The sequence below is a fragment of the Pyrgilauda ruficollis genome, unplaced genomic scaffold, assembly GCF_017590135.1.
Source record: "Pyrgilauda ruficollis isolate IOZ18807 unplaced genomic scaffold, ASM1759013v1 scaffold232, whole genome shotgun sequence".
NCBI lineage: Eukaryota > Metazoa > Chordata > Aves > Passeriformes > Passeridae > Pyrgilauda > Pyrgilauda ruficollis.
In genome coordinates, this window is record NW_024522762.1 from 128,825 (window position 1) to 270,275 (window position 141,451).

General features: G+C 45.0%; 6 protein-coding genes across 12 annotated transcripts in view; 4 read left to right on the plus strand and 2 right to left on the minus strand.

Annotated features, from left to right (window-relative positions):
- Positions 1–13,032: 13,032 nt before the first annotated feature.
- LOC121354655 (excitatory amino acid transporter 4-like) lies at positions 13,033–51,917 on the plus strand. Of its 6 annotated transcripts, XM_041469412.1 has the most exons (14): positions 13,035–13,228; positions 14,410–14,453; positions 27,792–27,908; positions 37,664–37,921; positions 38,780–38,917; positions 39,716–39,920; positions 40,780–40,822; positions 41,350–41,690; positions 43,859–44,092; positions 45,123–45,317; positions 45,742–45,876; positions 47,284–47,387; positions 49,563–49,589; positions 50,258–51,917. In XM_041469412.1, exons 4-13 carry the CDS (start codon positions 37,708–37,710, stop codon positions 49,565–49,567), a joined length of 1,614 nt encoding a protein of 537 aa, XP_041325346.1. In that variant the 5' UTR covers positions 13,035–13,228; positions 14,410–14,453; positions 27,792–27,908; positions 37,664–37,707; the 3' UTR covers positions 49,568–49,589; positions 50,258–51,917. The 6 variants fall into 6 exon arrangements, with proteins under 6 accessions (XP_041325342.1, XP_041325341.1, XP_041325344.1 ...); XM_041469408.1 differs by lacking the exons at positions 49,563–49,589; positions 50,258–51,917 and adding an exon at positions 23,303–23,433 and having other exon boundaries at positions 13,033–13,228; positions 47,284–47,663; XM_041469411.1 differs by lacking the exon at positions 49,563–49,589.
- A 2,955-nt stretch (positions 51,918–54,872) lies between these two features.
- LONP1 (lon peptidase 1, mitochondrial) lies at positions 54,873–77,238 on the plus strand. The gene is made up of 18 exons (XM_041469405.1): positions 54,873–55,287; positions 57,345–57,433; positions 57,839–57,958; positions 59,109–59,337; positions 59,871–59,932; positions 60,502–60,631; positions 61,052–61,135; positions 63,424–63,644; positions 64,876–65,014; positions 65,771–65,949; positions 69,383–69,470; positions 71,293–71,415; positions 72,154–72,270; positions 72,546–72,686; positions 72,772–72,937; positions 73,868–74,076; positions 75,335–75,499; positions 76,834–77,238. The coding sequence occupies exons 1-18, from the start codon at positions 54,901–54,903 to the stop codon at positions 76,996–76,998; spliced, it is 2,814 nt and encodes a 937-aa protein (XP_041325339.1). The 5' UTR covers positions 54,873–54,900; the 3' UTR covers positions 76,999–77,238.
- A 1,027-nt stretch (positions 77,239–78,265) lies between these two features.
- On the minus strand, positions 78,266–80,060 carry RPL36 (ribosomal protein L36). The gene is made up of 3 exons (XM_041469418.1): positions 79,854–80,060; positions 78,963–79,097; positions 78,266–78,396 (listed from the first exon to the last, which is right to left on the minus strand). Exons 1-3 carry the CDS (start codon positions 79,944–79,946, stop codon positions 78,307–78,309), a joined length of 318 nt encoding a protein of 105 aa, XP_041325352.1. The 5' UTR covers positions 79,947–80,060; the 3' UTR covers positions 78,266–78,306.
- Positions 80,061–99,964: 19,904 nt separating this feature from the next.
- On the plus strand, positions 99,965–137,426 carry LMNB2 (lamin B2). Its single transcript, XM_041469404.1, has 12 exons — positions 99,965–100,764; positions 109,040–109,176; positions 120,111–120,267; positions 120,954–121,079; positions 123,387–123,557; positions 126,675–126,800; positions 126,999–127,219; positions 127,785–128,076; positions 128,569–128,676; positions 129,485–129,604; positions 131,018–131,119; positions 132,220–137,426. The coding sequence occupies exons 1-12, from the start codon at positions 100,528–100,530 to the stop codon at positions 132,259–132,261; spliced, it is 1,839 nt and encodes a 612-aa protein (XP_041325338.1). The 5' UTR covers positions 99,965–100,527; the 3' UTR covers positions 132,262–137,426.
- Positions 137,427–138,732: 1,306 nt separating this feature from the next.
- Positions 138,733–139,468, plus strand: TIMM13 (translocase of inner mitochondrial membrane 13). Its single transcript, XM_041469417.1, has 3 exons — positions 138,733–138,942; positions 139,095–139,163; positions 139,239–139,468. The coding sequence occupies exons 1-3, from the start codon at positions 138,817–138,819 to the stop codon at positions 139,335–139,337; spliced, it is 294 nt and encodes a 97-aa protein (XP_041325351.1). The 5' UTR covers positions 138,733–138,816; the 3' UTR covers positions 139,338–139,468.
- Positions 139,469–140,691: 1,223 nt separating this feature from the next.
- TMPRSS9 (transmembrane serine protease 9) overlaps positions 140,692–141,451 on the minus strand; it is a 24,030-nt gene continuing 23,270 nt past the window's right edge. For both annotated transcript variants that reach the window (XM_041469420.1, XM_041469419.1), the window contains one exon: positions 140,692–141,451. This exon is cut by the window's right edge and continues 358 nt beyond it. The gene's annotated coding sequence lies outside the window, so the exon portion shown is untranslated.

The following is a 141,451-nucleotide window of genomic DNA, read 5'->3' on the forward strand; positions in this document are numbered from 1 at the left end:
AGTACCATGCATTGAAACCATCTGGTTTGCCTGCTAGGAGAATTGTCCATCAGGAATATAAAAGGAAAACTGACAAAACTTGTTATGAATAAATGAATGGCACTAATAAAAAGGAAAAAAAAACAGAATCATCACAGAATTGTTTGGGTTCTAAGGAACCTTAAAGCCTATCTCATTCCCCTCACTTCCACAGACAGGGACACTGTTCTCTAGACCAGTTAGCTCCATGCCACATCCAACCTGACCTTGAACACCCAGGGATGGGTCAACCACATCTCTGGGTAAGCTGTGCCAGGGCTTCACTGGTCTACCAGCCAAGAATTTCTTGGCAATATCCCACCTAACCCTGCCCTCTTGCAGTGGGAAGCCATTCCCCCTTGTCCTGTCATTCTAGACTCCTGTCCAAAGTCTCTCCAGCTTTCCTGAAGGCCCTTTAGGTACTGGAACAGGATCTAAGGTCTCTCCAGAGCCTTCTCTTCTCCAGGTGAACACCCCCAGCTCTCCCAGCCTGTCCCCAGAGCAGAGGGGCTCCAGCCCTTGGAGCATCTTGTGGCCTCCTCTGGACTTGCTTCAGCAGCTCCACATCCTCCTGTGGTTCCCCAGGGCTGGACGCAGCTCTTCGGGTGGGATATCACCTGAGTGGGGCAGAGGGCAGAATCCCCTCTTGCCCATGCTAGGCAATGAACCCAGCACAGGGTGGGTTTCTGTGTGCCAGTGGCCGGGGCATGTTTGGCTTCTTATCCACCTGCACGTACAAGTCCTTCTCCCCAGGCCTTTTCTCAATCCTTTCTCTTCTCAGCCTGTGTTTATTCTTGGGATTGTCCTGACACGTGCAGGATTTGCACTTGGCCTTGTAGAAGTTCATAAGTTCCACCTCTCCAGCCTGTCCAGGTCTTTCTGTATGGTATCCCTTCCTTCCAGCATGTTAACCACACCACACAGGATACCTATTTTTAAATACAAAAAACCTATCTGTAAGTAAATGTCCATCTTCAGCATATTATGGAATATTTCCATAGATCAGGCAATACTCTTTGGAGTTTTGTGATTGCTAGTGCAAGATGCAGTATCAGTTTAATTTGCAAGACAGTGGGCAGAGGAAATCCACGTGTTTTCTAAAGCATGTTAGGGACAAACTCTTACCTCACTTGCTAGACAAGCCATCTAGTTCAAGTGGACACCCAGCTGTATCTGGTATTCATGACCAAGAGAGGTTTGTTAAGGACTTCCTCCAAGCACAAGAACAGTCTGTCCCAGGAATCAGAGGAGTAAGGAAGAGTGTTGGGAGACAAACTTGGTAAACATAGAACTTGTGAATGAACACAAAAAAAATTATACATGGGACAGAAGCAAGGACAGACTACTGAAGTGGAATATAGGAATATTTCTTCAGCATGCAGAGATGGTATGAGGAAATCCAAAGGTCAACTAGTGTTGACACTGCCAAGGGACTTCAAAAGCTTTCCTGGTCATACTTTCCACCAAGTCAGTTTCACCAAGCTCAGGTCTCTGAGCTTTGAGACAGGATTCAGAGACAAGATCTAGTCAAAAATCTCTTGAGAAGTCTCAGCCCACCTGAGTCCATGGGATCCAGAGGGCTGTGTGGGAGGGGGCTGAAAGCTGGCTGATGTTACTGAACAGACACTTTCCATCAGCTTTAAAAGATCCTGGAGATCAGTGAAGACCAGTCTGCATTCCAGGGGGCACTTTAAGCAGCAGGAGGCTCTGTTTAACCTCTCACTCTCCAGCTACCAAGGCAGAAGAAAAATACCATTAAGAGTCTTGCTTTTCACCTGAGATGGGTCCTGTCATGCTTCCCTGTTTTAAATAAACTTACCACTAGTCAATAAGCTACATGGTCCTCAACAAGTCATCCCTGTTTTCCCTGAGGGTAGAGCTCCAGCCATGGAATCTACAGATATCTGGGGCTGCAGCATTTTTCATTTGATCCCAGATGACTTAAAGCTGATTTTAGCATATCCTCTGATCATGACCTGAGACTTTGAATAGCTTTGCAAGATTTTTTTTATTTTATGCATGTCTACTGGGAGCTTACAGGGCTGGACATTAGTGCTGGAAGCTGCATGATGTCCACATGGCAGCCTGAGTCTGTGTGTGGTTCTAGACCTTGTCTGTGCCTTTTCCCTGGAGAACATTCGTTGCAGACAATTTGCAGAGAATTTAGCCAAAAGAATTAGCATGTTTCTATTCACACAAGAACGGTAATTTTCAGGAATATACAGCATGGCTGACTTAGCTCCAGTCTTCATGGAATTAAGTTCCTTTCCCAAAGCAGACATGTCCTACAAACTGAGCCAAACACTAGTCTTGAAAAGTGAGAGTCAGAGCAATTACTTATTATGTGTCTAAAAAACAACAATTACTTAAGTACTTATTCTGATACAGATATCCATTACAGAAAATTTCATTTTAGAACACTAAAACCTATTAAACCTATAAGAAACTGTGAACATGCTTTTATAATGAAAATGTTGGGCAACTTTAATTATAGGAATTGCTGTCCTGTGCTTCTCTAATGAATATGTGGTACCAGCATAGTGAGTGATGTGACCTATTTAAGGGGAGTGTTTTAGAAATAATGTACCTCAGAAAGCTGCAAACACTGAAGAACCAGCAGGTCACAGTGTATTCTCTATTCATGTTCTAATTAGAGCCCATACTTCTCAGAATCATTAACATAAGAGAGGAAAATTAACAGTTTTATCCTAACAGTATTGGGAGGTTTCTGATTGTGATTTAATTTACCTTCAAGTAAATCTGTAGTAATACCAGGATTAATGTGATTCTGCAATTTATTATTTCAATAAAAAGTAAACTCCACCTACACCAACTTCACAGTTCTTGTGACTTTTAGAAATTAATTACAAGAGTTATCTCTACCCTATGAGCTTGTCAACTTGCTGATATAACTAGAATCTATTTTGGGTGCATGCCATTAAGATACTATAAATGCCATACTTTCTGATTAGTACTATTGTTAGGTCAGTATTTCTAAGGGGACATGGCCTAAAAGTCACTATGACTTTGACAAATTAAATATTTTTCCACAGCTGAGCTCTCTCAAAAAAAAAAAAAAAAAAAAAAAAAAATTAAAAAAAAAAAAAAAAAAACCACAAAGGCAAAAAGCCACCACCTCACAAAGAAAACCCCAGCCAAAACCAACCCACTGTGTTTGAAGACTTTCTGCTTCTGAGAGTGTCATTTGGATGGACTCAGACTCTGGAGCATTCACAGTTGTTCCATAGCATGACAGTGGCATTTTGATCAATTGTCATAAGCATTCATCAGCAAAAAAAAGAAACAGATGCTCTAGAGTGAAGACAGCACCACAGGTCATCGCTGTCTCATTTCTAGCTTTATTGCTCTATCAGTGTCCTGGACAAGAAGGCAGTTTCTAGATGCTCACACCATGTAGGTCAGTTAATATACTATGTTATCTCTTCTGGTAGCAGACCTGGATCAAGCACAAAGTTGTACCTGAGGCCTCCAGAGGTCCATTCTACCCACATCTCTATGATTTTCAGCAGTACAGTTATTAATTGGGAAATATATCCAGGACTTTGTGTAAGTTAGGTTCTGCTGGAGTTGATTCAGTTGAAACCTATTTTTTAACTTGTTTCTGAACTGATGAAGTTATTTCTCAGATAACTCATTCCTTACAGCATGGGGGAGCTGGCAAGGACAAGCAACCTTAAGAGGAATAAGGCTTCCTTTTTCAACAGCAGCATGGATTTATGTCACACTCAACTAACCAATGTCACATGCCTTCCCAGCTGCCAGACCATTTCTGTGGGTCTTACAGATCTACTTCCAAATATTTGTTAAGGTCCTGCTCTCTCTTGTGGCAGCTCACACCTCCTGTGACATCAGGACCCTGAGCCAGAAACTGCTATATTAATGCTACTGGGGTGACTCACTGGGTGAGTGCTTGAAAATACTGGCCAAGCCACATATTTTCAAACACTTGTTTGCTGGAAATTACAACAATAAAGAAAATACATCTGTTAACCTGCTTTCAAGCAACATGCAATGTGAAGCCAGTAGTTCATCCCTGGAAACTAATAGCTGCATGTCATCCTAACCAAAATTAATCTGTGTGGGGTCAGCCACGCACCCCACATCTGAGGGTCTTTAACAACATGACAGTGATGTTGGTTACTACCATTAATGTTTTCAGAGGTTTTAACTCAGCAGGGAATTTCTTAGGAAGCATTTGTTTCCTCCTTTGTGAGGACTGAATCATAATTTTTTCCCTGAGGAAAGAGAGCTATCAATCTTCCTCCAATTGTAACGAAAGACATCATCTCATGACAGTTTTGAGGAACCAACCAGCTACACAGCCTAGACCTTGTCTTTGGCATCTAGTGCAGTTTCAGAGGATTTTCAGGTTGTTATTAAATTCAGTTCATTCTAGTATCCTCATCGGCAAGGATTTACAATAATTTCAGTGTGAAAATTCACAGGGTAAAATACTTGCTAAAGTGGAATGATCAATATGTCCTGTGAGTGAATTGATTCATGAGTGAAGCTACTCACATGCTCAACACACTCTAGAACTCAATATGGCTTTATAAAAATAAGGGGATATTTGGGGGCTTACTCAGTTGAAATTGTATGCAATTTCAACTGCAGATCTTATAACAGCATGGGCCAAGGCACCACTGACAAAAGGGAAGGTTTTTTTCTATTAAACCCTTTGCATGTAACCAAAAGCCCAGCTGAGTAAAACTTCAAAATTTCAGTGGTGTCCCGCTGGCACACAGCTCTGCTCATCCAGGCATCACTTAAGGGCTGCTGAAAAAAGCAGCCTGGTGTCCTTAGGCCATGGCATAGTCCTCCTCCCTGGCTGTGGTGGGATCTCCAGCACCCACTAGATGGTGATCTGGGATAACATGAAGGAAGCTTATGAGGCCCTGAAAGCAAAGGATTGTTCGACTTGAGGGACTGAAGGGATTTGTCAAAACACAAGACCTAGGGGCAAAGGGCTAAAAACACTACAAAGAGGGTCATTAAAGCGACCTTCCTGATGTTTTTTCTCAGAGGAAGCAAGCTGGGTTTTTACAAGTTGTGGCTTGCTTCTAGCAAAGTGCACCTGTGCAAGGGCAACTAAGTCCACTCACAAATACAAAGAAATGCCTTAGAAGCATTCACAGTCTAAGGTTCACTTCTCTAATTAACTTGCAATGTCAGTGCTGCTCCTGAGCTGTGACTCTGCAGGCACACTGGCCCAGGACTCTAGAGCCTGAAAGCATGAGCAAGGCTGTCAGTAATTAGGGCTATTCAGGGCCTGAACTAAAAAGCTGAGAAATCTCTCTCAACACTCTGCATTGCTGGGAAACCCTGGCAGTTTGAGCCTGTTCTTGGCACAACCTAAAACCTGAAATGCAAACAGCATCTTCCTCTGCAGACATCACAGTGTGCAACAAAAAGGGGACCTGCACTCCCATTCCCTGGCAGGACTTGGGAGCATTTTTTTGCTAGGACTTGGTTTCTTCAAGTGATTTCCCAAGCTGGTGGAACAGTACTGGTATATGGACTGAGGTGGTATTCTCACTGAGGTGATCAATCTCCATCCTTGGAGAGTTTCAAATTTAACTGTATCAAGTTTGATTGAATAACCTGGTCTAACTTTGCAGACAGCTTTGTTTCAAGCAGGAACTTAAAGTACAAAATGTCTTGCCCTATCTATACCTTTCTGTGATTTTGTGATATATTTGATTTCTTTCACTTTCTTTGAAAAGAGCAGTGCAAGTAGAAGGGGAAGAGGAGATGGACAGTTATAACTGCAACTCTTCGTCCATCTAAATAGGATCAATGTGCAAAAACACGTGAGAGCACATTTGTGGTGTCTGATCTCAGTGCATGCACATAGTCCCAGCTTCCAGAGACTGGTGGCTTATATTTACTGGAACATTCTTCCTTCTGAATATAACCACTAGATGGGGAAGCAAGCACTTGATTTTTCCCAATTTCTTACTGAAAAATTTTACTTCCATGGCTGTAGCTATGCTTATACAATTCACTGTGTTCTCACCTCTCTGTTTAGTATCTCTGACTGGGTACCTGCTTGAGTACCTTGTGTTGTAGCACCTGACCTCAGGATTTCAGCCTATCAACATTTAAAGAAGGCTCTACACAAGACCACAGAAGAAACACCCTAAATCTGGAAGTGTATAGTCATAGAATCACAGACAGGTTAGAGTGAGTAGGGACCTTAAAGCCCATCTCATTCCATCCCATGCCATAGGCAGAGTTTCCATTAGACCAGATTTCTCCAAGCCCTGTCCCACCTGGACTTGAATACTTCCAGAGATGAGGTAGGCACAGATTCTCTGGGCAAACTCTGCCAGGGCCTCATCACTCTCACATGAAAGAACTTCCTCCCAATGACTCAGCATTATCTAAATATCTCCTCTTTTAGTTTAAAACCATTCTCCCTTGTCCTATCACTATCTGCCTGTGTCTTACAAGCTCCCTTTAAGCACTGAAAGGCTGCAGTTGAGGTCACCCCAGGGTCTTCTTTTCTCAGAAGTCTATGAGGCAGCCAGTTTATTTCAGCTTGAGCTGGTGCCTCCAAAGAGGGACCCTGAACAGCGCAATTCCTGGGCTTTTATCTGCTCACAGTCTGTGCACCTGACCTTCACATGCTCTTCACATGCTCTGTACATGCCTCTTGGTCCAATGGCAATTTATAATCTGGGGTCTTCTAACACCTCATTGGATTCTTTCTTCACATCCACGTGGGCAGACCATTAACTGCTCTCTCTTCCAGCTTGGGGTAACCTTGGGGCCCTCCAGGGCCTCAGCTCTTATCTGAAGATCTCCAGATCTCTGTTTCCTCCCCTGCTCAGCTATTTATGTTCATGGAGTTCATTTACAGCTCACCTCAAAGTCAAGCTTTGAGCAGGGCCCACTCATGCTAAACTGTAAGCAAGTTACAATTAAACTTCAACCTACACAATTAATTTCTAATATTCTATAAATAAACTTTACTTCTCAACAGACCACATACCTCTGGCTGTGGACTCCAGCCAATTTCTTAGCCACCTATCCTGGTTTCAGATAGCACCGGGTTAATTTTTTGCAGTAGCCAAGAGAGGGTGTGGCTAAGGGGCTAAGGTCCAGATGTTACTTGACACAAAAGGGACACTCTGTCTTTTCCAGGGAAAAGGGGCTCCTTCCAGCAAAGAAAATATGGTGACAGAGTAGTCTGGTATGAGTTTTTTTTGGGGGCTTGCCATGTGAATAATTTATTTTTCTTGTACCTTTTGTTATTAATATTGTTGCTGTTAATGTTCTTATCTCACTGCTGTTTCCAGTAAATTGTTCTTATGTCAACCCATGATCTTTGTCTTTTGAGCCTCCAGTTGGAGGGGGGTGGAGGGGAAGCAGTGCATAGTGTCAGCAGGAATTCTAAACTGGAGAATACCATTGTTATAGCACAACAGCACCAAACAGTCCACTCTTCAAATCCATGTCTCCCCACTCTGGAGATAAGGATGCCATGTGGGACCATGTCACAAGCTTTACAGAAGTCTAGGTGGATAAAATTGGTCATCTTCCCTTGTCAGTTGTTGCAGTAGCTCCATCATAGAAGACCACCAAAGTGGTCAGACACGACTTGCCCTTGGTGAAGTTGTGCTGGCTGTCTTGGGTCAGCTCTTTGTCTTGTATGTGCCTTAATATTGCTTCCATGAAGATCTGCTCCAGTCCCTTCTGTATGAGGGACTGAAGATGTGTCTAAGCCTGCCATATTTGGTCTGCTGTTGTGTACATTGACAAGATAACTTAGAAGACCTGACTACCAGGTCAGTAAGTTAGTTAGTAAGACTTTAACCTTCAGAAATGAAACTATGTATCAGTTACCTGGTAAGGGATTCAACCTGCGAAAGGGGAGTAGTATACAATAAAGCCATTGTTGGCATGGAGGTGTTATGGGCTGTTGTGACCTCATCTCACACACTAGCCCTGTGTGAGATGATGTTGAAATTGGCCGCACCTGAGGAGGAGGTATAAGTATGGTCCTGGGGTGGAGGGGAGAGGAAGACATGATGCAAAATGGTTTAATCCAGGGAATGCTCTGCAGGTGTGCTGCCTCCCTACCCCTCCCATTCAGGAGCCACGCTCCATCTCCTTCTCCTGTTTCAGCAGCTTCTCTAGAATCCAGGGGCTGGCATGTATTAATTGCTAGTGTGACTAATAAAATTAATTTGCTTTGCAATTCTGAGTGCTTCTTGAGTTTTTTGTGCATGGGCATCCTCCCAAACTTGTAACACCTTCCCAGGGACAGAGGTGACAATCACTGGTACAGAGTTCCATGGGTCAGAACAAAGTTAATGTTCTTGCAGTGGCTATGAGGGGGCAGAGCCTGGAGCTGTGTGGGGGTGTCCAGGTTGTTATTCTGTACCATCCACTTCACATCAGGGGAGGTGGGGTGAAGTAGGGGATGCTAATTTCTGAGAAAGAAGGGGTCAAAAGGTGGTAGGCCCAGGGGCCATTTTCTTCATTGTCTCAGAACCATGCAGCACCTGCTGGATTGGTTGGTTGGTCAATCAGCACTTTTTAAAATGTAAATCACCCTCTTTTTGTATACTTTTGTTATTAAAATTGTTGCTGTTACTGTTCATTTTCTCATCACATTACTGTTTCCAGTAAATTACTGTCTCTGACTTTTGTTTCTCTCTTATGGGAAGGGGTGAAGGAGTGTGTAAGGCTGTATAAGGCTGAATTTCCAGCTGGGCTTAAAAGCATGACACCTTTTTAAAAATAGGATTGATGTTTTCCTTTTTCACTGGGACTTCACCTGACCACCATTTTCAAATAGGGTGGAGAATGGCTTGGCAACTACATCAACCCGCAGGACCTTGGGATGCATCTAATCAGGCTCCATAGATTTGTGCCTATTTAGTTCCATCAGGTGGTCTCGGACCTGCTCTTTGCTGATGGTGGGAGGGACGCTGTCCCCCAACCTTCACCCAGAGGTTCAGCAACTTGGGAGAGGCAGGAAGTCCAATGGCCAATGGAGTCTGAGGCAAGGCTGTGCATGGCTTCAGGTCTCTGCAGGTTGTACAGCAGGAGAATGACATACAAGGAAATTACTAAACAGACAGGCTTGCTGATAACACCTGCAAACAATAAATACCTTGGGTCTCTTCAATCTTTACCTTCATTAGGTAAGATCCTTCAGCAGCCTGGAACATAACAAAAACAGTTGAGGCCTGTCTTAGCTTCAATCTAGTACTTGAAAGATACCATCAACTACAATTTGGAAAATTGGAATTACAGACTCTGGACATTTAAAATTGTGATGCATATTAAGGAGGAAATAAAAGTTTTGGGGGTTGGTTGTCATGTGCCTCATGATCAATGTCTGTCCCAAAGGCTGTTTCTAGTTTGGGTTATCCAGTGTGACTTTTGCTACAAGTTTGTCATTAGGCAGTTAGAACATTTTCTTGGGAAATCACTGAGTATTGAATTCCATCTTTTATTCTAAATGGCATCTTTTCAGACCTGAGATGTCAGAGAAACAACTGAAGCAAGCAGAGTATGAGGTACACAGATGAAGCCATCTGACTAAGAATGGGGATCTGCATGTTCAGCTATGGCTCCGTCTCAAGAACAGTATTTCTTCCTCTGGCCATGCTGAGCAGGGCACTCACTACACCTTTGCCAACAAGGGCACTAGACCGATGTTAGCCATGAACTAGAGTGACCCTGATCCCTCTCAGGACCCTCCCTGATCAGCTGCAATTCAGCACAGGCTTCCCATGTGTTTGTACTTTTCCAGTATTCAAACACGCTTCCTTGGTTAACACCATGGCAGGCTTAGCCTCTGGGGGCATTAGGCATGGACACAGCAGCTTTCTGCTCAGCCAAAGTGGACAGGCTATGCATATGCTCTCACACCGGGAAGCACGAAGGGTCAGGGTGCTGGAAATGCTGAGGTCAGGGTGTGGGGGAAGATCCCAAGGCACCAGGATGGCAGCATGCCCGCTCTAATTTCTCAAATCAATTTTCTTTATGGTTGCTGGAGAAGGCAAGTGCAGAGAGCCCAGATAACTTTTCAGAAGTCTACCTTGACACTGCTCTTGCCACCACTTACACCGGCACATCTTATATTCAGGAAGATTACACAGTAGGCACTGTGCAAGAGATGTCATGCTGGAGATGCAATGGGGGAATATCAGCACGTCAGAGGTGTACAGGAAAGGAATATGGTCAGTAATGAAAATCCTGCAGTGACACAGACAAGCAACAACATCAGCCTCACTGACAAATTGGGACCAGCTCCAGCTCGCTGCCTCTAAAACTTTATTCTGGGGCCAAGCAGAGGCATAGCAGCAACATACCACCTGGAATAATGCAGGCACCTTGCACCACTCAGAGTAGATGGCACCAAATATTCCCGGCCAGTTTATATCCTGTGCTCCTATACTGGAAACTTAAGAAACCAGCAATGCTGCATTTGGCACCTCTGCCAGAAAACAGCACCTTACAGGGAGCTGAACTGGCCAGTCCTCTGCAACTTGCCCTTACATTGGCAGATGTTGTATTCCATTTTATTTAAATGGTATGCTCTGTCTCACCCCTCCAAAATGTATGGTATATTTATTCTAAGCCTGTGGTCCTGCCCTGAACCATCCTGTACCTGTCATCCCATTGGCCCAATGTGATTCCGCGCCCACTTCAATTCCCCTCTTAAGCTGTGCTATGACATCAGTCTCGCTCTTAGCCCTTCCTCTCTCTCAGCCTCTTCCCCTCCTCTTGCCCCTTCCCTCCCCTCGGCTCCCCCTCCTTCCCCCTTCCCCCCTTTTCCCTCAGTAACCATGCTGTTCCCGGGGTTGGGATCCCAAATAAACCTTCATCTCATCAGCACCCTCAGAAGCCGTGTGGAGTCTCCTTGCCTGCCTGCTGCTGCCAGCCAACTCACAGCCTAGGGGGCCCTCCGGGGACATCCCCGGGGTGCCCCCACCTCAAAACGCACCGCAACAGGCAGACAAGAGGGGTTTGCCAATGTAAGCAGAGGGGTCATTGCATGGAATCCCCTCAGCACCAAAAAGCCCCTTAGCTCCACTGAAGCTTCCAAAAGGCTCTAAAAGATGGAATAGGCTTCCCTAGGGGAGGAGCTGCAGGGTTAGACAGCACAGCTTTTTGCATTCCTGTCTGGGACTAAGAGTGGGGGAGTTTTTATAACCATAATGACTGATTCTCCAGCAAAAATACCTTGATTTCTGCAGTTCAGTAAGTATCACAAATACCCACATAGTTACATGCTTTGCATATCCGTGCCCATAGCAGTCACACTCCTTGCTCCCATTGCCACACATGGACCGGGTGTCACTTCCCATCCTGGATGTGAACGATGGTCTGTTTCCTTCTGCATTATGTTTGCTGGGTGTCATCTCAGATTAAAGGAAGGTGAGTTACCCTTTTTCCAAGCTATGTGCTCATGTGAAGACTAGAAATGAGAAAGTGCTAGGGGGGACAACAGAAATTTTCAGATGTGAGATTTATGCAGAGGAGGCAACTGTCTCTGTACAACAAAAAGGTTCCTGAAATACAAAAATATGAATTTTGATGTAAACAAAACCCAAAGGGAACACTTTTGCTGCTCATTTTTAATTAAAAAAAAAAAATAAAAAAGCTTTCGGGACTTTTAAAGTTTGATGTAAACACACTCAAAATGTACTATCAGCCTCCTTCCTCAGCTTTGCCAAACAACCTTACACAGACTTTCACAGCAACATTGTACAAATCCAGTATCAGTATCCAGCAGTCAAACTTTTCATGTTTCAAAGCAGAATAAGTGAGCATTTTCTACAAAGATTATTCTGATTATTGTTGCCATTCTACTGATGAGATCCATCAGCTTCCAGCAGATCAGAGCCACAAGTGTGTTTTATGACAGCTGGCCCATGCTCTTGATACTTGTTTATTTCTAGAGCCAGAAAGGAAATGTTTCAAGTGGAAAATTAGGCATCTAAGATGCAGGGCAGTGGTGGACCTTCCTCAGGTATCGTTCTTCTCTGCAAAGTGTCATTATTGACTGCCTTGTACCTCACTGGCCTAAAATAATTAGAAATACAAAACTGCTGAATGATCGAGCCATTCCTTCCTTGCTAATAGTGTGATCCTGATGGAGGTAGGAAGGCTGCAAATGATATGGCTGTAATAGTGAAGGCAGGCTATGAAAAGTGCAGAGTAATGTAGCAGATTGTTTCATTGGCTTTCACCCACAGTCAGGTCTGTGGAAACTGATTCCTCCAAACTGGCAGAGAAGCAATTGTGTGTAAAATCTCGCTATGAGAAGCCAGTGTCCACAAAGGAGACAGAGGAGTCCTGCAACTTTATTCAAATAAAAAAAAGGAGAGAGTCCACTGGGACATATCCTCGTGGGGTCTCTCTCAAAATTTTGGAGGCCTTAGCCTCTCTTTTTTCTCCCAAACTCCTGGCCGCATGTTGCCCTCTTCCTTTCCCCACTGTCTGAAGCACTAGGAAGGTAGAGCCTTCCCAAACTGCCTATCGCATATTTCCCCTTCAAAGTGTCATTTTACCCCAAAGTTCATAAGCTCAGGCTTGTACTGAGTCCCTCACTTGTCTGTTTCAGGAGTTGGGCTGTCCGGACTCCATAACAAACCTGCTTCTTGAAGTTAGGGGAGAATTAAGACCCATTTCAAATACTTCAACCCATGGAATTGTTTAAAAAGACATTAGCACACATTTTCCCTATCAAGGCCTCCTGGCTCGTGTTTGTGTCCTGCCGCTGCAGCCCGGCAGAAGCCAGACGCTACGGCCCGGCATTTCCCCGAGCCCTACGCGTGCCGGCTGCAACCGTGCCGCTCTCCGCAGGGCACCGCGGGACAACGCGGAGCCCGCGGTCCGCAGCCGGCCCGACCCCCGTCCGCCCGGCCTGCGCTGCGGCCCCGTGCCGGGCTGGAACGGGGCCGCGCTCGCTGGGGCCAGCGGAAGTCACGGGCACAAAGAAGGAATAAGGAACGAGCTGTGGATGTGCTGCTTGTGGCTAACCCCTCCTCTCCAAAGGCTTTCTTTCCATCTTCAAAAGCTCGGTGCCCGGCGTTACCCTGCAGTTGGAAGTGGGCAGAGCCTGTCATTCGACCTGAGCGGGCAGAGCTTGGTTCCTGAAAGTCTGAACAACCCCCTCCCCCCGAGCCCTCCACAAGCTTCACTCCAGGTCTACAATTTGAAGGTATGGTGAGCACCCTGTAAAGGTAATACTCTGCTAAATTTTGCATTAAGACTTGGTTAATCATACAGGAGATCCCAAATGTGGACAGGATTCCTGGTCCGGGGAATCATTAAAGATGTTAGGGGACTTGAAAGGATCAAAAATTCTCTTTTTTATTTCTAGTTTTCAGAGATTTAGTGCATTTCCCACCATCACAGGAAGAGGGGAAGAGGTATCACTAATATAATTTGTCCTTACAGATTTTACATGAATCCAGGTTTTGTGAACAGATGTTCATACACTTCTGACCTTCAAGAAGCAGCTTTGCTCTTGGGCTGTAAAGGAGCTGAACTGCCTAAATCAATATATTGGCTGTGTCACTGCTTTCTATCAATCTTTTACATATTCTCTGACAGCTATGCAAAATATATATTTTAACCAGAACTCAGTATGCAATTTTTTTGTGCTCAATGCCTGCTTGGTTAGACTGAGCAAGCACAACTTCTTCAAATTTCATTCTCTTTTCTGACACCACATTTTAAATTATTTCATTTGGAAGTGCTAACAGACCTCCCCATCAAGTGGTTTTTGAGACAATGTTTTAAACATGTGGATGAAACATATACGCATGTAAAACCTCATCCAAGGGAAGCACATAATGGAATTGACACCTTACTGAATAACCTTGTTACTGCGTACCTAAATAAGATCCCTCAGAGAACACGTCTTTCCTGAGGCTCGTTCCCTTTCTTGGCAGTGCCAAAGCATGTTTCAGCTACAAGGTGGACGACTGGCCTCCCCCGACCCCCGCCGGGATCGGGATCGTTTGTGGAGGCACTTGCTCTGCATTTCCTCTTCCCTGCTGTGATCAGAGGCAGTGGGTGCCCTGTGGCCATTAGCAAGTGAGGTGCTCCATGGTTCTCTCTAACAGGAGTGTTAGAGAGAACAATCTAAATAATATTATATGTTAATAATGAATACTTTATTTGCTGCTTTTGTATCATTTCATTGCATAGCGTTGCAAGGGAACCAGCAATAGTACATTCACAGTGTGTAGCACAGATGCCAGGATTTCCAGCTGTGTAATTCCCGTGGGGTTCATTCCCATTGGTTAGCACTGGCTGTACACTGGTGACCTGAGTGACATTGTAGCACAAGGCTTTTCTGCCCAGACACTCCACGCTCTTCTCACCTCTTCACAGGGAACTAAACGAACCTGCCGGGAGCACAGCTGCAGATTCGAGAGGTAAGAGTGTGTTTGTGTGTGGAAAAGCACCGGAAAGAGGGGCAAATAAATCAAAGGGAGAGCACACAAAGGTTTTCAGACCATCAGCCAGGATTCCTGAATTCTTGAAAGGCTGGCTTTCATTAGTCACTTTATCATTCATGTCTTTAAGTAAGAAGAGTCTGTAAGTTTGACCAATTTTACGAGAGGTAACAGGGTTTGAGTTAACCGGGGATGAGGAGATGTCCAGAGCTGATCACTTAGCAGAGGTGCAAGGAGTGCAAGCATCAGGGAACAGGTTTCTTGGGCTCAGCATGGCCAGAGATGAAGGAGAGGTCTGTTCTGTCGGTCCCCATGCTGGAGCCTCACCCTTCACGTTGCACTGCATTGTCTGTCAGTGCTAAAAAAATATTTCAAAGCAGAGCAAAGTGTGCAAGATACTGTCCCAGAGGCACTTCTTATCACAGTGCTAAAAGAGGGCTGAGCAGATAGTGTAGGTATCCTGGCAAATGTACACAATTCATGGGACCAAAGCAGAGCAGCAGCCTAGTAAGCAGATAAATGCACTGCTGGTTTGCTTCCCAAGTTCTTCAGCATGGTGTGCTGTAATGAAGAAGAGTGGAATTTTCCATCTGGTTAATCAGACTTTGCGTGCCATCCTGCCGTCTCCCCACCATCGATGCTTGCAGATGCCCATTTAGCTGCAGGCTATGAACGGTGATATTTCTCAGGGGCTTCTCCTAGGTCAGGAACAATCACTGGAAAAGTAGATCAGGGAGCTCACAGAGGAGGTGGCCTGATAAGCTGGGAACGTGCCTTCCCTTTGGCTCAGTTTCTGTAATGAGCTGTGAGATAGCTTGTGTTGCCTCTGTTGACAGCTTGCAGCCAGCACAGCACCACTCCAGGCTTTTCTGAGCAAGGACTTGAGACCCACATGCCTGCCTGAGCTCAGCCTAACACCTACAGGCATCTGGGGCCATCTCATGACCCATATGCTTTATAACCCGTGAGAAGGGATGGGGAGAAATCTCCCTGTGTGGGAATTTGGAAAGGATGCTTGCTTGGAGGCAGGAGTGTTCCCCTATACTGTGGCTACCTATATATGACTGTGCTGTGTGCTGGCACGGGACAGCCAGCTTGGAGCACCCTTCCCATCTATGGAGACCTTCCGAATCACAGCCCAGTACTGTCTATGCATGCTGCATGCATGGGCCAGGGAGATCCAGGCACCAGATCTGTGCAGTCTCAGTGGGTGAAGTGTGCTCAACAAATCCTCCTGTAGCACCAAAGGGGGCAAACCAATCCCTGAGACACCAGCGCTGGAGAACTGTTTGAAGAGATGGCCATGCTTCCCCCTGTAATACTTCAAAGACGTAGCAGAAAGGGCAAAGCTTATGAAGCTGAACCTGTTCAACTGTTAATTTGAAAGCTGGTTTATTGACTTCAGACTGCATTAATATGTTAATATATTAATATATAAAAGTGATTTGTCAGAAATCTTGCTGGCAGGACAAGATGCAAAGACAGGCAGATAGCTACATATGCCTTTGGTATAAGATACCATTTGATGACAAAAGCAGTTTGGCAAGGAGATGCACGTAGAGACACCTGCAGTCTGAAAGAGGAGGTCTTGTATCTTTCTGATACAGCTTCCAGGAGATACAGCCTTCCACAATGGGAAAGATTTGGAGATTCCTGCTGGATCTGGGAACCTTTGAATTCTCCACTTGGGGTCTTAAAGCAAGGCTCTACCCCAAGGTGAACACATGTTTTGTCAAAATTAGGAGCCTAAGAAATATGACAGAACAGTATCATTAATGGAGTGAAATAAAGTTTCTGAAGAAGAGGAAGTTAGAATGTGGTTTTTCTAGACAAAACTCATTGTCATTTCATTCTCTTGAGAGAATGAAATACAGAGTCCATGAGGAATGGTTGAAAGCAGATGGTTTTAGGGGATTCTGCAATTCAATGAAGGAAAGCAAATGGGGTAGATTTCCTCTAGAGCTGTCTGCATTTTCTGAAGTCTTGTGGATTTTAATTCTTTTCCTTCCAGAAAGCCATTCAATAACAGGGTGGACTCCCTGTTATTGAATTGAAACCAAATTGCAAAATCAAACCCCAGAAGTCAACATAACGCTTCAGTCTGTAGTTTAAGATCTCACTTGGAAGGAGAGGAAGAGGAACAATGTGAATCCATGCTGAGGGAGGTGGTGATTTGAGGGAGCATCTGGAAAAAACTTGAAGGTGCTGCTGTCCCAGTGACAGCTGCAGGATCATCCACCTTGATTAAGACTTTTGTACCATAGACCTCATTTGCATTGTGTCTAAGACTGCCTGCAGGTGCTGCATGAGTGTTTGTTTGCCTGTCCGTGGTGATTAAGCTGCAGCCTCTTGGTGTGTCAATGTCAGCATTACCATTAGCATTAGTAGCTTCAGTTCAGCTCCTCTACAGCAGCAGCTGACTGCCTCTTCGTAGTGATTATGCATCATTTCCAGGGTCAGGCAGACCCAGGCTTATATAATTTGCCTGAAACTGTGGTGAATTCATGACCACCAGAAGACAGTAATGCAGGTTCTAAAATTTCTTTAAAATAGTATATTCTACTTAAAAGAAAATTAATTAACACAGGACTATTCCTGTCCTGAAAAACGAGGTCAGATTACATGATTACACTTGGTCCCTTTTGTCCTTGTAATACATATACAAATACACAGCATTGGGTACTGTTGGAGAAGAGCACAATGCCAATGGTAATGTGATATGGAGAATGGCAAAGAAAATGGGCCAAGTTAAATCTGGACAAATATATCATCAGAGCAGCAAAAGTGAAGCCTTTCCATCCTGTTTTCCCAGCTCAGAGAAGGCAGACACCCCATAGCAGTATCAGACCAAGCTACTTGAAGCAACAGAAAGGCTTTGTGACATCCTCTGGTTTGTACACCTTATTAATAGAGGATGCCCAAATGAAAGTCACATGCTGTTGTTGCAAAATCATGCAAGTTATTCCCTTGAAATAATTAATTGCTAGTTCAGACATTTCAGTCTATTGGCATGGAACAGGTGTATATGAAGGTACTCTATTGCAGAGTCTTAGCCACAGAAACAAACCATGCTCAGAACAAATAATAATTGTGTCCACTACTGTTCAGAAGAGTGTTGCTGCTACTGCCAGTGATTGTTTGTTTGCTTTTTTAATTGCTTGTCTACATAAAAAATGCCTTCAAACAATATAGTGTAACCTAAACATAGCTCCTCTCAACACAGCTGCTTTTCCAGTTTTGGCCTTCCTACTGCCATAGTTGTCCTATGGGATAACATCACTCTGTACTGAAGATTCTTGGGTTACCAGGGATCATCTAACATCACTGAAGCCAGAAACTGTTCCAGAGTGATTGCTTCCAACACAATAACCTTTGCTTCTTAAGAACCCAACTCTTACTCTTGGCTGGGATTCCCTTCTCTCTAACCATTCTTTGTTGCCTCATCATCACCTACCTGTGGTGGCAGGGAGTTAGGGAAGAGCACCAGGAAAGTGCTGCTGAGGAGGGAACAGAGCAATGAAAAGAAAAAAAATAGAGAAAAAGTACAAAGGTGAATAACCCAAGCTCAGTAGAGATAAGTCTGGGGGCACCGTGCTGATGTTAGAGAGATGGTGTGCTAGTGAGGTCCTTCAGACTGTAATCTCCCTGCTTGGGGAAGGGATGGAGATTGAGGTGGCAGCAAAGAAGCAAGGGTTATTGATGGGTTAGAAACCATGGAATCATCTGAGAATGGTCACGTAGGAATTAGGGCTTCTCCCTCCAAAAAATGGTGGGATCAATAGGCCAACTGATGTGCACCTACACTGGTACCCACCGCATAGACAGCAAACAGGAGAAGCTGGAAGCTATGGTGCAGCTGAAAAACTATGGCATAGTTGCCATCACAGAGGCATGGTGGGATAACTCACATGACTGGCGTGCTACAATGGGTGGCTGCAGACTTCTCAGAAGTGACAGGCAAGAAAGGGGGAACTGTTGTGGTAAACCTGTGTGTGAGGCAGTGATTTGACTGCCTCAAGCTTACTGATGGCAACTGATGCCACAAGACATTATATATATATATATATATATTTATATATATATATATAAATATATGTATATATTTTTATATATATTTCACATACCCTTAGCTTTGTACACTATTGTTGTATTGTATAGTTATATAGTTTCTTAGTTTACTTCAGTACTTTTCCAGTACTCTGTTAACAGACACATTCCTGGAATCCTATTCTAATCGTACTTCTTCAGTGAACCAAGGCCATTCTTCTGCTTTCCTATGTATGTAGACATAAACAATGTAGGCCTAGAACCAAGAGGGGAGGCTTCAGTAGGAGGCTAAACCAAGGGAGAAATTACTTCATTAACTGCACTTTTAATTAGGGATTCTTGTCAACTATGCTAATATGCTAAACTTAATAAAAGTGTCATAGCCCTATAATATGGGTGCATTTTGGTGTGCATTCTGCTGTTCATTTTGGGCTGATAAAAGCATCTCAATGATAAGGTTGAATGCTTAGGTTTATGGTTAAGGGGGAATGTCAATGACTGTCATAGACTGACCAACCAGGAAGAAGAGGCAGACAAAACATTCTATAAGCAGATGGGAAAATCCCCACAATCACTGGTCCTTGTTCTTGTGTGGGACCTCAACTTACCAGATGTCTGCTGGAAATACAACACAGTGGAGAGAAAAGAGTCTATGAGGTTCCTGGAGTGCATGGAAGAGAACTGCCTGACACAGCTGGAAAGTGAGACAGCCAGGGAAGCTGTCCTGCTGGACTTGCTGTTTGTGAGCAGAGATGGACTGGTAGGGGTCGTGACCGCTGAGGCCATCTGGACACAGCGATGATGAAGTGACAGTTTTTGATACTGGAGAAGTAAGGAAGGAGGACAGCAGAACTGCCACCCTGGACTTCTGGAGAGCAGACTTGGGTCTGTTTAGGAGACTGATTGAGAATCCCTTGGGAAGCAGCCCTGAGAGGCGAAGGGGTCCAGGAAGGCTGAACATTCTTCAAGAAGGAAATCATCAAGGCACAAGAACAGGCTGTCCCCATGTGCTGAAAGACAAGCTGGTGAGGAAGAGACTGGCCTAGCTGAACAGAGAAATTTGGCTGGAACTCAGGGAGGAAAAGAGCATTTATCACCTCTGCAAAAAGGGGCAGGGAACTCAGGAGGACTATGAGGATGTTGGGAGGTCAGGCAGGGAGAAAGTTAGAAGGGCCAAAGCCCAGCCAGAAATTAATCTGTCCCATGCTGTAAAAGATAACAAAAAGTGTTTCTATAGATCCATCAGCAACAGGAAGGCCAAGGAGAATCTCCATCCCTTATTGGATGTGGTGAGAAGCATTGCCACAAAGGATGAGGAAGAGGCTGAAGTACTTAATGCCTTCTCTGCCTCAGTCTTTAATACATAGAACAGTTGTCCTCAGGGTAGCCTGAACTAGAAGACAGAGATGGGGAGCAGAATCAAGACCCTATAATCTAAGAGTGAATGGTCTGTAATCTGCTACGCTGCTTAGACCAGCACAAGTCCAAGGGTACAGCAGGAGGTGGTGAAAGAGCTCACCAAGCCACATGTTTTACCAGCAATTCCTGGTCAGCCAGAGAGGTCCTAGGTCACAGGAAGTCAGCAAATGTGATGCGCACATATAAGAAGGATTGGAAGGAGGATCCAGTGAACTACAGGCCAGTGAGTGCCAGAGAAGGTGATGAAGCAGATCATCTTAAGCTGTCACCTGGCCTGTGTAGGACAACCAGGGGATCAGGCTCAGCCAGTGTGGGTTTATGAAAGGCAGGTCCTGCTTGACCTCTTTCTATGACAAGGTGACCTGTTTAGTGGATGGGGGAAAAGCTGTGCATGTTGTACACCTCAACCTTAATAAAACTTTTGACGGTGTTTCCCACTGTATTCTGGAGAAACTGTCTGCTCATGGTTTGGACAGGTGTGCTCTTTACGGGTAAAAGCTGTCTGGACGTCTGAACCAAGAGAGTGGTGGTGAATGGAGTCGCATCCAGCTGGGACCAGTGGTGTTCCCAGGGCTTAGTTTTAGGCTCAATCCTGTTTAAGATTTTCATTGATGATCTGGACGAGGGGATCAAGGACACCCTCAGCCACTTCACAGATGACACCAAGCTGGGTGGGTGGGATGTTGATTTGCTGGAGGGCAGGAATGCTCTGCAGAGGCAATTTGACAGGCTGGATCAATGGGCCAAGGCCAACAAGGCAAAGGGCCAGGCCTTGCCCTTGGGTCACAAGAACCCCATGGGACAATCCAGGTTTGGGGTAGAGTGGCTGGAAAGCTGCCAGTGGTGAAGGGCCTGGGGGTGCTGTCAATAGAGGCTGAACAGGAGCCCAGGTGTGCCCAGGTGGCCAAGAAGGCCAATGGCACCTGGCCTGTACCAGCCACACTGTGGCCTGCAGGACCAGGGCAGTGACTGTCCCTCCGTGTTAGGCACTGGTGAGGCCCCACCTCGAGTCCTGGGGTCAGTTTTTGGCCTCTCATGACAAGAAAGTCACTGAAGGGCTGGAGCATGTCCAGAGAAGGGAACAGAGCTGGGGAAGGGTCTGGAGCACAAGGCTGATAAGGAGCAGCTGAGGGAGCTGGGGGGGCTCAGTCTGGAGAAAAAGAGGCTCAGGGTGATCTTACCACTCTCTGCATCACCCTCACAGGAGTGGTTGTGCTCTCTTCCCAGAGAACAAGGAACAGGACAGTAGCAAATGGCCTCAAGCTGCATCAGGTGAGGTTTAGACTGGAAAAATTTCTTCACTGAAAAGGCTGTCCAGCCCTGGCATAGCTACCCAGGGCAGTGGTAGAGTCTCCATCCCTGCAAGGATTTAAAGGCCATGTGGATGTGGCACTTGGGAGCATGGGCTAGTAGTGGGCTTGGCAATGCTGGGGGAATGGCTGAACTTAATGATCTCAGAGGGCTTTTTCAAACTGAACGATATTGTGGAGACCATGGGGGAAAAAACACCTAGGGTTTGATCCTTACTATTTGAAAGCATGACTCAGAAGGAATGGAGTGAGATCAGACAAGGCAGGAGATGAAGGGATAAAGTCAGATGGCATTCATGTCAATCTGTTGTGGGTATTCAGATAACATGCTGGTCTGAAATGCCTCTTCCTGGGCAGATAGCAGTTTTCAGAAATAATGGTCTAGAGAAAGGGACAGTCTTTGTATGTACACTGCTTTCTTCTGCCTCTATGGCAAGGCACATCCAACTTGTGCTGTATTGAAGTCTATTCTTCTCCATAGCAGGAAATTCTCTTATTGGAAGATTTTGCCTGAGTTTCAAGAAGAAATAATATATCTGTAAGGCAATCCATGGGAGTCGTGCCGCCTGCCATTCTGGCAGAATGTATTTCATAGTGCTTCAAAGGGTGTACAAAGATGGGCCCTGAGAAATGTTTCTACCCACTATGAATTTGTTTGTGAGGTTGCATTGCATGTCTCTCTTTAGAGCAGCCTGAGCAATTGGGCACATGTAGAATTCAGCTGTCCACACTTATAAGTGAGTGCAAGAAAACTTAATAGAGCAATAAAGAATCTCATATAGGTATAGAGTTATGTAATAGTTAAAATGCCAAAAACACATAGAGAAGGCACCTCTGGTATGTTGCCGAAACAGACAGTGATTTTCCAGCCACTGTGACAAAGAACATAAATCTTGTGCTGATATTCAGCCAGGCAGCTGATGACTGTTGGCATCTTCACTGAAACTCCATTCTGCACAGAAACTGAAACAGTGCAGTGGAGAGAGATGCCAAACCTGGGAGTCTGAGAACCAGGGAGGCCTATTGTGTACTAGAGTGCACAGCCAACCACAGGCTGCAAGAGCAGAGGTGGGAAGGAAGGAGAGATGGGGCCTGATCATGGAAAGGAAGAAAGGAAAACACAGTACCACATTGGCATTGGAATTGTCTCTGTGCAGCATAAGCAGTGGAAGAAATTGCATTCCCAAGTCATGGGTAAAACACAAAATACAATAGAATAAATGTACAAATACAATAAAGCAAGTGATAATAAAAAGGTTTTAAGAAATAACTTGTTTGTGACATCAAACCTGAATCAAGTCTCAAGTAGCTCAGGGAGAACAACTGCTAGTTTATAGTGCAGCAGACTAACATGGGGCTGGGAGGAAGAGTCAGAGGTGGATTAGGGCAGGGAAGAAAATCAAAATGACTCCTCACCCTTCTTGTCATGCTATGGGAATCAGGTGAGTTTCCACCAGGGAGCCTCTCAGGATGGGAGCAGGGGGTTTATTTTACAGTGGCATGGCAGTGCAGTTTCTCAAACTGTTTGAAGAAAAGGGTGTTTTTGAAAAGCCAGGCATCAGAGTAACCACTGTAAGGATCTCCAGTTTGCACTGGCTGTGCCTGTATAGTGATTTACAGGGATTGCTAAAAAAAAATTTAAAAAAATAAAAAAAAAAAAAGTACATAACAAGTGACACAAACTCCCAATGCAGAACTCCTAGGAGTGTGCAGCACAAGTTAGCAGTTTCCCAGTGTGCCTGGAAGAAGCAGGGAGCATGAGCTGGTTCAAAATAGCTAAAATGCCTCAGTCACACATATTCTCAGCAGAGCCAAGAAGAAAATGAGGGCACTTTAGAATGACAGAAACTTCAGAAATTCACAAAACTTTGTCTCACTCATCAGTTGAAACTACCTGGACAAAATTTGGGGGTAATAATTTTTGTCACTGGATATACAATTTTTTGGCTTCACCATCTTTGTTTTGTTGTCCCATCAGAAATTCTAACCAAATATCTTGGCAGGTGCTGTCAGTGTCAGTGAGAACAACATCACATGCTCTTTCTCTTTTAGCTCTCGGCCCTATTCTCCTTGGCCCTTGCTCCTCCCTCCAGGCTGCATCCAGGAAAATCCACCAAAGCAGCTTGGCTACATGGGGACACTGCAGAGCACCATGACACCTTGAAGTATATAAAAAAAATGAGGTAAAAAAATTATGAGAGGCACTCACATGAAGAAAAACTACAGCTCAGGTAGGAGTAGATTTATATCAGTCTGATCCAAACCAAAATATTTCTTTACATTTATGAATTTTCATATGATTCATGTATGGTAAGAGTTGAAATTTTCACTTTTTGTTAAAAAATAGGGCAAAAATAGATGTTGAGAGATTGGCATTTCCCATAGGAAGGAAATTCCATTATTTGAGTAGCTCTGTGAAGCATGAAGGAAGTTCATTTGCAGAAAGTCTGCTAACTTGTAATGAAGGTCACAGCTGCATAATTGGACTCTGTTCCCAGGGCCAGTGAGCAATGCAGGAGAAAGAATTAATACCAACCCCCAAATTAAGGTTACTGTAACAAGGAGAACAAGACTATAGAAATGCAAAATCCAAGGAGGGAAGGGCTGAAGGATTGCTTAACACAAAAAGAAATCACATCTTTCCCCATGACAATTAGCAGCAGGGAATATCCCAGTGGCTTTTTACACTCCAGCAGAAAGTATCTATGTCCTAGGACAGGTCTAGGTATGGACAGTCCGTATCCATCCTCCCAGTCACCGCATGTTCAGTTCACAGGGCTGTGACAGTTACCTGCCATTCACTACATCATAGTCCTGAAGGGTTTTTTTTTCTAGCAGTTCAGAAAAATCAAGTACTTTCAAAAGACTGATATGCAAAGTGCTTGCTGGAAGCCAGGGAAGCCATGGGACAGTGGATGCAACCATCCACTTGCATTTTGTATCCCAGCCCCACACCCTCAACACCTTCTGCAGGCTCTGTGTCCAAAGTGGACACTCTAGCTGCGTTCTAACAGACACTCACATGGGAGATTTACCTTATTACATTATGAGTCAACTCTTAGCCCATTTATAAGTGTTTTACTTTTTAAAGATCCAATAGAAATCAGTATTTTTTAAAAAGTAGAGGTGATAAAGAAGGAGTTGTTCTGCTGGACCTGCAAACTTCTCCTTTAGAGACACAAGCCCTTTGTCAAAATTTGTCTAAAGAGTCATTTGCCCAGAACTTCACTTGTTGAGGATCTGGGTCTTTCCAATTTGGGCAGAGATACTGATGCTGTCTGGATTTATACCTATTTTTCTTTTATATATTTTCTGTATTCTTTACACCTATATTTGTAGCTTTGTAGTCTATTATTGTAACTTAGTTTCAACATTTTCCTAGGCAGAGAGACAAAACAAATTCCAGGACCCTTATGCTGTCTTGGTTCTCCTTAGAAACCAAGGTTGAAACCAGCTTTTCGAGACATATTTTTATAAACAGGGCCTGGTCCTTATCTGAGGGAGGAGGATTTAGAAGGTGCTAGAGCTAGGGTTCATTACTTCATGGAGTGTACTTGTAATTGGGGGGTCTTGTCAGATATGTTAATTTGCAGAATCTATACAAATGGAACACGGGTTACGTGGGGCAAACATCTTCAGCGTTTTTCACCTAACTGTGCACCTAAGGATCCTTGTATAAAGGTACCCCTTTTTATCATCCTGTGTCTGGCTTATATTTCTAGGACTAGAGAAAAAGGCATCAATACAGACCGAGGGCGTATCTAAGGATGGAAAGGGTGCAAAACTGCCCTGTCCCAATGTAACATTTTTTGTCTACTTGTGGAATTAGCAGAAATAATTTTGAAAGGTGCTTAGTGGAGGAAATTTCCAGGGGGCTGATTTTGGAAAGCTGTTTCCCATCAAGCCCTTCCTTTATCTTCAAACAGCTGTGCAAGGATAGCGTCAGAACACCCTCTGAAGGTGGCTCTATGACAAGAGGTGCAGTTGTCATGTCTTTTCTCTTTGCCTCTCACAAGGTGACATCATGAGTTTCCTTTTTACCCATTGCTGAAAACTTACAGCAGCATGTGGCCTCTGATGTGGATGACCAAGTGTGCCTGGCACTCCTAGAACAAGGAGAAATTTGGCAGAGTTAGCTGACCATGGGGTTTGTACCCAAGGATTGCTCTACCCTGGAAAGACTGCCTGGGCATCAGGCAGTTCCATCCTGAGGGAGCAGAGCTCTTCACCTCCTCCATAGCTTCAGGCTGCTGCTCTGTGTCCTATTTAATAACTCAAAGTTGCCTGGAAATTGCCACAGGTACAAGTCAAAATATGGAAAAAGCTGCCAAAGGAGAATGTTTAAGGCACTTGTCACTGCAAGTTTATGGCTTAAAAATGCCTATGGGTACTAACCAGGGGATTAAAAACCAGGGTAGGAATTAGGAGAGATTCTAGGAGCAAAGCTGGACTTCAGGCATAGGAGGTGGAAAGGACAACCATTTGCTGTTAGCTAAACACTCGATGCCTGAGGTGGAAACAGGCAATAGAACAGCATCTGAGGGGTGGCCAAGCGCACGGCTGCTCTGCCGCTCTCTGGGTAGCTCCAGAAATGCACTAGTCCCACATAGGAGTGCTCTGCTACAGGTCATCAGCCCCCAGCAGTGCCAGCAGTGCTGTCAGGGGCCCTTCTGCAAGAGCAGCTTCTGGCCAAGCTATGTGAGAGGCAGGGGCATGAGGAATAGGAGATGTCCTTTCTCTGGGACTGCCCAGCAATGGCCAGTGTGAACCATCAGAAGAAGCAAAGATGAACCATGTACCAGGCTGGGCCATCACAATCGGTCTCCCTGTAAGTCTGTGGCTGGACTGCCTCTCAGTCACATTTCTTCAGGGTTTTGGTGTGTGGTACAGGCAGAGCACACCTATTCCCCAAAACCAGAAACATTAATTTTGGAATAAAAATAATTTTTTGGGTAGCCCATTCCAATACATGTTTTTTCTGGAAAGATGACTGAAACCTTGCAGGGACAGTACTTGAATTTACAGTCCCCAGTTGACACTTGCGTGACCTGAGATAATGTTGAACCTTCAGTAAGATTAGGGTCATTAGTACCATGTGAGCCATGGAATCGTGTGAAGACCAAGAAATTTATTGGGTTCGGAGAGTGTGTCCTTGTCTCTTAATGCAGCAATGGCTTGTGTCTGGAGCAAGTTTAAACAAGGGAGAATGACAGACACAGTCATGACTCCAAATGTTTCATTGAGCGAAGTCCCATCTAATCACCATCCTGATTTATGGTCACACTCAATAATTTTAAAGTTCTTTTCAAACCTAAACAATTATATGATCAAAATCTGAAAAAGCCATTTGGTGTTGAGAGTTTGCTCTCTGTAACCTGGGCTGAAGAGGTCCAGTTCTCCTCTTCCTACAGAGCTGATGAGGACACAGGATTTGGGGGGATTTAATTTCCAGCATCATCTATAAATAAACATGATGCTTTGCCTTTGACCTATGCCTGACTAGATGAGTTCAAACTCTGTGGCAAGCTCCATCTGCAGACACAACATATCAGCCTTGGTATGCCAAAGCCAGAGCACACAGCAGAGCCCCTCCACTGGGGCCACCTGAATTAAGGAGAAAGCTACTGTCATTAAACAGCTACGTTCATTGTGAGTCATGTATCTGGTAGGGCTAGAAACAGAGATGTTATTGTAACTTTAATGCTGTGGCTTGATTTTTGGATATAATTTTTCACTCTGCCACATTCAGAGGCCAGAGTGGGCTGTGTGGTGTTCACACCTGTAACCTGACTTGTAGTTTTGACATAGTGCGTTGATCGAAATTTTTAAATGTGGGACTTTTATCTAAGAAACTGCATCAGGAATCAATATTTAAGAAACCAGTGAGCAGTGGAAGTTTTGCCTGCTTCCTTGGAAGCAGAGTCTGTTTCCCTGACACTGTACAGCTCCTGTATTTCCTTTGAATGCTCAATGAACTGATTCCTCCATAAGATGTGCCTAATACATTGAAGAGAAGCTGCTGCAGTTTGGCTGAGGCACAGACACGTCTATCCCCTAAGGCTGATCTGGACAAGCCACAGGAGTGTCTGGACCTCAGAGGTCCTGTGCACACAGACTGGACCAGTGAAGGACCTGCCTGTCCAATACTCAGCTGTTGCTGCTGGATTAACCTGTGCAGGCAGCCTCCCTTGTGGAAGGAACTCTTGTAAGGGGCAGGAGTGGAACGGAGGTGAGATTTGATTCTCATTTAACAGCTGCCCTGCTCTCTGTTACTACTAGCTCTTCTTTAGGCTTGTGTGAGGAGGCAGAAGAAAGTGCAAACCCACTGGTACTGTGAAACCCACTAAGGGCTCTATGCAACCTCCTGATGACAGGTGCTTTCTGTGCTCTGATCTGGTGCAATCATCAAAGATTTTTTCTGTCTCCTCCTACATGCCACTCCCCCACCCCTTTCTGCCATGTATCCTGAGCATATACAGTCTTCCTTTCCTCTCTCAGGAGGTATTGCTCAGAGGTCTCTGCTAACGCTGTACTTTTCTAGGGAGAAAATCCTGCTTCCTGCCTTTGAAAGAATTAAAGAACGAAACAACGCAGAATAATCCCCCAAGACGAAAACTACTTGCTTCCCTCTGTGCTTGGCAACCTGCACTGATTCCAGGTGAGTGGTTTTATCAGTGAATCTGAATGCATGAATAAGAGCAGTGCCAGTACCAGGGGCTGAAGCAGGGCAGGAGATTTCCTTGGGCATGTGCATGAGAGTGGCAGGGATAGCTCTCATTTGCTTTAGGACAGGGAGCTGCCTAGTGGGGGGGTGCTCTAAAAACAGGACTCTGTGTCTTGGGTTGAGGTTAAATGCCTGGTGGGAAGCTTGAGCCAGACAACCTTATCACAAGACCTTGGCATGAGTAGAGTCAATTGTGGAGAGTGGCACTTGTCCTTCCAGTATTGTACTTAGGCCCCAAACCCACTGCTCCGCTGGTGATCACTGTCATTGTAGAGCTCAGCTGGGCTGAAATTCCTGCCTATTGCAGATTCCTCTCCCTTTAGCTGGTGCTCTCTCACAAAGATGGGTCAGTGGCTGGACCCTGAACAGATCTGCTCTCCTCCCAGGTCCATGGTTGTGGTAGGAGTTGTCTGGGAGGTAGCTGGCTGACAGGTATCAAGAAAGAGAAACACCCTACTGAGCAGAAAGCCCTTCCAGGGACTGCTATAGCAATGCAAAGATGGCTCAGCTGGGCTTGTGAATGGAAATTTTCAACATAGGCTCTTTGGTTGCACTGCTTTCAGCTTGTATTTCCTTTCCCAAGGACAAGCAATGGGCCAGGCTGCAAAGGATATAACAGTATGAGGGGTGAGGATGCCTCCAGCCAAGGGGAGGCTATGAACCCTGTGAGGATAGCAATCCTGGTCCTCAGGACTGAAAAAAAAAGCCCAGGCAGTAGCACAATGGCTGGATTTAATGCTCATGATCACAGGCACTGAGCTACTAATGGGGGGATGTCAGATGGGAGTGGAGACATCTACTCCTCCTTTGGCATCGTTGCAAAGACAATCCCCACAAAGAACCTGGTTTTACTCAGCTGGCAGTAGGGGGACTGTAGCTTCCCGCCCGGGAGTGCCCATGGTCTGCCCAAAAGCCAATGGAACTTGAGAGCTGCTAACAGCAACTTTCAGACCACTGAGCAGAGTGACATGCCCCTTCCTCATAAGCACTGGGCCTCCCTTCCCACCATGTGAGGATGAGCTATTTAACTCCTCTCCCTTGGTGACCCAGCACCAGAAGTCCACCTCAGAAAGACTGGCACAGATTTTTCAGTGACCCCTTGCCTTGCCCTTCCATATCTGCCTGACTGTGCATAACTCTTTCCAACACCTCTCCTTCTACAGAGATTTCTCCTTTTCCCACTTTGGGTGCTTCCTTGCTGCCACCTTCAGAAACTTCCCTCACTGAAAATTCTGCTGGTTTTGATGTTGAACATAAAGCAAAGTTTCCTTGGAGACAAGAGAAACAGTGGACTCCAAGTGCTGGTTATTTCACAGTCTGTCTGGCTTTCAGCAATGAAAACTAAAATGGGGTTGCATTAGCAGAGGGAAGAGGGAGCCTGGGGCAACTGTCCTTGAGGGGGATACCTGACATGCTTTTCCAGTGTCATCCTTTCAGCAGCATGGCTTGACCAAGTACCACGTGCCATGCCCGTGGCAGGGTGTGATGGTACACACTGTACCAAACACTGCTGTCTTGGGATTATATTGCCTCTCTTCCACCAGCCCCTGGAGGCTGGTAAACCTAGGAGAAGGTTTGCAATGGGCATTTCTATTTTGGCTGACTTCTGCCAGTCCCAGGAGTAAAACTGGCTAATTAGATTAACCCCTTTTTGTGTTCTTCTACACAGACATTAGCAATAGTGGGACAATGTGTAAAGCAGCCGCATTTTAGTCATTGTTTCCCATCCATTTTTTCTGAATACTGAGAACTGGGCCTGTCCCAGCCAAGTGCCTGAACCCTCTGAAGAATGGAGCTCTCCTCTGCTGTGCTGGACATGCAGATTTTTGCCTCTCTTGGGCCAGGTTATTTGATCATCAGCTGATATCTCTTGGACACATTAGTAATCAGAAAGCTGTGTCAGGATGTCGTATAAGGGCAGGGGAAGGAGGCATGAGATGGCAGCTGTGTTCTGCCTTATGAGATAGTGGAGCACAGGGCAAGAAGGTAGACACAGTCTTCATCTGAAATTTTGTTATTTTTTCCAATCCCACACACCATGGCAAGAATGTCCCTGTAATGCCATGTCTTGCCAGTGGTCAGGACCTTCCCATTTCCCAGAGGAGTATCTCACAGTGGATCCACTTGGCTGATCGCTCCCCCTCTGCTGGTTCACCCCTGAGTCCTCACAATCTGTCCAGCAGCCACAAATGGCATTTGGCTGTTTCAATGAAGCAGCATTTTCTTTGTCTTTCAGTGCGGTGCAGAAGTGCTGTGCAGGGGTCAGAGGGTGAAAGAAGAGTGGAAAACCAACCAGGTCCCTTTGCTAATTATAAATGTAAATCATCTCCAGGACACTGTCATGGACAGGATGTGTCAGTGCTGTCTGAAGTCCTGTAAAGCTTTATCTCAGAGCACATCAGCAGAATGAAGGTCACAGCATTGCTGAGGTTGGCAGGGACCCCTAAACATCACCTAGTGCAATCCCTCTGCCCAAAACAGAGTCAGCCACAGTTGGTTGCTCAGGACTGTGTACAGACAGCTTTTGAATACCTCCAAGAATGGAGAACACCTCACTAGCCCCTTTGTGCAACCTGCCCCAGTGTTCAGTCTGTCTTGCGGTGACAAAGACTCTCTTTATCCTTAAGAAGAATTTCCTGGTAGTTCAATTAATGTCTGTCACTTCTCATGGTCACTGTGCAACACTGAGAATGGTTTAGCACTGAATTCTTCATATCCTCCTGCAGGTGTACATTGATAAGACCTACCCCAAGCCCTCTCTCCCCAGGCTGAGCAGTCCCAGATCTCCCAGTCTTTCCTCACAGGAGATGCCCCAGTCCCACCATCATCTCTGCAGTCCTTCAGTGGACTCTCTTCCCTGTATCCATACTGGGAAACCCAGACCTGGACACAGCCAGCTGTGGCCTCACCAGTGCTGAGTCAGAGGGGAGGGATCACCTCTCTCAACCTGCTGGCACAAGCACAGCAGAGTTTCTGGACTCTAGTGCTGGTCCCACCTGGGATGTTCTGGGAGTTCTGAGGTCCCTGGGGTGATGTACCGGATGCAGGCCTTAAGACACTGTTATTAGGGGTCTGATGTTGAGTTTTGTCTGGACCATTTAAAGTAGTCAGATATATTTCTTCGTCTACCACAATCTTGCTCTGACCATTACCTGGACAAAGCTAGGTCAGAGATCTCTGCAGCCCACTCCCATGCTCAGAACACTTGCTTCTTTGTGACCTCTGAGCTGTTGCATGTCTCTGGAATGAGAGGAGAGCTGCATACAGGCATGAAGTAGATTTATTTCCCTACATGTAGGTTCTCCTCTTGTCATGAAGTGGTGTTAAGGCATGAGAAGCTCTTGTGAAACAGAGAATAGTCCCCTTTGGTTCCAAACAGTCAAACAGCTTCTCTGCAGGCAGCAGAACTGTATTCTGCAGACACTCAGTGTATCACTGCTCCACAGAACTGATCTCCTCTGGCAAGCACCACTGCCCTGACCTCTTAAGAGATGTTTTCCATGTGGAACTGTGCCCTCTGCAGATCTACAGGCTGCCTAGATCTGCATATGCAGATGCAGCCTATCTCCTCCAGCTCTGCCCAGATCTTGCCTCCAGATGCAGCCCTAGTGCCACAGCATGGGCTCTGCACTGTGCTGATACTGCCCAGTGACAGGCACCGCACCCCTGGGGCTCTGCAGGGCTACCCAGCACCATGGAACACGTAGACTGAGAGTTTACCTGCCTGCCCAGTGGACAGACTGGATTCATGACCAGTGCATTTCTGAGGAAAGTCTGCCTGTCACCTCTGCTGATAGTCTGAAACATGCACGGCTCAGGAGGAGCTTGCTTGTGAGCTCCCATGGATGCAAACTGTCTTAATACAGACAGTGCAAAACTTTGCAGCACATGAAAAAAAATTGATAAATACTTACAGCCTGCCTCTTGATGTTTGAATAACTGAATGTAGGAACATTTCAGTGATGACAGCTTTATAACAGTCAAACTTGGCTGGATTTTTTTCTGAAGCTGAGCCTGCACAACAAAGAAAGTAAGTAATTGAAGACTTTCACAGCAACTTTCCTAGAATCTGAGTTAAATGCAAAATTTCTTCAGCAAGCAACTTGAAATTTGTCCGAATAATTTCATTTTTTAAATGTTGTTGTGATGTAGCAATATTTAAGATGTGTATATGGGTTTCTAAATACAAGTTTCAAGTATTTAATGTTGTGATGTGAAAGCTGTATCATTCCCACAAGTGAGAGTCATGTCTTGGCATTTTCCTTTTATCACAAGACAAAGTCTAAGATTATTCTCACTCTAAATTTCAAACACAGCACTGTACCAACTATTAGGAGGAAAATTAACTCCATCCCATCTACCACTCATCCTCTCAGGGATGGAATGTTTTCTGCTTTCTCCCCTAATGTCTCCCAAATAATTCTTAGTACTTTCTTCTGTCAGTCTGTGCTTTTCTATGGTCTTTCCAGTTTCTTTGTGAGTCAACTCACAAAGAAACTGGAATTCAGAGTTTTTCTTTCTGTGTTTACTGCTTTTTATTTATTCATAGAGCAGATCATTCTTCCTGTCACTTGTGAGCAGATGAACAGCTCAGCCCTCTGCACACTTTCTTTTTGGACCTCACAACTGAAATCTCTGTTGGCATGTTGGCATCCTGTCACCAAAAGTGATGATGAAAAGGGGATCTCCCCTTTCATTCCCTTTCATATCCATTGCTTTAAAAACCTTTCATGCATGAGCCTTTACAAAAGTATTTTAAAAGCCTGACTGATCTGACACTGAAGCCATATCCTTACTGATGTGGGTTTTCCTTCAACTAGATGCATTTGAACATTGCTTTTTACTTCTGCTCTCCCTAGTTCCTCATTTAAACAAGCTGGCCTTTTCTCTGGGAGAGGGGCATGGCCAAAATGTGGGAGGCTATGTCTTTACAGAGCCTGTGGTCAAAGATTACATTCAAGATATTATTTCAAGAAGTTTCTCTGCTTTGTACAATATTTTACTCTCAGCTTTTGAGTGTGGAACTTTGTGGGACCAAAATTATAGAATTTGTGAGAAGGGAATGCAAATCTGTCCTGATGCTTCCACATTTTGGCTCTCCAGAGCTGTCACTGTGCCATGGCTATCTCCAGTCTCCCTTCAACCAGAATTTTAATATCTTCTATCTTACAACATGTTCACAGGAAGATGCTGCACACTGGATGCTTTTCTGATGTCAGCTTTTCTGATGTTGGCTGCTTTAACAGAGATGTTCTTCAATGTTCAGTACAAGCTGGAACACATGCATCTAGTTGATTCAGAGCTTCCCTGTTTTCTAGCTCTTTGTAAATGCTTAAGCTCTACTGCACTCCTCCCTTGTTGAAAATCTCCTTGGGTAGATGGGGAGATAAACACAGAAAAATCTGCAAAGAGCAGGACAAAATGTAGTGCAGAAGCCTTCCTTCCCATTTTTCACTTTCACCAACATCTGACTTATACCTCTAAAATAGCCAAAATTCCTCTGATTATGTGAAACCTCACTGCCAGGAACTAGGTATTAGTTTTACAACACTGATCTTTCTTGCAAAATATCTTGTGCTCCCTGCTCAAACCTTGAAGTTACCTCCAAAAATGCTCTGTCAAATATCTCGGTGTTTCTGGTGGAGTGGAGACTGGTGAAGCAGTCACAGATAGAAAAACCTTCACCGAGAGAGCAAAAGCCACCTTCTTCCTCACAAGAAGGGAAATCCAAGCCATTGACAAGAGATTTTTTGTGGCTTTACTGCAACAGTCTGAGAACTTCCTGCTCATGCAAATTACAAAATTCCAGACCAGCGTTGCAGAGAGAATGTGCTGTGGAGGGGGCTGCTCTGTTGCAAAATATGCAGATAGAGAAAGAGAGCAAGTCAGAAAGAGGGTGGGGACATCAAAGGAGCAAGATCTGCTGCTGAGTTCCTTCTGTGCAATAACTTTTACTCTAAGAAGGCAGCTGAACACATGGTGCAACATGGGATCTAGTGATTAATCCTGTACTTTCTCGTATCAAAATAGAAATTTCATTTTGTTTGGACAAAAATACATTTTCCAGATGGGGAGACATCTGGAGAAAAAATTGGGTGAGTCCTTTTATATTTGTGGGTTCTGCTCCCACCTTCCCTCTACAGGAAATTGTGCCACTGCTGTGGTAGGGTCCAACTCTAAGAAAGGCACGGTTTGCAGGAGGGGGAGACCACTTTTCCTTACTCAACATGGGTCTCCTCTCAGGTCACCACAGCAAATGAAAAGTTTGGTTTGTGTATAGAAAGTCTGTGGTGGGTGATTTTAGAGTGATCAATGTGACTTTTGACTTCACTAAACGAGCTTTCCAAGTCAAAGTAAGGCGGTACTTCACATTACCAATGTGTGCTGGGTCATTTGATGAAGAGTGAGTGGTTTGGGAATAAGAAGAAGAGTGTCTGGGGCTTGAAAGTTTCTCTGGTGGTTCTTCTTTTGGAAGTGATTGCCTCGGGTAGCTCTACTGTAGGAAGCCACACAGCAACCCTGCTGACTGGGAAGCAAGCCAATGTTATTCTAATCCACCAGAAAGGTGTAAGGGAAGACACAAAGAACTACACAAAAACCGATGAGTCTAACCTCAGTTTCTAGAAAAATTATGGAGAAGGTTCTACTGAATACAACTGAAAAGCATTTGAAGAGTAATGCAATCTTCAGCATGGGTTTTCAGAGAAAAAGTCCTCTCTAACCAGTTTGATTTCTTTTTAGGAAGAGGTCACACCCCAAGTTGATAAAGGGAAGGTGGTACATGCAGTTTTCCTGGCTTTTAGCGCAGCTTTTGATACTGTCCCTCACAACATCCTTCTGGACAGTTGTCCAGCTGTGGGAGAGGCAAGTTGATGGTGTGCAGTGTGAAGAGCTGGCTGGACAGCAGGGCTTGCATGGTTGTAGTGAATGGGGCTGTGTCTTGCTGGTGAGTGGTCACTGGTGGTGTCCTTGCAGCTTAACACTGAGGCCAGTACTATTCAGTATTTTATCCATGATTCAGATGAAGGAATTGAATATCCCATTAGCAAGCCTATTGACAAAATCAAACTGGGAGGTGCCATTTACTTTCTTGAGGAACAAGAGGCCTCAAAGGAGAATTTTGATGAATTGGAGCATTAGGCTATCTCAGGCATGAAATGGAAGTAGTCCAAGTGCTATTTTCTGCAGCTGGGAGGGAGTAACACTGAGTACAAGTCTAAACTGGGAGAGGAGTGGCTGAAGAGCAGAGAGGGACCTGGGGTGCAGATTGGCCACAGGTTCAAGAGGAGTGAGCAGTGTGCCCAGGCAGCTGAGAGGGCAAATTGCATGCTGGAGAGACAACACACATAGAATGACTAGCAGGTCCAGAGAGGGGATTATCCCATAGTAGTCAGCATTGCTGCAGCCTCACATGGAGCACTGTGAGCATATTGAAGAAGGATATGAAGGTCCTCAAACATGTCCAGAGGAGGGGAATGGAGGGTGAACTTTCTGGTGAAGAGCTGGAAGGCATGTCCTACAAGGAGCAGCTGAGTGGGCTTGTCTCCTTCAGAGAAATGGAGTCTGGGATGCATTGCTTTCTGCAGCTTCCTCAGGAGGGAATGTGGAGAGGGAGGTGCTGGACTGTTCTCTCTGAGATCCAGGGACAGCACAACTGGGAATGATCCAAAGTCATGCCAGGGGATGATCAGACTGGATGTTAGGAAGTTCTAATGCCCAAGCAACAGGACAAGGAGTAATGGCCTTAAACAAAACTGCAAAAAGTTCCACCTCAGTGTGAGGTAGCACTTCCTTACATTGAAGGTGGCAGAGGACTGGAACAGCTGCCCAGGCAGGTCATGGAATCTCCCTCTGGAGACATTCAAACCCACCTAGGTATGTGTTCCAGTGTCAACTGTTCTGGGTCATTTGTTCAACTCTATATCTGGAAGGCTATAAATGATACAAGTTTATTGTGGGACACAAGGGGATTGAATTCATAGTTTCTAAACCTACTGTCAGGTTCAGATGGCACAATCTCAATGAACTAAAAGGATCTTGCAGTTTCTTTTTCTCAGGTGTAGCTGTGAAAAGCAGGACTGGCAGTGAAAGGAAGACAGGCAAACTTTTCACACAGTCTGGTGTGTATTGTCTCCATCAACAGATAAAAGTGGGGTAATAGTAAAGTAATGGTAATAGTAAGGAATGGAATGCTTGGTCAAGCTGGAATGAGTGGACCAAAATCCATGGAATGCTGTTTGCTGACCTAAAAGCTGGGGTGACCACAGCAGCACTGCTAGGTTCCTACAGCAAATACACATAATCTTTGCCAGTGGCCTTTGTGCAGCTTAGCCTTGGGAGACCTTCAAGTGACCTGGCTGGGCCACCTCAGATGTGTCTGCTGTTCTGAACCTCATGAAGGCATTAGCATCTATGTAAACAAAGCTTGTCTCAGAATGGAGGTTGATCTCCACCTTCTGTGCACAACCTTGCAATCTTGTACCACAAACATGCTTCTCTTTAAGGCAATGTCTTCAGTTCATTATAGGCATTTATCTGGGTCCAAGTGGAAGATACTAGGTGTGTAATTTATAGAGAACGTAATCTCATTTGTGAGGGTTTCTTTGATTTAAATTTAGCATTACAAATGGACTAGGTCTTATTTGACTTGCAACACCAAAGAAGGTTTTCCAGCACTTGCTGATGTGCTAAGGTGACTTTGTTCTTCTTTGATTTCATTTAGGTTTGTATTACCTTTGCAAATTCCTGGGAATAAGAATAATTTTCAGACTTTCCATCTGTTCAAGGCACAGTGACAGAAGGAAAATGGCACCTGCATAGTCAGGCAATAATCTTCTTCTATGTGAACTGTTGGGTGGCTGGTGCCTTCTAGCACTCTAGAGGGGACTCATGTGCCTATGTAGCCTCCTTGTTCTTCTCTTCTGAGGAATATGGAAATAACAGTAAAAACTAAACAGATAAAGTACAGTAGACTGTCCAGGCCTTTCAGCCAATTGGTAATGGAGCAGAATTGGTTCTTTATTTATCTCTTTGGAGTAGGTTTGATTTCAGTCTTAGTATTTATGAAGATAGAACATCAGGTTAATCCCGTCAGTGGAGTTTGACAAGAGATACTACTTGAAAGTCCTGTTGTGTTTCAAAGGTAAGTCAGTAAATAAAGTCTTATCCTCAGGCTCCATGTAAGGCAAGGGGATATTGTTCCTTTCTACAGAAACAGCCAGCACCAATTGCTGTCATGTGGAAAGTTGTTGTGGTAGGGAACCTGTCCACCTTGGAGGTGCATCAGGAATGTTGTTTGCTGCTTGGTTTTGTTTGGAAGAGTGGTGTATAGGAAGGGGGTTTGTTGCCAGGTGATAAAAATTAATTCCATTCCAAAGTGGTCAAACTTTAACAAGTCTGGGTGGCTGTGGAGCCTGTTCTGGCTGCCTGGGCCAACATAAAACACTCCTCAGTGCAGGTTGGGTGCTGTAGGGGCCAGAGCTTCTCTAGAGGCACCAAAGCAGTAGTGACAAGACCCTGGCAGCTCTTTACATATCCTTCCCCAAGGGCTGCTCCTTGCAGATGGTCAGAGGAGGTCATTAATCAACTTTAAATAAACCTTCATAAGCAGACCCCAGGGAAATGACCTAAAGGCGAAGACAAGACGTGCCACAGCTTATGCTCTCCTGCCTGTATTTCTCCCTGCCCAGCCTAGGCAGAGCTGTGCCTGGAGGACTAAGCAGCTGTGCTGACCATGAGCGAGCAGAGCCACGTCAACAGCCTGTTCCTCAACGAGGATGCAGCCAAGCGGCTTCACGCCGACAGCCGGGTGCAGCGGCTCCGGCAGGCTGTGCACAAGCGGGCGGCACGGGCCAAGAAGCGGATGCACAGCATCACGGCTGAGAGCGCTAAAAGCTTCTTCAGAAGAAATGCCTTTGTCCTCTTCACCATTGCTGCAGTCCTACTAGGTATGGAGCTGGTGGCAACACCAGGCACCATTTATAAATATGGGGAAATGTTGTTTATTTTACAAAAATTTTTATTTTATCATAGCAATTTGACTGAGGAGTTGAAGCTGATGAGCTGGCAGCTCAAAGTGCTGCCTACATCATGAGTACTTTTGTGTGCAAGATCAAGGGACCCAACAGAGAGTATGTATGTGGGAGGGAGTCCTTGTTGATCCTTTCTAGCGCAGTATAGAAACAGTCTATGATAGAAAGAGTTTGATGGTCCCACTCAACCAATCCTTGTACAAATCATCCAGCTTTCTTCAGAGGCATCTTGTGAGTGCAGCTGTAGGCACAAGGGCTTTTCAGATTCGTCCCACAGCTTTAGCCTGACAGGACAAGAAATACTGCAAATGGCCATGATACAATGCAAACCAAATGTGCTTAGCAAATAGCAGGCTGTCCCTAGATTTTGATCCAGGTTACATGACTCTAACTGGCTGAATTCAGGTTTAAGAGGTGGGTAGACAAAGAATCTGAACAGTGTAGTCACACTTATTTTAGTGTGTGAGATCATATCTCTCATCACAGCATTTTGTATTCATGAGCTTCCTGGGAACAGACTCCAGAAGAACAATAGACAGGGAACAAGGAGACCTGTGGTTTTGCTCAAGACTCCTCTGCACATAAATACGTCAGAGGGAGAGAGAGCATACCATAAAAACTGGATCATAGCCTTCTAGAAAATGAGCATTTGTTCCTTTGGAAAGAAGAGGAACTGAGAGTAAATGAGAAGAGAAAAACCACATTGTAGGACTGAGGGACAGACCACTGGATCACACTGTCCCACTTCCATTCTCATCCTTTGCCTATCCACAGGGATTATCCTGGCCTTCTCCCTCCGGCCCTACCAACTGACCTATCGCCAGATCAAGTATTTCTCCTTCCCTGGTGAGCTGCTGATGCGTATGCTCCAGATGCTGGTTCTTCCTCTCATTGTCTCTAGCTTGATTACAGGTGAGAAGTACTTTCTGCTGCTTTCAGCCAAGACAATGGTCAGCAAAGCTGGTGTTTGGGTACCTCTTGGTGCCCCAGCTGGAGGTGCTTGGATTAGCTTGGCTAGTAGTGACAAGCCTGAATCTACAGCCATAGGGAACATGATCCACACTGAGACCCCTGCCAGCTCAGTAGTAGTGCAGAGAAGCAGAAGACCTTGTGCTTTCTCAGAAGACTGGGGAAAACACAATGCAGTGGTTCCAATGCCCAGCACTAACAAGGATTTAATCCTACATAACTTCAAATGTCTTCAAGTTTCTTGCCCAAGTAAATTTCAGGTTTTCTCCAGCCTAGAGAAGGTTAATTTTTGTTAGTTCAAAAGGATTGATCACCAGCTGGAGGGCTTGTTTTACCCAGATCCTCAAGTAAGACATGACAGACAGACAAGTTTTCAGACAGCAGTAGGGACTGCAAGGTGTTCTACCTGCTGAAACATCCCACCATTAGGGACTGAAAGGCCCAGTGTACTAGGAGGGGATTATTTCCCTTCTGAGAGCTTTCAAAGAAAATTGCTACATTCCCATATGCAGAATAAGATCCACCAGTGCTATGCTTCTTCATGACCACAAGCCACATTCTTCCATATCAACATCACCCTGGAACTCCAAATTCTGTTCCTTGTAGGCTGTGCTACCTAGAGACCCTAGCTCCCTGTCCAAATCATGCATGAGCCTTGCACCCTTTGAATCTTCCTCAAGCTTTCCCTTTCTCTCTAAGACAATAGGCACCCTCACATTGTCTCTCTGTGTGACACCCCAGGAATGGCCTCACTGGACAGCAGAGTCTCAGGGAAGATGGGGATGCGGGCTATCATCTACTACATGGTGACCACAATCATAGCTGTCTTCATTGGCATCTTCATGGTGATCATCATACATCCAGGAAAAGGATCTAAGGACAAACTTCACAGAGAAGGCAGAATTGAGCAGGTGCAGACCACAGATGCCTTCATGGACTTGGTGAGGTAGGTAAACAAGATGGTCTCATGTTGAGACCGTATCAGTGAGATTACATTCCTCCATGGAACATCCTTTTGAAGTATCACAGCTTTAGGCATACAGTCTTAAGGAAAGAGGTTAAAGGCTGAGTCTTGGCAAACCTAGTACTTCTAGCTTAGTCTAGCTAACTGGCTTTGCCACTCTGAGACTGAGTGCCTGGCCTGGAGTCCAGCCCTTCTCCAGAGGTGTTAATGTAAGAGGTCACAGTGTGCTCAACAAAACAAGTAATGAAAACCATCAGTGGGCTACCAGCTTTCAGAAATTCACCCGGAAAAGGCTACTGCAAATATCCATCTTCAATGACAAAAGAAAATCAAGGAAGTGGTTCCCAAGACATTGCCTTTTCTTCCCTTGCTGTGACCTTACTCAGTGAATTGCAAAGCTGTACCATCTCAAGTGGTATAAAGCCGTGTTTTTGAGGTACAGGATAACAGAGAGCTCACCACAGCTGCAGAGGTGAGGCTGAGAGCAAGGCAGTGTATTAATTATTGTAGTATGGTATTGTTTCAAGGTTCAGTTGGGTTTGATGATGATTTTACAATGTACCTATATCCCAGGGCAGTATGTGTGTCATCTCTTTCCACATACCTGAATAACCTTCTGGAGTCTGAAAACATGTAGTGGAAGTCTGACTAGTTGCAAGAGATGCTGGGTCCAGATCAGCATATTCCTTTCTTCTGTCAGTCAGACCAAAAGGGCTTAAGTGGACATTGTGAAAGTTGTGACCTCAGACATTGCTTCAGGATGAAGAAGTTGGCCAGGAAGCCCATGTTTTCTTCCTAGTTCAACAGGACAATAATTCTTTCCTTGTTTTATCTACTGCAGGAATATGTTCCCACCCAACCTGGTAGAAGCCTGCTTCAAACAGGTATGAAATCTCATCTTTGCACCTTGTACCCTGGACCATGGTCCTATCTACTTCTCTGAGGGATGGACTAGCACTTTATTCCCCAGGTCTGACTGCTGCAGGAGGCACTGCAAATGTTAGTCTGTATTATAGCATCCCCCATGCAAGCTTTTCAAACTGTCTGTACATGGGGTCTTCAACCTCCCTCCCACCCCAAAGAGGCAGGAAGGGTTGCATGATCTCGGGTTGCAGGCTTGGACTGGCAGTGATATGGAATAGATTCTCCAAGAATCTGTCTCTTCTGCAGTGCTAGTGCCCATAGAAGGAGCACAAAGGGTTATTAGAGAAGCCAGCATATCTCAGTCCTAGCGACATGAGATGCTCTAATGGTCTCTTTTGACCTTCTGTTCTATGAACTTTCTGACCTTTCTGGTGAAAGCACTAAACTGGGGACCTTGAGAACAGGCAAAGCATATCAGAGCCTAGCATGTGTCCTGATCATCTGAACTGGAGCCTGTGAGTGTATTTGATAATCTCTGTCTTTTCAGTACAAGACTCAGTACAGCACCAGGGTCTTCACCAGAACCATCCTCCACAGCAGCAATGCCACAGCAGGTGTGGCAACCACTCAGATCCCTGTGGCTGAGAATTTCACCAGCATCATGGAGAATGTCACTCATGCCCTGGGAACCATCTCTGAGGTGCTGACCTTTGAAGAAGTCATTCCCATCCCAGGCTCAGCCAATGGGGTGAACGCGCTGGGGCTGGTAGTGTTCTCCATGTGCTTCGGTTTGATGATCGGCAGCATGAAGCAGAAGGGACGGCCCCTGCGGGAGTTCTTTAACTGCCTCAACGAAGCCATCATGAGGCTGGTGGCCATTATCATCTGGTGAGGAGCACGGCCGGTTGGAGCAGGAGGTCTGCAGGTGCAGTTTCCATTGACATGATGAGAAGTGGGGTAGCTTTAAGGATTTCATGCACAAGACAGGAAAAGCAGATGGGCACAGCTCTACTTTGGCTCCATCAAGCTGGAGGGAAAAGTCTGGATGGGATATTTGTTCAGATTTCATTTCCTGTTCTTTTTGTTTTTACCTTAGAAGTATCAGGTACACCAGGACTTGCTTTTCTTGAGGCTTCTGGAAACATCCTTGGAAGACCAGAAAGCTGGAGTGGATGATCTCTTAGCCTTACCAACAGGAATAGGGTGTGGAGCTTTCTCAGCAAAAGCTTTCCATCCAGCTGTGTTCCAGGAGTCTGACTTAGCTATGAATCACAGTAACCCTTTGCCCCTTTCCTGCTTTCAGGGTGGCAGCTGTATGCAGTAATGCAGTAGCTCTGAGAGCTGGGTTGAGAGGATCAGCTCAAAGTTACTGCCTTTCAGATCCTTCCCAGATCATGACTTCTCTGGAGCTCAGCTGCTCATTGCTTTCTGTGTAAGGTTGCCTATGATACATGGTGCAGACAAACAAGCCATTGCTGAGACAAGTCTACTCTAGAAGGCACCATTTTACCAAATATGGTTATTTTAAGCTTTTTACTCAGTTAAGGCTCAAGCTTTTTTCAGGTACTGCAAAATAGGACAGATGCAGCTTTGGCAGAATACATGCAAATTTCTGACAGGGAAGAAATCTGTCAGCCTGACACCCTCTCCCATTTTAGATCATTCCAGCTTCCTTTCCTTGGTCTTATAAGTCACAGTCTTGTATCTGAAAGCAAAGTCCCAAGCACAGAAGAACAGGCCTTACAGAAAAAGGCACAAAGGGGAAGAATATCCCTGAGCTCACCGGAGATGTTGGGAAGCCCCACACCCCCCTTTTACTCCATGGATCTTTTACTCCATGTCTGAGCCAGAATTTGGGGCTTTTCTTTCCTAAGAACAGGTAAGACTTGCCTGGAGGCACAGAAGCGAGAGCATGAGCACCGTGGAACAAGTAGACATGGACACTACTCCAGAGACCTTCAACACCCCTCCTTAAACCTCCCTTTAGATAAAGGAAGGCAGGGTGTTTATGTATAGAACATTGGTTACACCTGGGACACTGTGCATGCCTCCTGGTAGCCACAATCTGCAGACCATCTCCCAGAAGCTTGTTTTTCCTGAGGAGATCTGATCACTGGTTGCAGCCAAGGATGTGTTCTAACAGGAATGTCAGAGGAAATGAAATATTTATTAAATCCTTTCCTGAAACTTTTCCAAACCTCCCAGGCTAAGCTGGAGTTTGGCATGTGGAACTCTGAGCCTTGTGCATGAGGTGCATGTGAGCTCTTGAGCTGCAGAGTCCCAGCCCTGAGAGATGTGGCCATGGAGCTGGAATTTTCTTTGGTCTGATTATTATATTAGTGCCCATTATTCTCTCCATATCTTAATTATCTCTTCTTTTCTGTGGATCCTCAGTGCTGCTTGTCAGCTGCATTGTTATGGATGGGGGGAAAAAGACACGAGGAATGGAAAAGATAGTGGGATACCTCAAAATGGGGTTTTATATGAGCCATGGCTGCTTTCACAGGTGTTGGTGGGTCCAGTCCTTGTTGGACCAGATCTGGAATCCCTAGATGTTCACAATTCCTAAATGTGAGCATCTGAAGATAGCAAGGCTGATATCCCAGAGCCTATAGGATACTCTTGCTTTTACTCCCTGATTCCCTGTTTCTCCTGTAATTTTCTGTGCCTCTCAGGAGAAAAAAAAATACTGTCAGCCCAAGCTCTGTTAGGAAAGGAAGGGACTCTGAAGGTTTCTCTATATAACCTTCCTTATCAATTCTAGAGTGTCGTAGAAATGTAGAAAACCCAAAAAGAGGAGGAAACGGCCCATGCTGTGTGTAAAGCAGAGTGCTGAGGTCTCCAGGCATGCACCAAGAGCTGATTTTTGACCATGGGATGAACAAGTCCCAGCTCTCTCCAGGTTTCTAGAAATCAGCAGTGTAATCCAGTGATTAGGCTCAGTGAGTACTTATGGTATGCTGGCTTATTGGGGATTTATCCAGACAGCATGTGTTAAAGCTGAGGTGAAAGTATGGGAGCCAGTCCTGACCATCAGCTTTGTGTTTCTGTCACAGGTATGCTCCAGTTGGGATCATGTTTTTGATTGCGGGCAAAATCCTGGAGATGGATGACCTAGCAGTGATGGGAGGCCAGCTGGGGATGTACACGCTCACTGTCATTGTTGGACTCCTCATTCACGCCCTTTGCATCCTGCCTCTGCTCTACTTCATTGTCACTCACCGAAACCCCTGGGTGTTCATTGCAGGGCTCCTGCAGGCTCTCATCACAGCCCTGGGCACCTCCTCCAGGTATGATGGCTGTGCAGGAGTGGGGTCTGGGCTGATACTATGTAGATACTACATCTCAGCACTCTATTGCTCTCAATGCAGCACTGTGGTCTCACAATTTCTAGCACTAACAGCTTTTTGCAGTGAACCAGCCAAACTCATTTGGGAGTGGGAAGGTTCCCACTGCCCTGCTCAGGAGCCGTATACTCACAGGACCAGCTCTGACCATCAGTGAATGGCCCATATTCCTCCTGACCAAACATGAGGGTGACTTTGCTTACCACTGAAATGCGGAGCTCAGGGCAAATATCCTCCTGAGTCGCAGCATTATTTCACATGCACATACTTCTCACATGTACTTGCACACATTTCACATCCCAGGCACACAGACTGTATGCAGCTGTCACTAAACTTCCCAGAGACCTGGGCAAAGCATCAACACCAGTATGTTCAATGACTCACACTGCCATGTTGCACAGCCAAAGCAAGGGATGGTAGGTAACTGTTGTTTCACTAAGCGCTGTTTCTTTTTACATTGGTGTCCTGGCAAGCACATAGCAGGCTCTTCTACATACATTCTCATACCAAAACACACAGCATTTTTCCTGCTTATGTTCTCTTTCCTAAACAGTTCTTTGCTTTCTCTGCAAGATATTCTCAAACATGTATCATTCTTGTCTAATGGACTGAGAGGGATGAGAAAGGGCTCAAGTTTTTTTAATAGCAGAAAAGGAGTTCTGGTCTTGAGACTCTGCCCTATGTACTCTGAATCCTCCTTCTTTTGGTGTTATACCAGCATCATCAGCCTCAGGGTTAAACAGCCCCTGTCCCAGCACCCTGAGAAAAGCCATGTCAGAATGTGTAACTGCAGCACGCATCATATCTGAGGAAGCCTTGCTTAGACTGTCCTTTCTTCTAGCAGTTTCTGGCCTCTGGCTCACATGGCAGGGTGAAAAAGCAGGCGGGTAAGGTCATAAACCAGGCAGAGGCTTAGTCCTTCTTCCAAAGTCGGCATACATGCAATTCATGTGGATTTGTAAATTCCTTTCAGCTCAGCGACTCTGCCCATAACCTTCAGGTGCCTGGAAGAAAACAATGGTGTGGACAGGCGCATCACAAGGTTTGTGCTGCCTGTGGGAGCCACAATTAACATGGACGGCACTGCTCTGTACGAGGCCCTTGCAGCCATCTTCATTGCACAAGTCAACAACTATGAACTTGACTTTGGGCAAATCATCACAATAAGGTGACTTTTGAAAGAGTTTTGGGACTACAGAAAGGGCTTCCGTTTTGTTGGCTTATCTGAGGTGTGATCAGGTTCCTCTTTTGCTCGTAAGAGACAATAAGGGGAAAAAAAGTATGGGAAAGAAGGGTTGTACTATAAATCTAGGTGTCAAAGCACATGCGGACACCATGTCTTTGAGGCTCCGCTTGAGCCTTCTTGCATGTCCAGGTCTTAGGAAAAGCTGTGGTGTGCAGTCTTTTATGAGTGTCTGGCAGGGGCAGCCTGGCATTGTTTTGATGTCCTGTGTGTCACTATCCTTCTTGGTGACCAGGGCAGGAAGGCTGCCAAGACAATGATGAGTTTGAGCTACTTCCTGACATTTCTGCAAATGCAACCAGCTCTTTTCTTCCCTTTGCTGATAGCTCTGCTTTCCCATTCTCTCTAGCATCACTGCCACGGCAGCCAGCATCGGAGCCGCCGGTATTCCCCAGGCAGGACTGGTGACAATGGTTATAGTGCTGACATCCGTGGGGCTGCCTACTGAAGACATTACACTGATCATCGCTGTGGACTGGTTTCTGTAAGTCCCTTGCCCAGCGGGCATGCACTTCTGCGCATTCCTGCCCGTGTTTACAGACCTCATCTGTACTCCTGATGTCTCTGCTAAAAGCATGCTCACTAACCTGTACTATTAAGCTTAAAACACACCTGTATCCCCTGAGACCTTTGCACAGTAGCCCTCTCTGTCCACGCTGGAGTCTTTGCCATGTGCTTCAGTGACTCAAGGCATCAGAGGTCACTTGCTGATCAGCCTAGTGACCAAACAGAATGTCCTCCATTTGCTTTATTTAAAATGCATCTAGAAATTATTTGCAGAGTCATAGGGAAAAGCTGTGCCAATAATAAGTAAATCCACACTACAGAATGATAGTTCTGGGCTACCAAACACTGAAAGAGGGATGAGACTGGGCTGCACAAAGTTGAAGAGTGTTTACATGGGTGCAGCTAGTCAGTCACACTGCTACATTTCAGTTTTCTTTCCCTTTTAAATAAAATCACTTGAGACAAGTGATTTTATAGGGGTGCTCTTAGGAACCATATTGAAGAATGCATTTGTGCACAGTCCCACCTCTTTGTCTTCTCAAACACCAAAATCCTGACAGATGGATACACTGTCAGTGTTCTCCTCTGCTCTTCTGTATCTTGTATTGTTGGTTTGTAGCCAAAGCAGCCAAACTCTGCTCCCAGCCATGGCAGACCAGTTGGAAACAGTTTTGTGGAAAACCTTCACTTCTCCTGTGGATTGTGCATAAGAACACACTTGGCTGGGAAGAGCCCTGCCTCCTAATAAGCCAGGTTACTTCTTGTGCTTACTCAGAGTAGATTATTTCAGTCAGGCTCTGCTGTTACTACTGAAGGATCTGATGGGATGCTGGACTGGTGACAGCTTCAGCAGCTCTGACATACTGTTGTGGTTGTGGAGAATGTCTCATTGCAAAGGGTCTTTTAGATCTGCTATTTTGCACAAAAAATCTGGTGCCTTGTCTTACCGCATGCTGTCCATGCAGAGAAGATCTGCGTCCACAGCAGTGCTGTCACAGGATTGCACCAGAATTTCAGCACTTTTTTAAAACCAAATGCAACCAAATGAAACAGATGTGTTGAGGCCATCTGAGTCGGCAGCAAGGCTTTTGGAAAAGACAGTGTCCGTGTATAAACACGACCTCCGTCTTAATTTGTGTCAAATCCAAAATTTTTCAGTAATAAATTGGGAATGCAATAAAACAGGAATGAATGTGAAGCTTGAGCTCAAGGATGTCAATCAAGGAAGTATCTCTGGGAGCAATTTTCCTGTCAGTGTTGAAGTATCCATTATTAGAATGACTTAGAAAGTAGAAGAAATTTCACTGATGATGTTTCTTGAAATAATCTTCATCCCGTTAGTTGCTACTATGAAACTATTTTGTTTTTCTCTCTGATTTTTCAGGGACCGCCTTAGAACAACTACAAATGTCCTGGGGGATTCTCTGGGGGCTGGCATTGTGGAGCATCTCTCCCGGCATGAGCTGGATGCGCAAGACTGCGAACTTGGTAATTCTGGGATACAGGACAAAGAACAGCTCTCCCACCTGGTGTGCCCACAGAATGACACCCACAGGCACTCCAGGAGGGAGACAGCACTGTGAAATCGGGCAGCAGAGTGCAGATTAATGCTGTAAAAAGCGAAACAGAAGTCCAGAGTGGAGGACAGAGAAAGATCCATTGTGCAAGATGCTCACTTTTCTATCACCTCTGCCACATGCAGTCTTCTCTAATCCTGTTGCTCCCTTATTTCTCTCTGACTGTCATTAAAGAGGAGAAAATTAAAGTGCAAAGAAAGCCTGATTTAGTCATTCTTATGAGGCCCAATAGTTAGACCTGAGTAAGGAAGACCTAGTGAAGGAGCTGGACTCGGAGCTCCTTTATTTCTGAACTAAGTAGCCAGGTGAGTTGGGAACACCACAATCTGTGGACCGGCACCAAAATGTTGCTGTAATTCTGTCCTGCAAGATACAGCTGCAAAGTCTTCACTTGGTTAGTACGTTCACCCAAACAAGCTTTTAGCATTTACCTCCTTGCTCACAGTCCTGGTGTTTGCACAGATATGCACTTGATGCTTCCCGACAACTCCACTGGCAACCTGTTTTGTTGCAGATACTAGAGTCACCCACTTCCTGAAGGAATGTGGGATCATACAGCAGGACAGCTGGCTGGTAGCACCAATAGGGATCAATAGGCTTCTCATTAGTGGAAGATCCTGAAGGATTGTGAAAGAAGCAAACAGTTAAAAAAATTATTATATCCATTATTCAGTCTTGAAATAGCTCTCCCCTCTACCAAGCTCTGCCAAAACCCAGTTAACTTAATTTCTCTTTAGCAGGCTCTTCTCATCCTGCTGAAACCAGGAGGGGAAACACAAAGTTTAAGAACAATTTGCCCATCTGAGCAGCTGGTGGTACATCCATGCCAGGAATGACTCCCTTACATGCAAGATTTGCTCAGAAAACAGTTTCACTCTGCATCACAGGATTCCTAAGGAAATTATTCCTGTGCTCATCTCTGCCTATTTTCAGAAGTGACTTCCCCTCAGTCACGTTGCTCTAGAATGTGCTTTCAAACACCTGTCTTTTTACAGATCCTTATCTTTTATAGGCAGAGACAAATCACTTCTTAGAGCTTGCACAGGTTGCCCAAATCCCAGACTTAAAAATTCAGGATATATTTTTCAATTCCTACCAAATGGAATTCAGCTTCTGTTTAACACACTTGGACATAAGCCCAAATTACATCCATAACATCTCAGAGTCTAAAGATAGAAGTAGGGACCTGCTTCATCCATGCTCTCTCCACCTTCCCTGGCATGGCCAGGAATACAGCCGGCATCTCTCACACTAGGACTTGTTCCATAACATCCAGGTCCATGAACATCCAGAAAAATGAATGTCTATAACTTAACCAGGAAGATGTTAAGGATCCACAGTGCTGGGGCTGCTGCATTGTAGCTGTCCTGCTTTTAACAATGGCTAAGAGCAGGAATAGCAGTGAGCAGCCTCCTGACCCATCAAGGTACTGTCTAAACTGCCCAGTTTCACTTGAGATCTGCTCATTATTCCCAACCCACTATGTCATTTACACCCCTCTACCCTGGCTTTACACATTGATGTTTTTTATCCCTAGCCATAACCATACACTCAGAGGTGCACATCATGGAAGGAACACCTCAGAGGCATTGCTGGAGTCAACTTTGCCAATCACAACTGCACACCTCTCCATGCTGCCATCACCAGCACTAACAAAGTTTCCTCAAACACATTTCTTGAAATGTTGAAGGCCAGATCATGAGGCTCTTTTTAGTCGTTCAGAAACTGCAGGGTTATACATTGGTGCTGCTACATTCCACATCCTGAAGTCACAGTGTTCTATTTTTATGGGCTGGACAATTATTTGGAACCTGAGATTAATGCACAAATGCATCTCTTTCATGTAAAACTAGTAGCAGAACAGGGTAACTAGAAGTGTGTGGTAGTTCTGTTTAGCAGTGGCTAGCTCCAGACTGTAAGGCAGCAAGTTGTTTGCTGACTGTGGAAGGCAGGTTGCTTATTTTGACAAGAGATCTACTCCAGCAGGAGACAAGTGAGCGGGACAAAAAATTATTATCCTTCTCTTTGTAGCACTTTTTTAATCTTGTTTGAATACTTTTATAATGTCTGCTCTTCTCCTTTCTAGACTAAACAGATCCCGTATATATCACAGGTAATAATAATTCATGTTCCTCTCCTCTGGACATTCTCCTTGCTGTTCCACATCTTTCTTGAAGTGGAATGACTAAAATTTGACACAACAATCCAACTAAAGATTTATTATTACTGAGCGCTGAGGAAATAATATTTCCTGTACATTAAGATTTAGACCTTGGACTTATGTTACCATGGTTGTTAGCAGGCTATGCATCGGCTGATCAGGATAACTTCCCCTGATGCATACATACAGCAAACTCAAGTCTGTTCATCTTATCCTAACTCCTAGCAAGGTTAGACTCTTACTTTGATGAGATGGCTCTGAGGACTGGATCTTAATCAAAGAGTTTTCAGATACACTGCATCAGCTTGTATCTATAGTGAGCTATGACAGCACTAGCTTATCAATAACACTGCTCAGCTGATGAGTCTAAACCTTCATAAAGAACAGACCTGCTTATAAAACCCAATGAAGTGCTTTATTTTTTAACAACAGCATGATAGCATTGACCCTAGTCCAGAGGTAATACATGATAATTCTCACATCATATTAAACAGGACTGCTGCCTATCAAGCAATTTCCCAGCTTGTGTTTGTGCAGTTGATTATTACTACTGAAGTATAGTAATTTCAAGCTGTCCATATTGAACTGCTTCTTGGTTTTCTTTTTTTTTTTTTTTTCAGACTACTTGTCCAACTTTTCAAGAAAACATTGAATTCTAATCCTGAAGTGACTTCCTGTATAAAAAGGGCAAACTGAAGGATGAATCAGAAGATTATTGGATTGGATTCTAGCTCAAATGGGAATGAATTCTGGGAAGTCCTATGGCTTGGGTTACACAGACTAGACAGTCACAAGGGTCCCTTCTGGCTTTATAATATATGCACATGCTTTCTGGCTTAGAGATATCGCAAAGGGTCTTTCCAACCCAATCATTTCTAAAAGCTATCTGAAAGTATTCTAATGGTACTTTAATAAAACTCAGCAGGAGTCCAATCTGTTTTCAGTTCCTGTTAGCAGACATGTACACATATCACAAAAGGGACTCTCCATACCACATTGCATCCACATGTTCACATGTTCCCACAAAGCAGTATGCACCAAGCCTTGCCATTTGTGATTTCCTGCTTTCCACACAAGATTAACAGAGCACAAACAAGTAGATGCCTCATTTTCCAACAAAGCAAACCAGTATTCCTTTGGGAATTTCAGAATTCAGTTTATAGCTTTTAGCTCTGGTGTTTACCCATGTTGTTAACCAGATTATGATTGGGATTATCTGTTTACAATACCTGAACATCAAAATATTGTCAGAAATTTGCATATGCTTATATATATATCCATACATATATAAGACAGAGGTGCATGTGTGGAAGCATATGTATACATAGAGTCAATTTTTTTGTTACTAATCCAAGAAGGAAAGCAAATATTACAGTCTCACTATGTGTAAAGCTGCTTATTTTATTTTGGTGCCCACCTTGATTTACTCATTTAACCCGGTACTTAAAAAAAAAACAAACCCAAGGCTGTTCTACTTCATTCCAGAAATGAGTCTTTCAAAGCCAGATTTCACAGAAAGGAGCTCAATGCATGCCAATTTAGACTTATACCTTCTGGTGATGAAATGAGAACTTCTCAATGTATAGAAAAAACTCTCCACTGTGTCCTTGTCTGTACACATCCCAAAGACCCCCATCCACACTGCATCAGTCTTGGCAAAGGCCAAGATTTCAGAGTTCAGTCAATAATACTAAAGTACTTGTACTTCTTCCAAATCCAGTGCTGACCTTGTACTAACTCAGCCTTCAAAACTGGATAATTGAAAGGGGTTTTATAATTTTATCCACTGTCTTTTAAAATTACCAGATATTTGTAAGCTTATGCAGTCTTTACTGCAGTCCTGCTGCTTCTACTTGCAGAAACTTTCTAAGTTGCTCCTATCTGCAAACAGATCTCTTCCTAACGGTTACAGATGGGATGAAATAGAGAGCTATGTCAATCTTAGATACACAAGTAGCTCTTGGATAAGGACATACCTCTTCAATACTAATTTGAAGAGAGAAAATCCAGGAAGAATATGGATTTTCAGTTAGGCCACATGTCACTTTATGTATGTTACACATTGTTCCAGGCATCAGAGCTGCCCATGAAAGCTGACCTGAAATTGTATGTTTTTCTGCTCTGCCCAAAGAAGAACTGGAAATCAGTACTGTACAGTGTGTTCATGGCATTTGTGCAATTTAACTGTTAATTCCTGAAGGCTTTTTCTTCATGCTATTATTTTCAGTCAATACAGATAGTTTCCATATTTGAAAAATAAAGGGATTTTTTTCCAAAATACTTCTCCATGATTTTTTTTTTCTATTATTTTTCCTCAGTACTTTGGAAGTGACCTTCCAAAGATCAGAGACATGACTTTTCGCATGATGTATTATACTTTCTTATCTCCTGTGGCGGTGGAGGCTTTGAATTTTATTTGTTTAAGAAATTGTTTAAAATGTAATGTTTTTTCCTATTCACCCCCTGTTCAGCTTTCCTAATAGTCTCTCCCTAAAGTTGTTTACCATCTGTCTTCCCGCCTTTCCCAGTTCTGGATCCTTCCCTGTCCATCCTCCAAACCCTGCCCCTGCAGCTTGTCTGTCATTATTTGCTACACCCATTTATCTAGAAGCTTCATTGTCAGTTATTTCCCTCATTGTTATGCACTCTTCCTTTCCCCTTTCCTACTGGTTTTATGTTTACGTTTATCCCCCCCATACCCCTCCTGTCTAGCCCTTGATTTGTTGTTAGGCTGTCTCCTCCCAGGAGACAGCCCCCCTCCCTCCTTAAAAGCTGCCGTTTTTCTCTCTTTCGTGCCCTTTTGCCTCTGCCTCCCTTCAAACTGCGACACTGCAGCATGTGTGCCACTCCCATCATGGGGAAGAATAAAGACAGTTTGGAAACACAAACAAGGGGTCCTTCCTTCTTACTTTACCTTGATCCTTTGACGTGGGTCCACACTTCTGTCGGTAGGGGACCTCAGCTTGTGGCCAAACTGCTACTCTCTGCCTGCCGGTGGCTGAGGCGGGGAGCGGCCGCTCCTGACGCTTGCCGAGGGGAAAGGGCGTCGGAGCTCCCTGGCGACCGGCGCTACCCCTCCTCCTGTGCCGAGGGGAAAGGGGGTCGGAGCTCCCTGGAAAAGGGGTCGGAGCTCCCTGGCAACCGGCGCTACCCCTCCTCCTGTGCCGAGGGGAAAGGGCGTCGGAGCTCGCTGGCGACCGGCGCTACCCCTCCTCCCGCAACCGGGGCGCGGCGTCAGTCTCCATGTGCCTACCTCATAGGTCAAATACCAATCTCAGATTTTGACAAGGCCTTTCCCTAAAACTTCTTCTTTGATGCCGTCTTTGCCATATGTCCATAAACTGACAAATGTACATGAGCTTTGCTTCATCTGCACCAGACAGCACATAGGCACATACTTCCATCTGGAAAATCCACCCCGAAAAAAGGTTATGTGGAAGAGGTCTCAGAAGCTTAAACAATAATGGGTTTACATTACTTGCTAAAATGTTGCATTGTTGCATGTGTCGTGGTTTGACCAGGAAGTGAGTTTCTGGGAAAGTTGTGGTCAAACCAATCAGTGGCCATATTTGGAAATTGTCACCTGGTGTGGCCATTGGGGACCTGGATATGCCGCTGAGAACACACAGGGGTTAAAAGCAGAGCATTCCCAGAGGGACTTTCTCTTTGGAGTCCGGCCCCGGTGAGCTGATCTGACCTCTCCCCTGCCCAGCTGCGTCTGGGTGCGGGAGGGGAGGCCATGCGGCCTGAGGGGAGGGAGGCCACTGTGCCAGGGTCAATCCATGACAGCATGGCATCTGCAGGAAGTGAAAGCTGTTTGTGCTCCTCTTGACATCCCTTTTTCTTGTCTTCTGTCTCCTAAGGGACAGGAATCAAGCTGAATAACAGGGATGCTGGGGAAAGGGCATCCCCAGTCCCACCGCACCCAAGAAAGGCAACAGCACAGACTCAGAAGTCAGACCATAAGACAACAGCAAGTTATGAGCAGGTTCAAGGTGTGGGTCCCAAGGGAGGTTGCCCAGGGCTATTAAGGCATCCACTTGGGGTACATCTGCAATCTAGGCCACCGGTCCTGCCTCTCCAGCCATGCAGACTCCTGGGTGGTAGCAGCAGCTTGGCTGAGGGGTCTCTGAAGATCCCCAGTCAAACACCTCTGCTCAGAGCAGAAGCAATTTGTGCAGGCTGCTCAAGACTTTGTCTGATTGGATTTTGAACATCTCCAAGGATGCACATTCCACACATTGTTCCAGCACTCAATCACCCCATTGTAAAAATGCTTCTTTGTTTAAATAGAATTTCGTCTTTCAATGTGTGCCCATTGCCTATTGTATTTTATCAAATATCACTGAGACAAGTCTCAAGGTTCTTTTGAATCTTGAAATTTAATTTAATCTTTCGACAGGATGGAAATATGGGCTGAAGGGAACATCATGAAGTTCAGTGAAAAAAAATGCAATGTCCCACACCTGGGGAGGAATAACTTGATGCACCAGGACACACAAGGGGCCAAAATGCTGAAGAGCAGCTCTGCGGAGAAGGACCTGGGGGCTCTGCCGGTCCCTGAGTTGAACCCAAGCCACTGTTATGCCCCTGCCTGACCAGGCCTGGTGAGGTTCAGGGATGGGAGCCTTCCCTCAGCACTGCTGAAGCCACGGCTGGTGAGCTGTGTTCAGCTGTGGGCTCCCCACTATGAGCGCCCACGGACACACCATGAAGAGTCCGGAGAAGAACTGCAGAGATGATGGAGGGACTGGGCATCTCCCCTGAGGAAAGGCTGGGGGAGCTGGCACTGCAGCCTGCCGAAGGAAGGCTCAGGGGTGTCATAAATGTAGAGCAATACCTGCCTAGAGGAGGTGTGAAGACAGAGCCAGGCTCTTCTCAGTAGTGCCTGGTGACAGGACAGGAGGCAATAGGCACAAAAGAAACACGGGAGGCTCCCTCAGAATATCAGGAAGGACTTTTTTTACACAGAAGCTGCCGGAGCAGTGGCACAGGGTCATTAGAGAAATTACTGAATCGCCATTCTTGGAGATATTCGGCGGTTGTCTGGGCAGCCGACTGCGGGGAACCGAGGAGGAAAAGGAAGGCTGGGCCAAATCACACTCAGGCTGGCCACGTCCCTCCCTCGGGCACCCGCCCGGCCGGGACTGGGGCTCGAACCCGCGCTCACGGGAGGGCTCGGACGTGCGCGCTGCCACGCGACCCCGCGCGGGCGGGGCGGGCGCTGCCGAGAGGGCGGAAGTGAGGCGCGCGCGCCGGCAGCATGGCGGCCGCGCGCTGGTGGCGGCTGTGCGGGCGCTGGCGGCCTGCTGTCACCGGGCCCGTCCTGGGGCCCACGCGGCGCCGCCTCTGGGCCCCTGCCGCCGCTGTCTCGACGCCGCTGGGCTCCGCACCGCCTCCCCGCGCCGCCTTCAGCACCGGCCCGCGCTGGCACCAGCGCAGCCCGGGCGGTCTGCCGGGGGGAGACGCAGTGGAAGGCGGCGGCGAGGACAGCGGCGGTGGTGGTGGCGGTGGCGGGGCGGACAGCGGCGGGGCCGGGCCGGTTATAACGGCGTTGACACCGCTGCTCGTCCCTGAGCATTTCCCCAACGTCCCGCTCATCGCCGTGACGCGCAACCCCGTGTTCCCGCGCTTCATCAAGATCATCGAGGTGAGCCGCCGCCGAGCGCTCGGTCCCGGGGCCGGGGCTCGGCTCTGCCGGCCCGGCCTGGGCGGAAGCTGCCTCTGCTGTGAAGTGCCGGGGCCGCGGCGGGAGGTGCTCTGGGCTGGCTCGCAGGGCGGCCGGAGGCGGCTCAGCCCAGCGTTGCGGCCTCGGGCGGGGGTCTCAGAGTAGAATCACCCCAGGCCATGCGGGAGTCACCGACTGACCCCGCCGCTGGCGGTGCCGCATCTCCGGGCCGCTCTCTCTGCCTTGGCAGGTTCCTTGAACTGCAGAGCAAGGCAGCCGCCTGCGTGACCTCCACGGGCAGCCGCTGCTCGGCCTTTAGCTCGAGCTTTGTAACCCAGTCGTGTCGGGATAACGGTTTCTTTTGGGCCAGTTGAAGTTTCACAGTTATTGCGTCAGCAGCTCTCCTAACAGAGAAGGTTGACGATTCGCATACAGTCTCTCGAAGTTCGCTGTCATTTTTGTGTTCTCTGATGAAGGTTAAGCAAACGTGTCCTTGTTTTGGTGCCGTAGGTTGGTGTCAGAGCACCGAGACCTTGGTGAAGGCAGCAAGCTGTGAGCTGCAAGGAAAAAGCAGGAATTCTGTGTAGAGCTGTACAGCTGCGGTGGGAGACGGTGTTGAGGAATGGGGATGGCAGTCACCAGAGTGTGATCTTTTAGAGTGTGATCTTTTCCCTCTGCACCCCATAAAGATTTTAAGAGTTATGAATTACATCACTGATGTGTGGCTTGAGCTTACAGGCCAGAAATACTTTTTCCTCCTTAAATGAAACCCAATCTGGAACAAGTACTTGTATTTTTGTGCCTTTCTGGTGTGTTGCCAGTCTGATTTTGAAGTAAACGTAGTATAAAATAAATCAATATTTTCTTGTTCCTATAGTATTATTTAGCGTAATGTTATTTCTGGTATAGTATTTTTCTGCATATCCAGATCTAATATGTGCAGCTTCTAGTGTCTTTATAGATGTGTCAGGGGAAGGAGAAGATTATATATTATTAACAGCGTGTAATCATAGAAGACTTATGTACAGAAATCATCAATTTCAGTGCTTGGGTCAACAATGTCTCACAGAATTGTTAAATGTTTTCTCTTATCCTGTGAGTTTATTGTGCTGCAATTTACCTGACAAGGTGGAATCTCTACAGTGCCTATGGAATTACTAATTTTCTTCCTGTTAATGTCTTTGACATTCGTAAGCATATTTTTCCTAAACATTGTGCAAAATTAGAATAGGTGTGCTGAGATTAGAATGGGCCAACAGTGCTCGTGCTGTTCTGTCAGAACTATGCTGGTTGTTAGCAAAGCATTGAGCAATGCAGCTTATGTCCATCACTTTGAAGAGCACTCAGTGGTTGGCAGGGTGACTTCATGCAGCAGCAGAATTCACAAGGAATTATTTTCTTGGTCACTGAGGATTCAGCCTGCTGTGATAACAGTTTCAGTGGTGCTGGGAGATCTGCCAGGGACAGGTGTGTGGCATTTTGAGATCAGAGGGGAGTAAGAAAGTAAACTAGGAAGAAACACTGGCTGAAACTCAAGGCAGGAACTCAGACTCATGGGTGTAGGAGAGGAATTGAGCAGAGAAGGATTTGGAGAAGAGGATTTTAACTGGGCTTTTTGGGAAGCATTCAGGCAGCTGATAGGGAAGGGTGAACTAGCTCCCCATCAGGAGCAGAGAGCTAGGACGTACAGGTATGGAAGGGGAAGGGAAGAGTGATAGCAACAGAAACTTACAAGATACTGTTCAAGTAACTCAGGTTTCTTGCTTGTAAGACTTGTACAGATTAGGTCTAGCTCCTCCCCCAGCCTTTGAGCTTGTCTTATTTTGACTGGGAAGTGACTTGTTCAAAATACTTAAATTTCATGTTTCTCTACCTTTTTTTCCACTTCTATATTACTGTCCTCTAATGGAGACAAGACTAGAGTTGTATAAGCTCTGACTTCATAATTTAGTTGTAGGGTGTCATCATGCCTGGCCTTACACCCTGGGAGTGCAAAGATAACAGAAAATCCACCTCTGATTGCATACCTGTTGTCCTAGGTGAAAAATAAGAAGCTGGTTGAACTACTGAGGAGGAAAGTGCGGCTTGCCCAGCCTTATGCTGGTGTTTTTCTTAAAAAGGATGACAAGTAAGTTGTTTCTCTTGATCTTTTTACAAAACACAGAAATAAGCTGTCCAGGTTGCATTTACACTAAAAGCTGTCATCCTAAATGCCCTGCCTTGGATAGCATTGCAGAAGTTGTGGCTGGTCTCAGACCATCCTTATGCTGTGAAAGTCTTTGTTGCCACCACCAGCACTGCTGGGAACTGGAGTCTTGGTTTCAAAAAGGGTTGTTTTTTGGGAAGGAGATGAGCTGTCCAGATACTTGGGTGATTTGGAAAGGGGTTATGTGATGGTAGCAATGGGGATTAAGTGTCTTTGCCCATAAGTTCTGTTAAAGTTCTGCAACCAGTGATTTGTTTTTTTCTTTTTTAATTTGACCTGCTATCTCAAGTTTCTGAATATCTACTCTCATTTTTTTTTGCTCAATAGCAATGAATCTGATGTGGTGGAGGATCTGAATGAAATATACCAAATGGGAACTTTTGTCCAGATTCATGAAATGCAGGATCTTGGAGACAAGTTGCGTATGATAGTCATGGGACACCGAAGGTTGGTTACTTGTACTTCACTGCATCTCAGCAAACTACTGTATAAACAGAGACATCTCTTATCAGTTTCACCACATACCTGCATTTTTTTCTACACAACTTGTGTATGGCAAGTTTTTGCTTTGTTACCACATCATATCCTGAGAATGTCAGGATATTCCATGTACTGTCACAGCTGTGACAGGTTAACTGCAAAACAAAAGAGACAGTGCATGTCATTGTCATATCAACTGTGATATGATGCAAGCAAACATTCATTAAGCTGAAGTTTAGCAGTTACTTTGAGAATTGCAGCAAGGCTTAGTAATGGTGAAAAAAAAAAATCTCTGGAATTAATTCAAGCCAGGATTTTTGCTTTTAAAAAAAGCGGGGGAGGAGGGTCCAGAATTTTAATTATGTCTTGCCCCAGACATAATTTTGCCCCAGAACTGAATTGAAGAAAATGCTATTTTTGCTGAAAAACTAGTTTTAGCCATTTATGCCAGATATTTTTAACCAAGTTAAGAAATTGTATTTTAAAAGCATCACATAAGTAATTTCCATTAGAAGGAAAAATACAAGGACAGAAATATGGCAGAAGAGACACATCCAGGGTGGGTTTTTCTTTGAAGCATAGCTTTTTTTGCATCTCCTCACTTTTCTTCACTTGCGTTTGTTCTGGACAGCAAAGAATGAGCAGTCCTGTCACAGCTAAATTTATGTGAATTCACAAGTCAATTCCTTTTCAATGGAGTCTTAGATCTCTTGCTGCATTATCAAAGCACAGCCATGTTTGCATTTTGGAAATAAGCTACTGGTTTGGGGTTACTTGGAATAGAAATATTTCCCTATAACTTTGAAGGGTTTGTTATTCCTAAGATATAACTTGGGGACTGGTCTTTATGTTTGATTGAGACATGGAGCACTGGTCAATCATGTCCATAGGAACCACACTGGATACCAGATTTGAGGAGCATTTAAAGGGAAACACATAGAAAAGGAAACTCCTGTATAAAAGCCAAAATAATGAAACATGGTGTCTGGCAAATGTGTGCCCTTTCTAAATTTTAGCTTGTTCAAAATACAGCTTAGTCTTTCTCCTTTTCATGCTGAAGAGCTGAAATCACATGTAACGGGGTGATAGATTGTTGCTGGTTTCTTTTGGCTTTCAGGATTCGTATAAACAAGCAACTCGAGGTTGAGCCTGAGGAACCTGAGAACAAACAAAAAATTAGAAGGAAACAGAAGCGATCTAAGAAGGAGGCTGAAGAGGAGACTGGAGTAAAGGACCAAGCTGTGGAGTTGGTACTAGATCCTATAGCTGCTTCTTCGAAGGAAGTTCTCATGGTAGAAGTAGAGAATGTGGTTCATGAAGATTTTCAGATCACAGAAGAGGTTAAAGTAAGTGAATTAGTTTACAAGCTTGGACTTGTCCTGTAGAATTGCACCTAAACTTCTTGCTTAAAAGGAGTAGTTCTAAAATCAGGCTCTAATTTCAGGCTGCGGAAACTAGCGCATACTTCCTTCTTCTCACAGTCACTGCACAAGGGGTTTATATGAAAGTAAAGAATTTTCATTATAACAGCCCAGTTCCTTAAAACTGTTGACTTCAAAAGGTGCTGAATGAAGAGGCTGGTCTGTGCTTAAATCTGTGTGATGACCTCCATCAAACTGAGTGTTTCCTCTAAGGTGGTTTGGGTGTTCAACCTGATTGTATCTTCTGGCCAAGAGCCAGTCAAGTTCTGTGCATGCAGAAAGCCAGCCTCTAGGCCTTGTTGTTGCCTTTCCTGTGAGCAGGAACTGCCCCAGCACCAAGAACCATCACAGCCCACCACTGCAGTGAGTGGCTGGACTCTGGGAAATGTCATATTTGTACTGAGATCTTGCCTATACTTTTCCATTCTTTTGGTAATTAGATTTTGTTGTGTTTATAGGCACTAACTGCAGAAATTGTTAAAACAATCCGGGACATCATTGCCTTGAACCCCTTATACAGGTATGTCCTTCCCATGCTGCCCTGCTTTGGGAACAGCATGTTCTCAGGCTGGAATATTCTGGCATTTTCTATACCACTTGCCTTTCAGTTGTAATGAGGTAGAGATATTTGCTGAATTGTCACATAGATTTTTGGTTTGGGATGTAACCTTTGTCCATTGTTGGAATCAAAGTTTTGAAAACTGATGTGCAATTTAGAAACAACATAGAACGATTGAGTCCTAAGGCAGGTGATCTGGGTCTAAGTGAAACCCACTGCAATAAGCATCATAATCTGATCCATGTCTTACAAGCAGGATAAAAGTTTTGCAGTCCTGGCACAAAAAAATCCTACATAACTGTTTGGAGAGTATTTCAGATACTTAGTTTTATATATTGGTGATCATTTCTCTAACCAAGTGATTTATCTGTTTGTTACTGAGACTTGATAGAGTCAAATTTCAAAAATAGTTTGCTATGAAACTGAGCTGTGTTTCATTTCATTGTACTGTCATAACAAGTAAGTTAGGATATTCCATTTTGAATGCAAATTTACAGAGCATTTTTGGGTTTTTTACCTTTTATTTTCAGAGAGTCTGTGCTTCAGATGATGCAGGCTGGACAGCGTGTGGTAGATAACCCTATCTATCTGAGTGACATGGGTGCAGCCCTAACAGGGGCAGAGTCACACGAACTTCAAGACATCTTGGAAGAAACCAGTGTAAGATGAAATTTTACACTCAAGCAGTGTGAATGGAATCAGTCCATCTGTTGTATGTCACCTTTTCTTTACCAGCCTCAGTACAGAAGAGACTTCAGTGCTACTTTTGATGATCTGTTAATATCACTGACTAGATTCCTGTTGAAGGATAAAGTAGATCATTAGTACTTACTTACTGTTGGTAAATCAGAGTGCTCTGCATCTTCAGCAGCAAATAATTTTCTTTGCATGCTGTGGAGTTGCTACATGTTGGTCTTTCCACATCTGCAAGTGCTGTGAAGCTCTCCCAGACAACCTGTTGACGTTTTTTATTCTGCCTTTCTCTCTGGCAGGGAAAAAGTGTATGTATATGTGTGTGTGTGTGTGTTACTTAACAAGGGTATGCAATCTCAAAACTCATTTTGTGTCTGTCTTTTGCAGATTCCCAAACGGCTTTATAAAGCTCTTTCCCTTCTGAAAAAGGAGTATGAGCTGAGCAAACTTCAGCAGCGTCTTGGAAGAGAGGTAAGTTTCTGGAGTAACAAATACCTTGTGTGTATTTATATTGTATCCACCACTGTGATGCTTAGTATAGGTATGTGCTCTAAAGGGTGCATTATTTAGATTTAAGGTTTTCTGTTCTTCTGTTAGAAATGTGTTTTTTCATGCACATGGTAGAAGTAACAAGACATGAGGCTGTAGCATCTGCTGTTAAATTGTGTCTTAAGTTGTAATTTCATGCAAGCAGGTAAATAAATCTAGAGGTCTGCAGTTTACCAAGCACCAGTGTAACAATATACAGCCTAATACTGTATATAGCATGTACAGTGTAAATTGCACAGTTATTTCAAATTACCTTCTGCTAACTCTTGTGAGCTGCAATAGTTCCTATTTGTTGTAAGATTTAATCAGAATACAATAACTGCATCTAAATGGTAATGAAGTATGTGAAGTACAAATATTTGAGAATACTGAATCATGTTTTTTTTGTTAACTCCCAGTAACTGGGGCTTTTAGAATTCATGTTAAGTCCAAAATGCTATTGGACCGGGATTGGAGTGGTTGAAGACTTCTTAAGCGAATTGAACAGATGCAGTTTGTGGGACCAGATATACATCCAAGGATGCTGAGGGCTTATCAATGCCATTATTTTGTTTTTTCACTCATCATTAAAGCACTGTGGTCATGGGAGAGGTTCCTGGGAAAGCAGGAAAAGGTAGATGCCATGCCCATCTCCAAGGAGGAGAATCAGGGAGACTGTAGGCATGTTAGCCTGCCCCCAGTCCCTGGGAAGATTATGGGGAAAATTCTCCAGTAAGTCCCATACAGGCAAATGAAAAATGACATGATTTGGAAGGGCCAGACGGGATTTCGCAAAAACTGCCTAATTGTCTTCTCTCATGAGAAGCCCAGAACACAGAAAGGAAACATGGCTTGATGGTGGGCTTGGCAGTGCTAGGTTAATTGTTGGACTCAATAATCTTAGGGGTCTTTTCCTATCTAAATGTTTCTAGGATTCTAGCAATAATTGTTGTATACCTTGACGTTTACATGACCTTTGCTGAGGTCAACCGTAATAGTATTCTGACTAAATTGGGATGTTACAGACTGAAAGTATGTAGTATGAGGTTGGTGAAAAAATTTGCTAGACTAATGAGCAGAAAAGGTTGTGATCAATGTGGTAAAGTCTAACTTCAGCCAGCTACTAGTGGTATCTGTTGTGGTTTGAAAGCAAAACCAGTGAGAGACTTGAAGTCAGAAATACAATTTATTAGAAAAAGGGAAAAAAAAAACCAAATACATGCAATAATACAAAAGAACAACCACCGACAGAGTCAGAATACAACCTGACACCCTGCTAGTTAGGGTGGTGATAGCAGTCCGGGTGAAATGGTCTTGTTGAAGTGGTGATCCTGTAGAAACGATCTGGTAGCTTTTGTCCTCTGGAAAACCAGTGGGTAAGGGCGGCCGTTCCTCTGGGAATCCAGTGGAAAGACTGCTTGTTGTGTCCCAAAACCCATATTCTATCCAGGTGGGGATGCTTAGCTCCTCCCCCCTGGGCAGAGCATCTCACAATGGGCTGTTATCATTCTCTTGGGTCATGCCTTACAGAAATGGCTCCCGGAGGGAATTAGCTATAACTAACTTGTCATGTGGCAAGACATTGATGGGCCCATTAACAGGAGATAAGGAAAAAACAATGCCCCTCCTGGTTTCAACAGCTCTTGAGGATGGGAATAGAATACATCTTTATATTGTAACCTAGGACAGTATCCCCTCAGGGAGTCAGTAAGAACCTACTTAAGTTCTGCCAAGTGAAATTCATAGTCCCAGACCAGGCCTGGAATAATCAGGATAGAAAATAGCTATACAGGAAAGGACTTTGAGGGCCTGATGTGAAGGAAGCTGACCATGAATTAGTAGACTGGCCTTGTGGCAAGGCCACAAGGAGGAAGGCCAACTGCATACTGGGCTTCAGCTGCCCTGTGTAGGCAGCAGGTAGAGAGTAGTGGTTAGCCGTCTCTGTTTGGTACTAAGGAGGTCACATCTGGATTAGTCTGCCCAGCTTTTGGTCTCCCCAACACAAACAGAACATTGAAGCACTGAATCATGGCCAGTGAAGGCCACCAAGATATGGAGGGTACTGGAGTATGTTATTAAGTCACTTCTTGTGTCAGAATACACTGCAGATGAGTTCCAAGTAGTATTTTCAGTTGCTGGGAATGTTACAACTGAGGAGTATTTGGAAGCATTTGATGTTAGATAGGCTGTACCAGGAACACATTAGTTACTGTATTTGTTGCTTTGTCTAGGTTGAGGAGAAGATCAAGCAAACACATCGCAAGTATCTTCTTCAAGAGCAGTTGAAGATCATTAAGAAAGAACTAGGTCTGGAAAAAGAGGACAAGGATGCTATAGAAGAGAAATTCCGTGAGCGACTAAAGGAGCTGGTAGTACCAAAACATGTCATGGATGTGATTGATGAAGAGTTGAACAAGTTGGGCTTGTTGGATAATCACTCCTCAGAATTCAAGTGAGTGCATGGCCATGTCGTGCTGTCAAGGTTCATTAGGAGAGTGAAGCAACGGTGCAGTTCTATTAAACACTTACCTTAGTCCCTTCCCCTCCCTTCCCCATAGCATATCATTACATTATAGGATTTTTCTCCAAATTGCCTGTGTTTACTTACGTAGTCTACCTCTTTTGATCATTTTAGGTCTTCTGTCTTCTCTTGCAGTCTGATGCTAGAGATACAAAATGTGCAGTTAGTTCCTCATGAAGTGTGCCGTGATTCTTTTTCTGCCCTCAGTTTTGGCCCTTCTTTCTTGTACTTCGGTGTCTTCAGTAGATGTGAGAGAACCTAATACATGTCATTGACTAAGCTACCTGAGGTGGTCCCTGAAGTATTGGGGCAGGGTTGGAATTGCTAAGGAGTGAATGAATAGTTTGTAACACGTGTTCTGTGATGTAAATTGTCAGAAACTGAGGTTGAAATGAACATTTCTTGTCTTTTGAGTCAGAGTGTGCTATATTATACAGCAGTTGGTATATTCATCACCTCTCTTAATGTTCTGGGTCTCTGCTTTTAGAAGTATCTTTTACAGAGTAAAAGACTGTGTTTAAGGGCAAGCATGCCTTTGGATGAGCAGCATTTTGGCAATCATGGAAAAGACATACTGGGCTTCACAGGCAGCATTTAGTACCTTTCCCTTTCCTTCAGAGTTGTAACAGTGGTTGCAAATTTGCAAAGCAAGTACTTGGTAGAAAAAAGCCAAAGCTCTGATGACATGGCAATTGTCCTCAGGTGGATGCTGTGCTTCCGTGTCCATGACTGTGCCCAGTTTGATAGTTACTGCATTGTGCAGACCTTCCTGTACACTTGAATTCCTGATCCTTGATCCTGATAAGTGCATAGTTTTAGAACAGTGACTAGTGGTTTGACACACCTGTGTTCTCTTCATTTTGTTTATGCTGATTATCTCTACTGTTAACTTCCATATTGGCATCATTTTCCTCATCTTAAATCTTTCCCTGTGGTGTTGGAGATTCTTTGTTTCAGAAAAGCAAAAGTGTGAAAAAAAACTTTGGTTTTTTTATGGGTGGAGGTTGAAGACCTTGAAAAAGGTTAGCAGTGACAGCCCAAATAGTGATGGCTCTCTTCCATGAGTAATTTATATCCCACTTGTTCTGGATGAGCTTGTTTTGGAAGGTGGTGGAGGAAGACATGAGCTGGTCAGTCACTCTCATTTGTGTGTTTCTGTCAGTGTTACACGGAACTATTTGGACTGGCTGACATCCATCCCATGGGGTAAGTGTAGCGAGGAGAACCTGGAGCTGGCTAGAGCCCAAGCAGTTCTGGAGGAGGATCACTATGGAATGGATGACGTCAAGAAGCGAATTCTGGTAAGGCAGAAGTAGGCAGTGTGTCCCATATCATACTGCTTAACATCAGGCATTTTGGATGTGTTTTAGATTGCAGTCCATTTAATTGATCAAACAGAAAGCTGCATGAAAGACCCAAATGTTCTGGTAATCAGTTAATGTGCATAATTACTTGTGGCAGTGAAGGTTGCATTCTCATTTCAAACTGCAGTATTCCAGTTTGCCCTAAATGCTGGGCAAGTAAGTGTCCAAGGGAAGCAGTCTCTTGATTTTTTTTCCCCACTTGCACAGTTCTTTCTTCACTGTAAGTGTATAATCAGTTGAGGTTTCAGTTTTGAACTGTGATCTTTTGATTCCTGAACTGTTCAGTGTTACTTGAGGGTTGTCTATCACAGAAATGTGAAATAAGACAAGCTTAACGTAGTGCATGGGAGTGGTGCAGTAGGAGATGCTCACATGTAGCTTGACAGACTCAGGTGGGAGCAAGAGAAGCCGGGAGAACTTGAACTCTCGCTCCAAGGCAGTGGAGCCTGCTTCTTCTGGTGAGATTGATACAGAGCACAGAACCTGGGGACAACCAAGCATAAATAACCAGAGGCAAAACAGATGCATCAGTATCCTGACTTAGCTTCTCCCCTTGCCCTCCCGCAAGTCCTTTGAGAACCAGTTTTGTGTATGATGCTTGTTTTGTAATCACTGCTTGACCTGATAACAAATGTGTTTTGGTCTTGCTGATGTTCCCTTCTGTTCACTGCTGGTGCTTTATCTGTTCTACAGGAATTTATTGCAGTCAGCCAGCTGCGAGGATCCACCCAGGGGAAGATTTTGTGTTTTTATGGTCCCCCTGGAGTTGGCAAAACCAGCATTGCTCGCTCCATTGCCAGAGCCCTAAACAGAGAGTACTTCCGCTTCAGTGTTGGAGGGATGACTGATGTTGCAGAAATAAAAGGACACAGGTCAGTGTAACTTGAGAAATTTCTCTATCCAGCAGTTTTTACTAAAGTAAATAGGAATCTAACTGAAGTTGGACAATGTATGTAATTCTCATCTCTGTTCTGCCAACCCTTGCTGACAGGAGTTGAGATATAGAAAGAGGTGAAAAAGATAGCAAAGGGTAGAGTTTGGAAGATAATTATATTTGTGTTTTTAAGTGCAGTTCCTCCCTGTTTCTTCTGTATTCTCAGCTTTGAAAAGCCAAGTGAGCTACCCAAAACCACTGGACTGATGATAAATGCTAATACATATGTGTCTGTAGATGTCAGAACTAGAGAATGGTGACAGTTTGAACAGGGTCATTCACATGTGTCTTCAGGTGTGATTGAGACTTGGTTTCCAAATAATCATGATGGAGATGTTGCATGAGGAAAACCTGGAAAGAAGAACATTCATGGGGAGAACAAGAAGTAAATAAAAAAACAGTAGATTCATGGAGAAAACAAGAAGATAATAAAAAATGGGTAGATTTGACCCTTCCATAGGTTTATTTTCCTTCCACATACAAAAAATCCTAGAATGATTGGGATTGAAAGTGACCTCTGGAGATAGTCTAGACCATTCCCTTGCTAAAGCAGGGGAGAAGGCAGAAGTGCTTAACACCTTCTTTGCCTCAGTCTTTAGTGGAAATATGGCTTGTCTTCAGGACAGCTGTCCTCCTGGGTTGGTAGATGGTGGCAGGGAGCAGAATGGGCCCCCTGTTATCCAGGAGGAGGCCGTCAGAGAACTACTGAACTGCTGGATGTTCATAAATCTATGGGACCAGATGGGATCCACTCCAGGGTGATGAGGGAGCTGGCAGATGAGCTTGCCAAGCTGCACTCCATAATTTATCAGCAGTCCTGGCTCACTGGTGAGGTTCCAGATGACTGGAAGCTGGCCAATGTGATGCCCATTCACAAAAAGGGTGAGAAGGAGGATCCTGGTAATTATAGGCCAGTCAGCCTGACCTCAATATCCAGTAAGATAATAGAACAGTTTATACTGAGTGTCATCACCCAGCACTCACAGCATGGCCAGGGTATCAGACCCAGCCAGCAGGGGTTTAGGAGGGGTAGGTCATGTTTGACCAACCTGGTCTCCTTTTATGATCAGGTGACCCTCCTGGTGGATGCAGGAAAAGCTGTGGATGTTGTCTGGGAAGGCTGTGGATATTGTGTACCTGCTCTCCAGCAAGGCCTTTGGCACTGTCTCCCACAGCACACTCCTGGAAAAGCTGCAGCCTAGGGCTGGGACAGGAGCACTCTGTGCTGGGTTCAGAACTGGCTGCATGGCCGGCCCAGAGAGTGCTGCTGAGCGGTGCTGCATCCAGCTGGGACCAGGCACCAGTGCTGTCCCTCAGGGCTCTGTGCTGGGGCCAGCTCTGTTCAATATTTTTATTGATGACATGGATGAGGGGATTGAGTCTTTCATTAGTAAATCTGCAGATGACACTGAGCTGGGAGCGTGTGTCCATCTGTTGGAAGGCAGGAGGGCTCTGCAGGGAGACCTGGAATGGCTGGAGGGATGGGCAGAGTCCAATGAGATGACGTTTAAGAGGTCCAAGTGCCGAGTCCTGCATTTTGGCCACAATAACCCCCTGCAACATTATAGGCTGGGGATGGTGTGGCTGGACAGTGCCCACGCAGAAAGGGACCTGGGGGTACTGGTTGACAGTTGGCTGAACATGAGCCAGCAGTGTGCCCTGATGGCCAAAAAGGCCAATGGCTCCTGGTCAGTATCAGTAATCATGTGGCCAGCAGAACCAGGGAGGTCATTCTTCCCCTGTACTCTGCACTGGTGAGGCCAAACCTTGAGTGCTGTGTCCAGTTCTGGCCCCTCAGTTTAGGAAGGAAGTTTACATTCTTTAGTGCATCCAGAGAAGGGCAGCGAGGCCAGTGAGGGGCTTGGAGCACAAGCCTTATGAGGAACGACTGAGGGAGCTGGGGTTGTTTAGCCTGGAGAAAAGGAGACTCAGAGGTGACCTTATCACTCTCTACAACTTCCTGAAAGGTGGTTGTAGTCAGGTGGGGGTTGGTCTCTTTCTCCAGGCAGCAACTGGCAGAACCAGACGACACAGTCTCAAGCTGCACCAAGGGAAATTTATGTTGGACATTAGGAAAAAGTTTTTTACAGAAAGAGTGACAAAGTTCTGGAATGGTCTGCCTGTGGAGGTGGTGGAGTCGCCATCCCTGGATGTGCATAAAAAAGGACTGGATGTGGCACTCGGTGCCATGGTCTAGTTGAGGTGTTGCGGCTGGGTTGGACTTGATCATCTTGAAGGGTCTCTTCAAACCTAGTGTTTCTGTGTGATACTGTGTAAAGCAGGTTCAGCTACAGCAGGTTGCACAGGATGGTGTCCAGACAAGTTTTGAATGTCTCCAGAGAAACAGATCCTACAGTCTCTCTGGGCAGCCTGTTACAGGGCTCTGTCCCCCTCAATGTACAGAAGTTTCCCTTCATATTCAGGTGGAATTCCTGTGTTTGAGTTTGTGCCCATTAGCCTGTGTCCTGTCACTGAGCACCACTGGCAAGAGTCTGGTCCAGTCCTCTTGACACCCACCCTTCAGATATTTTACACATTGATAAGATCCCCTTCTGGTCATCTAAAGGCTAAACAGGCCCAGCTCCTTCAGCCTTTCCCGTGAGAGATTCTCCAGTGCCCTGATCACCTTGACAGCCCTCCCTTGCAGTTCCTCGTCTTTCTTGAACTCCTAAGTGCAGGAGTAGGCATGCCTACTCCAGGTGTGGCCTCACCAGAGCAGAGGGTCTGTATCTGAACATAAAACCAGCGGTGTGTTCAAACCAGTAAGAGTAGCCATTCTGTGGAGTAAATGGAACCTGCAGGGCTCTGCCTTACCCAGAAGCAGAGAAAAATATTTTCTATGTTTTTCAGATGTTCTCTGTTCTGTGCCTCTCAGCCTTCACTCTATTGTTACCCTCTTTGCTTCTGCTTGTTTCTGGATACCAGAAGCAATCTCTAGCAGGAAGGTTATATTTTGCTATTAGCAATTTGTTCCTTTAGTGTCTTTTGATTTATACTGGTCTTTTTGTCCCTATCAAGTGAAGAAGTGAAATACTACCTTTTCTAACGTTTCTTTCCCAAAACCCATGAAAATTCCAACATCTCTATTCTCAGCCTAACCTCTTTGCTTTTCTCTAATTGAGAAGTGGTTTAAACTAAAGATAAAAACTGTAGTCCAGGAGTATTTTGCCAAAATTCATGTCAGTTCTCTTTACTAGAAACAGACTACGTGGGTCTTGGTGCTTAATATGGTGATGGAGAATGCTTTTGATAGATGTTGAAGAAATAAAGACTTGTTTCCCAGCAGGTTATACTTGTTCTGTCAGCTGCATGATGTATGCTCTGTCTTGTGCTTTTCAATGGTTCCCTAAATACAGTCTCTGGTAAAACAGGAGGACATATGTTGGAGCAATGCCAGGAAAAATCATCCAGTGTCTGAAGAAGACCAAGACAGAGAATCCACTTATACTGATCGATGAGGTGAAGTATTTGGTCTTTCTTCTAGGTTTTGCTCTTAAAAACGTGTATCAATTTGTGATCCTCAGAGAAAAGGTGAAGCAGTAACTCTCTTAAAAATCCCAGGTGCTTTCTGTTCATATGAGGCTGGGCTCTCAAGTTCTCTGGGTGACACTGATACCTTAGATGCTTTGTTTTCTCTCCTTATAACAGACTCCAGCTTTAAAATCTAGTTGTGTCCTTCTGATTAAATTATAGCTGTTTTGATCGTAATGGACCTGGCTGCATATTGAGAATTTCCGTAGTTCTTGTGTTTCCTGCATAGATGTGAGTGTGTCACTCACAGTGCACAAATCCACTGTTGCCTATGTGATTATTAGCAAGACTCACTCTCAGTAGGTCTAAAGCAGGACTCTAGGGAATAATTGCTTACAGTCAATTTGTGGTCTGATTTGAGAATAAATGTGTCAGGGCTACCAGCCTAATGCTTTGTCGAAAAGCAAATAAGGACAGGATATAATAGCAGGTGTTCAGAATAGACTCAGGGTCATTCTGGCCTTCTTGTGTGCTATACCTGGGAAGGACCAACAGCATATGTGCCCACAGCTCTCTTCACAGAGAGCAGCAGGCACAACTCTCTCCCAGGATTTTTCCTGGGAAAGGCAGTGAGAAGCTCAGAGAATAAGAGAAAACAATTCTTATTTCTACTTGCTGCTTCTGTTGTTTGGCACATGTGGAATGTGTTATGGATATTGTTTACCAAAAAGAGTTTATTAGTTGGATTCTGCTGATGATTGTTTGGATTGATTGGCCAGTTGAGTCAAAGCTGTGTCCTGACTGTCTCCAGAGAGTCATGGGTTTTTCTGTAGTATCCTTTTAGTATAGTATCTCTTTAGTATGTTATTTAGTATAGTGTTAGTGTAATATAGTATAGCTTTATAAAGCATTTGTTCAGCCTCCTGAATCATGGAGTCAGAGCACATTATTCCCTGGCTGGGGGATCGCCTGTTTCTACGTAAACAGATTCTTGGGAGGAATTGTATGTGGGATCAATAAACTGTCATCTGTTGCAGCATGATGTAACCAATGAATATCGTGATTTGAAAGGTAATGGGACCTGTAGGTTATGATACTTGACTGGTGTTGGCCAGAAGCCCTGCCTTGGCTGTAGCAGCAAATTTCATTAAGGTCAGTTAATGCTACTCGTAAGGGAGAAGAAGCAGTGGCCCTGTTTGTATCCTCAGAGGGAGAGTTCACAGTGCTAGATGAGTCAATGACCTTGGCCATGGTCCTGGGCGGCTGGCTCTAGTGGCCCTATGTGGGCAGTGGGGTTGTTCAGGATGACTTCAGGAAGTCCCCATGAGCCTCAATCAACTTATGACTATGACAACAGCCCAAGTCACTAATCTGGCTCTGCTTGAATGGCTTTTTGCACCTTGGGCAGAAGAAGGAGTGTGTCTGTGCTGGTGTATTAGGGAAGTGGTGTAAGCTAGCACTCTAGTCCTCTCACTGTGGAGTAAGTGTTCTGGTCTGTGCCTATAGCTTATATCAGTTTAACAAGTAGTAGCCCACTAGTAGTAGTGCTTTTTATTGCCTGAGACTTCATGGTGATTTTCTGCAACACTCAAAAGTCCTGTGTCTTCTCAGGTGTGTCATGTGCTCACACAGGAAGACTTGGGGGGGGGAGGGGGGGACTTGGATGAGTGCACAGAAAAGTGGTAGACTTTGGTATTGGATGTTAATGAACACTCATGAATATTTTCAGATGGAGCCTTGAGAAAAATCTTGATTGAGAATTTATCATGGTAGGAAACTTCTTAGAGTATTAAATTCTTTTCTCCCACAGGTAGATAAAATAGGAAGAGGCTATCAAGGGGATCCATCCTCAGCTCTTCTCGAACTATTGGATCCAGAACAAAACTCTAACTTCTTGGATCATTATCTTGATGTTCCTGTGGATTTGTCAAAGGTATTTCTCTTCTCTGCAGAGGTTGTAGAGCCAGAATGTCTGAATGTGTTTCAATGCAGAGATTTCCTGTCCATGAAAAGATGCTGACATTCTGTTGGAAAATCAGATGGAACATAAATGGTACACAGCTCTCTCTGTAGGAGTTGATTTTAACTGAAGTGTCTGTACATGAAAGAACATGATCACCTGCATATGTCCTGTAGCCCTAACTCCCTGTAGAGCCAGGGACAAACAAGATGTGTGGTTTCCACTGGAAAAATCAAGAGTTTTCCTTTACATGATGATTGGCAGAACTACTGTCAAGGGAGGTGGCCTAATGCTGCTATGAAGCTTTTGAAATTGGTCATCTTTACACACTATTGCACTTCTTGTGCAGCTGACATAAGTTACAGAATTGACATATTAGGAGTAGGTATAGATAATTGGGTCATTCTCAGCTAATTTCCTAGAAGGTGGAAAGAACTTATGAGTGAGATCTAGATCTCCCATTTTCTGGTCCCTATCAAACCATTCCAATTTCCAGTTTGTGCGTTGTGTATTTCTAAACATTTATTTTGGGGGTAGGGAACATGCTATTACATAATTCTAAAATCCAGACTTTTATTAAAAACTAATTCCACAGAGAGGGTGATCTTGCTGTAGCCCTTTGGACAGAGAAACACAGAACTTAGGAACTAGTACTTGGAGTAAAGCAAGTGGTTAATGAAAGTTCTCAATAGGTTCTTTTAATGCTTCCAGGTACTTTTTATTTGTACTGCCAATGTAACAGAAACCATTCCAGAGCCATTGCGGGATAGAATGGAAGTGATCAATGTGTCTGGATATGTAGCAGAAGAGAAACTTGCAATTGCAGAGGTAAGATATTGTGCTTTATGTGAATTACATCTGGTAGATTTTTTTTGGCAGATTCAGGCTTACATATTTACATCCAACTATGTCCAAAAAAATTAGGCACATGGTATTTTGGACAGAGTTCCTTTGATTTGAACACATAATTAAAGTAACTACAGTGTGCCTTAGGCTGTGGACACCAGAAAGCAGCGTTGAGCTAACAGCAGAAAGTTGAGTTGGAACCACTAGGTTTTTGTCACAAATACTAAGAGAAGGATGTGGGGGATTATTTCTTTCAGAGATACTTGGTCCCTCAAGCACGAGTTCTGTGTGGCTTGGATGAAAACAAAGCTCAGATCACATCAGATGTCCTGACTGTTCTCATCAAGCAGTACTGCAGAGAGAGTGGGGTGAGAAATCTGCAGAAACAAGTAGAAAAGGTGAGGGGAAGTTACGTGTAACTGCAACCACTGTGCATCAGCATTCTCAGCTTTTCTTACAGAGATAAATTACTATCTCACCCAGGTATTGAGGAAATCTGCCTATAAAATTGTGAGTGGAGAAGCAGAGATGGTCCAAGTAACACCTGAAAACCTGCAGGACTTCGTAGGAAAGCCCATCTTCACTGTGGATCGCATGTATGAAACCACTCCCCCAGGAGTGGTGATGGGTCTGGCCTGGACAGCTATGGGTGAGACAAAATTAATTTTGAGTTAATGCCTACATTTCTGTGTAATTTTCAAAGTTGAATGTAATAGTCAGAACTGAGTCCAGTGATGCTTTTCTACAGGCACCAGTAAAAGGAATTTCCTTTGGCCTTTGGATCCTGAATACTACTTCCTTGAAGAAGGGAGCCTTTCTTTTGCCCTTGCCCAGGCTCGTCTTAGCTTAGGGGTCAGCATGTTTTCTCTTCAAGCTCCATACCCCATACAATTGATGTACATTAGGAACATCAGCAGCAGGAGGTGCCACTGTGAGACACAGCACAGCTGAGGAATGCTGTGTCTTGTCAGTGATGTGCAACACTGACTTGACTTCTGGTGTTGAGGGCAGGTGTAGGTGTTCCACTCTGTGGAGTGGGTGCAGTTGGCTGCTTACCATTCATTGGATTACTCCCCTAGTAACTTGTGGGCTTATGTGCACTACAGGATGGAAATACAGCACATAGCAAAGGAGATGACATCTTCACACTCAAATTGACCTTGGGTAGAATTCAAGTAGTTAAGAGGGAAATTATCAGTATGGTGGAGAAGATAAACAGATAGCTGGCACTGGAGAATTGAAGTGGCTAAAAGTGTTTTATGAACTCAGCTTACTTTCGGAGGAAACAAAGAACATGAAACCATTATAAGAACTTGTTTTTTTCCATTAAGTAGTGGTTGCATCTGTGTTCCTAGAAGGTGAAGTCCAAAAAAGCAATGAATGGAGACTGTTGAGATTTCTAGCTGGCCTTCCTGAAGGTATTTAAGGAACAGGTTTCAGCTGCTTTCTATACAAGGGCTAGTGTCTCATCAGAGAGCATCAGTTCCAAATGCCTGACATATCTTCTGCATCACCAAAACCTTCTTGTTTAATTTGCCTTTAACTTTTTTCAGATGTTGTTTTTCTTTTCTTTCTTTAGGAGGCTCCACTCTGTTTATTGAAACATCCCTGAGGCGACCCAAAGACAAGGAAAACAAGGATGGGTCGCTTGAAGTAACAGGGCAACTGGGAGATGTAATGAAAGAGAGTGCCAAAATTGCATACACATTTGCAAGAGCCTTTCTGATGCAGAAGGACCCCAACAATGACTTTCTTATATCTTCTCATATCCACCTGCATGTGCCAGAGGTAAACTGATGCAGAGTTCACAGAGCGTGCACAGCAGCCCGGCTGGTTTGCTCCCTTAGATGTAAAGCTGGAAGGCATTTTGTTTGTCCCTATGTTGTGCAGAATGCCCTCTTCTAGCAGTAAAACCAAGGAATGAAGACATTTTCTTCAGGCTCCTGTGAAGGTCTTCTTATGAGCCATGTTTCCATTCCTTTCTACAGCAAGCATGTGGCAACAATACAGGGGCTTGGATAATTTTCTAAAGAAACCTAAGCTTTAGTTGCAGCTGTTGGCCTGTTGTGCAGGTGGGGAAACCATGACATAGAGAGAAGTGTTTTGGAAAATGCTTGGATGAAGTTACAAAGACATCAAAGTTTAGATCTCTGTGTTACTAGGCCTTCTTAAAGGCTTCAAGTAATTTACACATAATTGAAAATACTACTGATCTCTGTGCCATGCTTCCTCGTCCATATAATGGCAGTGGTTGCTTTTGTCCAATATTTGGGGCTGAAAGTAAATGCCCACAGTGCTCAGAGTGGCTCACATGCTGTGTAACAAGTTTTGGGCAGGTGCTTTACTGAATACAGATTTTGAGCTGTGACTGTGCCCCAGCTTTACTTCTGGACTACTGAGTGCTCCGTGTGCATTGTCCTTGTTGCAGCTTGCTCTGTATTTGTCCAGGTACTGCATTGTTGTCTGTGAATTCATTCCCTGAAAGATAAGAAAACAGCAGACATGATCTCTGTCTCTACTCCCTCTCAAACATTGATTTCCTCTGCTCTTACCACAGGGAGGTTTGATCTCAGATAAATCCAGACTGTCACTAGTTCAGGCCTGGATTTTGTGGGGCTTTACATACTGACCTTTTCTGCCTTGAATGATTTTTGATATTGTCCTCCACTAATTTGTTACTCTTGACACTCTCCCCTTATGATGTTGACTTAGGTCTAGGAAAGAGCTTCAAAGTGTTTATGCTCTTTTTTCCACTGATGTTGCTTGCTCAAAGACCTGAGCCCAGTGAATATGGTGGTGGCATCATGCCAGAAACCACATTTGTGAACTCATTTGTGGATTATTTCTCATGAATAAGGTGAGGAATGTCACAGTTGTTAATACATCAGCCAATTCAAATAGCGGGATGCCATCACTCACACATGCAAAAAACCTTCGTGAGGTTTCATGAAATTTGGACAATGTTAAAACAACAAGGACAAGAGTACTGTCTGACTATGCTGCTTCTTGAATGAGCAGGGGAGTTGTGCTTTGTTTTTTTAAACAGGGAGCAACCCCGAAGGATGGACCAAGCGCAGGATGTACCATAGTAACAGCTCTGCTGTCCCTGGCCATGAATTGCCCAGTGAGGCAGAATGTAGCCATGACTGGAGAGGTGTCATTGACTGGAAAAATTCTTCCTGTTGGTGGAATCAAGGAGAAGACTATTGCAGTAAGAGCTCTTCTCTTGTCTCTGTGTTGTCCACAGGAGAGCCCTGGGTTGGGCTCACTGGGGACAGGGACAGCCTGTTGCGCTGGGGTTGCTCCTTGAACTGGGAGAGGCAGATTTCATTCCATACACGGCTTGGAAAAGTCTGTGGGGGGAGATGGGGATCTTGGCTGTGTCTCTGGCTGTGAGGAAAGGGATGGGACTCCAGGCTTTGTGCCAGAGCATGTATGTTGGCCTAGCTCAATTCCACCTACACTGGCAGAATTGAAGGTGACTGACAGCTTTAACTGGCTGTCAGAGCTGTCTGCTCTATCAGACTAGTGCAGTTCAATCACCTCTGCTGTGTTGAATTGCTTGTTTCAGGAGGGCATCCAGTGCAGATCTGATAGCATCTCTAAGGTACATTCTTAAAATCAAGGCTCTGTTCCCTAATTCCAGTGTGAATTTGTTTGAAATTTTATACAGATGTCTTAGATAAGAAGAACTTAGATTTAGTATTTGTATTTTTGGTTTCATCTGTTTTCAGTTTTTAGAGTTTCTTTCCAAGCATTCAGGCTCTCTCCCTACTTTTCACCTGCACAGTTCTGACCTACATAAGCCTTGCACCACACATATTTTTCAGTCAGTGTTATTAGGTCTTCCTCCATTGAGCTGGGGCTTCACATCAGTATTCTGTCCCATCAGTATTCTGTCAAGGCTACAGCCTTGTACAGTGTGATTTCTTTTCCTTGTATGACTTAAAAACGAGTAGTTGTTTGTAGTAGTCAGCAGTACAGGACTAACCTGTGCTATGGCACTGACTGGCTGCACTTGCAGGAGTGTGAGTGGCCACAGGCCTAAACACAGGATCATCCCTAAAGCAATGCGTACAAACCTGTCCTGGGAGGAGCAGCTCTGCTCTCTGTGCTCCTTACAGGAAAGGTGTCCCTATCAGAAGGTTCTGTAGAGTTGTACTAAGGGTATTGATGGGGTAGGTTGGTTTGACAAGCTGTTCCTAACTTTGCTTTCATCTGAGGCTTTATTGTCACCCAAGCTGGAACAGATACTTAAAACTCTGTAAAATGAATGTTCTGAACAAGCCCCTGAGCTGCTGACTCATCTGTCCCTGCAGCTGAGATGGCACTGGAGACTTAGGTGTTTTGGGGCTTGAGGGGGGATCTAGAACATGCTTCACCCTGGTGATATCTATCACAAATGCCCTTGGTGCTCTTCATAGAAGACAGTACAGCTGGATCGTGCTCCAGAGTAACTGCTCTTGCTTTCAGAAATGGGGAAGGGTGTTTCTGGTACATGGAAGGATTCCTAGGACTCAACAGCCCAACTTTTTCTCCCCACAGGCAAAGAGGGCAGGTGTTACCTGCATCATTTTGCCGTCAGAGAACAAAAAAGATTATTATGACCTTGCTGGATTCATTACAGAAGGACTGGAAGTGCATTTTGTGGAGCACTACACAGAGGTATTTGATATAGCATTTTCACAGGTGGATCTCACTGGAGGATGACATGCTGTGCCCTGATGGCTGGAAGGTGTTCTGTCCCTAAGTACTCGGCCCCTGCCTAGAGATGGGTGACATGGGGCAATCCTGAAGTGGGACATGAAGCTATTGCTGCTGCGCAGCTGCCAAAATGAATTAAGGCTCTGCTAGAATAAAGTATTTCTCAGTCTTTAATACTGAATTATGATCTACAATAAAGGATTTCCAATTTTGCCAAAGGAATGGACATGTTATCAGCCACCAGCAGTAAGGCTAGTCTGGTCTTTTGTCATTGAAGATGTTTCAGTTATTTCACTGTAAATTTCTGTATGACTTGTGGGAAAGGACTGAACAGTACACCCAGAGCTAGGCTGATGTACAGCTGTTATTCCTGATGTGGTAAAAGGCAAGTAGCTCTCAGAATCTCTGTTTAGAAGCCTGGGCTGGGCTGAAAGGACACTGAAATCCTAAGATAGTTCAGCACAGCTAGTACAGTCAGCTGATAAAAGGGACATGGTTCTCTAGGTTCAGTCACCATGTCAATACCACCGGAAAGAACTCCAGGCTAAAGAAGGCAGACCAGCAACATGCTCAGTTTCACCACTCAGCAGCACTGTGCTGCTCCCAGGCCTGCGTCCCTCTGCAACAGCTGTATCATGTTCAGGGAGTGAGAAAAGGAATTAAGTATGTGGACTGTTGTACATCAGTAAATACAGGCTTGGGGGCTGGAGAACTTGAATACTTTGTCTTCCAGTGAACACTAAAAAAAAGTATTTTCTGAGCCAAGAACAGCTCTTATTATCTCAGCAAGGGAGCACTTAGGGGAGAATAAAGAGTCCAGCTACTGAAGTTCAGGGAGCTCTTGCTGACTCCAGCTGTTATGACTTGCTACCACACTGCAGAACACAGGCCTGAACAGAGGGTACAAGGGGAAACACAGGAGCAGGCTAAGCTGCTCATAAGGAATGGGCTGATGTGCCCTGGGGAAGAAGTGCAAAGTAGTTACTATTTTCAACAGCCATTTTTGCCCACTTCCCTCCTACTACTATCTAGGTCTGAAGACAGACTAGGAGGTAGAAGGCATTATTCCAGAGATTTCCACATCCTGAAACTGCACATACTCATAGAGGATTCCCCTCTAGAGTAAGTCACAGCAGCACCAGTATCAGCATCTCCACCTGCAGGTACAATAAACCACTGACCCAAATTCTTGATGGCTGAACTTCTGGACCTTGTCACCATCCCCCAGCAGCACCCACTGAAGTAGGTGTACCAAGAACACTCACTACCATGGTTTTGGGAAAAAGGACTTTATTGTGTTGCAGCCTGTGCAGCTCAATCCTTCTTTGCAGCAGCTTTCCTCATGGCTGCCAGGACATTACTGAGTTCCTCCCGCTTCCTCTTGGCCCGAATGTGAGTGCCGACCTGCAGGGAGAGAGCAGAGCTGTCAGTCTTTACCCAGCACAGACTGGACAGACTGGGAATGGCACAGGTGTCCTTGCCATCACACCTCAAAACCAGGCAGAATGGTAAAGTCCTGGAAAGATGGACTCAACCTCCAGCCAGGAGTTTGCCATCATGTCTCAGTAGTGTCTCAACAGTTATTTGGAGATGAAAGAGGCTGCCTGCAGCTCTCATAATCATTACAACTCAAGGAACCCTATCTGAAGTCTCCTGATTAATGGCACGCAACCTCCATCAGTGCTGCTCTCATTTTCCCCACAGCAGACATGCAAACCATGGAAAAATAGCATGACAAGCCTTAATCCTTGAGCTCAGGGCGTTTTTAGCAAAATACCTTTGCATCCATCTCCTGCCCTCCCACCCAGCCCAAGGAACATTCTCTCCACTCCATCATATTGCACCAGTTACTTCCAAAACAAATGAAAAAAATAAAGGGAATTAATTAAAAAGCCAAATATTCCTGGGAGAGGGCAGAAAACAGAAAACTGACATAGTTTCTGCCATCCATTGTTAGCTGATTGACCCACCCGTTTCTTGATGAACTTCAGAGCACGTTTGTCCTTGGACACTTTCAGCAACTCCATTGCACGTCGCTCATAGGGTGCAAAGCCACAGACTTCCCTGATCATGTCTCGCACAAACTTGGTGTGTTTGGTCAGGCGCTGTGGGGAGGGAGGGAGGTTACTTTGGTCAGCAGGTTACAAGGCACTATGCAGAGGGGACTACAAGAGGGGACTACTCTCAGGTAGGCTTCAAAACCAGCCCATGCTCTTGCCACGTCCTAAGAAAACTTAAATCTGGCAGATCCTGTGGAGCACGTGAGCTTGGCAAAGTGTGCCAGTCTGTCTTCGGGCTCAGGTCCGGATGTGTCACACGCTGGCATTTTTGGAAAAAGCAGGTCCATGAGCTAGCCAATATTTGCACTGCAACACACGTGGGACACCACAGCTACACAGAGCATTTAATAAGAATGAGTAATAGGGCCCAGATGCATCCATGTCCCATAACACGCAGCTATCGGATCTGGATAGCTCCTAGTACAAAAATTCGGGGCAGTTTTGTGGGAGATTGCCTGTTGTTACCGAAAGAAGCAGAATAGGAGAGACTCTAGAAGGCATACAGCTTTCACAGCTACCGGCTGCCCTGCCCGGCCGAGCCCACCGGCCCGCCTGGCCCCGCTCTGTGGAACGCCGCCCGCCCCGCAGTCACGGGCAGCGCCCAGGTTCCGAGCCCTCCCGTCTTCCCACAGCGAAAGCGCAAGCCGCAGCCCCGTGGAACAGGGCCGGAGGCGATGGGCGGCTCTGCGCCGAACACACGAACACAACCGCGCTGCGCACCGGGGGCAGCGGGCTCGTTCGGCCCTCACAGCGGGAGAGGCAGCTCCGGGGCACCGCGCGCCAGCAGAGTCTCATACTCACCCCGCGGCGGCGGCACTGCCGGGGCTTGGACACGTTCTTGGTCACCTTGTAGCCCTTGTTAAGGCCCACGGCCATGGGGTAGCGGATGGCCATGGCTACGGCGCCCGGGCCCGATGGATACGGATGGACACAGACCCACTCTGCCTCACCCGCACCGCAATAATGGCGCCGCACCGGAAAGAACGAACGCGCGCGGGACTCCGGGACGTGGCCATTTCCGGCGGTGGGCGGGGCCGAGGGCGCGAGGGGGAAGTACGAGGGAAAGTGCGTCCTCTGGCGGCACGGCCGGTGTGCTATGAGGGGCTGGGGGATCACCCCGCGGTGGGGTCATTGTGGCTGTGAGGGGACAGCGGGGATGACAGGACGGTCACCCCGCGGTGGGGTCATTGTGGCTGTGAGGGGACAGCGGGGATGACAGGACGGTCACCCCGCGGTGGGGGCATTGTGGCTGTGAGGGGACAGCGGGGATGACAGGACGGTCACCCCGCAGCAGGTGGTCTGACAGAAATGCTGGTTCCCTTCAGCTGCGGCCGGGGCGCTTGCGGTGCCTGCCGTACGGAACCGCACAGCCCCGCACTTACAGAATTTTTCCCCATAAATTATAACTTTGGTATCGCTTGGCCACGATTTGATAACATGTGACAGACAAACCTAAAGGAATAGATTAAACGATTTTGTTGGAATAAAAGATACTGGATTTTCTTACCTCAGAAAGAGAGCTGAAGTGAACATGTGCAACTCAACTGTTTTCTGCTTGCAAAGACAATTAATTTAATTTGTTGAACTGGAAAATATTGACTTGAAATTGAAAATCATGGATTTTGAAACAAATTACAGAACTTTACATCCTGCTGTAGAGCTCGTCTTTGCACGACTGGTTCCTTTCATTCCAGAGCAGCGGTCCCAGCTCACGCACTCGGACTGCTGGACTCTGTCACCCCCTCATGGCACAGATTCCAGCAGTGAGGAATGTTCATGGCTTAGACAGCGGGACAGGTCTGACTCCGATGCCTTTCTCCACAGGAGGGCAGAGTATGAACAGGTGTCTGCAGGGTGGGGGTGACTGTCCTACACAGGCAGAAGGAACTGCCTTTCTGAAATATTTTCTAATGTTTCTGAAAGTCAACAAAGAAAATTTATGAATGCCAGTTTTGTTGTCAATCTGCACCTCTAAAATTAACATGAGGTTGATGTCATGTTTCCTACTGAGAAACTATCACACGGGACAGCTAAAGGTCTCCCGATCCACGAGCTCTGGGTTCCTCACAGGAGGAGCTGTTGCAGCCCTGGGCTGGAGGAGGTGTCACCTCTCCTGTCACCTTTCCTGCCCCTGCCAATGTGCATGGAGCTGCCTTAGGGTGGCTGCTCATTCACCTCTGGATGTGCCGAAGGAGGGCCCTCACCTGCTCTGGCTCTGTGACCTCATCAAATACAGGTGGCCCTAAAATAAACATTTGCCTGGAAGAGGAGGCGGCGGCACCTGCTGCTTCCTTCTGCCTGGTCTGTGAGCACCAACCCACCAGCAGCATCTGCATGGGGCTCTTCCCTCTCACACCCTGACTATTGCTGCCTTCGTCTCAGGACATCTTTTCCATTCATGCAGAAACATATGGATCTATAATTCCCAGACTCCCAGTGGGTTTCTCATAATTTGATCTTTCTACGCTGCACTGGACACCCCTCAAATCCTGCCTTTTTCCCAAGACAAGGGTTCTTGCCTCCTATTGTTGCCTGCACCAAGTCCCTAATAGAAAATCCAGGGTTTCAGTTTCCAGAAGCTTTTGCCCCATTCCATCATTGCTAAATGTCTTCCTCTACATTCCCAGCATTTGCAAATGGTTTGCATCTCTGCTGGATCTTTCTTTGGATTCTGCATTACATCTCTTCACTCTGTGTCTTATTTTTTTCCTAAAGGCATTACAAGTAAAGTGTTACCCATCAGGTGAGCCCGAGGACAGGGGGGGCAGAAAAAAGGTAGAGGAAGCCTTAGGATTTGAGCTGAATCCGAAGCTGGGACTGACTGGTTCTGCTGAGATGGACATGGAGGGCTCAGTGGACCATAAATAGGATGAACATCTGCAGTGTGTCCTGGCTGCTACAGTGATGTCCTGGGCTGCATGGATTCACCTGGCAGGGGCCAGGGAGGGATTGTTCCTTTTACCTGGCACTCATTATATTGCACCAGTCGTGCTGTATTCAGGCCTTGCGAAGCAGGAAAAACTTGAATAAACTGGAATAAGTTTAGAGGAAAGCCATAAAGCTGTCTGGGGCCTGGAGCATGAGGAGCAGTGGAAGGAACGAGCCTTTTACAGCATGGAGAAGTGAGCTGAGGTAGATGTAAAACAGCCACCTGAATTTCTGATTAACCAAGTATAAGAGTGATCCATTCCAATGTTCAGCAAGTACATCAGGAGGCCAGACAGACTGAGTGGAAAATTCTGGATCACGTTTAAATACAAAAATTAAGAATGTGGGGGGTGGAAGCAGCCTCAAAACTACCCAAGAGACATACACAGGCATTGCAAGGACATCAGGAACAGAACTGGAAAAGACAGAGTTCCTCTTGACATCACTGAAGACCAGGGAAAAAGGAAAAAGTGCAGCACCTTACCCTCCCCGTGCTGCTCCAAGTTTATGAAGAGAGAGCCTGTTGAAGGTTAGAATTGTTGTTTTTCTCTCAGGGATTTTTCTCCCATCTGTCGCTAAGAGACAATAACGACTAGTACTTAAGAGATGAAAGAAGTGGCCAAGGTGGGGGGAAAACCAGCAGTGTGCCCTGATGGCCAAAAAGACCAACGGCATCCTGGCCTGTATCAGGAATAGTGTGGCCAGCAGAACCAGGGAGGTCATTCTTCCCCTGTACTCTGCACTGGTGAGGCCAAACCTTGAATGCTGTGTGCAGTACTGGGCCCCTCAGTTTAGGAAGGAAGTTTACATTCTTTAGTGCATCCAGAGAAGGGCAGCGAGGCCAGTGAGGGGCTTGGAGCACAATCCTTATGAGGAACGACTGAGGGAGCTGGGGTTGTTTAGCCTGGAGAAAAGGAGACTCAGAGGTGACCTTATCACTCTCTACAACTTCCTGAAAGGTGGTTGTAGTCAGGTGGGGGTTGGTCTCTTTCTCCAGGCAGCAATTGATGGAACCAGAGGACACAGTCTCAAGCTGCGTCAAGGGAAATATAGGTTGAATATTAGGAAAAAGATTTTCACGGAAAGAGTGACAAAGTTCTGGAATGGTCTGCCTGTGGAGGTGGTGGAGTCACCATCTCTGGATGTGTTTAAAAAAAGACTGGATATGACACTTTGTGCCATGGTTTAGTTGAGGTGTTAGGGCACGGGTTGAACTTGATGATCTTTAAGGTCTCTTGCAACCTAGTCATTCTGGGAATTCTGAATTCTGGGAAAGGTGCAGCTGCACTCTTGTAGCTGAGGGGCCTTTCTTTTGGAAGGGCAGAGCCATCACAAGATTTTGGCTGGGATGTGAGGGGTTTGTTTCAGTTCTTCTCTCTCTCAGTCTTGGGATTGGAGGGAACTGTTAAGCGGTTCCTATTGCTGCCACTGCAGAGTCCAGGCCATTACTGCTTTCTCCTACCACACGTGAGGCTTTTGCTCATACAAGCATCTCTTGCATTAGGACCTTATTGACACCTGCCTCACCTCACAAAGGACCCTCACCATCTACTCGGGTGCCTCGGGACAAACCCTGGGATCCCCGAGCCTGCTCCCCCTCCGAGGGAGCCTCTCCCGCCGCTGTTCGGGAGCCGAGCGGCCACTGCCCGGCGCCGCCGCTTCTCTGCCACTGCTCCGGGCTTTTCACTGCCCTGTAACTCAGCACCCCCGCCTGCCGGGACACCCCTCGGCTCCTGCGACAGCTGCGGAGTTTCTGTTACATTTCATTTGCTACTCCGGAGTCTGCTCGTCCCTGCGGTTCCAGCCACCGCTCCGAGGTTCCCGCTGCAGCCGCTCCCGCCATCCAGCCCGCCCGCCATTGCCGTGTGGGGAGGCGGCCGAGCTCGCGCCACAGCGCCCCCTGCAGCCGCGGGGGAATCATCGCACCTGCCCCGCCCGGCCGGGAGCCACCGGCGCCCCTGGCGGCTGTGCCCGGAACTGCAGCAAAGGGGAAAGTGCCGAGAGAGGCTGGGGCTGTGCTGGGGGCTGGGGCTGGGGCTGTGCTTGGGGCTGGGGCTGTGCTGGGGGCTGGGGCTGGGGCTGTGCTTGGGGCTAGGGCTGTGCTTGGGGCTGGGACTGGGTCTGTGCTTGGGGCTCGCACTCTGTGTGGTCTGTGTGGTTATGTTGTTACTGCTGCTACTGTGGTTGTTTGTTTGCTTTGTTATACATTCTGGTAAATAACTGCTATTCCTTTTCCCATATCTTTGCCTGAAAGCTCCGTAAATTCGAAGTTAAAATATTTTGGAGGGAAGGGGATCATATTTTCCATTCCAAGGGAGGTTCCCACCTTCCTTGGCAGACACCTGTCTTTCAAATCAAGACAGAGCTTTTCTCTGTCTCAAGACAGATGAAGTTTATTTTAGTGTCCTTCTTCTTTTCCAAATACAGAATCAGCACTAGCTATGTTCCGCCTCACAGAGGTGCAGGATGCACAGCTGAATGGTGGTCCCTGGGACAGCACTGTCTTCTGAACCTGAAGCTTATCCTTCTCACTGCAAAGGAATGGATTTTTAAAGCAGAAAAACACACCTGATATAAACTGATTGCCACCTGTCCATTTGACTGCATTCATCTTTCAGCCAGTCCCCTTCATTACACCATGGCCAAAAACCCACCCACACCTTCCAAGATCCACCACCTGCAGCTATGGAAAGGCAGAGCTCCCTTCTCTCCTGCAAGGGGAGCCAGAATTCCCAGAGGGTCACTGTGAAGCCTGTACCCACCAACAAATTGTTGTGTAACATCAGATGAAAGATAGTCTCACAGGATGTGCTCCCATAGCTGGCACAGTGGGGGAGGCCCTTTACCTGTTGTTTCCAAGTATTAACTGAATCATCTCCCCAGAAGGGAGGACAGGCAAGACAGTAGCCTGATACTGCTCCACAGTGCTCCACCTTCCTGTCTTACTCCTTCTTTGCCAAGGCCTTGCAAGATGCAGGTATTTGCATTTGCCAAGATCTATACCTAGTTTTCGGCTAGATGTCTTCCAGTAGGCAGCATGGGTCACCCCATAAGCCAGTAGCCCCAGGGAGGCTGGTAGAGACTGGTCATAGGGAAGGCAGGCAGGAGACAGGCTCAGCCTCATGCATAAACCCAGGCTACCTTAAATTCAGAGGCTACTGTCTTATGTTAATTAACAAAATATGCATAGCAATCAATGTGAAAGAACTTCAGCACCATTCCCATAGGTAGCCAGAGGCTTTCCCTTTGAGCTGAAAGGGTGTTGCTCAATGTCTGGTTTCTTCTGGAAATGCTCCTTCCCCAGTGCATCCTGGCTGTCCTGCTTCAGGCCTCTGGACCTCAAACAGCTGAAAGCCCCACTCACTTCTCAAGGCTCAGGGCTGTGTGGTTCTGCCCTGTGCTTCACATGTCCATGCACAGTCTTTCCCCAAGTGATGAAGCCTCTCTGTCTTCCAGGAAATAATTACTCACAAGAGCAGCCAGCAAAAATCTCTGCATGAGGTTCATCACACATGGCATTTCTGCAGCTGTGGCACTCTCATTCAGGGATTACTCCCATGCAAAACAGAACATGGCTTCGAAAAGAGCATGTGGGGACAGAAATTATATCTCTCTTTACCAGCTAATAAGTGGCTATGGCTGTGAAACACAAAACCTGTGATGATGATGAGCAAGGCCTCTCTTATGGGCACGTAGTGCTGTGGTGGTCCTGCACTTGGGCGCTTGATGGTAATTGCCACTAATGCTCCACTGTGCTCTTTCATTGTCCTGTTTTGGGCAGGAGAGAGCTGGACAAGGGTCTCTTCAGCCTCTGTTGGTGAGATGACAGAGGTGGAGGAGTCCCTGGTGTGTAATAGAACCAGGGAGCAATCGGAGCCAAACTGAGGCTTTGTCTCTATTGAGTAAGAAACGACACAGATTCACCAGAAGGCTGGTTTGCATAGCTCCTCATCTTTACTTCGGATCCTCTCTTTTTATACATTGTTCCGATACAGATAGACCTGGTTGGTCAATTAATCAATACATTTCACCTGATTGGCTAATTAACAAGATGCCTTTCTTATAAACAATCTTTGAGAAAAACAAGAAAACAGAGAGTAGGAAAACAGCACCTGCAGGTTGTTCATAATAATAATCTATCATTGTTTATCTTCAACTCCCTAAAATCTCTCAAGCCGATACTCAGAAAATTTACCTAGTTTTCTCGCTCTCTGACCAAGCTGTCGCATCCACAAGGCTTCTTTGCTTAAACTCCTTGGTAGGGAAATAAAGTTCACCACAGAGTCCTCACTGCTACCTCTTTCAATAAAAACAGCCCTCTTCCACTGGAATGATCCTGCTGCCTTTGGATGCCGTCTCTCTCCCACACAGTGATTGCTGCAGCATGGGGAGCTGCTGCAGCAGTCTCAGCTCAGCCAGGCCAGCTTCTGGCTGCCTTGTGCTGGCCAGCTACTGTGTTCCTCACTGGCTTTCTCAGAGGTTTTGAGCCCTGCTTTGAGGCAGTCAGAGACTCAAACTACTGTCTTTGGTGGTGGTTTATTAGTTAGGTTCAAGCACATTTTTAAACAAAACACTGCCCTGCACATCACATCCTATCGCATCACATCACAGGACAGTTTTCACAGTGGTCCTTGGGTCTTCCAGGTGAAAGAGTTTGAGCCTGACTTTAAAGAAAATGCTCCTGTTAGTAAGTAAACTGAGGTCTAGACAGTCTCCCCCAGAAATATTTGATAACTTGCAAGACTTTGCAGTCAGATCAGAAACCAACAGGCTCTACCACCAAAACCAAAAGAAACAGCAGGCTAAATCCTGCTCCTACATCTGCCACATGCAAGGGCACCAGTAGCTCTGCTCAAGCCATTGTCTCTCTTCTGGAGCAGCACATGTGCATGGGCACAGACACACACAGAGGAGCCATGCAAGTGCCCTCCTGTGAGGAGGAGAAAGGCAGCTGCCCCTGCAGCAGCTCCCTGGTCACCACATATAAAGCCCATGAACAGGGTATTACAGGTGCCTGTATTTCTGATGTTCTGTTTTGTGCAAGGTCTTCTTTTACAGCACATGCACACTGCTAAAGCTGTCATCCCTGTTGCCACAGACAGCAACTGTTCCCAAATCCAGCTGCTCTAGGAAAAACTGGAAAAAAACCCCTTGCCTGTGCCTTGTATCCTCTGCTGAATTATGGTTTCTGACCACCTGGCCAGTCCAACTGCTTGCTCTGCCTGAGCACAGGACCCATCTGCAGCTGCCAGTTCAGGCAGGCTGCTCTTGTCTTCTGAAGGAAAGTATTTAACCCTTCTGGGGCTGCACTGAACCTTACAACAGTGATTTAACACCCTCACCTTTGCTGCCGTGCAACGAAATTCCCTGATTTTGTATCCACTTCTGCAATTATAGATGCCTTAGCTTTGGTCTTCCAAGTTGCTAATCACTTCCAAATTAAAAGTATATCCTTGGATAAAATACATTTATTTTTGTCATTGAGACAAAAAAATAAATTTTGTCATTGCCTTCTCTGAGAGACCCACACAAAAGGAGTTTCCCCTACAGCCACTGGTACAGGGAGTTTTACACTGCTGCTCCCCTGGGCATGGTGCAGTGTGACCATGTGAAACTGACCTTTCCTCCCTGGTGGTCTTGCTGGGGATGGAAATATTTCACCCTTATCAGATGGGAAATGCCATTTACAGACCCACAGATTTCCCTTGGAAGTAGTCACTTTGGACAAATGCAAGTTCCATTTGTATTCCTGATGCCTTTTACAAGGTGGCCAATGCTCTGCAATGGCCAGATGCCATGTAGCTAGGAATGGCTTCTGTGGGGATGAGGCTATACCTCAGTCCCTTGGTGGGCCAGCTGAAAGTCACTGCTGTCAAGGGGGAGCAGGCTGGATGGTGTGGCTGGAGAAGCCAGGGGGCATTGCCCCTTTGGGCAGCACCAGGAGGCTGGATGAACTCTGCCCAACTATCACTCTGTACCAGTGGGGTCCTGGGCTGTCCAGCCATAAAGAGCTTCCAGAGAGAGGCAAGAGCACAAACTGACATCTCAGTGGAGCCTGTGAGGACCTCAGATTTCAGACAAATGTTTGAAGCTGGTCCTCATTTCTAGCTCAGTGTGTTCTTGGCCCCCACCATACCTCTCCCTGACCCAGTTGTTGGGTACAGCCTGGTTTTTGGTAGCAAGGGGTGGGGGGTTAGGGTGCGGGACAGGGGTGGCTTCTGTGACAGGCTGCTAGAAGCTTCACCATGTCTGACAGAGCCAATCTCTGATGGCTCTGAAGATGGACATGCTGCTGGCCCAATTACAGATGTTGGTAACACCTCTGTGACAATGTATTTAAGAAGAAAATCAACACAGCACACACACAGCTTTTTCCAGGACAGCGAAGCACCGCCACTGGGGCCATCCCTGGTGTAGCATGTAGCAATGCTGCCGTACCTGCTGCCATCTTGGTGCAGCCTGCGGTGAGCCTTGCCCGCCTGGCCACTCCTAGCCAGCTGTGCCATGGGCAGAAGGGCAGGGGCGGTGGCGGCTTCCCCTTCCCAGTGCCCTGCATGGGGACAGGCATTGCATGGTGCCAGCGCCGCAGCAGCCACCACTGCCGTGCAATGGTGGCAGAAGCATGACAAGTAATTCCCCATGTGGAACCTAGACAAGATCAACTTCTCAGCACTGTGGGATCCTGCAGGGATCTTTGAATTAGTAAAACTTGTTGACAATGGTACCTACAAGCAGTAGGTACCATTGTCTTCTTCTAGTCAGAGAACAGGAGGAAGCGAGGACTTGTGAGGGAAAACAACAAGACAGCACCAAGATCAGTGGTAAAGGAAGAGGGGGAAGAAGTGTTCCAAGTATCAGAGCCAAGATTCCTCTGCAAGCTGTAGTGAGGACTGTAGTTAAACAAACTCTCCCCTTGAATGGACATGTCCATGGGGGATGAAGAAAGCCACTTGCAGCCCATGGGAAAAGTGCCCACATCGGAGCGGGTGGATGCCAGAGAAAGCCATGATCCAGTGGGAGACCTGAATAGAGAGAGGGGCCCCAGCTTCCAGAGACAGAGAGAGAGAGACCTCTTGCTTCCAAACTAAAGCAACCTATCCTTAGGGGACTGCACCCCTAACGGATGAGTGACCTGCGCTGCCACAGTTTTGGGATGACTGCCCATGGAAGGGACCCCATGGCATAGCAGAAAAAAACCTCCTCTCCCTGAATGAACAGATCTCGAGTGATGAACTGACCAAAACCCCCACACCCCGTCTCCCTGTGCTGTTGGTGGGAAGGAGGGAGGGTCTGGGGGAAAAAAGTGGTTTAAGCACTTGCTTTACTTCTCATTATTCTCCTCTGACTCTGTTAATAATAAATTTAATTTGTACTTTTAAATTTAAACCTGTTTTGCCCTTAGAGTGTTTTTCTCCTAGTCTTTATCTCAGCTCATGAGCCCTTCATTAATTTTTTCCCTCTCCTTTGCCCAACTGTAGCAGGAGAGGGTAAGCGAATTACTCGTGTGGGTGCCTGCCGTTTGGCCAGTGTCAAACCATGACACCCAGGCATGGTGCTCTGGGCCCCGGCGGGAGCACTCCTCCAGGCCCAGCATGCAGCTCTTGGCTGTGCAGGAACAGGGCACAGGAGAAGGAGTTGCCAGCACGAGCCTTTGGGGAACCTGACTGTGAAGGGGAGGTTGGAGGGGAAGATGGGTTGAGATGCTCAGTCTGCAGCATAGACAAGAGACATGGGCAGCAGTCACAGCCAGTGAAGGGGACAATTGCTGCAAACTGCTGTTGCCTACACAGGTGGATTCACATAGGTGCTGCAGAGGAAGGAGGCATATCTGCAGAGGCAGAGTGCCTGTGTGAAGGATCCTCCACCATTCTGGCACAAGCTTTGCTGCAGCCTCGAGGTGACCTGGGCTTATTTACCTGAGCAGCCCCAGGTGCTTCTTGTAAGAGAAGCTGTTTGGACACTGTGTGTCCAGGCTGAGTCCCGTGAGCAATAGCACATCTCTTACCCACCCCAAGAGGGCCTTGAGTGGTGGAGGCGAGAAGAACTCCTCTTCATTCTCCAGTGACACCATTCCAGAGGAGCAGCTGGGTGCGAGCTGGCTCTCAGCTGTGCTATTTGCTTGTACCATATGCCACCTGGCAGCTACAAAGGAGTTTTCATGACTGAGCTCATGACACAACATGGCTAACAAAAGCTTAGAACTCTAACATTTCTTCTTCTTGTTTGAGTGGATGGATTACCTTCCTGTGGTTTATCCTTGCAGACTAGGAGCATCTGCAGAGTCCGGGGCATACCTGTAACCTTCTGCAGGGCAGGCAGCAGCCACTGGTCACTGAGGTACTCAAGCCAAAGGAAGTCAGAAAAGCAGCAAGAATGATGCAAAGGTTGAGGAAGATGGGGGAACTGCAAAGGGGAGGTCCTTCCTAGAGTGAGTTCATTCAGACAAAGACTCACCAATGGGTCAAGGACTGCAGGGACAACCTGGCAAGACTGTTTCCTGGAAAGATAAGAGTAATGGGGGTATCTATCTTCCAATAAGGTGTTGGTCCTTCCGTGTGTATATATCCCAATAGCAGAGTCCCGTAGAAAGCAAATGTTGCTATTTATTTTACATGAGAAGGTATTTTTTACAAGAAATAAAAGGAAAATTGGTCATGAATTGGCTGGTGTGGCCAGGGTGCTCCCTGTCATTGACACCAAAGGAGAAATGTGTAGGGTGAGGAGAAAACTAGATGAAAAAGTAAACTAAATTCAAGAGATTTATGTAACAGAGCAAAAGTAAAGGGCTCAGTAGTCACAGTGCCCATGGGTGGCCCACAGAAGTATGGCTTCTTCACACAGAATTTTCTCCTTCTGTGAGTCCTAGTTATGAAGCCAAATATATCCTGAGGCTGGCTGAGCACTGGAAGGTGCCCAGGCACTACACTGGAAGGACTCCCAGCTCCTTGCCAGATGTAAGGTGAAGGTATTCTCCCTGCTGGCCTCAGGCCAGTCCTCCAGACCCTGCCACAGGGTGGGATGGCCCCTGAACCAGAACAGCCAGAGATGGTACCATCCAAACATATTTGCTTAGCAGAGGTAGAGAGGGAAAATAGTGATTTATGTTCTTCAACATGCAAACTTGCCAGGCTTGAGCAGATCTGATCTTCTGCTCCTCCAGGCCCGGTCAGACCAGCCCAATACTGGCACAGATGAGAAGATGCACACTTCTAGCCACTTGCACTATGACTCCTGCAAGTGAAGGCTCATCTACACAATGCCCACCATGCACCACTGACTTAACTCTTTATTGCTTTTTAAGTTAAATCGTCAGTATAAACTGTCAATGGCCTCCCTGGCCATGTAGCCTCAAACTGATCTCTCTGCCTTCCTCCATTCTGAGACCATTTAAGTGTCTGCAGTTTTCTAGCATTCCCACTCCAAACATGTTATAAAAATGCAAACCCAAGCAACAGCTGCATCATGGTTTATCAGCTGCTTCCTTATTACCCAGCAAATATCAGATTAATTCCATGTTTAAAGCTGAGTATGAGTCTCACATGTCAGACAGGTGTTTTCAGGTAGACTGTTCTCCAAGATAACTGCCAAACTGGTGCAAGACCTCAAGCAGTCCTTAAGGATGTGGCCACATGTGCCATGGGGGTTGCACACAACTGCACTGGGCTGGGGATCATCTCTGTTAATGGTGTGAATAAATCCCCAGATGATCATTTATGATGGGAGTATCACAGATCTGTCCACACTAATGTGAGAGACAGAGGTGGACACCATGCCTGTGAAACTGGGGCAATATTTCCTGGTATATTGAAGGAGAACTGGCCTGGTCTCCTTGGCACACAGGAAGGACTGTCAGTGAATCCATGCCACTTGTCGGTTCTCTACAGTTTGGGAAACCCAACATTTTGAACACAGCAGTTGTTTTTCTGGATTCCATGGGGCTATGCCTTTTGCACTTGAAGAAGCTCAGAGGTTCAGTCAGAACAGGCCCAGCCTTAAATTCCTGCATTTGGGCAGATTATCCACCAATGGAGGATATCCACCCAGCCCCCGAGCAATGGCTCTGATCTTTCCAGAGCACAATTTTCTGCATGCCAGCCTGTCACACCGCACTACATAGGGCCATGCTGAAGCTGATCTGATCTTTTTTGTACATTCATAATTTTTCCCAACAGTATAAAACAAATTAAATCCTTCAAATCTATGCTATTCTCATACTCAGAACTGGGGTTTAACAGTGTAGAAGAAGCCTGCAAATATCACCATCAAATAAAAGCTTTTCCTCATTTGCTGTAGCTCCTGCCCATTTACTCCATCCAAGCAAATCTCTTTCATGGCTGCCCAAAACTTATGATTCTTGCTCCTGCCCATCTACATGCATTCTCATGGAAAAGAAAGAAGTGATGTGATGCTGCTAGCCTTCAAAATTCAGTACAGGGCACAGGCTGCAGGAGAGTGGGGTAGGGCATGGTCTTTCCTGACTGTACCAAACTCAAGACAGCAAATGGCTTCCTACTGTAGGTTCATGGTTAGCTGGGGCTGTTCTTTAGGGACATGCAGCTCCAACACAAGTGTTAACTGAGGCAGTACTCGAGCACTTCGCTGTTGTCCCCAGCTGTGGACTGGAAAAACATTTTCCAATGAGACAGATATATTGAAAGCCCCTAAAAGGGCTCTGAAGAAATGTGTTTCCTGGGCTGTCGGGGTCCTCTCCGGCTAGCTATAGACCCTGGCCCATACGATATTTCATAGAAGAAGGTAAAAGACTAGAGAAGCGCTCTCCTCCACGTGGGAAATGTTGTCCTTTATTCCAAGACACACATCAGGCAGACAAACCCATGGGAAGACGTCCCTGGCCATGGCAAGCAGTTAGAACAAGAAGAGCTTTAAGGTCCCTTCCAATCAAACCCAAATCAGTCTGTGATTCTGTTATTCTGTGACGTGAAAGCCAGGTTCAAAGAGCTACTTCATGAAACTCCAAACATACAGACATTAACTGAAAAATCTCCATGGTCATCTTAGTTTTGTGGCAAGATCATTATAAAGCTTAATGAATTATCCTTTGTAAAATACTTCGAGATCTTGGGTGGAGCACACTTTGGAGTAGCAGAAAGCATTCTGTGGCAGTCATATTTTCTGAAAAATCACTTCGCCCAGGATTTTTCTCCTGGGAAGCTGAGAAGCCTCAGAGAAAAAGGAAAACAATATTATCTCATTTGCTTCTCCCGTGTTTTGATGCTTTGGAATGTGGTTGGAGATTGTTTATCCAACAGGTGGTTGTTTCATTGGTTTCATGTGAATTGTTTTGACTCAATGGCCAATCAGGGTCAAGCTGTGTCGAGGCTCTGGAGAGAGTCACAACTTTTTCATTAATGTCTTTTAGCCTTCTGTAAGTATCCTTTCTGTATTCTTTAATATAGTTTAGTATAGTTTAGTTTAGTATTCTTTAATATAATATAGTATCATAGAATAATAAATTAGCCTTCTAAGAACATGGAGTCAGATGCATCATTCCTCCCTTCATCTGGGAGCCCCGCAAATAAAATAGCATTCCTTTCATCTCCTTGATTAATCATGTAATATATCCAAGAGAGACTGATCCCATGCACATATCTCATTATCTCCCTAGGTCTGTCTTCTTCCTTCTCACATATGTTTTACTTTGCAAACTTAACCTTTGACAGAACCTCTGGCTTAAGTAATCAGCACTCCCAAACACATGTAGCATGTTACAGTGCATGATGGGATAAGGAGATAATTCTCTTTCAAAGTGGAACCAAAGGTTTCTACTTTTACCTTTCTACACTAAAAACTGAACTACAGTGGGAGCTGGTTTGTTTGTTTAATAGCATAAGACTGAACTATTTTTCTCCAGTGAGACCATGACAAAGGCTGAGCCAGCCTGGAAGACATGAAGAACAGACAGGTTACTGCAGCTGCTGGAGGAAAATATGTAAATAACACTATGGTGGTGGGCACCTAGCCAGCTGCAGTTGGGCCGTGGATACGAAAATTAAGCACCAAATGGTTGTCTTGAAAAAAACCCTGGGTTTGTTTTCTTTAGCAGATGAGTGCCAGGCTTCATATAATAACAATGCAGGGGTGTGAGCATTGCATGCTCCCCTCCCACAGCTCCACCAGCATAGCAATGATTTAAGTGATTCTTGGAGCAGAGCTGGGATTGCTTCTGGCTGATAATGTGAGCTTTTTGAACTCAGAGGAACTGCATTCAGAGCCAGCCCCTCCCTCCTTCACTGTCGTCTCCACACTGCCAAATGGCTAAATGATGAGCGGCTGGCACATGAAATGAGGGAACCTGAACTCCACAGGTTGCTGAGAATTTGGGCTACCCTGACAGTTGGATCCTTGGAAGAATCTAACGAGAATAAAATCCAGCTCTGTTGTGAAAGACAAAACTCACAGTGTTAGACATTATTGGCCCAATATTTCATTAAAAGTGATGTGAATAATCCCTTCCTTGACTTTAGAATAATGTTACTATTTATCTCTTTAAACAGCAGCTGCTCTGCACAAGGCACACCCATGGTCTGGCTCCAAAGGCTGCCACAATCTGGAAGGAAGCAGTGGCATTTTTCTACCTGGCCAGCTCATCTGTTTTCAGTGGTGCTTTCATGGTATTCAGCTGCCAAGAAATCTGTTTTCCTGTAAGTTTGGAAGAATTTCTGAATCCTGGGGAGCCAGTGGGAGTGAGACACAGTAGGTGATGATACCCTGAAGGCTGGTGTATCCCACCATACACCTCCTCCTGTACCTGGGGAAGACTGTGAATGACCTGTACTACAAGAAGCCACTCTGTGGCTCCTGGGTTACAGACAGGGCTCTTTTTAGCATGTGCTATGCCTTAGTTTGAAAAATAGGTGTCTGCCAAGGAAGGCGAGAACCTCCCTTGGGATGGAGAGTATGACCTGCTTCACTCCAAATTATTATTATAACTTTGAAATTATGGGACTTTCAGGCAAAGATATGGGAAAATGAGTAACAGTTCTTTACTAGTATACATATATAAAATAAGGCAAACAAACAACAACAGCAGCAGCATAAACAAACAGAAGCACAGCCCCAGCCCCAGCCTCAAGCACAGCCCCAACCCCAGCCCCCAGCACAGCCCCAGCCCCAAGTACAGCCCCAGCCCCAGCCGCCGGGCAGTGGCCGCTCGGCTCCCGAACAGCGGCGGGAGAGGCTCCCTCGGAGGGGGAGCAGGCTCGGGGATCCCAGGGTTTGTCCCGAGGCACCCGAGTAGATGGTGAGGGTCCTTTGTGAGGTGAGGCGGGTGTCAATAAGGTCCCAGCTCAGTGGCTGCGGTCACGAGCAAAAGCCTCACCCCAGGGCAGAAGAAGCAGGACGGGGCTGGGCTCCTGCAGTGGCAGCGAATTCCCACCCCAAGCAGCAGCTTCAGCCTTCCTCTCCGAAGCCGAGAGATCAATCGAGCTTGCTGCTGCCCCGGCCCTTTCTTTTACCAGTCCAATTCCTGCAGTATCTCTGCCCCTCCGAGAGAAATTCTCAGATAAGAGAAACACAGCCAGATGCCCTTCTCTCCCCTGAGCTTGGCAATTTCTTTTGCCCTTCTTAAGTACCTGATCATTATTGTTTCTTAGGGAAAAAAAAAAAAAAAAAAAAAAAGTGGGGGGGGGGGGAGAATTCCCTAAGAGAAAATAAAAACAAAATGATAACCCAACATGCTATTATAAACAAATCACTGTACAAAAATGACAAAGTGGAATGGTGGAAAGTCGGGAAGCGCTGAGCACTGACCCCTCAGCATCTTCTTTTACCCCTTTTCTGTTGAAATGTTGGGAAATATGTAGTGTTTTTTTGAATTAAATTCTCATTTCTTTCTGATCACATAAGACCAGGGTCTGGTTCCAGTACAAGAGAGTCTAAAGGGCCACGCTTAGAAGTTACTCACCTTCCTGCCACAAAAGAGGGAACAATTCCAAGCACAGACCAGAATTCTCTGTCCAGACTTGGTTGACACTTTCCCCAGTGTGATACAGCTTGAATTCTGCCTCAGTAAGGAGGTAAATGCTGTAGCAAAAGAATATTGTTTTTCAAAACTCCTGTCAAACAGTAGATGCTGGATTCAGAAAAAACCACACCCTTTACACATTACAGCATGATGTCTCATCTTGAAAAACCCTTGTCCTACAGTCAGTCTGCTGTTGGCTTTAAGCTCACAACTGTGGGCCATGTTCCTCTTTACTCTTTTTTACATCTCAGCAAACTCTCGTAGTGCATGAGGAAGGTTTCATCCATGACTCATGGTATGCCATTCATTTTCTCTACTTGCTTTAGTGCTTTCTGTCCTGACACTGCTGGAAACAATTTTATTCAATGAAAGATGAAATTCAGGAGCAGAACTCTGTGGTGAGATATGAGTACTTCTTCCAGACTTGGACTCATTGCTAGCAATTTTTTGAGCACTAATGCTGAGGCCAAATTGAATTTGGACTGATAGGAAAATGTTATGTGATATATGTTCAATCCTTTCTCCTTCCTGAAATTAATGACAATATCTGAGACAATTAATGAAACACTGTCTGGCTTTTTGAGCAAGGTGAAGAACATAAGGCAGAGGGGGAGTTAGGTGACTACAGGAAAGCTAGAAATAATCCTATTCAAGACATACAAATAAAAGAGTGTAAAATGAGAAACGGGAGAGCATGACAGCAACTGCTGAGAAACAAAAGCAGTTAAGAAGTAGCACTGGAAATCCCATATCTCCAGATTCATGAAAATGTCAGAGTCATTATGAAATCCCAGAGAGAATCAGAAAATTTGTTACACCCAAATGTACAGGAAACTGGTCAACGAATGAGAAGGTGCCCTGCATCAAAGGGTACACAGGGTTTCCCTTTGTCTTTATTATGTACTAGAAGCAATTCCTTAATTTATCTGGTGGAAGAAACACTCCAGACCTAAACAGAGCCAATCTCTACTGTCTGTGTCTGACATCCCAAAAATTTATTTTTATCCTATGCAGACAGTCAGACATGTTGCAAGTGTCTTTGAGCTAGAGCTTCAATAGTGAACCCAGGGCTCTTCCAAGTTCCTGACTTTTTATCAGGGTGGGACCTGTACCTGCAGCAGCTTCCTCCTCTGCTCCACCTTCCACAAAGGAAAAGCCTGGGAGAGTGGGCAAGGCAGGAGCTGCAGTGCAGTCTGAACAGGTTTCCAATCTGAATGCCCAGGAATGCAGCCCTTTTTTTTTTTTTTTAAACTGTTTTTCCATCCAGATCCAGATGAGGCTGGCACATCCCTATACCATCCCTTGGTCAAACACTAAATTATTTTGTCTTGGAATAACAAATCCATTCTACCTGCTCAAAACAGAAAGAGTTTATTGTAAAATTGTTTTGGGTAGCAAAGATCTGTCAAGGTCTCTAATAAAAAACTAATTGCTAAACATTAAGAGATGAGTCACCATATTGACCATGGTTCAATACCAAATCCCTATCATAGGAGGGATCCAAGAGGACCAGTATTTAAATAGATGTAAAACCACAAGTGAAACATGTGTTGCACTCCCTGGAAAACACAGCTGGTGAGTGGGCACTCAGCTTTTCCACTTCCCTTTCTTCCTTGATGCTTCCTCTCCCCATCTCACCTCCAAACCATTCTCTTCATTTTAGAAGAGATAGGAAAAGTGAACATACATATTCCCTTAACAAATGGAGATTGGTGTCAGGGATGGAATTGTGCAAATGTCCAGGTTACTGCTAAAGAAAGGGACTTTCTAAAAAAGGTAGAAAATATCAGGTATAATTATCAATGAATATTTCAGGATGTATATTTTGAAAAAAACCTTTACTGCAATACAGTTGATAGCAATACTATGAAAATACCCAGTAACACTAGAAGGAAAAAAAACCAAACCAAACAAACAGGAAAAAAAAACAACAAAAAAAGAGAACAAAACAAACAAAAAAAACCCCACACACAAAACCCCCCCCCAACCCAAAAAAACCACAAACCTCAACGACAAAAAAAAACCCAAACCAACCAACCAACCAAAAAAAAAAAAAAAAAAAAAAAAAAAAAGCAAACTAAAAAACCCCAACAAATTCCAAAGCACACAAATTCTTGAAACAAATTTTCTAAGCCATTTTCTCAACTTCATGAATAAAGGGGATTTACATCTGGTTTACATTATCAATCAAAATTAGGCAAAAAGCTTAAAAGAATTTGTAAAATATGAAAGATGCACAGATGATCACATCAAATAACAAGAGAAGTGAGAAAACCCAAAAATGCTTATGCAGAGGCTTTCAGCATTCTTAAAATATTTTTTCCTGTCTTAACACAAACAGAGTTTATAGCTGGTCTTCCACAAATTTGCTAGTGTTGGAAACTGAATAAAACCAAAAAAAAAAAAAAAAAAAAAAAAAAAAAAAAAAAAAAAGCAAACTAAAAAACCCCAACAAATTCCAAAGCACACAAATTCTTGAAACAAATTTTCTAAGCCATTTTCTCAACTTCATGAATAAAGGGGATTTACATCTGGTTTACATTATCAATCAAAATTAGGCAAAAAGCTTAAAAGAATTTGTAAAATATGAAAGATGCACAGATGATCACATCAAATAACAAGAGAAGTGAGAAAACCCAAAAATGCTTATGCAGAGGCTTTCAGCATTCTTAAAATATTTTTTCCTGTCTTAACACAAACAGAGTTTATAGCTGGTCTTCCACAAATTTGCTAGTGTTGGAAACTGAATATTAAAGAGAGAAAAAGTTCACTCTAAGTGGACGGTTTGATGCTCAGGGGTCTTTTTTTGGTTTGGTCGGGGAAAGACGGTGCTGTTAGAGCCGCCACGGACCGCGTGGGGCAGCAGCCGGGGCAGGAGAAGGGGCTGGGGCTGGGGCTGGGGCTGGAGCCGGTCCAGCGGCGGGTCGGTTACAGTTTGCAGCCAGGCGCCAAAATTCAAACCACGCGCTGTGCTGCGCTGCAGCTCCCGAGCGCGGCTGGAACAAAGCGCAGGAGGCGGACGGGGCAGGATCCATCCTCCCTGCGAGCAGCGCCCACAGCACCCTGGGATTTGTAGTCTCTGCTCTCGCTTCCTTTCCCGATTCGGGCAGAAAGCTGAATTTCGCGCTGAGTCGCCCATCATATCATCAGATCCCACTGGCAGCGCCCTGCCGGCAGCGGCCCTCATACCTCACAACCTAGAGAGGCTGTGCCTTTCAGAAAGTGCACGGGAGTGATCTGTCTTCATTTTAGCTGTTACTCATAAACACCCCCGGGGAACCCACTGCTGCCCACCACTGCACGGACTGCTGTGGAAATTCCCACCCTCGGCTCTCGGTAGGAGGCGGAGGTGAAGGGACACGCAGCCTGTCCCTGGAGAGGCGATGCCCGAGGAGCTGGGACAGGCATTCTGCTCTCTCACACAGCCAGGACAAATAGTTTTGCATCAGATGGACATTTTGAGGAAAGTGCATTCAGGTGAAAACCTGTGATTTATGCAGTGATTGCTAAAGAGACTTACAGCTATTTGCCCACATGGATATTGAGCATCCAGAATTCCTGAGTTTATTCCAAGGTTTTCCATTTTGAGGTGTATTTGATACTAGGATTTCACATGAAGATTGTTTTAGTTCTATTTTGAGACCAAATAACTACTACCTACTGTTTCACCCTGGGTCCCTAAGTTTCCACATTGTATGCTGTATTTTCTTGCTGTCTTTCCTGTTTCTCTATCCAGACCCATACTCCCACCTTTGCATAATGCTCTTGCTACTTTTTCTCTTTAGTCTTCATATAGATGACAGACTTTTCAGTCTGTTTTTTCAACTTCTCCTTTTTCTCAGCCCTCCCTTCAGCTCCCTCAGCTGAAGGCACAAGACCAGGAACATCTTTTAGCAGGAACAGTGATCTAGTTTATACTAGTTAATGAACAAGAACTGACAGAATTTGGGGTTTTGGGGGAAAATACAACTCCAAATACTCAGGAACAGAAAACTTCTCAGTGAATTTTAGTTTGTACAAAGTCTGACTACGTAGCCAAAAAACATCACTCTTCAGGCACTCCTAAAAATATCAACCTTGGGGATGTCCAATCCATGTTTTCTCCATTTCAGCACATGCCTGGACCATGGCCTGTGCACAGCCGACAGCAAAGGGCAAAATCACGCACAGCACAGGCAGCTGTGGACGATATTTGAGGGAACTACAGTGAAAACACAAACACACCCTTTCAGGGAACCCATCAGCCCAGAGACCTGAGCCCCGCGGGGTATCCGGGCTGTTGCTCCGCCAGGAGGGAGTGAGGGTCAGTCCTGTTGGTCGCTCCGGTCCCTTCCGCAGTTGCCACCAAAACCTCTTCACTTCAGAACCGGCCCCACGTCCGGTTCTGTCCCTGAGGCGCAGCCCGAACCGCACCCGCGCGCCCCGACCGGGCGCAAAATGGCGGACACGGCTGCACCCCGCGGCCATCTTGGCGCCGGGACTGCATGTCCCAGGCGGCGCCGCGGCGCGAGGGGCCGCCCGCCCGCCATCTTAGCGCTCCCTCCCCCGGTGCGGCGGGATTGAATGAGTCGCTGCCCGCCCGCCCGCCAGCCCAGCGCCATGTCAGGCACTCCGAGCCGCGGCACCCCCGGCGGGACCCCGCTGTCGCCGACCCGCATCTCCCGGCTGCAGGAGAAGGAGGAACTGCGGCAGCTCAATGACCGTCTGGCTGTTTACATTGACCGTGTACGGGCACTGGAGCTGGAGAACGACCGTCTGCTGCTGAAGATATCGGAGAAGGAGGAGGTCACCACCCGGGAGGTACGGCCGGAGTTGGGGGCGAGCAGCGACTGCTCGTGTGACGGCCCCCGCCTCCGTCCCGGGGCGGGTCCGCGGCCCGGGGCTCGGCCGGCCAGCTGCCGCCCGTTCCCTGCGCGGCGCGGGGTGCGCTGTGGCGGCTCCGTGTGGCCGCCGCGCCATGCCCGTCCGCCGCGCGGGGAGCGGGGGCTGTGAGGACCCAGCACTCACCCGCGCGGCCCTTCGGGGAGGCCGGGGGCACTCTGGCCGCGGTGTCGCGCTGCGGGACTACTGGCGACACATTCAAGGCGGGATTCGGCACGGGGAGGAGCCCGTGCCGGTGGCGGGAGCGGAGCGGGGCGGACGCGGCGCTGCGGGCGGTATTGGCGGCTCCCGTGACGGCCGGGCTGCAGCGCGGAGCCGCTGCGGCTCCTTGGGCCGCGGGCGGGGCTCGGCCGGGGTCGCGGGCGGTCCGAGCCCTCCAATGCCCCGCGCCGATGGCACATGCGTCCTCTGGTACCGACGTGTTGGGTGTCCCCTACGGCCTCTGGTCTTGACTGCTGATGTAATGGGATGGGAGATTTGAAAGGGTTTAGACTGGCTTTGCCTCTGGCCGTAGGAAATCTTTTACAGACTCCGTAAATACTCGGAATCAAGTCCTTGTAAGCGACTCTGATTTGTTTCCTCCAGTTGTGGAAGCAAAACTGCATGATTTTTTTTTTTTTTTTTTGCTAAGCCTTGCTTTTCCCTGTTCTGTGGTGTCTGCTTTCCGCGGTACTGTCCTTCCGGAAGGATGTAGTCGGTGACACCCTGGGGACAGTCCCGTCCTGTGCAAGCCCAAACCCCCTCAGCAAGCTGCGGTGTCCCACCATTGAGATGATGTTAAGGTGCTGTGGGAAACCTATCAATGACCAGCCTGGACTGTAATTTCTGGGATGTGATGGATCGCTGTGCCACTGTGTAGCTTTTAAATTTTTTTTTGTCTTTTTTCCTTTTTTCACCCTTTGAGATGCTGATTTGATGGTGCTCGGGGTGTTGGGAGGAGGATTTGATTTAATTTAGTTTAAGTAGAGCAGATGTTATGATGTCTTATTTGGGGATGGTTTGGAGTACCTGCAATCAGTGTATGTATGCCCAAAGCAGAAGTACCTTTAAAGTCCCTTTGTATCACTTAATGATATATTGTAACTTCCATGCTTTCAAAATCGCTAGCTATTTCTAAGCATGAAACATCGCTTACCGTGTGAAATCATGCTATAAACAAAATAAACACATCTAATTTAGAGAACTTCTAAGCTGTAGATTGCTGGAGGCTAGAAGGAGTATCCCTTTGAAATGCGAGAGGCAGAATGTAATTCTATTGATGGCACATATGTAGCAAGAATAAGAGGACAAGGAGACAACATAGATATAATTTCATTATACTTTTAACATCAGCGTAAAACAGTTTGTAACTGTGTACTGTGTGAGCAATTCTGAAAAGTATTCTGATGCAGTAATCAGAAAATAAACTTGAGAATATTGATAGGAACCTTTTGATTACTTTGAGCTTTCTGCCTCTGGTTTTTTCATCCAGACTTCAAAAAGGTCTTAATCCTTAGACATAACAAACTTCTTCAGGATTCATCAGGCTCTTCTTTGGCACTGATGCTTTGGCTTGTCTCTGGACCACTTTTGTTAAATACTTTCCTCATCCCTTTAGAAGGTCTATTTATTCTTTATGTGTGTCCACAAAAGGAAACTTTGTAGTTTTGTTGTTTTAGTACTGGGTAGTGGACATTGGTTTAGGACTGTAGAAGCCACATAGTTGTCAGATTTTCTATTTACTGGAATGGGAGAATCCTCTCCTTTCACTTTCAGGACCAGCCTAGTAAATTGGATTTTCTGCTGACAATTCATCAAATTCCAACAATTATTAATTGTTGGAATTTGCATTCATAAAATTATTAGGCTTAGTGTGAAATAAGATATTAATTAAAAATAAACCCTCCAAATCCCACAACCTCCCCCAAACAAAACCCAAAGTGGCTCTAACTTCTGTGTAGAAGCACAGTTAAACATAGTCCAGTGTAATTTACATACTGTTCTCTCTGCATTATTAAATCTTTATCTATGTAAGCATCTAAGCTCTGCATGCTTCTAGGAGACTATTTTCTTTTTCCACAGTGTTCAAAATGAAAATTCCTGTTTGTTGTCCTCAACGGTGTGTAAATTTGAGTCTGATCTTATTTATTATTTATAAAAGCTAATTCAGTATTCTATTATTTTTGGCTTTTCTTTGGTAATGGCAGAAAACATCACCTGCCGCTGTGGTAGGCGGTATCATGCACATTGTGGGAAGCAGACAGGAAGGACTGCTCACCAGTGGGCTCTTGGTTACTACCCGAGACTTTTGCCTAGAGAGCAGATGATAGGGGTCCATGGTCAAAGCTGGATTTCTCAAGGTTAAGGATAGCTATGGCAAGCAGGATACAGAACCATGGTTATCATGAGAGAGGTGTTTGTTCTTTGCTCGTCACTCCAGTATCCCACAGGGACCATACCTGAGCTGGGTGAGACTGTTATTTACTGACATGACATGTCCTGAGTAATGGGTGACCATTCCTGACACCCCCTGCCCCAACCCTGCATGCATGGGAATGGTTTTGAGCTGTGCTCAAAGTTCTGGTTTAGGGTAGTGTCTTTTGGATGAGAGAAGTTCTGCTGATGCTGATCAGGCAAGGACTGTAGTCATTGTTCTGCCAGAGATTCTTTAATCATCAGCTGATCAGGATGTTCTTTTTCCTTGTTGTTTCAATCACCACCTTGAACAAGATCGCAGAAAGCAGGTGTTTGCTGTTTGTGTGACAGTCTCAGCATGGTCTTAGAACAATATAATTCCTGTTCTTTTTGATGAACACAGGGTTGCTATCTCTTAACAGCAGAGAAAAGGAGCTTTGCAGTTGATTAATCTTCAGTTCTTTATTAATTATAGCCTTTTTCCTAACCCTGTCCAATGCTGCTTTACTTGTATGCAGTAGGCACATAGACAAATAAAAAGTGTATACTGTAAGCCCTCAGACAAATGACAAAAAAAAGTTTGCAGATGTGGCTGAGGGAACCTCTAACTGTCCTCATTCCTTCTCTGTTTGCTTTCCTCCATCACTGCCCTTGTGTAAGTTAGCCTGTGACAGAAGAGAAATTGAGCTCATCACCTTGTTTTTCTACATCCTTAGTACATGACTGATGCTGTTCTCACTGTGTTGGGTCACTGTTGCAATAATCTGATTTGTGAGGCTGGGAGGGGACATACTGGAAGAGTTGATAGAACAGTCCTAGAGCTCTCCTCAATTGCGTTGTACTAACTCCCTACTCTCTCCTGCAGTGCGTATGGTTGTAGCCTTCTGGAACACATGTTTTGGTGGGGACAGGAGGGATTACTGTGCTCTTCAGAGGACACCCCACTGTGCTCACCCCCTCAAAGGAGAATTAGAAAAATAAGATCCTTGGGAGCCTCAGCTGCTGAGAGTGATTGCCCTTGTAACAAAAGGAGGATCTATGGGGTTCCCTCTTCACCCGTGTCTGCCCATCTCCGTGGGTGTGAGTGCAGGTGCGCTCACACCCCCAGAGATGCAATCTCACGTGGTTTCCTCTTACCTGCCAGTATTGGAGCTACCATGCCCTTTGTGTGCACCATGTGTGGTGACCAGAGCTACTGTCATGACCAGGATATGAGGGTTTGGTGTTGCCTAGTTGTCACCTGCAAAATACATGCTTAGATGCTTCTGTGGACGTTGGGTCACTCAAGTTGCATCCTCTGAAATACTGGGTTAAATGGTTTTCTAGCACTGTAAATGTCATCTTGGAGGTGACATAACACACATCTTCATTGTTCTTGAGAACTTGACTCTTGATACTCTTGGTGGGCCTGAACCACAGCTGACTGGCAGTCCTTTGTCAATCTATAACTGGCTAAATAAGAACATATTGAGCCACACTTGGTTGGAATACACTTGTGCTTTGCACATTAATGTATTCTTATGAGATTAATATTTCATCAGCAAATTTGTCTAGGGTCACTTGTCGTTGGCTGGAACATGTTTCTTGCCTAGCATCTTGGTTCAGTGCCTTCTTGACGTGTTTCAAGTCTTCACTGAGTGACATCTTGCAGCTTTTCTCAAGTGGGATTGCTTTGGGAGGGTCTGTGTCAGTGTGTCTGCCCTTGACCCACTGCCTAGTGAGCTTTGAACACTCCCAGCACAGGTAGGTGAGAGCATCCAGCAGTTGTGTCTTTCAGAGTCTGCTATGGAAGCACCTCTGTTTTCTTTTTCAATTTTCTTGTTCCCTGTGTTGCCCAGTTACAAACTTGCAGGCCCTTTTGCCAGCAAAAGGGGGTAAAAAAGTGAAAGCACATTTGTAGTGCAGTAAGAGTGTCTAGGTTGGCCTCTGTGCAGAAAGATTTACCCTTGGGAGCACATGGGCATGAAGTGAATTGGGCTGCAGCATGTCCTTTTGTTTTCTGCTGAACATTTTGGGGTTTTTCCGTTGCCTTCAGATGGGGTTTCCATTTTCACAGTTGAGGGACCCATTTGCTGGCCTAACTTGTCATCTGGGAAGGTTCATTGCTGCTTCCCAGGGCTTGTGTTCTGGACATGGTAGAGAGACTGCTGAAGCACACATGGCCAAATGAGTTTCATGCCTTCTGCTCTTCAACGAAGGGACCAGTGCTAGTGGCAAGAGGGACCTGAAGAGTATCAAACATAACTACATGGCTCTGGGTGATTGTTGGAGGTTAGGGGTGGGTTTTGTTTGAGTTTTTTTTTGTTTCACTTTTTGGTTTTTTTGTTTTGTTTTGTTGGTGGTGGTTTTTTCCCTTTTCTTTCTCTTACAGAATTTTTTTCCCATTTGCTGCTTAAGAGACTGGAACTATAGATGCTTGAGAAAGACAAAGGATGTGGCCAAGACGTGGGGAAGGGATGCAGCTGGCTGCAGTCCCTAGGGTGGGGGGCTTTCTCTTAAAAAGTGCAGAGACACTATGAGATTTTGGCTGGGGGCTCAGCTCCTCACTCGCTCTCGGTGTCAGAAGGCAGACAGTTGGGCTGCTGCTACTACAGGGAGAATTCACTGCCACCATGGAGTTCTGTCCTGCACTGCTGCGACTACCATGGATGAGCCTTTGCTTATAAGAGCTGCCATTGACCTGTGACCTTTTCAACACCTGACCTTACTGGGAAGGACCCTCATCATCTACTCAGGTGCCCCAGGGGAAACCCGGAACCCTGAGCCCCTCTGAGGGGGTCTCCCAGCTGCCGCTGCCCAGCTTCCCTGTTTTCTGCAGCTGCTTCTGGCTTTTTGCTACACTAAGGGACACCCAGGGCTACCTGACCCCTGCCTCTCCTGACACAGCTCCTGCGTTTTTGCTACACTGTGTTTGCCACTCTGGGTGTGCCTTTCAGCTGCTGTTCCAGCTTGCTGCTCTGAAGTTCTTGCTGCAGGTAATTCAGCTTCCCAAGTGGCGTTGAGACCAGCTGCCCACTGAGGGTTTGCAAAGGAAGCCCCTTCTCTCTCTCACCCGCCATTGCTGTGTGGAGAGGCGGCCGAGCTCGCGCCACAGCGCCCCCTGCAGCCGCGGGGGAATCATCGCACCTGCCCCGCCCGGCCGGGAGCCACCGGCGCCCCTGGCGGCTGTGCCCGGAACTGCAGCAAAGGGGAAAGTGCCGAGAGAGGCTGGGGCTGTGCTGGGGGCTGGGGCTGTGGCTGTGCTGGGGGCTGGGGCTGTGCTGGGGGCTGGGGCTGTGCTTGGGGCTGGGGCTGGGGCTGTGCTTGGGGCTGGCACTGACCCTGTGCTTCTGTTTGTTGCTGCTGCTGCTGTTGTTTGTTTGCCTTGTTATACATAAACATACTAGTAAAGAACTGTTACTCATTTTCCCATATCTTTGCCTGAAAATCCCATCATTTCAAAGTTATAATAATGTGGGGAGAAGAGGTCACGTTTTCCATTCCTAGGGAGGTTTCTGCCTTCCTTGGCAGACACCTGTCTTGCAAATCAAGACAATGATTGTCATCAGAGCCCAGGTGGTGTGGGGAGAGTGAAGGACTTGAGGGGATAGCCAAGCAAATCCTGCAGTGCAACTCTGGATTGCACAACTGCTGTTGGCAAGAAGGTTTTGGATTCTACAGCAAACCCCAGGTGCAAATTTCGGCTGGGTGGAGAGTGGATTGAGAGTCACTCTGGGAAGAAGTGGTGTTGGTGGGTGAGGGGCTGAACCTGCCCTGACCATTGGCACTAGCCCCCAAAAACCTGCTCTGTGATGGGCTGAGCCCCCATTGTGGGCAGCAGGGAATGGGGGGATTCTGCACCTCTGCTCTGTTCAGAGAAGCTATGGCTGCCCCATCCCTGGAAATGTTCAGGCCAGATTGAGGCTTGGAACAACCAGGGATAGTGGAAGGTGACCCTGCACATGGCAGGGGGTGGAATGAGATGGGCTTTAAAGTCTTTTCCAACCCAACTCATTCTTTGATTCTTTAAGGAACTGTCTTTCAGGATTCACAACTGCTTCAGAGAGACAGGATCCACCTGACTAAATGTCCAGCATACAGCTGGATAACCCTGTCACATGCTGGGTGAGGAACTGGCTCACAAGTTGGGCACAGTGGGTTATAGTGACAGAGGGACATCAGGCTGACATTGGTAACAAGTGGAGTTCTATGGGTCTCCAACCTCAGCCCATCAACATCTTCATCAATGATCCTTGGATGCAGGACTCAGAGGGATTCTAAGAAAGTTTGCCAATGGCACTAAATTGGGAGTAGCTGTCAACACCTGCAAGGGCAGAGAGGCCCTCCAGGGAAATGCTGACCAGCCAGAGATGGGAAATCACCAACCATGTGAAGCTTAATAAGGGGAAGTGCTAGATGCTGCCCCTAGGATGGGGCAGCCGTGGTTGTGTGGATGGACTGGGGAACGAGAAGCTGAAGAGAGGTTACAGAAAGCGACCTGAGGGTTCTGGCTGATGGCAAGTTGAATCTGAGTCAGCAGTGCCCTGGAGCCAGGAGGGCCAACCATGTCCTTAGGGGCATCAGGCCAACTGGGTGAGGGGAGGGATTGTGTCTCTCTGCTCTGCACTGGAGCAGCCTCACCTTGAGTTCTGGGGGCAGTTTTGGGCACCTCAGTATAAAAGACATTAAGCTAATAGAGAAGTGTCCAAAGAAGGGCCACAAGGATGGGGAAGGGTCTAGAGGGGAAGCTGTGTGAGGAGCTGCTGAGGGCACTCAGTTTGTTCAGCCTGGAGGAGACTGAGGGGAGACCTCAATGCAGTCTTCAACCTCCTCATGAGAGGCAGGTACTAGTCTGTACACTCTCATGACCAGTGAGGGAGGTTGAGGAAACAGTGTGGAACTGAGTCAGGGGAGGTTTAGCTTGGATGTCAGAAGGTTTTTTCCCAGGAGGTGGTTGGGCACTGGACAGGCTCCCCGGGGAAGTGCTCAGAGCACCTAGGCTGCCAGAGCTCAAGGAGCATTTGGGCAGCACTCTCAGGCACAGTGTAGGATTGTTGGGGTGCCCTGTGCAGGGCCAGGAGTTGGACATGATGCTCCTGACAGGTCTAACTCAGCATATTCTATGATTCTATGAAAGTTGTTCTGGTATCCTTTCACAGAAGCAAAAGTAGCAATCTTACATGGTCTGTACATTTTAGCTGTCTGATATAACTTTCAAATAATCTTGTCTTATAAAAAATATAAATGTATAGAAGACTTCCAGGTGCCTCATGCAGTCTGTATTACTGATTATATGATAGATTATTTTGGGACAGGGAGAAGTCTGTAGTTCTTTACCCTCTGAGATAGAGAACAAGAGTGGAAGCTCACTTCTGAACAGTTTACATTTCTTTAGTTCATGTGGTTTCAGACCCTTTGTAGCTTTGTAGTGGAAGAACAGGAGAGTCAAAATGGACCCTTGGGCTTGTATTCCACAAAATGTCTTCAAGTGTTTAAAAAAAAAAAAAAAAAAAAGATCTCCCAAAGCACCAGTATTGGGAATAAGGGCAAATAATTGAAGTTAAGATTGTATGGTGCACTGATCTAGTTTAGTTTATCTCTTGGGAAGGTTTGCACATTTCAAACATAGTATGTTTTGTTGCAGTAGTAATAAAGACTAAATATTTGGGTTGCTCATTAATTGAAAATGTTCAATATAGAATGTTCTTAAATGGCAGAAATCATATAATACATACTTTTTCAAAGAAACTTGTGTGTAACCTGGTCCTATGTTTCAGTTCTTTGTGATGTTCTCATACCCAAATACTTTTTTTCCCCTTAGGTGAGTGGAATCAAGAGTCTCTATGAGTCTGAACTGGCTGATGCTCGAAGAGTTCTGGATGAAACTGCCAAAGAGAGGGCTAGATTACAAATTGAAATAGGAAAACTGAGAGCTGAACTTGAAGAGTTCAATAAAAGGTGAGGAGGGTATTCAATTTCTTTTCTTTCGATTAGAATGGGCAATATTTGCTGTGGAAATGATACTAATGATGCTTCTTAAAACACCTCCTGGAAGGAGATCTGTGAGAAGATACAGGTTTGTCAGAGGGAAAATCCTTCAGATTGTTGGTACAGCTGGTCAGAGCACATAATTCCAGCAGTACATACTGCCCACAGGTGCATTTGTTAATGTAAGATGAATGTCATGTAATGTGAGACTCAAGCAAATGGCTGTACCTGCTTTGTCCTGTCATGCCTCCCCTTACGTGAACACACGTGTGTGCAGCTGCTTGGTAAACTAGATTGACAAAGAGACCTAGATTAAAATTGATCCATCCAAGGAGGGTTAATTAATGATTTTTATTTGGTCTGGTTCACTGTATGAGTGATGGGAGAAGTGGAAGAAAATTGAAAGGGCTAGCCCTGAGCAGTTTGGGAGTATGGAAGCAGTGTTGCCTTGAAAAGACATGAAGCCACAATGTAAATGTGCTGGGAGAAGACCTTGTACTGACTAAATTTTTTTGAACTGCTGTTCAGTTTGCATCACAGAGAATTGGCATAATAAACTCGTTCCTGAAGCCAAGTAGAATCCATTATTTCAGTTCCCAGGGGAATTATTTATAATCAAATATTGTTTAGCAGTAGAAACTTCATTTTAAAATTAATATATGTAGTGGGAAAATAAATTTTTGCTTCTAATTGAATTTTGCTGCCTATTTTAATATATAAGATTCAGGAATTACACATTTTTCCTGAGCAGGTCATTATGTATATCACCTGCTTATCAATGTTGTCAGCCATAAAATATCTGGCAGTGCCACTAAGGCCTACTGTAAGTCTCTCATCTGTCGTTTGCAGCTGAGTGGTTATAAAAGGACTTAAGTGTTTCCCTCCCCTGTCTTTTTTTTTTTGACTAGCTAGCTGATAAAGTATTTCACGTTTTCTCTGTAAATTTTGCTATATCCCTAGATACTAATTTTCTCTGCTTTTTTTGAAGTCAGCCATTGGAGATATTTTTTGAATTTGCCCTAAAACAACTGTCCAAACATGAAATAGTGATAGTGTAAGCATCTGCATTTGAGTCGGTGTAAAGTCTGTTGAAGCACAGCCAATACCATAGGCCTGCATGTGGTCAGGCAAGTGGTGTGGTGGTATTTGTGGACTTGGTTAGCTCAGCTTTTGTTAACCGTGAAAAACCCCTCTGGTAACCAGGTCAGCCAAAAAACCCCTGAAGTGCAGTGAGGTGAATCCCACCCAGCCCTACTGGGATGTTCCTGTTGGGACTGTTTTTCCTCTTCAAAGCCTCAGGCCAGCAGTCTTGGCATTTATTTTGGATAGTATATTTTGCATGGCAGTTGGCATCATGTGGACTTTAAGGTTGTCTCTCTCATCTTGTGATAGCAGGTACTCTTCTTGCTTGGCTTTTAAAGCAAACTCCATAGGAGAGCAGCAGTAGTAACTGGGAATTTGGTTCACCTCTCATATTTCTCTGTTTTGATTAAGGTATCCTTGTAAGAAGTATGTTCACAGGTAATGAGAATCCAGTTGATTCCTGTTCTTTAGACTTTTGATAGCCCTAAGAGATTGTACAAATACCATGTGGAAAATTGTGCATGTAAAGTGATGGAGATAGTGTTTTCCCTTGGATCACCCCCCTCATCCATTGTCTGGGCAACAGAGTTGCCCCTTACCAGTCACTTCAATAATGAATTCCATGAAACTAATTTCAACTTTTTGTTTGCTTGTCTTCTGTGATAGATGAGGGAAAAATACCTGGTTTTCTGGGTTTCTCTCTGTGTTCACAGGTCATAGCAGTAGAGTTGAATTCCTCAACTTCAGAGTTTCTTCTACTTAATTCCTTGCAGTCCATTGAGATGCTTATAATGTTCTTGGAGTGTTTGTGGTGTCTAGCTTATGATGTGGCCAGATTTTAAATATGACTCTTGTAAGTGAAACTTCCAATGTTTTGTCTGGTTTGCAATGTTCACTTGACATCTACCTCATTACTGAAGCTTCCCTGTCTATGCTGACAGTCAGGTGGTGCTTCTCTCAGTATTGTAGAGGCGGGGCCCTGAACGGGAATAATGAGCATTGACTCCATGATTGCAGAAGGCTGATCAAATGCTTTATTAAGCTATACTATACTGTACTACACTATACTATATTAAAAAACCCTTTGCCCTTGCCAGACAGTCCGATACACACATGTGGGACCAATTGGTCAATTAATCAAAACACCATCACCAGAGTCCAATTAAGAAACTACCTTTTGGTGAACGATCTCCATAGCACATTCCACATGTGCACAACAACAGGTGCAGAGATTAAGATAAGAATTGTTTTCTCTGGGTTTTCTCACAGCTTCTCAGGAAAATCTGTTCAGAGAATATGTGATTACCACATCTCAGACCAAACTTGCTTTGAGAACTGTGTAGTGGAAGAGTAGGTTATTGCATAGGTTTATATTCACTACTATTGCCTGTATCTCTCTTTCAAGCTCATAACAGAGGAGAGATTTAAGGATGCCAGCACAGTCTGGCCAGGAGTGATCCCAAACACTGCCATTCTGTTTCCTTGGAATAGGCTGGTTTGCTGGGACAGGAGATAATAGACTTCCCTTGCAACATAGGATCACAGTCAACCTCCTGGTTTATTAGCAGATTCCCCATTTCTTTTTTTCTCCCAAAGCCTGGGTTTGTGAGCATGGAAAGCTCTGAAGGCACTGAAGATACTCCAGGGAAGCCACAGGGTACAGTTGGAGGTGGTAACATCAGGTCTGGTTTGTGCCCAGAGGAGCCTGAGGCTTATTCTGTGTTTAGTTCCCTCCTGGGGCTGTCTACTTGCACAATTTCAACTTGTGAAGCAGCTGACCAACCTGCATCAAGAGCCTTGGATAGGACACAAGGATTTGAGACAGGGCCCGTGGTCCAGGAAAGAGCAAGGTTTTTTTGTTGATGTAATGGACTTCAGAGGAAGCCCTTCTGCTTATGTCTTTCTGTATCTTGTCCAGATACTGGCAGATAACACTACACCAGGGTTCCATGTGAGTGCAAATTCAACTCCCAGGGCTTGGATTCTGGTGCACATATTTGTTTAGTTTAGATTTTTTTTTCTCTGTGTTACCAATGTGGTAACATTTGCTGGAGGATTTTTAGTGTTTGAGATAATTGGATATAATTTTCTTTGCTAAGTCAACAAGAAGCATCCCAAGGCTTTTTCTAGAGTAGTTTGTTACCGCGGTGGTGGTAAAGGTGCCATGACCTTCCTGAAGAGCATCCTAAGAAGGACACTTCAGGGGCACAGGCATGTCCTTCTCCCAGCCCAGCATGTGATAATCAGCTCAGGCGAGGTGGAGAGACTGGAGCTCTGTATGGTGTTCCACAGTGGCCTTGATTAAAAGCAGGGCCCTCCGCGAAGGGAGCCCGGAATAGGGGCACGCCGAACCAGGGAAAACCAGGGATTTATATAGGGAGGGTGAGGGGTGGGACAAAGCCAGTAACCAATGGGATGTGGGCTCAGGGGTGGAGCATGAGGGGATGGACCAATGAGCAACAAGGGATTAACATAGAACTGCAAAGGCCTCTGGGGGTGATTTTTACTCGCCCTAACGTCAGTGGCTCAGGGGTTTGCCCTCAAGGGGAGTGCAGCAAGCCCTCCTTTGGCTTGCTCTTCGGCCCCCACGGTTTAAATTGGACCAAAGATCTACTTAGCCTGTTAATTGATCTCTGTTCCATTTGTCTAGAGAAAAGAGGAATGTAACACACATAGCAACAGTTCTCTGGAATACTCTTCCAGTCTTCAACAATTCCCTTCGGCTAAGGAACTTCCTGATGTCCAGCTGGATTCTATGAAATAGCCATCATGGATTTGCATTTCATAGTGTGACCGGTATTCTGAGACCAGCTGTTTGTGGAGTTCTTAGACATACCAAGGGGATTCTGAGTTTATCTACATATTGTATAAACATGTTGTTCAATCTGCCTGCCCAGTTTCATTTGTTCATTTATCCCTTTATTTTTGTATTCTCCTTCATATCTCCTAAGATTTTCTCTTTAATGATCTCTTTTTTTTTCAAGTGGAAACATCTTACTGCTTAGTTGCTTCTACACCTGAAGCTGCTTTGTGCTTTCAATCAACATTTTATCCTCTGTCATTTTTGCTGTTTTAGTGTATCCTCTTGGGAAGGAAAGCTGCAGAATTGGAACTTCAGTCAGTATTCAAGATGCTATTGTTACCATAACAGTGTTCTATGTCTTGTTCTGTATTTTATTTATGAATAATTTCTCAAGCACAGTTGCATTTTGAGTGCTTCTGAGCTGCTGATGTGTGAAGAAAGGTAAGCTCCAGGTAGTATTTTACATCAGACTCAGAGATGTCTCCCAAGACCCCAGTGAGTAGCAGGAGTGGTACAGAACTCAGAAGTGTTTTGTGATAATCAGATTTGCTGTGGCCTCTTTAGGCAGAGTAAGGCCCTCTTAGAGCCCTTCTGTGCAGGGTTTCTACCCCTGCTTATGCTCCTTGCCTTCCGTTACAAAAACCAAATTAGCTCTGAATTTTCAAATTCTTTTATGTTTATGCATATGCCCACTACTTTTCTTCATTGATGCCTTTGTCTAATTTTACCTGTGCAATCAGAGAAGGATTTTGTGGGGGAACTTTATCAAAGGCCTTACAGAATATAGACAGACAATATTCATAGCCCTTCCACGATTAAGTGACTCCATCAGTGGGCAAGGGAAGGCCACTAGGAGAAGCTGTACTGGATGTCTTGAATCATTTCCCTGTGCTCTGTATGTCTTTGCAGAGCTTTTGAGAGCATCTGTTCCATGATGTTCTCAGGTACGGAGGTGTGGCTGGCAGGTAATAACTCCTGAAGTCCTCCTTCCATCCTTTTGAAAAATGGGTGCAATGTTTCCCTTTTGCCTGGGCCTTCATCTGACTGCCGTGAGTTTTCAAATGTCGTGGAGAGTGGCTTGGCAGCTACATCAACCAATTCCTCTGGGGTGCATCTTGTCAGGTCCCATAGACTTGGACTCAGGTTTCTCAGGTGGTCACAAACCTAACCTTCTCTTATAGTGTGAGCTATTTTGCCTTCCCAGTTCCTGGTTTGTGGTCCGTCTGCTGGAGAGGTTGCCATTGAAGGCTGAGGCGTAATAGTTGTTGAGTACATCAACCTTCTTCTTGTCTGAACCACTTTGCCAGGCTTGTTCATTGAAGAAGTACACTTGCTTTGACCTTCTTTTTTTGACTAACATACCTGCAAAAGATCTTCTTGTTTTTCTTGGTGTCTCTTGCCAAGTTCAACTTCAGCTGCCCCTTGGCCTTACTGACCCTATCCCTTCACAACCAGGCAATGTCTCTATACTTTTGCCAGGATACCAGCCCGTGCCACCCTTGCGCCAAGAATGACACAAGAACAGATGAACGACCCAAGTGCAAGAGGAGAAAAGAAGGCCTTATTAAAAAAGAATCTTCAGTTATTATAGACTGATATTATACATTCCACTTGGTTGGCTAGTTAATAAAAAACGTCTTTCTCACACACACCATCTTTGAGAAGAACAGGAAAACAAGGTGGAAAAACACCAGCTGCAGATTGTTTATACTAACAAGTTATCACATTCTTACAAATCCCTAAAAAGTCTCACAAGCCACTGTGAGAAACGATTGCCGTTTCTCTCTTCCTATTAGTACGGGCATCCACAAGCCCGTACTAATACTGCCTCTTCATTATCTTCTTGCCTTTTAGTTTTACCTGCTGGTTTCAACTCATCCATGCTGGTCTCTTGCCTTCCAGTCCTGAGGATCAAGAGCTCTTGTGATCTAGAAAATTTCCTAAAAGATCTTCTCCCTTGTCCCTGAGGGCAGTTTCCCAGGGGGTGCTATTGACCAACTTCTTGAACAGTAGGCAGTTTGCTTTCCTAAAATTCATTCTTCATTACTTTTCAGTTGACCCGTGTCTCTCAGGACTGCAGACTCCTGGACTGCATGATCACTGCAACCCAGGCTGCCTCCTGTCTTGACATCACTGATTGGCTCGTTTGTGTTGGTGACCATCAGGTCCAGTATCTCATCTCATCTCATGTGGTAGAGCTGTTTATTACCTGGCTTGACAAGCTATCCTCAGTGCTCTCCATCAGCCTCCTCGATTGCCTACAGCTCACCCTGCTACTTTCCAGCAGGTGCTGGGATGGTTGAGGTCCCACAGCAGGATGAGTCTATGAGTGCAATACCTCCTGTAACTGGAGCAAAAAGGCTGCAGCTGACCAGTCAGCCAGGAGTAGGTACCAACCACAAGGGTTCCCATTGTTGCCTCTGTCTCTGATTCTTACCCATAGGCTTTCAAGATGCTTATGGCTGTTCTTTAGAGATGGCCCTTCACATTCAATTCACTTCCTGGGGAGGGTAGCCCCTCCACCCCTCCTTCCTCACCTGTCCATTCTTGACAGCCTGTAGCTGTTGATAGTTGAAGTCCAGTCATGAGATTCCACCAAGTTTCACCAGCAACTAGGTTGCAGCTTTCCAGCACCATGGTGGCTTCCAGCTCCTCTTATTTACTGTCCAGCCTGCATGCATTGGTATAGAGAAACAGCTGGACTGTTGGCTGTGTTGTCTTCTTAGATGAATGCCCCTTAATTTCTTGGCAGTATTTCACATGTGTTTCCCTGTTGGCTCCTGCTATCTCAGGAGCCACCAGCTCATCATCTCTGTGAGACTTCCAGAGTACCCTGAAACTGAATGTGAAACTAGGGCATGAGGGGGGCAAGGGGCAGGAAGCACTTCCTTCTAACAAGAAAGAGGAGCCAACCAAAACATGTGTGGTGCAGCTGATGCACTGAAGGGAAGGAATACCATCTAAAGAGATGAGAACAGGCTAGAGAAGTGGGCTTGTGTGAACCCCATATGAGGTTCATCAAGGCCGAGTATAAGGTTCTGCATATGTGTTGGGTCATTTCCATCACAGACACAGGCTGGGTGGAGAATGGATCAAGAGTAGCCCTGAGGAGATACAAGTATCAATGGATGAAAAACTGAATTTGAGCTAACAATGTGCACTTGCAGCCCTGAAAGCTGATCAAACCCTGAACTGCATCAAAAGAAGTGTGGCCAGCAGGTCAAGGGAGGTGATTTGCCCCTTCAAGCCCACCCAGAGTACTGCGTTCTCTTCTGGGGACCCAGCATCAGAATAATGTGAAGCTACTGGAGTGAGTCCAGAGACGCCACCTGTTCTGGTGTTTTGAGGACTGAAGCCCCTCTGCACTGGAGGCAGTCTGGGACAGCTGGGGGTGTTCACCTGGAGAAGAGAAGGCTCCAGGGAGAGCTCAGAACCCCTTCCAATGCCTAAAGGGGCTCCAAGAGAGGGAGAGGGATTGGGACAAGGGTGAATGGATTCATACTGACATAGGGCAGCATTAGACTATGATATTGGAAAGAAAGTCTTCCATGTTAGGGTGGTGAGGCACTCAGTCATAGAATCATGGAATATCCTGAGCTGGAATGGACCCACAAAAAGCGCCAAATCAACTCCTGGCCATGCACAGACACCCCAAAATCCCACTCTGTGCCTGAGAGTCTTGTCCAAGCTCTCCTTGAGCTCCGGAAGCCTTGGGACTGTGATCGTTCCCAGGGGAGCCTGTTCAATGCCCCAGCACCCTCTGGAGGTAGAACATAGTATCCAACCAGCTGTGGCTGCCCCATCTGTGTGAAAGTGTTCAAGGCCAGGCTGGATGGGGCTTGGAGCCAACCCAGTCTAATGGAAGGTGTCCCTACTCATGGGAGGGGTGAAACAAGATGAGATTTAAAATCCCTTCCATCCATTCTGTGATTCTGTGTATTTTACAACATCTACCATACATATATATTTGTATTTGAATGCAACTCATGAATGTAAAATTTTTTCTTTTGAACCAAGTTCATAACTAGGTTCATAAAGCAGTTGGGTAGTTTCACTTTATAAAAAGTTAAATATCTTTAGGATGTTTGAACACCATTTATATGATGTAAGGAACAGCTTAACTTTTAGTTTAAAGATGTTTGTATCAGAAGTAGGGGCATATTTTTAAATCGAGAATTAAAATATTGTAAAAATAGCCATTCTCATATCATTCTGTAGCATGTATGGTTCTATCCTATATGCTGTGCAATGTCTTCCAGTGTTTGTGTTTTCATCTTCAGCTGTTTGACAAAACTTTTGACTACTGGAGGGAGGGGATAAGTGGAGGAGGTATGGATGGGAATAATTAATTTATGGTGAGGTGCACAAGACTTCTGCTTGGGTAGAACACCACCCTCCCTGTGACTGTTGAACCAGACCTGGTGAAGTGAATAAGGTCCAGTCATTGATAGCAGAGGTAGCTCTAATGGTGTGGTTAAGGAAAGTCTCCTGTCCTGTTGTTCATGAAGTGTCAGTTCGTATCTTTACCAGTGTCATTTTTTCCCAGGTCAAGCTAGGTCTGAAGGTCAGTATCTGTCAGGTGCCATCATTCTGCTTGTTCTAGCAGTCCTGCTGGAGCTGCATGCTCCTGGCACTAAGAGGGGTGAATGTCATGCTGTGGCTTCCTCTGCCTGCTGCCTACCTATAAGTAGGGACAGAACAACAGGGCATGGCTTCAGACTGAAAGACAGTAGGTTTTCATTTGATATTAGGAACAAATTCTTCCCTGTGAGGGTGGTGAAGGCCTGGAACAGGTTGCCCAGAGCAGTTGTGTCTGCCCCATCCTGGAAGTGTTCAAGGCCAAGTTGGACAGGGCTTGGAGCATGACACGGTTGGAATGAGATGGGCTTTAAGGTCCCTTCCAACCCAAACAATGCTGTGATTCTGTGGTCACTGAAACATTTCCCTGGAGCAAACTTGGCTCTTTCTGGGAAAAAAGAGCTCTCAAGAGTTACCCTACTTGGAAAGTTACTTGGTGTTCCTTGAAGCACTGACACATCTCACTAGGTGGATTGACTGCTTGTGGGAACTTTTTAAAATCTCAGAGACCCCCAAAAACAGTTGTACCTTTGTAAAACCTCTGTCATGTTTTTGCATGAAGGCAGTAAACCAGGCTGAAATTATAAGTGAAAATAAAAACTAAAATAGCTTGCTATGTTGTCAGTGTCCTTGAGGGGGCCAAAGTTACTTACCACTGTCAAGAATTCTCTATGGTTCAAGCTGTACATCAAACACTTCTATTCATTCCCATCCCTGGAAGCACTCTCTTGTTGCCTGGCTTCTGCAGGTGAGAGGAAGCAGGAGGCTGTGTGAGCACATACTGCTGTTCATGATCAGAGTGAAGCAGCATTTGCCCTTTGAGTCCTGCACAGGCAGAAGGCTCCCAGATCTGACTGGTGTGACGCAGGCACAGTGGCTTATTTTATAACACATGTGTAACATAGCACTTGTGACCTTCTGACTACTGCTAAATAACTGTCTTCTAAATAGAAGCCATGTTTTGTCTGTGCCTCCAGCAAGCTGATGAGTGTGAAGACACTGCACATATGTTGCAGAACAGAATTCACAGTGACAGATTGGACTGATGATAAGAAAAATTGGTTACAGTTAAATGAAAACAAATTCTAAGATCTACACCATGAAATATAGAGAGAAAACACAAGCTGAATGCGTCACAAAATAAAGATGTCAGCTTAGAAAAATATGCACATCATGCTGAACCATGTAAACCATTGGTAAACCACTGATGAGCCAAAGGCAAACCATTGTGTGGAGGGCACACCAATACCCGATAATGGAGGATTTTCCTAAAGTAATTCTGGCCAATTCAAGCAAATCAGAAATTCAAGAAGACAGTACAAGTGATGAGGATTTTGGGAACCAAGCTTCAGGATCCAGGTTGGGGATCAAGGTTTTTATTAATTTAGAACACTGGTTTTCAGCTTTTTTTTTCCTCTTAGCAAACATAATAGTTTTTTTTTTTCCATGTTTGGAGTTGCAGATTGAATACAGAGCTTGTAAAAGCCTATATGTAGTAGGAATTCTCTTCGAAGTTATTTCTGTGGGCCCTTAAAGCAGCTTATGGACCATAGGTGCAAACTACATATCTATAGATTAGAAGTGTGAAGAAGGGAAAGGGGAAAAAGTGTCTGCAACGATTTAAGAGAAAAAAATTTTGAAAGTATTCCCTCTGTCCCATGTGGTGTGAGACTAGAACAGCGAGCTTAAGCAGCAACAAGGAAGGATTATAGCACATAACAGATCAGTTTTTTAATAACATAATGATACATGCTGAGAAAAGCTGCAGAAAGTCACTATGTTAGATTAAAAGACTGATAAATTACTTGGTGGGCAGAAGGAAGATTATCTTGGTCGTATCTGCAAGTTGGATATAACAGCTCAAATAATGATATTTAAAGCACTCGGACATGCTTTGCCCATAATGAATACTGCTGAAGCAATACTGGTTTATTTCTGAAAGGTGACACATTTCCATAGTGGATTTTTTTACTTTACTACTTTCTGTGGGAATACATCATAAGGAATATGCTTGACCATATCAAATATAAAACCATGGGGATGTTCAGGCCTCTTTGGCCATTGCATGTACTTTGCTTTGTGGGCTGTACTCTAAAGTAAAAGATATCAGCTGTGTAGCTGCCAGATGAATAAGTGCTGTTTACACCTTGTGTGCATTACCGTCTCTTAGCTGCCAGAGTTGCCTTCTTGTTTTTCCCTTGCCTGTCCATGATTGTTTTTTACTGTGCAATGCATTTACAGAACATGGTACCAGCTTCACATTTTGGGGGTGTTCTAGGTCAATGATCAGCAGCCTTTGCAGGCTACTGCAGGAGCCATATAGTGGTGAGCTGGGCTTGATAAAAGGTGTCTGATAACAAAATACCTGTGGCTGTAACCAGGACATGCTCAGGATGGGTGTGCACCCATGTGTAAGTATAATGTACTTTTGCTTTTCCAGCTACAAGAAGAAAGATGCAGATTTGTCTGTGGCTCAGGGTCGTATCAAGGATCTGGAAGTTCTCTTCCATAGAAGTGAGGCAGAGCTCAATACTGTCCTGAATGAGAAACGCAGTCTGGAAGCAGAAGTGGCTGATCTGCGTGCCCAGCTTGCTAAGGTATGGTAGGGAATGCTCTCTTGCTTCAGCACAGGACAGGCTGCGTAGCATAAATTCCCTTTTTTCTTTGCAGTTAGTTTATAGTCTGAACATCAATGATGCATCTTGCTTACTGCTGAATCTTTGGCTGCCCCTCTTGGATACAAAACTAAATTGTAAGAAATCTATGTAAAATAACCAAAGCAACACAGTGTTTTAGACATTTTGGTTGTCAGAAGTTTTTGTTTTAAAATTTCTGATGTTTCTAGATCTTGAGTCATTAAATGTTGTCCTTTGTAAGGTCCTGCATAATTTTACACTTGTGCTGGAGTACCCAGTGGGACCATGCTAGCAGGAAAAAGAAAGTGCAACATATTGTGCTTGAGGAGTTAATAATCCTCGGCTCCTCTATCAGAATGTATTGAGCTAATACTACATTTTAAATAGCTGCTATGCAAACATATAAGCTTGGTTTAAATATCAATTAACGTGCACACACACTTGTTCTTTCTTTTTTTCTGTGGCTTTTGTTTATTTATTGTGTTTCTTTCTGGTGGTGGTGTGGATTGGTTTTCTTTAAATCAGTGGCTTGACATTAGTTTTGTTATTGTGAGTAACTGCTCCAAAGACATCAGATGAAGACTGTAAAAGGTTTATGGATGGAAGATAGGAATCCAGACAAAATTATCTTTAAAATTCTTTACTAGGCTGAAGATGGTCATGCTGTGGCAAAGAAGCAGTTGGAGAAGGAGACACTCATGCGTGTGGACCTGGAAAATCGGTGCCAGAGTTTGCAAGAGGATCTGGATTTCAGGAAGAATGTATTTGAGGAGGTATTATCAATCTAGTAATCTTGCCACTGTCCAAAGTTAATGTAGCTTTTAATCAAATTGACTATGAGCAACTAACTAGTCCAGGTAGAGAAAAATCAGTATTATCCTTCCTATAAATGGGTTGAGTAATAAAATAGGTGAAGGTTTTACACCTTTTTACATGGTAAATCAGTGGTGAAGTCAGTAGGAGAGCCAGGTGACAAGAGTATTGTTCCATGGGCAGGTGAACTGGAGCCAGCTGACTGCTGTGGGAAAAGGAAAATCTTTTTCCCTCTCACTGGACCTGGTTGCATGCCCCTCTTCTTTACTTACATCAGCTTTGGTTGCTGGACCCTATCATAAGCTGTTTTTATTGACTAGAATAGTATGTAACTGCCTTGCTTATTGCAGAGGTAGTTTTCTGCCTGTTAAGTGAATAGTTCTAGTGAAGACCAAAATTTTTGTGATAGTGGGAATTGGGAGAGGAAAGCATGACTTTCTCTCTGTACCCGATGCCAAGTGTTACGTCGGTTTATTCCATCTCTGGTGCTTCTGCGAGCTCATTCAAGGAGTGGCTGCTGAGCAGTCACCACATGCTTCCACTGTTCTTCTCACCTACTCTAGATGTGATGCTTGGCTCACTGTTCACCTAACCATTTCAACCAGATTAACTAGAAACATACTAAAGTTTTCTTGGTTGAGTTTGGTTTTTGACTGCTTAGTGGCTGAGTTGATTTATCACAGAATCCAAATGAGTGCTCAGACTGCTTCAAGGGATGGGACAGGGCTGTGTGGCTAAGGACAGGGGACAGGGGCTGGAGCAGGGCAAAGAAACCAGCCAGGGAGATCAGCCTGAGATGTACTGACCATTGTCTCACTTCCTTGCCCTGGATGCTTGGATTGGTGCACTGACTGCAGTGACAGATCCTTGTTTGGTTGTAGGACCTTAAGATGACCTTTCTTCTTGGGGAGAATGTGTTGCTATTGACTGAAGGTGAAACTAAATGAGACAGCAGAAGCTGATCCTAAAGCTTGCTGTGCTCAAGGGTGTGTTCTTTAGCACTCCTGGAGCTCTTTGATTCTTGGATGCACCAGTTCAACATGTGAAGCAATAAATTGATTTCCTTTACCTTAGTGAATTGATTTGGTTTACTGAAGGGTCCAAATCTCCATTAGAATTGAGTCATCATGACTGGGAGTGTGGCAAGTGAGGCCTGCTTATTCTAGTGGTGTTGAACTGCTGGATCAGCTCAGCCCTTCACCTGATCCTTTCTAGTCCCCCATGACATTCCTTTAGCTTCTGAGCTGTCATTGCCTACTGTTACTGAGAGACTGCTGCTTGCTAGTTTTCTTGGTGTGAAAATTAACCACAGAAAGAAAAGCTTATTCCATATCACTTCAGAGCACATTGCTGCTAGTAAAAGGACATGTTTCTGGGGATCTATTTTAGATGTAGACCATTTCTGCTAAACAGCTAGTAAAGTTGCTTTGAGTATGTGTTAGCCTTCTATGACTCCAGTCTAGCAAAATTGAGCCTTGCTTCACTTGCTGTTGTTCCTCATGGCCCTGCTGCTAACTTCAGGCCTCCTCCCAGTACTCAGAACCACTCCTTGGTTGTTTGTCCTGCCCTGAAGGAAGAAATAGTTTTTCTCATACCACACATTCAGACCAGGCCAGGTCTCTGCATGAATAAGTGCATGAATAAGCCTTACCTTACTAGTTTGCAGCCAGTGTTCTTAAGCACAGAAAACCCATGCATTTCTAAAAATGCACATTTCTTAGTGCAAACTCTGATCATAAAAATTATGTCTTCAGGATTGCTTGGATTGCTGCTTTATTAATGCTGTAATCAAAATCTAATAAGAAGGAGTCATCAAGTATGTAGAACATAGATGAGACCCACATGTGCTTAAGAGTGAAATTTGAAGATGCAGTTTTTCTCTATAATTTTTTAAAATATATATAATGTTCACAAATGGTGTTCATTTTCATCTGATTCCTTGTAGACTGCTATTGTAATGTCAGGATGTGCATTGAGAAGGACAGGGTTTGTAGTGAAGCAGTGAAACAGCCCCTTACTTAGACAGTACATGGCTGTTTTTGAAGCTGGTGTTAAGTGGGATCACTTTTAAGAATTACATCCTGACAAATGAGAACAGTAACTTGAATCTGTTCTGCACACAGCAATTCCCAGGCTTAAATGCCTGTAGTACTGTAGCTCCATTATGCTAAATAGCTAGTACTGCAGTAGTTAATTGTCTGAATGTAATTGCTTGTACTGTTTACTTTAGTGTGGGAATTTGTCCCTCTTCTTTTGTGTGTATGTAGGAAATAAGGGAAACAAGAAAACGACATGAACATCGTTTGATTGAGGTGGACACAAGCCGCCAACAGGAGTATGAATCCAAAATGACTCAGGCCCTGGAGGATCTGCGAAATCAACATGATGAACAAGTCAAACTGTATAAGATGGAGCTGGAGCAGACATATCAGGCTAAGGTAACAACTGCTGTCCACAGCACTGTCAGACTGGAAGCCCAGTTTGTGAGATAAAAGCCACTTCTACCAGCTCTCCTGGTCTTAAGCAGATGAGTAACTATAATTTGAGGAAGTTTTGTTCCAGTGTTCAAATGCTTTCCCTGGGACTTGTGTGCAGGTGCATTTCCAGGGAGGTTATAGCCAGAGGTAATAGCAAGCAATGGCTTTAGCCAAGAGAGGTCAGTTAGTGAGAGAACATGCGGAGCTGTTTTTGGTCTCTGCAGAAGGCACAGTGGGAGTAGTGGATGTCACACAGTAGCTGATTAGACAATGTCTTTTGCTATAAGGGTTCTTTTCTTACATCAGTAGATCCAGTTTTTCTTCACAAATGGAGGGGCATGTGAAAACTTGCAAGACATGCAATATGTTGTGCATAAGAAGCTGAAGGGGGGATTGGAGAGCTTGGAAGTGAGTGTGTCTCACTATGGGCTTCTGCTAGGATGCAGTGAGCTTGCAAACTAATATAGACACACTGGAAGGGGCTTCTTATCTAAAGGTGCACTGTCACTTTGCTCTTACTGTGGCCATTGCAGTGTTCTTAATCATGCCAGTACATTTTTAAGTATGTCTAAGCCTTGCAACATTTCAATGATCTAAGATAGTTCTGGACTGGAAAATTACTAGATGCAGCTGTGAATCCTTTGGTGACAGGGAAACTTCAGGCAAGATATCAGACCTTTCTTGACCTTTCTTCAGCTGTGGTGATGAAAGTCATGGTATGTAATTTGAAAATCATAGAATCGTAGAGTGGTTTGGGCTAGAAGGGACCTTTAAAAGCCATCTAGTCCAGCCCCCTGCCTTGAACAGGAATGTCTTTAAACAAGACCAGGTTGCTCAGAGCCCCATCCTGACAATTCTGGGTGTTGAAAGTACTTCTCAATAGTTACAGCCACTTCTTGTTCTCTTGTGCTGGAAGAATGATGGTACTGCTAACATTGTTCTCTCCCACCCTTCAGTGAGACTCCGTTTGATTTCTTTGAGTTGATTATTTGGTTTGAGAAATACTGATCTACAAATATTTAACTATTACTTACAGCAGCAACCCTATAGATAATAGGTATTAAAACCCCAAAATTAAAATTAAAACCCCCAACACAGTTGGCAGGGTTGAAATTATTCACAGAACTCTGGAACATGTAAGGAGCTATTTGGATTGACTTGTCACAGTCTGAAGGAGATCCAGGATAGAAGATGCTTAGCAGAAGAAAAAATTTAAAAAGGATGCAATATACAGACTTAGAGAATGAAAAAGTGACAAGCTTTGAACAGGGGAATGAACAAATTAAGCTGCTTTTTCCCTGCATAAAGGTTGTTATGGATGAAGTTGGAATATGGAGGGAAAGGGGTTTAGCTGTGAAATTAATTTTGTGATTTCTGAGCTAGGACGTGTCCCTGTTAGAGAGCCATAGCTGGGGAGAAATAAGATGTCAAAGCAAATCACTAGGTTTAGCTACTGAGCAGCTCCAGGATGAGATGATCCTGGGTAAAAGCTCACTTCTTGCACAGGGCAGATGTGGAGTGGCTGGAAAAAGTCCAAAAAAGGCCACAAAAGTGATCCTGAGGACTGGAGCACCTCTTACGGAGAGAGCTGGGGTGTTCAGCTTGGATAAGAGAACTCTCCATGGAGACCTTATTGTGACTTTTGAATACTTAAAAAGGGCTTCTAAGAAAGATCATTATTATCTGTGATAATAAGCAACAGCAATCCTAAGTACTTGGCACTATGCCAGCATGACTGTAAGGTAGTGAATGTTTGTCAGACTTTAAATATTTTTTCATTTTAAACTTTACAAGAAGTATTAAAGGTGTAGTTGAAGTTCCTTCAAAATCTGTAGCCTAAAGAAGGCTCTGTGTGTGCTGCTCAGAACCTAGTGAACAGCAGAGCTAGTGAAGATTGATTTTATAAACCTTTGTGCTGTGTGGCTAAAGAACATCTTCTGCCTCTAACTGTTCTTAGAATTAGATTGGTTTAGTTTTTGAGTGGATTCCATGGTGTGGCAAAATTGTTGAAGTCCAGCTCTAAGGCATGCAAAGGATGGTTTTTCTAGCTCTCTGCTTACCATGTAAGAGTTCTGGTTTTGCTCTCTCTGTTTTAGTTAAAATTAACCACTAGAAATTAAGCTTGTTCACTAGGTAAATTTAACAAAAAATTAAAACCAAATCATATATTGGCAACTATTAAGGAAACAGAATAAAATCAAAACCATTGATTTGTCTCTGGGAGAGGATGTCATCTGGAGTGCTGTGAGTAGTTTTATTGCTTCTTGCAAAGGTACTGGAGAGTTGGCAGAGACAATTTAGAGTGGGAAACAAGTCATGCATAAGAAAATTTTGAATAAAACTTCACCTGGAGAAGAGATACATTGAGAGAGGTGAAAGATACAGTGGATGTCTGTAAAGGGATAAATAGCATGGGGGAAGGTAAATGAGGAGTGATTGTTGTTTTTTCAGTAGGAGCAGGGACAGTGAACATCCAGTGAGAATGGCCAGATAGAGGAGACACAAAGTAATTGTTCTTTAATATAGAGCTAAACTCGTTTCCCCAAAAAATCAAAAAGCAGTGAAAAATTCCTGCCGGAGAAATCCACTGAGGGATAGTAAGCAGTAAAATACTGTTCCTGACTGAAGAGGTCCCTGAGTTGCATATAGCCAGCAGAGACATAATACCCATGAAATATTTTATTGAGATAGTCTCTGGGCATCCAGGGAACTGTTGGACCAGGACATGAATTAGGTAGGCAGCCTTTGCTGTCACCCAGTGTGATTTGCCTTAGGACAAACAAGCAGAGCACATGCTAAGTTTTTTGGAAACTAAGGTTGCTTGTATAATGGAAGGGCTAGTAGAGGTTTTTTTTAACAGCATAAGCAAGTCCTGCATTTTTTTAACAGCATAAGCAAATCCTGAAATACATTTTCCTTTGGTCCTTAGGGCATTCCTTAATGTTTTGCAGTTCCTATCCTAAACTTACCAGACCATTTAAAATTTTCTAAAATTAAGTAGTTGCTGTCTTTTTACCAAAAGGATATTTCAGGATTTCTAACTCAGTACAAGTGAGCTGTATAAAACTTTCTTTCCAGCTGGAGAATGCCAAATTGTCCTCTGACCAAAATGACAAAGCTGCTGGTGCAGCTCGAGAGGAGCTGAAGGAGGCTCGCATGAGGATAGAAGCTCTCAGCTACCAGCTTTCTGGTCTTCAGAAACAGGTAAAGGGACTAAATTGGCTTTCCTCTCAAACACACAGCTGTTTTGTGTGAATATATTAACATTTCCGACCCTTCGTATTTTCTGAATTTTGCATAGAGAAATCTTTGTTATGTTCATTTGGGGGGGAGAAGGGTTTTAACTTCCTGAGTGGACCTGCATGGATGCCAGGTGGGCTTTTTCTTGTGCTGTGTGCCTAGGCCAGTGCAGCAGAAGATCGCATTCGGGAACTGGAGGAAATGATGGCTGGTGAGCGGGAGAAGTTTAGGAAGATGCTGGATGCAAAGGAGAGGGAAATGACAGACATGAGGGACCAGATGCAGCTTCAGCTTACAGAGTACCAAGAACTACTTGATGTTAAATTAGCACTGGACATGGAGATCAGTGCTTACCGAAAACTCCTGGAAGGAGAAGAGGAAAGGTGTGTAAAGATTCCACTTTCTTTTCTAAGGACTCTCAAGTGTTATTTTCATTTCTTGCCCTTATTTTTACCACTTGAACAGGAATGGCCAGATTACCTTTCACTGAAATTATATTGGCTTCACACCACAATGTTGTTGCATGGAACACCTGTTCTCAACTGAACAGTGTCCTTATTTTGGGGTTTTTTAATGGTCTTGGAGTACAGTGAAATATATAATTCTGTGCTTGGTCTTCATATCATCTTTTTACTTAAATGCTTGTACTTCTGTGGTTTTAAATCATGGGGCCCAAGAATAGTGTGTTCAGTAGTAGCTGTACTGGAGGGAGGGGTTAAGGGATCTGTGTTGCTCTCAGTAGCACTGCTTTCCATGCCACATGGTCATATTGCCAGAGCATTCCTCAGGGATGGGTAGCTCCCTCCTCCTCATGTATGCAGTCTTCTTGACATACAGAGTGAGGATGCTGTCAACCTTGGAGCACATTACAGTCTGCTTACTTGAGGATATTGTAGCTTTGTGGTTCTCTGGGTGAGTTAATTAAAATGCTTTCTTGGTTGTGTTAAGGTTGAAGCTCTCTCCAAGTCCCTCCTCCCGTGTCACAGTCTCTCGGGCTACCTCCAGCAGCAGCAGCAGCAGCACTTCACTTGTTCGCTCTTCCCGAGGCAAGAGAAAACGTATTGAAGCAGAGGAGCTTTCCGGCAGTGGAACTAGTGGGATCGGCACTGGAAGTATCAGTGGCAGCAGCAGTAGCAGTAGCTTTCAAATGTCCCAGCAAGCTTCAGCTACAGGAAGTATCAGCATAGAAGAGATAGACCTGGAGGGCAAGTATGTTCAGCTTAAGAACAACTCAGAGAAGGTGAGCATCAGCAGAACTCATAGAAAACAAGCAGGAGCTAAATTGAGATGATACACAGCACTTTGCAGCATGAGCAGGTGGTGTGGCCATGTGGAGAGCAGGAACAGCATCTCAAGGTGCAGCATCCTGCAGGAACTAACGGCTTTGGAAAGTTGAACATAATGGTGGGCTAGCATGCTGCAGGAAGAGAACGCAATTTGTCCCAAATATGTAAATGTGTGCTGGGACATTGCTCACAGAAGCAGCCTGCTGTCTAGCAGAACTTTGTTGTCTGAAATAGTTATCTTTTTAAATTTTGGTGAATGACCCTATGGGATTTACACTTTAGACTATGACTGGATGTAGGCAAATACTTTCAAGGTAGAATGCAAATGTCTAACAACCATATAAATAAATTGATATCCTCATTATTTTAGTAACAAAGACCTAGATTCTGATGACTGTTTGTTCTGTTTTGTTCGCTCTGAATAACTTTCTGACTCTATCCATTAGGATCAGTCTTTGGGTAACTGGAGACTGAAAAGACAAATTGGAGATGGAGATGAAATTGCTTACAAATTTACTCCTAAGTATGTCCTCAGAGCTGGGCAGACTGTTACAGTAAGTTGTATTTACAGTATGTCAACAACATATTCTTCTGTTGATGCTGTGGCAATTGGAAATCTTGAAGTCTGGTACAGCCTGACTTGGTTTCATGGGTCTCACTCTAGAGGAGCAGGATTTCAGTTATAAAAATGCAAAAAAAAAATTAATCTCTATATTAGTACTTCAGTATTTAAGACCATTTTTTTGGGCACATAGAAAGTTGAAGAAAAAGGTATTTTGGGGGATTAGTCAAGAACTGTTTGTTTCCAAACACCTTTGCCCAGGTTTAGCACCCTAATCCTGCTCAACCTCTTAAAGAATTGGGAACAGTTCAGAGCATTCATCCAGACTGTAGTTAAGACTGGACATTCTCAGCATTAACTGTAGTTAATGTTGTAGAACAGCTGCTTTTCAATAATTTTGCATTTTATTTTCAGTCTGCAACAGATGTTCTTTTAGGATGAAACAAATGTATCTTTTAAACACTTGCAGCTATTTCTACTTAAGTATCAATTGTTCAGATACATATAAAAGATTTAAGTTTATGCACTACATGCTGCTTTTTGCCTTGGCTCCATACAGTATGGTTATTGAGACAGTGGTAGGAGAAATTTGTTCAGAAAAGAATTCATGACTGCAATATTAGATTTTTTTTTTAATGCCTTACTACCAGTAATAGTGTAGTTAAAAGGAGGGTAAAACTGCCATTGGAATTCAGAAAAGAAACGTAGTATGTAGAGAGAAGTAGGAGAATTAGGGGGATATGTATATTTAAAAGAAAAATATGGATAAACAGCTAATTACAGATTGTCATTCTCTCTAGATCTGGGGTGCAGATGCAGGTGTATCTCACAGCCCCCCTTCTGTTCTCGTGTGGAAGAATCAAGGCAGCTGGGGCACTGGTGGAAATATCCGCACTTACCTCGTCAACTCTGAAGGAGAGGTAGGCTGTGTCCATGGGTTGGGTTACCTCCCAGACTCTTAATTTGAGGGTGGGGTGACATGACACAATGACAAAATCCTGACTGTAGGGTCTCTGCTGTTGTCTACTAATATGGCAGTTTATAACACTGAAATAATAACATATTATTTATGCACATATTTCTGACATTTTTGGGATATTTTTGAGAACTGTGATCATTGTGATTATGCCCATAGACACTTTTTTTTTTACTTTAGAAGAATACCTTGCTAGTAGAGAATTTGTTTGGAATTTGAGTATGTACTTTCAGAAGAGACAAAGAAAAGAAGCGTTTCTGGCAATTCCAGTTCCATTATGTAGTCCCTGTGATGTTCTGAGGTGCAGTGTAAATATTAATGTAGGAAGATAATTGTCCTTTCCGTGTTAGAAGCATATCATAAGTTCTCATTTGGCAGAGACTCCTGAGCATTCTGCATTGTTCTACATCTGCCCACAGTTAATTTTTTTAAAACCATCTCTGCAGATGACTTTTGCAAGTGAGAATTGTGCCTTGGCTGTTACTCATAACCGTACCATTATCCCAGCAATCTGATAGCAGTAGGAAAAGGAAACAGACCACAGTCGTATCAGTTTTTGTGTTGCCTTTCTTGCTGGCAGTTTTCTGGAAGAACTTTATGGGCAGGATGAGGTAGGAGGACAGTAATTTGTACAAATAGAAAGCTAATACTCTCCATATTCAAACTGTGTGGTCAAACTAGTATCTGAAAAAATTTCAAATCCATGTCTGTTTTCACTATGGTTACCTTTAGTATCCCTGCTTAGGAGAGTATGTTAAGGGCAACTTTTTCCACAATTAGAGATTTTCATCTGTGATTTCCACGGTGCAAGTAGGCAGAAGAATTTCTTACTATTTAGAAGTGTTAAAAATAATTTAGTAATAAAGGAAGCTTCCTGGGGTTTTAGAATTTTCTTTAGTGCCTGGCTTGTAAAACTATGCTGAAAACCAACATACGCAATTAACATTGAATATTTTTAGAAACTGGGAATATTCCTTATGTTGTGTAATCATACTGAGAAAGTTTGGTTTCTCACATTACACTGTATCTCAGACAGCTCCTACCTGTGTCTGCTGTGACCTTGTGTAAAATTGACTACGATCACCTGAAACATGTCTGCTTCCTCTTAAATCCCAGGGTAATGAAAAGAAATCAAGTGGTTGAATTACATTACCGTGCCTTTTAGTGCACAGAAATAGGAATGATGTTGTGGTTTGCAGGATATTGCTGGTGTTTGCTTGATAGCTAGTCGTTAAATCTAGGCCAAGTTGCTTTAAACTCTCCAAAATTTAATAAGGATATTATATTGATGATATAGCAAAAACTTAACAGATAGATAAAGACTTCTGGCCATCTCCTTATCCGTCATTTTGTATAGGAAGTTGCAGTGAGAAGCGTTACTAAATCAGTAGTTGTGCGAGAGAATGAAGAGGAAGAAGATGAAGCAGAATATGGAGAGGAAGACCTTTTCAACCAACAGGTAATCAGATGCAGACCAGATGTTTAATTCATGCCTCATTAGTTGGGTCAATCAGGCATAAGATTTACTCGGGGGGGGGGATCCCCCTTCGACTTCTGCCAGCTCTGAGCTTCCTGGTCCTTGCTTCCAATGGTTGCTTGCAACATTGCAGTGCACCAAGAGAGGACAATGTGAGCAGTGCTGCCAGGAATTACTGCTGGGATCCATCCTCATACAGCTCAGGCAGTGGCTGATGTCAGCTCCGGGTACCTGTGCTTCAGATCACACAGTTTCAGCATTAGCAGGCAGTGTTCCTCCCAGTATCTGCTGCTCTGTGCAACAGAGCTGGGGCATTCTTGCTGGAAGCAGGATATTACCAGATAACCACTGAAAACCAGGAATGGGGGTGCTTCTCTTGCTGCAAGCTTCAGCTTACTGGTTTATTTTCTGACACTATATAGCTTCTACACATGAAATGAACTTGGTTTTTTCTTAATAATACCACCTGTATGTTTTGACAACCTTTCGCTTAATAATGTGAAATAAGTGACCAGGAGTTGACAGAGCAAAAAAAGGAGAAGGATATATAGGTGATACCAGAAAATATTTTATATTTGAAACCTAAGGGATTTGTTTTCTGATCAATGGCCATTAGTAGGTCTTTTCACAAATAACCCATTCTGTGCAGGTTTGCAGGTGAATTCTCAAAGCTTTTTTGGTCCCAAAGATTAAGCAGTGTATTTGTAGTATAAAACAACTGATTTTTCTTACCCAAAAAAGCAGATATACAGCAGAGATCACTCTCAAAATCAGCATTTGAAATACAGGAACTTGCTGGTCTCGAGCTAATGACATCACAACTTTTATTTGTCATCTGTATCACTGCTGGAAATATGGAGACTAACCAATCAACCTGTTGCAGAAAACCCCAATCAGAGGAGCAGTGTGTCAGTCCTGGCAGCAGACTGGGGCATGTACTCTACTTCCTCTTATGTAGTGATGTTCCCTTAATGTAACTAAATGACTAAAAAAGTGCTTTTGGCAACTGAGATGATAAGCAGAGTCTAGGCTTGCAATCTGAATAGCTGGTAAGAACTGAATTCAACTCTATCTTATTTTAGGGTGATCCCAGAACAACCTCTAGAGGATGCTCAGTGATGTGAAGAAAGAAGAAAGAAACTATTATTTACGCTTTCCCCCCTTCATTTATTTCCTTTTATTTTTGCTATTTTTTCCTTCCAGAGCCACTGAAAACTATTTTTATATGCATCACCTGATTTCTTTGACGTTTACTCCTTGGTACATTTTTATAAAAAAAATTCAAAAAAACTTTACTGAACAAAACTGCCAGGATTTTTAATAGATTTCTTTATTTTTCCCTCTTTGTTGAAATACTGTATTGGAATACAATATTTTTCCCCATACAGAATTTAAAGTCTTACATAGAAACCTAAAGCAGAAAAGAGATTTTTAGCTAAAATGAGATGAGACTCCTTGAGTGTATGGTAAATCTATAATTACATATATAACCAGTATAATACCTCCAGAAAAAAAGGTTTAATGAAGTGTGTTCACTTACAGGGCCCTGGGAGAGATTCAAAGAGTGTTTCCTCAACAGTTGTAGAAAAGCTAGTATTTTGCCTGGTAACCTCAGCAATTCCCATCTTAGGAAAATTAGACCATAGATTCATTCAAAGTGCTGCTCCACAATTGCAGTGACGGGGGGAAGCTTCATTTTAAGCATTTTTGACTCAGGACCTTGCCATTGTGTCTTTCTCCAAGATTTGACAGCCTAATGGTAAAACATCTGGGTCTGTCACACCTGAGCTCCATGTCATCATTTCATAAGGTGAATGGTGGGTTCTGCTTCCTGAATATACACACCATCCCAAGTTGGAAGTGTCAAACCCAAAGGTCAAACTGTTTGATTTTTAGGGGATTTTGCCATTGTCACAAGTTAAATCATGGACACAAATTGTGATATTCAGTATTTATAATTTAATCCTTTTGACATATTCAGCTTTAAAAATATTTGATTAAGATTTTAGAAGTAAAAGGTATTTATACTTTTGGCAGTGATACATATTGGGGATTTTAAAGGTTATCCAGTATAAATGTTGACCTTTTTAATCAGAGCTAGAAATAGCTTGTTCATACTTCTGTTAGGTTCAAAGGGGCATTGTTGGGTATCCCAGGGAGCAATATTTGCAAAATAGAGCAGAAATAGTTGAATGACTTTAAACAGTTCAGAGGAACTGCCTCTGTCAAGGATGTAAGCAACGCAGTGTTCAAGTGCTCAAGGCAAAGTCTAACAAGGAGTGAAGGGAGAATAATGTTTTTTATAAAAAATGCATTATATGGGTAGCAGGTGATTTCTATTTTAAGAGGATGCATTTTTTATCTGATAGTGTCCATTTAGCTAAAGGTTTCTGACGTTGCATTTCTCTGGAGATAACTGAGTCCCATAAGAGTTAGTGTTCATCTTTAAGCATAAGGAAAAATACTTGACTGCTCCAAAGAATGCAGATGTTATTTCAACTACTAGTTGAAAAACAAACTTAGTAGTTTGGATACAAAATTTGGACACCATTTGATTTCAGCATAGAATCCTGTTGTTACCTTCACTCTCGGACTCTGATCATGTCATTCAAAATGTTAAAACTCATCAGACAAGTGACAAGGTTTGGATGTTTTCGGTGGCTTTCGGACATTATGTTCTCTGAACAGTATCGTGACTGACAGATATAACCCAGAAAGTCGGTTTTGTGGCTCGGATTGATGGCTTTGTTATGCAAGCAGGGTGGGAACAAATGGGGCTTTAAGCTTCAGGATTTATTTTGTCGTTTAAAAATAAAGATGCTACTTTTCTCTCCTTGAGTGGGATAACTGAGTTGCTGAAGTTAAGCTAATAGACATTTAGAATTATGTTTTAATCCATTATCAGAAGACCCATTACAAAAAAAAAAAAAAAAAAAACAGGATAAAGATTTGGCTGTTTGGGCTGATGAGATAACTGAATTTATGTATTTGGCCATCTTTCTAATGTAATTTTCCCACTCTGCTTGTGTAGAAGGTTAAATATGTAGTAAATCATGTCTCTCTCTCTGTAAGATGTATCTAGTGAAATTATGTTTCTCAGACATACTGTTACAATTACCTTTTCTAAATTCATTGTTATGCAAATGAATGCAATCAATGTAAAGTTTTTTTTGCAATACACCTTCCAACCACTGGACACTATTTCCCTTTTCTGACCCACAGCTTCTGTAAGATACTGACATAGTGTTTGAGGGCTTTTTTGCTTTTTCCCTACAGATCTATATATATATTTTTTTTACATGGGCCAGTTTTCAGACTGCTTATTCCTTTAAGATTGTCCTGTAAATTTAAGATTATTTTGTGATCTTAAATACTAAAGTAATGAATGTGTAGTTAATTTACACTTTTTTTCTGTGGTTTTTGGTTTGTTTTCTGTAAAGAATGGCCTCAGAAAGGCAGCTCAAATGAAGAAAAACCTCTTGCTACCTGAGCCATAGTTTTCCTAACAGCTACTGTATGAGGAATATGTCTTCTTGTAGCCTTAAGAACTGGTGCTTGCAGATTTCTTGTAATGAGCACTGTGCCCTTGAGTAACAGTCTGCAGAGTATGTCCTTAGAATTGGAACTGTGACATTTAACTTTGGAAGCAGTTTATTTGATTCTTTGGGACCATGCAGGTCAAATAAACCTGTGATTGACACTGTGGGAAAAGCCCAGTCTGAATGTGGATGATTCTGTTACCACAGTGCTTTTTAATAGGCTACTACAAATATGATAAATAACTTTTGGCTGTAAATTACAAGCCACAGAAGAACTACTGTATACCATGTACTTTGGTTTTTGTGTTGCCTTCTCCAGACACCATCCCGGCCTCTTGCTTTTGATGCTGAGCTTCAGTCTAACAGCGCTGTTCCAGCCAGACGGGGAGGCAGTTTTGTGGCTTTACCAACCCAAAAAGCATTGTTTCTTTTTTTTTTTTTTTTCTATCTTTCCAAGAATTTTTTCCATTTTCAGGATATTTAAAGTTTTTTGTTCAAATAAAATCCAGCCTCTCCTTGTCCCCTTCTTCTCTTTGATCCTGTATATGAACCAGTCTTGATGAAATTAGAAGTGTGGACAGCAGTTCTACTTCAGTGCTGGTACCTGGCATAAAGCTTGAAGGAAAAATAGATTTGACTTGCCTGGAGAAAAATTATTTTAAGGTATCACTGATAAGGGAAATTAAGCTTTTATCAGAGCAGTTACTTGAGCATAACTATCCATATGGATGTTCTTAATCCAGAATTTATTCTGAATGAAATAGTAAATAGATTTTCCTATGTGTAGCTCATAACAGAATATCATATAAAATACAGTAAGCACATCCTGCCTCCTCCTAAGCTCATGCCACATGAAAACACTTGTCTCAGAACAAGTCCCATCCACCTGCAGACCTGTCAGGAATGTGATACCGTCTGGAGTGAGGTGTGGCCTCAGAGTCCCTGGCATTTCATGCCATTTTTTTCTCCCTTGCTTCTGCATTTGTTCCTTTAACTGTTGCATTGCAGTGACATACTCCAAGGAGTGGAGTGGCTGGGGTTCCCTTGTTCCTGCACATCCATATTTCCCATGATTCCTTTGCTGCTCCACAGCAGCAAAGGAATTTCCTGTTCCATTTGTTGCTTCACAGCTCTATTGCCCAGCAGGTCTCTTTATGCCTACACGGGGCTCCAGCTTGGCTCTAACAGAACCCATCATTTGCACTGACATGTTGCTTACTTACCTTCAGCTCTGTGTTACCATTAGATGGGCAGTTGGCTGCACAGTCTGTGTTTGTAGCAGGAACCAAAAGTCTCACGAAGAATATAAATATTTGCTTCCTGTGATGTAACAGCCAGCTGAGTATGTGTGCAGGCTGGCAGTAGTGTGGGAATTGTACTGCAGTGTGAAAGGAGATCACTATGTGGTGTCTGTCCTTGAGCAATGGGACACTTCATGTTCAGTTCAGGGATCTTACTGGACCTTATACACCCTTTTTCTTTGTTATGCTTATCCTGTATAAAGGCCCTTTAACTGCAACCTTAACAGAGGTTGCAGGTTAGAAGAGACCTGTAAAAATCCTCTCTGCACCCCAGGACCTTGGAGAATCTGTTACCTTTATGTGCATCAGAAAGGTTTTGATGCTGCAGGAAAACATGCATGCTGTATGTTCTAGATCTCTTGTAGCCACTTCTCTCATGTATTCACTGTTGAACCATTCTATCTCTTCTTTCTGTATCTTCTTTTGAAAGTCTTATCTCTAAACAAAGGCATATCCATATTTGATCCTGCATTTTATTGACACTGTTGGGTCCAAACTGTGTAAGCAAAGCCTTGTGAACCAGTGAGCGGAAGGTGAGATAGTGATTGCATTTTTTAAAGCACTGTTTTAGCTGAATGTCAGGACAAATTATCTTGGAGATTGTTTTCTCATATAGGCCTGGGAAACAGAATTTTTATTTGCCCTTCAATATGCTTAGCTTTAAACCAGTTTAAAATTATTTAAAGGTGTTTGTTGGGTTTTTTTTATACAAGACCATATTTACACGCAATTATTATTTGTAAACATAATTCTTTTCTTGAAATGCTAAGGTCTAGAGTGAAAAAGATGCAAAGAATCATCATTCTGATGATTCCATTCAGAATAGCACAAGTAATGAATTGACTTGGAGTTCCAGAAAAGATGTTGTTTATTGAACTTCCAGATTTTCTAGTTAGCTGCTACTGAAGTGACAAGTCCATCTTGGTAAGGCAGATGTTACTGTATATTCAGCTACCCAGATCATTACACTAAAATTACAAGCAATAATCTATTTTGAGCAAGTTTAAGCCAAAATGCTTTCCATTTGGGCACAAAATACAGTTGATATCTTATTTTCATAGCAGTGATGCCTTGTGACTTGAATTTTGATTTTTATTTTTAAAATTTTTTAAACAAAAATTTGATTTAGACAGGTCTGGCTTGAGGGCACTGTAGTAACCACCTCCAGTCAGCTGCTGCAGATGAGTTTTTGGAAGGTTCAAGTTTTTTAAATGGGGAATTATGAAAAAGGCTGTTAAAAGAAACACAAAGACAAAACAATGAAAATGTTCACTTGAAACTTAGAAAAACTACATCATGACCTAGACTTTACCATTTCAAAGTGGTTTGGTTTTTTTTCTTTTTAGACTATGCATGCCAAATGTCTTGTCTTTTTCAATGATTTGTAATATACATTTTATGACTGGAAACTTTTTGTACAACACACTCGAATAAATGTTTTGCATTTTATTGGTTTCCTTCTGTCTGTCACCCAGCACACAGGTAATGTGAGCTATTTGAAATGATTCCTCCAAGGAGGCCTCTAAGTGTGGAGAGAGGACACAAAGAGCTGCCGTCTGTGCTCCTAACATTGGTCAGCTGAATTGTGTCCCAGCAGGGATCCTGGGCTGGGTGTATCAAGGAACGCTTTCCTTAAAGCTGACGGAGTGCTGGTGGAACCTGCTGTCCTCTCTGAGCAGTACCAGCAAAAGCAGGGGGAAGAATATCTGGAGCTGAAGCAGATAAACTTTCCCTTGCTTTCTCATCACCACTGCACTGAACGGATTCTTTGATTTAACGTACTTGATGCTAAACAAGAATGAGAGCAGAAACCGATCGCTGGCAGGGATGGATTCTTAGGGATAGACAGAAGCATTGCCATGAGCTGATGCATTTGCCAACCTGGCTCTCAGCTTCCAGCCCACTTTTGAGTACAGACTCGAAAGTGGGCTGGAAGCTGAGCCAGGCTGGTAAATGCATTTAAAAATTGCATTTTAAATTCATTTAAAACTTGTACCTTAGGTGTCTGCCCCATCGTTAGCACTAGCTGATTGTTTCTTGCAGGGTGCTAGGAATGCCTTCTGTTTGAAGTGGGCAGATCCAAAGAGAGGATGGTATGGTTTGCAGTACTCTCAGTGTGGGCTGGGGCTAGTGAAGATGAGCACAGTTTTGGCTTCAGCTCTGCTGTGGTACTCAATGCCCTCTCATGCCATCTCCTACCTGCCATCACATCTCACCCATGAAAAAAGAGTTCCGTAGCGCGGTCCTCTCCCATTTGCTTCTACTTCGTCCCACAGCATTCTTACTTAACGGAGGGAAGTGTAATGAAGCTTACTTTAAGGGCATGGGCCTCTCACCCGAGTCACGTAAGGCAGAGGAAAGCCTCGAAGAACAGAAGGATGAATTCCAGAGAGAACCCAAAGGGGAGTTTCTCTCTGCGGGGATCTCAGCAGAGCTGGTGTTTCACCGCGGGGTGCAGCTGGGCGGCGTTTGTGTCTGGTGATGCCGGTTTAAAGCCCCTTCCCGTTGCCCTCAGTTCGTGGGCTGCGCTGAACCCTTGTACTCGAGCCCTGCTGTCTGACTCGGGCCCGGCTCGGCCCCGGGGAGTCCCCTTAGCTCGCTCGGGGCCGCCTCCTCAGCGGCCGACGGTGACACCAGCGCTCGGGGACAGGGGCCGCGAGTGGCGGCGGGACGGGCCGGAGACGGCGCGGAGCGGAGCGGCTCCGCTGAGGCGGGCCGAGCGCGCAGTCCCGCCCGGCGCGGAGGCGGAGGAGGCGCGGGGCCCGTCGGGAACCGCAGTCCGGGCGCCGCCATTTCTCCCTCCGGCAGCGCAGGGGCCTCGGCCGCGGTGACTCTGGGCATGGAGAGCGGCTTCGGCTCCGACTTCGGCTCCGGAGGAGGCGGCGGGGGGAAGCTGGACCCGGGGCTCATCATGGAGCAGGTGAAGGTGCAGATCGCCGTGGCCAACGCACAGGAGCTCTTGCAGGTCAGGAGGGGCGGCGGGGCCGGGCGGGGGCTTGCTCGGTCCCGGCGTGGGTCGCGGGAGACGGCCAGGCCGCTCCGCTCCCCTCGCGGCAGGGGCGGCGGCTGCAGCCGGAGCCCCCGGACCGCGCTGCCGCTCACGGGCTCTCTCCGCAGCGGATGACGGACAAGTGCTTTCGGAAGTGCATTGGGAAGCCCGGCGGCGCCCTGGACAACTCCGAGCAGGTGAGGACGGGCGGGAGAGCTGGGCACCCGCGGCCCCTTAGCTCGGGGCTGCCGCTGAGGCTCTGTGTCCCGCAGAAGTGCATCGCCATGTGCATGGACCGGTACATGGACTCCTGGAACACAGTTTCGCGAGCCTACAATTCTCGGCTGCAGCGGGAGAGAGCCAACATGTGACGCCTGCCGGCCTCCGGGCCGAGAGGGACCATGTGGGGAAAGGACAGCGGCCAGTCCAGGTGGTTAGGGGTGAATCCTGCTGCCTTCCCAGCCCCTGCCATGGCAGAGCAATAAAACCTCGCTGAACCTTTTGCATCCGTTGGCTTTTATTAGCACCAGCACCAGGAGAGAGTGATTTTTTTTTTTTCCCATGAGCTGCTTGCTTTACTTCTTGTCCTTCCCAAGTGTACAGATTGGCCCAAGGCATTATATCAATTTCTAAATCCCTGCTGAAAGGGCTGTGATAGGCAAGGAGCCTTCTGTGGAAAACAGGGGCCAAGCCGAGCCAGCAACACAGTATCCTTCCTTGGGATTCTAGCATGGACCCATCCATAAGGTCCTTACTCAGTCCCTTTTCATTAGTGGAGAAACTGCCAGAAGGTTGTCCACATGCCACTTTGGCTGTTTTGTGTCTTATATCTGTATAGTGCTTTGTGGGGCTGTCTTTGGGCTCCTAGGCTTTGACTCAGCTCAAGCACAGTGTTGGGGAGCAGGACAGCCTCCCAAATAGTTGTATGAGCCCAGCTAGGGAAGCAGGGTTGGGAAGTACTTAAGTTCTTTTCTTTGTAGAATAAAGTGTGTTGTGTGGCTGTAATATTCTGTAGTTTCTGGTTTGGCTCTGGCACAGATATTCCATCTTGGAGCCTATATCCTAAAAATAATTTTTTTGAGGGAGGAGCATGTCTGCAACAGGGAATGTTGGTCTGCTTTGGGGCACAACTCTATTTTTGTGCTTCCACACTGCTCCTAAAAAGGTGGGTTCGTGCTGCGTGGTCAGCAGTGGATACAGCAGCTGCAAAAGGAGAGTGTTGGAGATCAGCAGTGCCCATGTTGGTTTTTTTTAATCCTTTCTTTTGAAGCACTTCTGTATTTTATGAAAGATTGTATGGTTTGGTAGACACAGAGACAGACTGGAAGAATGACATCTCCGCACCTCCTAGGACATTCACTGGGATGTGGTGGAACCTAAAGTGTTCTCACACCAGGTAAACTATGAGGAGATATTTGGGAATTTGGACTTACTGAAACTGGAGATTCCTTTCTAGACTGTAAGAATGACTACTTGAAAATAAAGTGCTTTCAGACATGTTTGCTTAGGGGGCTTTTTACTTTTCTTTATGGTTGTATGAATTCTGTGGTGCTGGCTGTCGGCAGTCCCATTTCATTCATGGGAGTGTCCCACAGGTGTTTTAGTCATGAATCTGAACCCATCTGGAGCTGAGCCATGCCTGGGATCCAGGTCTCCCACATAGATGGTGCTCTGTCTCAGAAAGTTGTAGATCTTGCTGCCAGCTGGGTTGGGATGGAGGAAACCTCTTGTTATGCCCAGATGCAGAACTTAAAGCACCAAAAATGAGGAGGGGGTTTGGGGTACAAGCAGCTGTTCAGTTTTGGTAGCTGAATCGATGGGGTCATGCGTAAGTTTGCTCTGCCCAGGACTCAGTACGTGAGCTCTGCTGCAGTTCTTTGCTTGTGAACAAAGTTGTCTATGTGTCTTATCCCGGCTGGTAGGACTATCTCAGCACTTAAAATTTTTCCCACCTAGCTTAGCCAGACAGTGGTCTGTGTGGCCATGCCTTAATCTTTCCCGGTGGAATCACCAGTTACCTAATGCTAAAGGAGGTGCGGGGGGATGTGTGAAAAGCCCCTCCTTACACTCTGCTACAGGTCTGGGCCTGTGCAGTCTGAACTCCCCGGTGTTCTAGTCCTGCGTTCTCTTAGGATCAATTGGTGGGCCAGGAGGTCATCCCTGAGCTCTCTAGTGCCACACACTAATTGGAAACAGCATCACACCCTTCCTAAAAGCCACTGCACAGCACAGTGGCTCCATCAAGTCAGTGAGGTCTGAAACTTTTACAAGGCATAACTTTGGGCCAGGGCAAAGGTCACGAGTCTGTTGGCTTGGCCATGGGATGACAGCTCATAGGCAGGGCTCAGCCAAACTCCATGAATCTTTGGCAGATGTTTCCGGAACCCATCCAACTAGGAAGGTCATGTCTTAATGTGCAGTATATTTGGCCAGGTCTTAAGATGGGACAGGCTTCATTTATTTGTAGAAAAGGTTTAGAATTTGT

Excerpts from the sequence above, each read along its gene's own strand:
- LONP1 (XM_041469405.1), top strand. The coding sequence starts at position 54,901 with ATGGCGGCCGCGCGCTGGTGGCGGCTGTGCGGGCGCTGGCGGCCTGCT. Across the intron at positions 71,416-72,153 it reads TTCCTGTGGATTTGTCAAAG|GTACTTTTTATTTGTACTGC; the intron begins GTATTTCTCTTC and ends TAATGCTTCCAG. Across the intron at positions 72,271-72,545 it reads AGAAACTTGCAATTGCAGAG|AGATACTTGGTCCCTCAAGC; the intron begins GTAAGATATTGT and ends TATTTCTTTCAG.
- LMNB2 (XM_041469404.1), top strand. The coding sequence starts at position 100,528 with ATGAGTCGCTGCCCGCCCGCCCGCCAGCCCAGCGCCATGTCAGGCACT. Across the intron at positions 127,220-127,784 it reads CTGGAAGGAGAAGAGGAAAG|GTTGAAGCTCTCTCCAAGTC; the intron begins GTGTGTAAAGAT and ends GGTTGTGTTAAG. Across the intron at positions 129,605-131,017 it reads TCGTCAACTCTGAAGGAGAG|GAAGTTGCAGTGAGAAGCGT; the intron begins GTAGGCTGTGTC and ends CATTTTGTATAG.
- TIMM13 (XM_041469417.1), top strand. The coding sequence starts at position 138,817 with ATGGAGAGCGGCTTCGGCTCCGACTTCGGCTCCGGAGGAGGCGGCGGG. Across the intron at positions 138,943-139,094 it reads ACGCACAGGAGCTCTTGCAG|CGGATGACGGACAAGTGCTT; the intron begins GTCAGGAGGGGC and ends CTCTCTCCGCAG. Across the intron at positions 139,164-139,238 it reads CCCTGGACAACTCCGAGCAG|AAGTGCATCGCCATGTGCAT; the intron begins GTGAGGACGGGC and ends TGTGTCCCGCAG.
- LOC121354655 (XM_041469408.1), top strand. The coding sequence starts at position 37,708 with ATGAGCGAGCAGAGCCACGTCAACAGCCTGTTCCTCAACGAGGATGCA. Across the intron at positions 40,823-41,349 it reads TAGAAGCCTGCTTCAAACAG|TACAAGACTCAGTACAGCAC; the intron begins GTATGAAATCTC and ends CTGTCTTTTCAG. Across the intron at positions 41,691-43,858 it reads CTGGTGGCCATTATCATCTG|GTATGCTCCAGTTGGGATCA; the intron begins GTGAGGAGCACG and ends TTTCTGTCACAG.
- RPL36 (XM_041469418.1), bottom strand. The coding sequence starts at position 79,946 with ATGGCCATCCGCTACCCCATGGCCGTGGGCCTTAACAAGGGCTACAAG. Across the intron at positions 79,098-79,853 it reads GGCAGTGCCGCCGCCGCGGG|CGCCTGACCAAACACACCAA; the intron begins GTGAGTATGAGA and ends CCCTCCCCACAG. Across the intron at positions 78,397-78,962 it reads TGAAGTTCATCAAGAAACGG|GTCGGCACTCACATTCGGGC; the intron begins GTGGGTCAATCA and ends CTCTCCCTGCAG.